This window comes from Primulina tabacum, chromosome 8 (assembly GCF_025594145.1).
Source record: "Primulina tabacum isolate GXHZ01 chromosome 8, ASM2559414v2, whole genome shotgun sequence".
NCBI classification, from domain to species: Eukaryota; Viridiplantae; Streptophyta; class Magnoliopsida; order Lamiales; family Gesneriaceae; genus Primulina; species Primulina tabacum.
In genome coordinates, this window is record NC_134557.1 from 5,585,112 (window position 1) to 5,706,503 (window position 121,392).

At 35.7% G+C, this 121,392-nt stretch overlaps 14 protein-coding genes and 1 non-coding gene across 23 annotated transcripts; 9 read left to right on the plus strand and 6 right to left on the minus strand.

Moving 5' to 3' along the window:
• Positions 1-1,322: 1,322 nt before the first annotated feature.
• Positions 1,323-4,452, plus strand: LOC142553291 (putative late blight resistance protein homolog R1A-3). Its single transcript, XM_075663445.1, has one exon. The coding sequence runs from the start codon at positions 1,498-1,500 to the stop codon at positions 4,333-4,335; it is 2,838 nt and encodes a 945-aa protein (XP_075519560.1). The 5' UTR covers positions 1,323-1,497; the 3' UTR covers positions 4,336-4,452.
• A 16,338-nt stretch (positions 4,453-20,790) lies between these two features.
• On the plus strand, positions 20,791-22,647 carry LOC142553292 (putative late blight resistance protein homolog R1B-16). The gene is made up of 2 exons (XM_075663446.1): positions 20,791-21,069; positions 21,365-22,647. The coding sequence occupies exons 1-2, from the start codon at positions 21,014-21,016 to the stop codon at positions 22,593-22,595; spliced, it is 1,287 nt and encodes a 428-aa protein (XP_075519561.1). The 5' UTR covers positions 20,791-21,013; the 3' UTR covers positions 22,596-22,647.
• A 783-nt stretch (positions 22,648-23,430) lies between these two features.
• TRNAT-UGU (transfer RNA threonine (anticodon UGU)) lies at positions 23,431-23,502 on the minus strand. Its single transcript has one exon. It is a non-coding gene; the product is annotated as a tRNA-Thr (tRNA).
• Positions 23,503-23,568: 66 nt separating this feature from the next.
• On the plus strand, positions 23,569-25,945 carry LOC142553294 (protein MHF2 homolog). 2 transcript variants are annotated; one of them, XM_075663448.1, is made up of 7 exons: positions 23,569-23,634; positions 23,759-23,807; positions 23,919-23,959; positions 24,161-24,197; positions 25,120-25,173; positions 25,322-25,426; positions 25,671-25,945. In XM_075663448.1, the coding sequence occupies exons 1-6, from the start codon at positions 23,611-23,613 to the stop codon at positions 25,423-25,425; spliced, it is 309 nt and encodes a 102-aa protein (XP_075519563.1). In that variant the 5' UTR covers positions 23,569-23,610; the 3' UTR covers position 25,426; positions 25,671-25,945. The 2 variants fall into 2 exon arrangements, with proteins under 2 accessions (XP_075519563.1, XP_075519564.1); XM_075663449.1 differs by having other exon boundaries at positions 25,676-25,945.
• Positions 25,946-26,236: 291 nt separating this feature from the next.
• Positions 26,237-28,439, minus strand: LOC142553293 (leucine-rich repeat receptor-like serine/threonine/tyrosine-protein kinase SOBIR1). The gene has a single exon (XM_075663447.1). It carries the CDS (start codon positions 28,339-28,341, stop codon positions 26,443-26,445), a length of 1,899 nt encoding a protein of 632 aa, XP_075519562.1. The 5' UTR covers positions 28,342-28,439; the 3' UTR covers positions 26,237-26,442.
• A 1,392-nt stretch (positions 28,440-29,831) lies between these two features.
• On the minus strand, positions 29,832-33,023 carry LOC142553296 (28 kDa ribonucleoprotein, chloroplastic-like). Its single transcript, XM_075663451.1, has 4 exons — positions 32,467-33,023; positions 32,206-32,307; positions 30,370-30,651; positions 29,832-30,227 (listed from the first exon to the last, which is right to left on the minus strand). The coding sequence occupies exons 1-4, from the start codon at positions 32,878-32,880 to the stop codon at positions 30,159-30,161; spliced, it is 867 nt and encodes a 288-aa protein (XP_075519566.1). The 5' UTR covers positions 32,881-33,023; the 3' UTR covers positions 29,832-30,158.
• A 1,654-nt stretch (positions 33,024-34,677) lies between these two features.
• Positions 34,678-47,368, plus strand: LOC142553297 (rhodanese-like domain-containing protein 11, chloroplastic). 2 transcript variants are annotated; one of them, XM_075663452.1, is made up of 10 exons: positions 34,678-34,973; positions 35,080-35,175; positions 35,785-35,892; positions 36,298-36,394; positions 37,302-37,341; positions 37,433-37,507; positions 46,395-46,505; positions 46,592-46,659; positions 46,799-46,871; positions 46,951-47,368. In XM_075663452.1, the coding sequence occupies exons 1-10, from the start codon at positions 34,830-34,832 to the stop codon at positions 47,084-47,086; spliced, it is 948 nt and encodes a 315-aa protein (XP_075519567.1). In that variant the 5' UTR covers positions 34,678-34,829; the 3' UTR covers positions 47,087-47,368. The 2 variants fall into 2 exon arrangements, with proteins under 2 accessions (XP_075519567.1, XP_075519568.1); XM_075663453.1 differs by having other exon boundaries at positions 34,682-34,973; positions 46,395-46,482.
• Positions 47,369-48,204: 836 nt separating this feature from the next.
• On the plus strand, positions 48,205-51,902 carry LOC142553298 (serine/threonine-protein kinase AFC2). Of its 4 annotated transcripts, XM_075663454.1 has the most exons (11): positions 48,205-48,415; positions 49,188-49,377; positions 49,672-49,698; positions 49,776-49,929; positions 50,027-50,075; positions 50,168-50,282; positions 50,591-50,682; positions 50,810-50,966; positions 51,047-51,111; positions 51,219-51,316; positions 51,398-51,902. In XM_075663454.1, exons 1-11 carry the CDS (start codon positions 48,323-48,325, stop codon positions 51,648-51,650), a joined length of 1,293 nt encoding a protein of 430 aa, XP_075519569.1. In that variant the 5' UTR covers positions 48,205-48,322; the 3' UTR covers positions 51,651-51,902. The 4 variants fall into 4 exon arrangements, with proteins under 4 accessions (XP_075519569.1, XP_075519570.1, XP_075519572.1 ...); XM_075663455.1 differs by lacking the exon at positions 49,188-49,377 and having other exon boundaries at positions 48,211-48,415; XM_075663457.1 differs by lacking the exons at positions 49,188-49,377; positions 50,027-50,075; positions 50,168-50,282 and having other exon boundaries at positions 48,211-48,415.
• A 3,906-nt stretch (positions 51,903-55,808) lies between these two features.
• LOC142553299 (protein JOKA2-like) lies at positions 55,809-58,586 on the minus strand. Of its 2 annotated transcripts, XM_075663460.1 has the most exons (7): positions 58,137-58,586; positions 57,704-57,866; positions 57,487-57,610; positions 57,121-57,372; positions 56,841-56,990; positions 56,158-56,748; positions 55,809-56,059 (listed from the first exon to the last, which is right to left on the minus strand). In XM_075663460.1, the coding sequence occupies exons 1-7, from the start codon at positions 58,348-58,350 to the stop codon at positions 55,955-55,957; spliced, it is 1,599 nt and encodes a 532-aa protein (XP_075519575.1). In that variant the 5' UTR covers positions 58,351-58,586; the 3' UTR covers positions 55,809-55,954. The 2 variants fall into 2 exon arrangements, with proteins under 2 accessions (XP_075519575.1, XP_075519573.1); XM_075663458.1 differs by having other exon boundaries at positions 57,704-58,586.
• A 3,189-nt stretch (positions 58,587-61,775) lies between these two features.
• Positions 61,776-78,440, minus strand: LOC142553300 (cell division control protein 6 homolog B-like). 3 transcript variants are annotated; one of them, XM_075663462.1, is made up of 17 exons: positions 78,183-78,440; positions 77,597-77,678; positions 77,280-77,500; positions 77,094-77,168; positions 76,912-77,018; positions 76,621-76,727; positions 76,485-76,544; positions 65,644-65,717; positions 65,221-65,271; positions 64,996-65,045; positions 64,668-64,797; positions 63,695-63,784; positions 63,480-63,542; positions 63,307-63,402; positions 63,095-63,184; positions 62,617-62,722; positions 61,776-62,197 (listed from the first exon to the last, which is right to left on the minus strand). In XM_075663462.1, the coding sequence occupies exons 1-16, from the start codon at positions 78,381-78,383 to the stop codon at positions 62,690-62,692; spliced, it is 1,530 nt and encodes a 509-aa protein (XP_075519577.1). In that variant the 5' UTR covers positions 78,384-78,440; the 3' UTR covers positions 61,776-62,197; positions 62,617-62,689. The 3 variants fall into 3 exon arrangements, with proteins under 3 accessions (XP_075519577.1, XP_075519576.1, XP_075519578.1); XM_075663461.1 differs by having other exon boundaries at positions 62,563-62,722; XM_075663463.1 differs by lacking the exons at positions 61,776-62,197; positions 62,617-62,722 and having other exon boundaries at positions 63,480-63,505.
• A 2,523-nt stretch (positions 78,441-80,963) lies between these two features.
• Positions 80,964-85,393, plus strand: LOC142553301 (sucrose synthase 5-like). The gene is made up of 15 exons (XM_075663464.1): positions 80,964-81,179; positions 81,319-81,451; positions 81,720-81,874; positions 81,978-82,170; positions 82,237-82,355; positions 82,443-82,659; positions 82,898-82,993; positions 83,068-83,241; positions 83,321-83,437; positions 83,518-83,684; positions 83,786-84,010; positions 84,086-84,652; positions 84,737-84,875; positions 84,959-85,110; positions 85,200-85,393. Exons 1-15 carry the CDS (start codon positions 81,100-81,102, stop codon positions 85,345-85,347), a joined length of 2,682 nt encoding a protein of 893 aa, XP_075519579.1. The 5' UTR covers positions 80,964-81,099; the 3' UTR covers positions 85,348-85,393.
• Positions 85,394-85,799: 406 nt separating this feature from the next.
• Positions 85,800-90,401, plus strand: LOC142553302 (uncharacterized). The gene is made up of 4 exons (XM_075663465.1): positions 85,800-86,577; positions 87,017-87,241; positions 87,403-87,786; positions 89,479-90,401. Exons 1-4 carry the CDS (start codon positions 85,954-85,956, stop codon positions 89,953-89,955), a joined length of 1,710 nt encoding a protein of 569 aa, XP_075519580.1. The 5' UTR covers positions 85,800-85,953; the 3' UTR covers positions 89,956-90,401.
• Positions 90,402-91,037: 636 nt separating this feature from the next.
• LOC142553303 (protein ACTIVITY OF BC1 COMPLEX KINASE 3, chloroplastic-like) lies at positions 91,038-97,378 on the plus strand. Its single transcript, XM_075663466.1, has 6 exons — positions 91,038-91,669; positions 92,796-93,131; positions 93,288-93,843; positions 94,704-94,890; positions 94,988-95,354; positions 97,015-97,378. Exons 1-6 carry the CDS (start codon positions 91,103-91,105, stop codon positions 97,141-97,143), a joined length of 2,142 nt encoding a protein of 713 aa, XP_075519581.1. The 5' UTR covers positions 91,038-91,102; the 3' UTR covers positions 97,144-97,378.
• Positions 97,379-101,814: 4,436 nt separating this feature from the next.
• LOC142553304 (receptor-like protein 3) lies at positions 101,815-104,443 on the plus strand. The gene has a single exon (XM_075663467.1). The coding sequence runs from the start codon at positions 101,960-101,962 to the stop codon at positions 104,105-104,107; it is 2,148 nt and encodes a 715-aa protein (XP_075519582.1). The 5' UTR covers positions 101,815-101,959; the 3' UTR covers positions 104,108-104,443.
• Positions 104,245-108,457, minus strand: LOC142553306 (YTH domain-containing protein ECT4-like). Its single transcript, XM_075663468.1, has 9 exons — positions 108,263-108,457; positions 107,586-107,662; positions 107,344-107,476; positions 107,136-107,209; positions 106,419-107,006; positions 105,568-106,161; positions 105,263-105,475; positions 105,004-105,150; positions 104,245-104,896 (listed from the first exon to the last, which is right to left on the minus strand). Exons 1-9 carry the CDS (start codon positions 108,288-108,290, stop codon positions 104,657-104,659), a joined length of 2,094 nt encoding a protein of 697 aa, XP_075519583.1. The 5' UTR covers positions 108,291-108,457; the 3' UTR covers positions 104,245-104,656.
• Positions 108,458-121,392: the final 12,935 nt, after the last annotated feature.

The following is a 121,392-nucleotide window of genomic DNA, read 5'->3' on the forward strand; positions in this document are numbered from 1 at the left end:
TTCATTTTCTCTGATTCTTGGAATAAAATCTAAGAACCACATAGAAAAAGAGCCTATAAAGAACTCCCCAAGCCAACAAAATGCCTATGTCCATCCATGTACTCTCAATCTTGTGGATATCCATTGAGAACAACACATCTTCACCAATCAATTTGCAGTCCTCTTTCAATGTTTCCGATGTTATGTTATGCAATTTACTGATCTTCAAATCTCTCAAGGGACCTGGCGACAGCTCCTGCGTGTTACCATTATAACAATTCGAGCCCTTGAATTCATTTATCTTTTTTTTTTAATGAATTTATTTTATTAAAACGGTAAAAAGAGTTGGTCTACCAATATACTAGACATCTCCAGGAGATAAACGAAACCAACAACAACAATTCAAACATTAACAATGAAACAACATAGTACAACACTTAAAGCAATAAATCAAGTCCTCAGACTTCAGTTGGAAAACATTTAAGAGTGTGAATCTTAATCTTCTTCACAATGTCATCCACAATTGGTACTTCGTCATCAAACATAACCCTATTTCTCAGATTACAAATAAGGTAGACCGTCGCCGATAATGCCACAGCTCGCATGCGTGAGATGATAGAGTTACCTCGATAGGTAGTCCTAAACGTCTTTAGAACCGCATCAGTTGATCCCATGAGCTTCTTCATGTGTAGCCATTCCCGCACACTATTCCAAATACCTTTTGATATCATGCAATCGAAGTACATATGTGCAATAGATTCTCGGGCCATGCTACAAAGCACACAAGTTTATTAATTGTAAATAAAAAAAAACAAAGATATAATTGTAAATTCATAATTCAAGAGCCACTATTTATTAAATAAATAAAATTAATTTTACATGCTGGCTATCCTATGAGCTATCTAAGAAACGATAATTTATTCCATGAGAACATTGGAAAATTCTATGCCGTGTGAGTTTTTACATGGGAAAACTAGAAACCGTGTTCATTGACCATAAGTAATAACAACTAGTTTTCGAAGAAAAGGTACATAATTTTTTAAGACAAAAATTTGTGTGAGACGATCTCATAAGTTATATTTTATGAGACAAATTTCTTATTTGAGTTATCAATGAAAAATTATTACTTTTATACTAAGAACATTACTTTTATTGTGATAAGATCATCTTAGATGAGACCTACTGTTATTTTAAATAATGAAGCGACGTTGGAACGAGATAGTTAACAAAATAATTTTGATCAATTTTTTTTTTCTGTCGAAAGACTGCAATCAAATGCACATGATAATGATTATTTTTCAAAACAAAGTTCAACCAATGTTTTCTTTCAAAATTTTCCTATTCGAACTCACGAAGTGGAAGCGAGAATCTAACATTTTTGTCATTTATGCCTCGAGGTTGACTTTTTGGCATGCCAAAGATTTGAATGAAGAAAAGTTAATTTGCAAAGTCTACGCCGCGTTGCTTTTTTATGTAGTCGGAATTAAGGAACTCCCCACTGAATACTGAAAATCAAACATGGATATGGCTTATGCATCTCTAACCTCTCTTGCTCAAACTCTAGATCAAATTTTCTGCCATATTCGAAATCATTTGCTCTATAATAAGCAGCAAGTTGAATCCCTTCGCGAAAAGGTTCGTTTCTTGCAAGAATTTATTGAAGATTGTGACCAAGGAAGAATCGAAGTGCCCCGGGATTTGGAAAATCAAATTAAGAACGTAGCTCATCTAGCAGAAGATATAATAGAAACCAAGATGGTGGATGATATTCTTGGAATATCTCCACGTCCTTTGGAGGGTTCCACGCTCTTTTGCCAAAAGATAGAGGGATTAATACAAGAATTTGATTCCGTCAAGAAAATGGTTGTGGGGATGAAGGAAAGGGAAGGCCTGAAATATGATCAACGTTCAAGAAAATCTTATGGTAAGAGCTTGTCAGGACTTCCTCCCGGTGGCAAGATTAGTGCGATGGTTGGACTCGAAGAACACTTGATTCGAGTGATGGAAGAACTCACCGGACAGCAACCCAAACGCCAGATCTTTCCTATTGTAGGGATGGGAGGTATCGGTAAGACGACTCTCTGTAGAAATGTTTTTGAAAATCCATTAATCGTACAGCATTTCCATATTCGTGCTTGGATCACTGTTTCTCAAGATTACAGTTTTCGAGAAATTATTCGAAGGCTTCTACGTGAGACTGGAGTACCATTCGAGAGAGAATATCAAGAAACCACTCAATCTTTCGAGGAGATGAGAGATGATCAATTAGGAGAACAATTACACAAAAGTTTATCGGGTCGGAAGTATTTGATTGTCATGGATGATATTTGGGGCGTTGAAGTCTGGGACGAGGTAAAAATGTTTTTACCAGACAATGGAAACGGAAGTCGGATCATGGTCACGACAAGGCGATCGGATGTGGCTCATAGGTTGAGCTCGTGTAGCCCTTATAAAATGGATTTCTTAGATGAGAACGAGAGTTGGAGTTTATTGTGTCAAATTGTATTTGGTCAAGAAAGTTATCCTGTCGAATTCGAAGGTATAGGGAAACAGATTGCAGGAAATTGTAGAGGACTTCCTCTCGCAATCGTTGTGGTTGGCGGGCTCCTTTCAAAATCTGATATGACAGAAGAATATTGGGAATATGTAGCACAACACCTTAGCTCAGTAGTAAATTCTGAAAACGATGAACATTGTTTGAGCATGCTGTACTTAAGTTATAAACACTTGCCTGTTCATCTAAAGCCGTGTTTTCTTTACATGGGAATTTTTCCGGAAGATAGCGAAATCCGTGTCTCCAAACTCATAAAATTGTGGGTTGCTGAGGGTTTTCTGAAGCCCATCACTGCTAAAAGCTTGGAAGAAGTTGCCGAAGATTACTTGAAGGATCTCATCGACAGAAACCTTGTCATGGTCCGAACTCGAAAATCCAGTACTAAAGTGAGAAGTTGCAGCATCCATGACCTCTTGAGGGACTTGTGTTCTAAGGTAGCTCACAAAGAGAACTTTTCTTGGCTGATAACAGAAACAGAACCAGGAATTAACTCGCTGGGGAAACAGAGAGATTTAGAAGAGGCCCCTCGAGGGAGGGAAACTTATATTTTTCAAAAAATCAGAAGTAGAATTTCAAATTTCTTTGGTTTTAAAGGTGACGATCCCGCTCCCTCATCCCCTCATCCGATACACTCCTCGACGCTGACTCCTTACAGTCTCAGTATCCCATCCAGCATAAAAGATACCCGACGCCTTGTGATTCCCAGGTGCAGTTTTGGCAATTGGGGTCAAATCTATAGAAGGGCGAAATCAGCATCATTCACTCGTTCTTTGTTTTCAGACGACTTCTACTTGATGAGACATCTTTTCTTCTGCTTCAGATTGTTGAGGATAGTTGACGAGTTCAACGACTACTCCCCAGAAACAATTCGAACAGTAGTTAACTCTCGGTACCTCGCTTGTAGATTTTGGCCATCTCGTTTAAAATCAGGCATTCCTCCTACGATAAAATTGTTACGCAATCTACAAACTATAGTCGTCAATTCAAACTCATCAAGTGCTGAGCCTATCGCTCTTCCATCTGAAATATGGGAAATGCCAAATCTCAGGCATATTGAGATCAACGAAGCCATTTTGCCCGATCCCCCGCGTGCCCGAGGCCCAAATATGAACACAAGGTCACATTATTTACACAACCTGCAAACACTATTTACTGTAAGAAACTTCAGGTGTAACAACACGAATGTCCTCGAAAGAATCCCGAACCTAAAGAAACTAAAGATCAACTGGGAAGACGGCTCAACGTACTACAACCATCTGAACAATCTTGCCCATCTCCAAGAACTCGAATCATTAAGTTGTACATGTTCAGGCGAGATTTTACTCGGGAACCGAGCCTTCCCAGATTCAATCAAGAAGTTAACTTTAAATGGGTGCGGGCTTCGATGGGAGGACATGAGCATAATTGGTTCGTTGCCAAATCTCGAGGTGCTGAAACTGTATGGAACCATGTATGGGGAAGATTGGAATACGGTAGAGGGGGAGTTCTTGAATTTGAAATTCTTGCTTTTATGGAGTTTAGATCTGTGCCATTGGGAAGCAGAGAGCTCTCACTTCCCAAGACTTGAGAGTTTGATAATTTCGTATTGCCAGAAGTTAGAGGAGATCCCATTTGGTATTGGAGAGATTCCAACGCTTAAGTTGATACAGTTGCATCATTGCGGAGAAAAGGCGAGTTTATCGGCCGAACAAATACAGGAGGAGCAACAGAGCCTGGGAAATGAGGATCTTCAAGTTCGTGTGCTTGGCACTGTGTATGTAGAAGATAATCTTGTGAGTGAAGAATCTGAAGATGAAGTTTAAAAGCTTCTTTCTTTCTTTTTTCCACCCTGAAAATCGATGATCATATGATTCGTGGATACTTTCTTTTTCAATTGTATGAATGAAAAATGGGGTTTGATCTCATAAATTTTAATTTCACTATTTTTCAAGAAATTTCATGTCATTCATTTGCCGCTCTCCTGAAAAAAATATCAGTTTTTGGATCAAGAAAATATTATTCTTTTTGGAATTTTGGTCGAGACCATCGAATTACAATTAATATATTTTAACAATTTCCAAATTGTTGAAAATAATATATTTAAATGTTGAAAAATAATATTTAAAATGTGTGTATTGAATATTTGAATGTTGAAAATAAGAGTTGTAAATATTGAAAATTAGTGTGTGATGATGTAGATAATAATGTATTTTATTTTTGGATTATTTGTAAAGAAATTCTATAAATAGCCTCACCATTTGTGAATAAATTCACAATTGAGTAGAGAGAAAAATATTATAAAGTCTTCCATACTTTTTCAAGCTCCAAACAGAAGAACAATGTAACAAAAGTAATAATATTTATTTTATTGTTATTTATTTATTGTGTATATATTTAATATATAATATCATGTTATTATTAGAAATAATAAAAATAAATTTTTCAAAAATTTGTTATAAATCCTGGGAGGATGTTAAGACGACATCCCACACTTTCGGTAAGGGATACGACAAGTATAAAAGTCTATAAGATTTCTAAACAAAATAACTTATGATACATCATTATAATAATGTGATATGATGTACATAATTATTTAAACATGACTAATATTATATACACCATATTATTACCATAAAATTATACAAATACATACATTTATTTTTTTGTACACCAACGGTAACAAAACTGCTAGTTTTGCCCTATAAATATGATTTCATAAACACATTCAATCACTCCAACTTTCTCTTCTTCTCTAAAAATTATTCTTCACTAAATTTTCGAAGAAAAAAGAAGATGGCTTTCTCAAGGTTATTTTTAATTATTTTGGTTATCATAATCACGAGTCTTTTATTTATCGGAAAATATCCTCCTCGTGTGTTTTCTTTATTTTTACAAATGATTGTACTTGTTGTTTATCCATTACTTTGTATTGCAATATTCATTAACTAATAAAATGCATCGTAATTTTTTTAGTACCACCATGTCAAATTTGACAAAGCTCGAATTTGTTGCACTCGACATCACGAGAAAAAATTATATGCCATGGACTCTCGATGTAGAAATGCATCTTGAGCCATTGGGTCTAAGCGAGACCATTAAAGAAAATGGTATATCTTCATCACAAGAAAAAGCAAAAGCTATAATATTTTTGCGTCGACATCTCGATGAAGGTTTAAAATGTTAATATCTCATCGAAAAAGATCCCTTGGCTCTGTGGAAAAGATTGAAAGAAAAATTTGAACATATAAGGGAAGTTATACTTCCGACCGCCCGTGATGAATGGAATATGTTAAGATTCCAAGATTTTAAGAAAGTCAGTGATTATAATTCAGCGATGTATCGAATAATCTCGCAGCTAAAATTTTGTGGACATGAGGTTACAGAATCGGAAATGCTTGAAAAAACATTTTCCATGTTTCACGCATCAAATATAACTTTACAGCAACAATATAGAGTGCATGGATTTGCGAGATATTCTGAACTCATCGCATGTCTTCTTGTGGCGGAAAAGAACAACGAGCTGCTAATGAGAAATCATCAGTCCCGACCCACTGGATCAACAGCATTTCCAGAAGTAAATGATGTAAGTAAAAATGAATTTAAACCTGGAAACCAAAATCAAATTCAAAGATAAGGTTTTGGTCGAGGTCGAGGTCGTGGACGTTGACGTGGACGTGGAATTGGTCGTGGTCGTGGTTGAGGCCGTGGTTTTGAAAACAATAGAGATAGTTATTTTTATAACTCATCTCAAAAGGGCGTCACGAACCACCCACAGAAAAGGCATCATGAGAACATGAGTGTTAATGAAAATCACTCGAAAAGATTTGAAAGTTCTTGTTTCAGATGCGGCACTCCAGGACATTGGTCTCGTATTTGTCGAGCCCCTGAGCACATTTGCAAGCTCTATAAAGAATCGATAAAGGGGAAAGAAAAAGAGACCAACTTCACTGAACGCAGTGACCGTTTGAGTGATTCAACTCATTTTGATGCTGCTGATTTTATGAATGATTTCTCTGGAAATGATCAATATGTTGGTGGGATAGAAATGAACAATATTGATGCTACTGATTTTCTCAATGATTTCTCTGAGAATGAACAATATAATGATAGAATATAAATGTACAATAATTTATTTTTCATGTATTCATATAATAATGTTTTATTGTACAATTATGATATGTGTTTACATATGTATTGTCAGTAATCTTATTTCATTGCATATTTTTTTTTAAGTTCAAATATGGAAAATGCTATGAGCAAAGCTGAAGTTTGCATACCCGAGATAAAAGATATTTCTTGGAACTAAAACCAACAAAAACAACGGTGAATACAATATCAGGTCCTGTAGACTTGATTGAAGGATGTGGTAAAGCACAATTTTTGTTACCTAATGGTACAAAATTTTTGATCAATGATGCTTTATATTCACCACAATCGAAAAAAAATTTGTGGAGTTTTAATGATATATATTCCCATGGGTATGATACTCAAACAATGAATGAAGGGAATGAGAAATATATGTGTCTTATCACATATAAATCAGGAAAGAAATATTTGATTGAAAAACTACCAATGCTCCCTACTGGATTGCATTATACACATATAAGTCTCATTGAATCAAACATGGTAGTAGATAATTCTTCAATATTAACCAATTGGCATGATCGATTAGGACATCCTGGTTCAACAATGATGCGAAGAATTATAGAAAATACACATGGTCATCCACTGAAAGACCAGAAGATCTTCCAGAATAATAAGTTTCAATGTAAAGCATGTTCTCTTGGAAAACTTATTATAAGATCATCACCAGCCAAAATCCAAACTGAATCACCAATGTTTCTTGAACGTATTCAGAGTGATATTTGTGGACCAATCCATCCACCATGTGGACCATTCAGATACTTTATGGTATTGATTGATGCCTCCAGCAGATGGTCACATGTATGTTTATTGTCAACTCGAAATGTTGCATTTGCAAGATTACTTGCTCACGTAATAAAATTGAGGAATCAATTTCCCGATTATACAATCAAGAAAATTAGACTTGATAATGCTGGTGAATTTACTTCCCAGACTTTCAATGATTATTGTATGTCTATGGGAATCATTGTTGAGCATCATGTTGCTCATGTACATACACAGAATGGATTGGCTGAATCATTGATTAAACGTCTGCAAATGATTGCTAGACCAATGATTATGAAAACAAAGCTCCCTATTTCTATATGGGGACATGCAATTTTACATGCTTCTTCATTAATTCGCATCAGACCAAGTTAGGGGTGTTCAAACTTCGGATAAAATCGAAAAAACCGAAAATCCAAACCGAAAAAACCGAACACCGAGCCGAACCGAAAGCCGAATTTTGTAATTCGGATATAAATGTTAAAACCGAAGTTTATTTGGTTCGGTTTTGGATTATATATGTCAAAACCGAAAAAACCGAAAAAACCAAAATTTCATTAAATTAATAATTTTTTATATATTTTTATTTATATTATATATTTTGATATGATATTTAGTAAATGAAAAACTATTTTGAATAATTTTTAGTTGATTGTTATTTGTTTAATTAATTTAGACTTTATATTTAAATATTTTACTAAGAAAACATATAGAAAGTTAACATAATATATATTTTACAATATATTTATATTATTAATTTAATTAATTATACCAAAACTGAAATAACCGACTGAAATAACCGATCCGTTTTGGTAGAAAACCGAACCGAACCGAACCGAAGAAAAATGGTTCGGATTCGGATTATATATTTCTAAAACCGAAAACCGAAAAAACCGAAATAAAAAACCGAAAACCGAACCGAACCGACCGATGAACACCCCTAGACCAAGTGCATATCATAAATACTCCCCATTGCAGCTTGCATTTGGTAAAGAACCAGACATTTCTCATCTGAGAATTTTTGGATGTATGGTGTATGTGCCTATTGCACCACCGCAACGAAAGAAAACGGGACCTCAAAGAAAGGATGAAATTTATATCGGTTATGATAGTCCATCAATCATTCGATATCATGAACCTCAGACAGGCGACGTGTTCATAGCACGTTTTGCTGATTGTCATTTTAATGAGGAAATCTTCCCGATGTTAGGGGGAGAACAAAAACATACCGAAAAAGAAATTACATGGTATGTATCATCATTGTTACATCTGGATCCAAGAACAAAACAATCGAAGAAACAAATTGAAAATACTCATGATGTCATTAAACGCCTGAAGCGTGGAAGGCCAGTCGGTTCCAATGATAAAAATCCTCGAAAAAGAAAATTCATAGAGAAACACGATGATCACAAAATAAAGAATTATGTTCCTGTAGAAACATATGATGATCACAAAATAGAGAATGGTGTTCTTGAAAAAACACATGATGATGAAAAAGTTCTGTCAGAACCACAAACTGACGAGAATCATGAAATTTCTATCAATTATATTAATACTGGAAAAATATGGAACCGAAAAGATATAGAAGAAATTGATGATATATTTTCTTATAATGTGGCAATCGACATCATAAATGATAATGAAGATCATGAACTAAAATCTTTTGGTGAATGTAAAAATCGGCAGGATTGGATAAAATGGAAAGAAGCCATCCAGGTTGAATTGGATTCGCTAAATAAACGTAATGTTTTTGGACCTATAATCCTTACATCTGAAGGTGTAAAACCTGTTGGATACAAATGGGTTTTTATTAGAAAGCGAAATGAGAAAAATGAAATAGTAAGATATAAAGCTCGACTTGTTGCACAAGGTTTTCTCAAAGGCCTGGAATTGATTATGAAGAAACGTATTCTCCCGTGATGGATGCAATTACATTTCGGTATTTGATTAGCTTGGCGGTAACTGAAAATTTAGAAATGCGTCTTATGGATGTTGTTACAGCTTACTTATATGGATCAATTTAGTAATATATATATGAAAATCCCTGAAGGATTTAAGATGCCTGAAGCACAAAGTTCAAAACCCAGAGAATGTTATTCTGTGAAATTACAAAGATCATTATAAGGGTTAAAGCAATCCGGTCGAATGTGGTATAATCGACTAAGTGATCACTTGATGAAAAAGGGATATGTAAATAATTCAATATGACCTTGTGTTTTCATTAAGAAAACAACATCCGGATGCGTAATTATTGATGTATATGTTGATGATTTAAACATCATTGGAACGAATAAGGAAATTCAAGAAGTTGTGTCATACTTGAATGAAGAATTTGAAATGAAGGATCTTGAAAAAACCAAGTATTGTCTGAGTTTACAAATTGAACAAAAAGAATGTGGAATGTTTGTTCCCAGACAAATTATACATAAAAGATCCTTAAACATTTTAATATGGATAACTCAAATTCTTTAAGTACTCCAATGATTGTTAGATCATTAAACATAGAAAAGGATTCATTCCGTCCATGTGAAGATGATGAAGATATTCTTGGTCCAGAAGTACCATATCTAAGTGCTATCGGTGCCCTTATGTATCTTACAAATTGTACAAGGCCTGATATATCTTTTGCCGTAAATTTGTTGGCAAGATTTAGTACATATCCAACAAAGAGACACTGGAACGGAATTAAACATATATTCCGTTATCTACGAGGAACGACAGACTTGAGACTTTTATATTCAAAAGATGCTAATCCAAGTATAATTGGTTATGCCGATGCTGGATACTTATCTGATCCACACAAGGCACGTTCCCAAACTGGATATGTATTTACTCGTGGAGGCACTGCAATTTCTTGGCGTTCACAGAAACAAACGCTTGTAACAACTTCATCAAATCATGCCGACATTATTGCACTACATGAAGCAAGCCGTGAACGTGTGTGGTTAAAATCAATGAGCCAACATATCCAAATCTCATGTGGATTATCATTCGACGAGAAGCCTGTGATACTATATGAAGATAATGCTGCATGTGTAGCTCAAATGAAAGAAGGATACATAAAAAACGATAGAACTAAACATATTCCTCCTAAGTTCTTCGCATTCACCAAGGAGCTTGAGAATAATAAATGTATTGATGTTCGTCACATTCAATCAAGTGAAACTCATCAGATCTCTTCACAAAGGCACTTCCTACGACAATATTCAGAAAGCACATATATAATATTGAGATGCGCAATCTACGAAATTTGTGAAGAATTGTTCATGTCAACATGAGGGGGAGTTTACGTGACTGCACTCTTTTTCCCTTACTATGGTTTTTATACCAATGGGTTTTTCCTAGTAAGGTTTTTAACGAGGCAGTACAAAAACACGTAATGAAGACATCTTCGTATCATGATCATCATCACAAGGGAGAGTGTTGAAAATAATATATTTAAATGTTGAAAAATAATATTTAAAATGTGTGTATTGAATATTTGAATGTTGAATATTTGAATGTTGAAAATAAGAGTTGTAAATATTGAAAATTAATGTGTGATGATGTAGGTAATGATGTATTTTATTTTTGGATTATTTGTAAAGAAATTCTATAAATAGCCTCACCATTTGTGAAGAAATTCACAATTGAGTAGAGAGAAAAATATTATAAAAGTGTGTAGTTTGATAAATTTTGAGAGTTTGAGATTTTTACTTTTTACCATAAATTTTTACTTTTCACAACACAAATGATTTTATGAAGAGTTTCTTTAATCTAACATTTACATTTATTAACTAATTTTATTTTATATAAAATAAAAAATATGACTGACCCTATGACAAATTCCCATTTTAGGATTTCATTTTCATTTTTTTAGTGTCGGATTTCTTGTTAATTTTTGCAAAAAATACTAGCATAATCTCAAATTTTTTTTTTGGAAAAGAAATATTTAAAATGACTTCAAAATAGGTTGAGCTAAACCGAATATACCGTTTTCATTGACTATAACTTTTAAAAATTATATATATATATATATATATATATATATAATTAAACATATAAATTGCTTATAAACTACTTAATTTTGTTCGCACAAATTATTTTTCTCTTTCAATAATATTTTCATATAATAATTAATTTGTGAAAATATTTAGAAATTAAAATAAATTTACTTAATTTTAAGTTGAATGTAAGATTTTTTATAATAATTAAAATAAATATTTAACTAGAATAGTTTTCCGTTATTTTATAAAATTTTATATAAACATTATTAAGTTATTAAGGTTGTGAACTAGTATAACTAATTTTGGTGTGTGGTTATGAATTTATAAAATATCAAAGTACTCCTTTAAAATCACAAAAACACTACAATTTTTATATAATAAAAAATTATAAAATCTATTTTTTGTAAATTTATCTTCCCTTATAACCACCATATTCACATTCCAAAAATTTAAAATTACTAAAATATTTCTTTATCATTATATGTAATTTCGTATTTTTAAATGATTACATCACTTCTAATATAAATAAATTATTATTAAAAAGGGAGAATTGTTTTTAAATCACCACCAGCATAGTTGTATTTGTGTTCAATTTTTGTCATCTCAAATTTTTTTCAGTCCTGATTCACACAAATAAATATTTATACATTCAATATTTTTTAGGATAAAATTTGATACTAAACATTGAAAATTTGTAAATAATATATAATATTTAAGCACTAACTATTTTAGATTTGGTATAAAATATAAAATTTTATTATAAAATTGAAACAGCTATATTAATATCAACATTTGTTATACTTGTTTTTATGCTCAAATATCATATTAGTATCAGATCTGAAAGAGTTAGATATTGAAATATCATATATTAATACCACATTTTTAATATTTTGTACCGATTTTCATCCGAAAAAAGACATGATTCATTAATATCAATATTTATTATAAATGCTTGGGTACTCAAAAATCATATATTAGTATAAGATCCGAAACATTTTGTACTCGAACATCATATATTTTAGTACCATATTTTAAATATTTTTTACCGGTTTTCATCCGAAAAAAGACATGTCATTAATACCAATATTTTTTATGCATGTCCGAGTACTCAAATATCGTGTATTAATGTCAGATCTGAAATATTTCAAACTCAAATATCATATATTAATTTCAGATTTTTAATGTTCTGTATCGAATTTCATCTGAACAAATAATCGGGGGTAAGAGAGTGTATAAACATATTTTGTGTGAATTATGCACCAACAAAATGGTCTATAGAAATTGAATATAAATACAATTACGTTGTTGAGAATTTATTCATAAAAAAAAACACTGATATTTCCGAATTTGTTAACCAAATTATATATTATTTGATATTTTTTTCCACAATTTTATGATATATGGAAATAATTCTTTTGCACTACACTTTTTGGTAGAGTAGTCTGGTCTAACCGGCCGGACCCGACTTAGCCCGCCAGTTTAGAGGGTTTGAAAAGCCTAAACCCGATCTATTACATGTTGTAGGTTATGTAGGTCAATCCACCAATCGGTTTTTAAATCTAATATTAATATTTTGAAAATATCAAATTTTGATTAAACCGACTATTCAAAAGACTTAAAAAGTGGTTATATATTTGAGCTACCAAATTATACATTAAAATTTTGTTTCGACCTTATCATAATCTTCATCTACGAAAATATATTCCATAAACTCAAAACTAAAATGAAACTCATGTTTTCTTCGAGAGAAGATTTTAAGGCAATTATTTGACTCTTTTTACTTAAAACGATATTGTCCCACTCCGGTGTCCACGATTATTGGCAATTCGTTTATCAAGATACAATGACTAAGACTTCAAAATAGTAGCCCTACAAATTTTAAAGCTACACGAACTTGAAAATTTTTAGAACGCTATCAAGATGGTATATAAAGTTTCTAATTTCAAAAAGAGTTTAAATATTGCAAATTTGTATTTAAGTGCAAATGCTTAAAAAACTCAAAATTAAAAGACAACTTTTGAATTTAATTCCAAAGTTCGAATTTAATCGTATAAGCTTAAAAAATCTAAACTCAAGATTTTATATCTTGAAAATTTGAACTTTAAGCGCTAATACTTAAAAGTTCGCATATATAATTAAACTTAGAAAGAAAATAGAAGAAAAAAAAATAGTGTCTTGAATGCAAATGTAAGAAATCCTATTTATAGAACATGAAAAGCCTTCAATGAAGAGACATACATCTATGGAACATGATGTATCATTTCACTAATAAATTAGTCAACGTTAATTCGGCCAAATAATGGCACCTCTTCAATGTCTCGGCCAAGAAATTGAGGTGTCATCATTTCATTTCATATATATATATATATATATATATATATATATATATATTTTCTATTTAATTTTTTTTCGATAAACTTCGAACTTAATTAATTTTTCAATAATTCCGTTCACAGCGTAACTCAGTTGAATTATTTTATCAACTGTACAAAACTATTTTTTATAACCTTAACAATACGCGCCTGAACAGCTTCCACGTATATGTCTGCTATCTGCTCCCCTCCTTTCTTCTTTCATCCGCAAATTCAGGTAGCTTTTTTCACAAAAATATTCTTTCCACATGTATGAACATTTTTCCATTCACAGAAGTCTCCTTTTCACGGCATTATTCTTTCCCACTAAGGTTTTTTAGTTTTCTAAGACTGCATTTAGTTGGCCGGATTAAGTAGGATAGATTTTTTATCACTCTTTATCCTGTGTTTGGTATGATTTTAATTTAACCAGCTCAATCCCTCCGATAAATAATTAGGTTGTATTAAGTGTGATTAAATAATACATCCTTCTTCCGTAAGATTATTAATCCCCCCTCTATCCCTATTCTCTTTCCAATTTTACCCTTCTTCCTTCACCGCTATTGAACCACCTCGGCTGCCGGACCGCCGCCGCCGCCGCCGCCCTCGTCGGACCGCCAACGCACCACCAGACCTTCGTCGGACCGCAGCCGCCGCCATCGTCGGACTTTCGCCGGACCTCCACCGCACAGACGTCGGACCGCCACCGCACAGACGTCGCCGGACCTTCGTCGGACCGCCATCGCCTCCGTCGGACCACCGACTCACCGCCATCGCCGGACCACCGCCGGACCTCTTGAGGGACTTGTGTGTTAAGGAAGCTCACAAAGAGAACTTTTTTCGGCTGATAACAGGAGATTGTCAGAATTTTTCTCAAAAATCAAGTTCCAACATATTTATAAACATGATAAATAATATGCGGAAGCAGATCAAGCGTTACCTCCGGCCATCGAGGAATTTGTAAGTTTTCTGATTTTCTTCCAGTTGAAGCCTTCTAAGCACTTCACACTTTCTATAAATGATGCAGTATTTTGTTCTTATAAGGTGTGTGCTTAAGGACCTCAATCACCGCTATTTATAAGTGTTTCTCATACCATCGGTTAATTTATCAAGGAGATCTAGAGTCAAAAGAAGAGGCGCATGCACGTCTCAATTTTCTAAAGTTGAGGCGACGTACGCATATTTTGTCAAAAGTTGTAGACAATGGCCGTCTCCATTTCCTATACGTTTTTTCTTCTTTTGATATGTGTCACTTTTCTTACATTCTCCCACTTGACTCATATATCTCATTTACCATAGGAGAAAACAAAATACATGAATTATGGCGATATGTCATCTTAAAAAGATTATTATCTTCCATGTATCACAATGTATTATATCTCTTAAATCTGTATAACTTAATGAATAAACCCAATATTTATTCGAGATCCAACTTTATTGATATTTCTCGAATAAATGAATGTGTACACAATAAATATGAGAAAATATCACATCATAGTTTCAATAATTTGTTCTTACAACAAAATTACATAAAGGAACCAAGTCCCATTTTTTCTGTATGATCCTTAAATTTCAATGGTGGCATGTCTTTAGTCAAAAGATCTGCAATAATTAATTCAGTGCTAATGTGCTCGATAATTAATTTATTATCTTTAACACGTTCTAGTATGGCTAAATACTTAATGTCGATGTACTTGCTTCGAATACTACTTTTGGTATTTTTAGCCATATAAATAGCAGCTGAATTGTTACAATATATTCTTAATGACCTAGATATATAATCCATAATTCTAAGCATCGAAAGAAACTCTTCAACCATACACCATGTGAGATTGCCTCGAAAGAAGCTACGAACTCAGCTTCCATAGTGTAAGTAGCAGTCAATGTCTGCTTTGCACTCTTCCAAGATACAGCTCCACCAACTAGCATAAAAATATACCCTGAAGTGGATTTTTGTAAATCAATGCAGTCAGCGTAGTCTGAATCAGAGTAGCCAATTACTTCCAAATTCTCAGTTCGTCTGAACATAAGCATATAATCTTCGGTCCCTTTGAAGGTACCTCATTACTTTCTTTGTAGCTTTCCAATGGTCTAAACCTGGATTACTTTGATATATCCCAACATCCCAACAACAAATGCAATGTCATGTCTAGTGCGAACCTGAGCATACATCAAGCTTCCAACAGCAAAAGTATAAGGAATGTTTTTCATTTGTTCCCGCTCTAGATCATTCATTGGGCATTGGCTTAAATTGAACTTATCTCCTTTCATAATGGGAGCTATACTTGGTGAACAGTTTTCATCCAATATCTCTCTAAAACTTTGTTGATATAAGTTTCTTGAGACAGACATAAAATACCTCTAATTCGGTCTCTATGTATCTTAATGCCAATGACATAAGATGCATCGCTCATATCCTTCATATCAAAGTTTTTAGAGAGAAATTGTTTCACCTCATATAACAAACCATTGTCCTTGGTTGCAAGTAAATCCACATATAGAATAAGGAAACAAATCTTACTTCCACTGACCTTCTGATACATTGATCCATGAAGTTCTCTACAAACACGAATGAAGAGATAACATCATGAAATTTTAAATAACATTGACGTGAAGCTTGCTTCAATCCATATATAGATTTCTTAAGCTTACATACCAAGTGCTCACCATTACTAAAGAAGAATCCTTCAGGTTGTTTCATATAAACCTCTTCCTCTAGTTCTCTGTTAAGAAAAGATGTTTCACATCCATTTGTTGTAAATCTAAGTCAAAATGTGCAACTAATGCTAGAATGATACGGAGAGAATCTTTCTTAGATACAGGAAAAAAAGTCTTTTTATAGTCGATTCCTTCCTGCTGAGTGAATCCTTTAGCTACAAGTCATGCTTTATATCTTTCAATGTTGCCTAATGAGTCTTTCTTTGGTTTGAAGACCATTTACATCCAATGACTTTTACACCATCAGGCAACTGAACAAGATCTCAGACTCCATTAAATGCCATATAATTCATCTCTTCTTTCGTAGCATTAAACCATTATTTTGACTCATTATAACTCATGGCTTGTAAAAACGTTTCAGGATCATTTTCGACTCCAATGTTAATGTCAGATTCTTGTAAATACACAACATAATCACTAAATATAACTGTTTTTTTTATTCAAGTAGATTTACTTAGGTTGTTTGGTTGATCAACAATTTCTTGTTGTTCTTCATTAACAACTTGATCTACTGGATTTTCATCAGCGATTTGTGAAATTTCAATAATTGGTTGCCTAACACCTATTTAATCTTGAGGGATGTGAATAACGACCAATCTATTATTTGAATTAGAGGGTTGTGAGTTAATGTGATATTTCTCAAGAACTATGTCATTTGAATTATCACTCCCACTAATCAAATCATTCTCAAGAAATTTTGCATTTCTCGATTCCACAATTCTAGTGTTGTGAGATGCACAATAGAACACTTTGGATTTTTCGGCATACCCGATTAAATATCCAATTATAGTTCTTGGGTCCATACTTTTTCATATGGGTTGTAAACTCTTATTTCTGAAGGACAACCCCAAATGCGTATCTGTTGCAACCTCGGTTTCCAACCTTTAAATAATTAAAATGGCGTCTTTGGACAGCATTAGTTGGAACTCGGTTTAATATATACACAGCTGTCTTAAGAGCTTCAGTCCACAAGGATTTAGGAAGTTTGAAGCTACTAAACATGCTCCCCACCATGTCCAATAATGTTCGATTTCTCCTCTTAGCTATGTCATTCTGGTCAGAAGAACCAGGCATACAATCACATGTTCCTGGAGAAACTTCACAAACGGACCAAGAGCCTGTCCATTCTCAGCATATCTACCGTAATATTCTCCACCTCTATCAGTTCTCACGATCTTAATTTGTTTTCAACATTGCTTCTCCACTTCAGTCTTAAAAACCTTAAAGACTTCTTGTGCTTCGTTTTTTAAAAACCTTAAAGACTTCTTGTGCTTCGTTTTTGTTATGAAACATGTAGATATACATATATCGTGAGTAATCATCAATGAAAGAGATGAAATATTTCGGACTTTTCATGTCCATATCTAGACAACAAATATCTGAATATATGATTTCTAATATTTATGTACTTCTCTTGGCATCACTTTTAGACTTATTGGTCTGGTTTCCCTTTATGCAATCCACATAAGTCTCAAAATCAGTAAAATCTAAAGTGCTAAGTACTCCATTATTCACTAATCTTTTAATCTTCTCTATGGAGATGTGTTCCAATCTTCTAGTGCCATAATATAGAGGAATCTTCATTTATAACACATCTTTTAATACCTCTATGAACATGCATAGTGGTGTTATTATTTTGTAAAGAAATAGAGAAAAGATCATCAAACATTGTACCATTTCTAACAATATTTGATTTATAAAATAAATTTATTGATTTATCCAAAACCGAAATGAATAACCAAGGGGTACAAGATTTGAAACCGAAATTAAATTCCTAGAAAAACTAGGAAAATAAAATGTATTTTCCAATTTAAAATAAAACCACTATCCAATATAAGGCAGCAAGTCCCAATAGCCTGCACATGCGAAGACATCTTGTTTCCTAAATAGATGTTCTGCTCATTTCCTTGAGGTTTTCTTAGGCTTTGCATACCCTGCAAGGTATTTGTAACATGGATTGTAGATCCAGAATCAATCCATCATGTGTCATAAATCATATCAACAGTATTAGATTCATAACAAACAAATGAAATATGAATAGCTTTTTTTCAAGCAAATCCTTAAATTTATTGCAATCTTTTTTCATGTGTCCCGTCCTTTTACAGAAGAAACACTTGAATTCTTTCTTGATGTCAGGTTGGAGTGGAATTATTCATTTCCCTTTTTCCTTGACTTTGGCTTGCTTCTTATACTTTTCTTGTGTAGTTATAAATACATCATCACTTGTTTCCATCAACAACCTTCCTTCCTCTTGAACACACATAGTCATTAATTCATTGATTGATCATTTATCCTTATGTGTGTTGTAAGAAATTTTTAAGGGTCCATATTGTTGTAAAAGAGTGTATAAAATATAGTACACAAGAAAAGTTTCTGACATTTCCACTTCAAGTGTCTTTAGTCGAGCCGCTATGTCCCGCATTTTCATTATGTGCTCTCGCACACCTCTCACACTGGTGAGCCTTAATGAAGAGAATTCCATAATTAGAGTGCTGGCAAGTGCCTTATCTGAAGACTGAAATTGTTCATCAATTGCCTTCAGTAATTCTGTGACATTATTATGCTGATCGACAGAACCATACATCCAACAGAGATTTTGGTCTTTGTGAACATTACGCATAGTCGATTAGATAGCTCCAATTTTTCATAAAGATCAACATAATTTGGAATGTTGTTTTCAGTAATAGCAGATTACTCGTCTTTCCGTATAGCATAATCAATATTCATCCACCCTAATTGAAGAAGAATTCTTTCTTTTCATATTTTATAATTATCGCCCTTCAGTTCGGGAATGTCACATTTCATATCAGAAAAACTCGCAGGTTGCATAATTGTATAAAAATATTATATGCTTATTATTTTTAAAATTTTGCAGTAATATCATGTTTTACCAATGTAAATCATATTTTTTTTAAAAAAAAAAATCTAGTGACATAAAATTTCCCTGTAGGTTAAAATTTTAATTCAATAAGATTTTTCAGAAATATTATGATAAAACTTTTGAAATATATTTTCCCTTAACTCCTGTCGGTAAATTAAGAAAAAATATAATTTTGATATTTTAAGATAATTAGTTATATAAATATAATAAAAATCTACGTGGGATAAAATTTATTATATTTATATAATTAATTACAATTGATGTCAATTATGTGATCCAAATCCACTTAATACATAATTTTTCATAATTAAGGATGTTGTGACTATTTTCCATTTATTTAAAATTATACGGTTCACTGAACAAAATTTTGGCTTTAATTAATGCTTTATATAATAATTATTTAGTAGCGCAATCAACACTTTTCAATAATGCTCCCAGGAAAGATAAATAGGGCTAAGGTCCTTTAAATACCTAACTCCTAGACAAAGCAACTTTCATCAGGGAGACCAGTGGCTAGTCAAGGCAGTTTAAACCGATCAAATAAGAATTTCTCAGATCATGTTTTCTCATGTCACCTTATAATTATTATTCACTTTAATTATCCACATTTATGTGAATCTTTATAGGCCAAATTTTTTTAATCAAATAACTTTATATTCACATTTTTACTTGATATGTTCATTTTAAATTATAAACAACTCAATATAATTTAATATGAACATAATGTGAATCTTGATTTACCAAAACATTTTTCAATATAATTTGCATTTAAAAACTTCAAAAATAAATGCAAACAAAATATTAAATTTGTGTGTCCATATCAAATAAATAAATATCTATAATATTTGATATAACATGCAAAATTAATTTGTAAATAAGTATTGAAAATTTCATGACTTGAAACTTAAGAAGCTAATTCCCAAATTAAAATTTATTATTATTAATATTATTTCTTCAAATTAGGGGAAAAAAATCTCAAATTTGACAATCAATACCAAGAACCACATCCTTAATAACAACATTTGATTTGGATAAAATGGTGCATTTAAATTTATTCAAACAGTAGCTCAATACAATTGGATGGTGGTTGGGTTTGTGAGCAATAATCAATCTTAATTAAACAAGATGGCCACCTGTATCTCATTTCACAATATATTATTATAATAATTTTTTAAAAAAATATTATAATAATAAAAATCTTGCATACCATTAATTCTTCTTTTGAATTAACGTGATATGTTGAATTCATATTAATTGTTAGAATATGAAGACAGCTCATTTGCATATTTAAAAAAAATATTATTATAATAATAAAAATCTTGCATATCATTAATGCTTCATATGAATTGACGTGATACGTCGTGAATTCATATTAATTGTTTGAAATATGAAGGCAGCTCATTTGTATATTTCATCGACTTCAATTTTTCCACTTTCAGAAAAATCAGTCACGACCTTCATGGCCTCATCCAGATTTAAAAAAAAAAAAAAATTTACTCCTCTTGTATCAAAATTTGAGAATCAAATTTCCGAAGAATTCATTATATATGAATTTCAGAAAAATGAAGAACAATTATTTTAAAGGCAGAGGTATCACGACTCTGATACCAAATGTCAGAATTTTTCTCATAAATCATGTTTCAACACATTTATAAACATGATAAATAATATGCGGAAGCAGATCGAACATTATCTCCGACCGTTGAGGAATTTGTAAGTTTTCTGATTTACTTCCGCTTGAAGCCTTCCAAGCACTTCACTCTCTATAGATAATGTATTTTGTTCTTATGAGGTGTGTGCTTAGGGATCTCAATCAACTCTATTTATAGGTGTTTCTCGTACCATCGATGAGTTTATCGGGAACCCAAGAGTCAAAAGAAGAGGCGCATGCACGTCTCAATTTTCTAAAGTTGAGGCGGCATATGCATATTTTATCAAAAGTATCAATGACCGTCGATATTTCCTGCACGTTTTTTCCTCTTCTAAGATGGGTCACTACTTCTTACAGAGATGACTCAGGAATTAACTTGCTGGCGAACCAGAGAGATTTAGAAGATGGCGATCGCCCCCCCTCATCCTCTCATTTGGTCTACTCCTCGACGCAGACTCCTTACAGCCTCAACCTCCCATCCAGCATAAACGATACACGACGCCTTGTGATTCCTGAGAACAGATTTCACAATAGTACTCAAATCCATAGAAGAGCGAAATCAGCATCATTCACTCGTTCTTTATTCTCAGAGAGCGACCATTTGACGAAGGATCTTATTATCTGCTTCAGATTGTTGAGGATATGTGACCATTTAAATGAATGCTCCTACGAAACATTTTTGAAATTGGTTAATTCTCGCTACCTCGCTTTTAGAATTCAGCGATCTAATTTCAACCCCATCATTCAGATTCCTCCCACAATTAAACTTTTACAGAATCTACAAACTTTAGTCGTGTCATCATATAAGATAGCTGAGCCTGTATCTCTTCCATTTGGAATATGGTTTATGCCACATCTCAGGCATATTGAGATCGAAGAAGAAGCCATTTTGCCCGATCCCCAAGTCCCCTGCAGCCAAAATGTATTAAGGAGGTCGACAGATTATTTAAACAACCTGCAAACACTCTCAACTATAAGAAACTTCCGTTGTGACAACGAGAATCTCCTCGCAATACTTCGAAACCTAAAGAAACTGAAGATCACCGTCCCACGGTACGGTGACTACCATCTGAACAATCTGGTCCATCTCCAAAAACTTCAATCATTAAGTTGCCGAGGTTTCGGCAAGATTTTACTTGGGGACCAGGCCTTCCCGGATTCAATCAAGAAGTTGACTTTAAATTGGTTGAAGCTTCCATGGAAAAACATGAGCATAATCGGTTGTTTGCCGAATCTTGAAGTGCTGAAACTGAGAGGAGCCGCCTACGGGGAAGGGTGGAATACGGAAGAGGGAGGTTTTTTAAAGTTGAAATTATTGCTTTTGGAGAGTTTAGATCTGTGCCATTGGGAAGCAGAGAGCTCTCACTTTCCAAGACTTGAGAGTTTGATTATTCGGTATTGCAAGGAGTTAGAGGAGATCCCATTTGGTATCGGAGAGATTCCGACGCTTAAGCTGATAGAGTTGTACCATTGTGGAGAAGATGCGAATTCATCGGCAGAGCAAATACAAGAGGAGCAACGGAGCCTGGGAAATGAGGATCTTCAAGTTCGTGTGAAAGTCTGGACTGCGTTTATAGATGAAGATTAAAAGATCTTGTCATTCTTTTCAATTGCATGCATGACTCCAAAGTTAGACAAAAGCTTGTGTGAGAACGTTTCGCAAGTTATATTTTGTGCGATGAATCTCTTATTTGGATCATCTATGAAAAAATATTATTTTTTATATTAAGAGTATCACAATTTATTATGAATATCGGTAGGATTGATCCGTTTCAGAGATAAAATTTCGTGAGATCGTCTCGTAAAAGAACTACTCCCAAAGTTAAATACTTACGTTCCGCTTTTGTTTTCATTTGATAATAATTGTACAATCTCTTTAATTACTCAAAATATTATAAATAAATTTGTGGACGTGCATAAATAGAGAAACACACAATTAATTTAAAAATATTTTCATAAAACTATTAGATTTTTTTTCTGAAACGACATATTTCTTAATACATTTTTCATAACAAAAAAAAAAAAAACAAAATTTATATATAAAACGAAAGTTCAAAATAATTATAATGTTAATTTCTTTAACATATATATTATATGTTTCTAAAATAAGAAAAAAATCTTACTCTTAACTCAAATTTGAATGTGTTTCACATCTTATCACAAGTTTTAACAAAATTTTGTGCGATCGTTTCGTATATTTTTATCTATATGACGAATCAATTTTGCTCATATTTACAATGATAAATAATATTTTTTTTATAATTGACTGAAATAAAATATCGGTCTAACAAAATTAATTGGTAAGATTGTCTCAAATTTTTTTTATATTACTTATGTTTAGTAATATTTTTTTATAAGAAAATATTTTTGCAAAAAAAATCAACGAACACGGTCAATTTTTTTAAGATAAAATGAAAATCAATTGCCCCCATGCAGGATCGAACTACAGACCTCCAGTTTACAAGACTGGCGCTCTACCACTGAGCTATAGGGGCCTCCTTGCCTCCGAAACTTTGACATTTAATATATTGAGTTCAGCAAATGTTCTACCAATTTTGTTGTTAGATTCGACTTCCTTCGTCAAATTTCATCATTCATCATCCATGGAGGAACATACATTTGATCCTGTAAATTAATCCCAATTTTTTAATTCATTTTTTATGTTTTGATTTTAACTAGTAATTGAATTTCTTATGTGATTGTTTTTAAGGATGCGAATGACCTGAGCTTCTATGAATGCTTTTGAAACAGGATTTGGTTCGTGAAATTTTCGGGCTCGTTTGGAGAAGAACTGCGGCGGGTATCACATTTTTCAAGCAAATGCTCTTTCCTGCCTTCTCCTTTTTCAAACACTCTACATTTGATAGAGCCCTTTTCGTTCTTTAATTATTATATTTTTTTGGCTGCACAGAGCGGGATAAGAATGAGAACTCGCAAAATGTGGATGCTGAGGTTCATTTTTATATTTCAATTTTTAAATTTAACGACCTTATTGTTTGATATTCTTCTCTCGTTCTTGTTTCTCTACGGTGTCATGTTGATTAAATAGGCCTAATGCTGAATTCAATAACCATGTAAATTTTGTTTGTAAGAATGACTAATTTCAAATACTATTTTATTGGTTGTTTGATCTCTCTACTTTATTATCTGTAGGTAGGAGCAAGCACGTCTAAGAAAAAGTTCAATGGGGGTAAGAAATCTTTCAATTGGATTGATTTTCCAATTTTCCTTCTACGAAAGGAAGTTTATTTGCCAGGCAGTAGGGGATTAGCATATTTTTTGTTATTTGACCCGGATATTGGGGGATTATAGGCATGTAATTATCCCCAACGAAGCAATATTTGATGTTACTGTGTTATGCTGCAAATTGCTATACACATGCTATGATTTTCTTGTGGTGTTTGTGTAGCAAAGTTGGTATGGTTTTGAGAGTTCAATCCAAGTTTTATTTGAAGGAACATTAGGTTATTTTGTTGTTAAAACTGGGGTAACGACGTGGTTAACATGACATGTCTTTGGCTAAGCAATGTTTTCTATCCGGGAAAATGGTATATTATGAAGGTTCATCCAGTTTAAAAACCTTTGGTCATTGAAAGGTTAAATCTTCGGCGTAACAAGATCCCGTTGTTTGTGGGAAGTCGCACTTTGTTGTCTATTGTTGCTAGAAACAGTGGTTAATGAAGGTATGGATTTGTTCCATTATTAAAGTAGGAGGTATTGAGAAATCAACCTTCAAGTAGAATGTCTATGCTCTCAAGATAAATGATACTTTCCCGTATATCGACTGTAACTAAGATTTCAACCCAAAAACAAATTTGTCAAGCGAAAAGGAGGACTTGAATTAGACGTTTTCCCATAGTTTTTCAGAGAATTTCTCATTTGAATCATGTATGTAATCTAAGATGTTATGTTTTTACTGCTGTTTAGTTAAGTATGTGAACCCATGCCCTGTTAACTGCTAGAATATTTTTTTACACATTTCTTTGTATTGCTACCAGTCGGTCAACTAGCCGGGGTTTGTATTCTTGAACCCTGTCTCGCACAGAGTTTGATAACATCGTTACTAACTACCGAATAATAGTAATTTGCTTCTGCTTTGGGATGAAATGCAGCAAACCCACATGCACTGAAGCTGAGCTGTGAACTACTCCGGATTTTTGTTACAGGTTTGACATTTGGTGAAAAAACATCTTTTTCAATCTATTTTTCTTAGAAAATACCTGCACGTTGATATTCATTAATCAGCTGTCCAATGCTGTAGTATTTTTTTCTTTAAATTAAACCCTTTTAATAGTTTTTCTCTGCTCTGTGTAGAGGCTATTCAACGTGCTTCTGCCATTGCTGAAATTGAGGGTTCTCCTAAAATAGAAGCAACGCATTTAGAGAGGATACTTCCACAACTACTTTTAGATTTTTAAGGTACGTTATAGATCTATACTTGTGTTAATGAATTCTCCAAACGATCTCATGTACAATAGATAAAAAGTAAGTTTCATTCCTCGATGTAAATTCTTGAATTTTATTGAGAGCTCAAACTACACAGAGATTGATATGTGGTTTCTAAGGCATCACTTTATGTATTTATAGCTTTTGAGATGCCGAATTGATGATTATGACTCTGTCAGCCTTGCATCTGCGCCTGATGCTCAAAATTTATTCTCAGGTCAGCACTGAGATTTGAAAGCTGGTGAAGTGCGTTCCATGGTTCAATTTCTGCAGTTTTTGGCTAAGAAAGGGTGATTCCTGAGACAGGGTTAGCTTTTTATGCATCATAAGGCGATAGCATCAGCACTTTATGGGATCATAGTGTGACAACATTAGCTTTACTGTCCATCATAGGATAACATTGTAGGCCTCGAAAAAATTGTAGTGCAAGCTTTAGCACTCACACTTTCTCTTCAAGTAGTTTTAATGGAAAGATTTGAAATTAGATACTAATCTTGTCCAAGTGTGTTGTCCTATTTTTGCTTTTAAACCTTAATCTTGTAGTGTCCATAATACTGCTTTCATTTTAGTCTCCGATCGCTGTTTGTGTATCGTGGACCTGAAAAGCATGCGGTGTATGTGAATTTAGACAAACTGGTAGTGGTATGGCCACTCGGAAGTGTTTTCAGGGTTTAATGTAGAATCAACTTTGTTCAGTACCTTATACAAAGAGAGACTTGATATAAAGTTATATTTCATATACAAAAGCCTTTGGACATTTTCTTATAATAAATGAAGAGCCACTTTGTAGGGAAACTGAAGTGAGCTTTCATAAGCACAACCTTGAAAATCACATTGATATTTTACAATCTATAGGATTTTGGGAAACAAAGCTAATCGCTCTGTAAATTATAACAAAAAATTTTTGCAAATGCACTCGATAAAGGTACAAGCCATTCATCGTTCATCGATTTACAGAAAATCCCCACTAATTGTTATTTCTTGCAAAATCAATGCTTGATCTGAGATAACATGCATCTGGCATCCTTGCTATTAGGCCTTTCTTTGGGATTATCAAGTGTGCAAAAGCAAGCGACTTTCAGAACCAACAGCATCTGCTCCTCATAGCCATTCCCCATAAGATTTGGATCAATCGCCCTCTTTGGGTCTTCAGAAGTCATCACGGTTCTCATCCATTTCACCAAACCAAGCTCCTCGGTGTGCTGGAAAAACTCATCGGATGGCAATTTTCCAGTCACCAGCCCACCGAGCAGAACCCCGAAGCTGTAGATATCACATTTATCCGTGAACTTGAACGTCTGGTGATACTCCGGGGCGATGTAACCAGCGGTTCCGGCCACGTTCGAAGTCGTGACATGAGTATTATAATCGGGTACTGCTTTTGCAAGGCCGAAATCTGAGATCCGGGCTTCCATTTCGTCGTCCAGGAGGACATTTGCGGGTTTCAAATCCCTGTGAATTATCCGAGAAGTGTGGTTCATGTGGAGGTACTCTAGGCCTGAAACGATACCTAATGCAATCTTGAATCTGGCCGGCCAATCTAATTTTCTCTTTCCTTGAGACACGTCTTGGATATAGTCTTGTATGCTTCCATTTTTCATGTACTCATACACGAGAAAATGGCAATTGGGCCGTGGCATGTAGGCTAAGAGGGGGAGCAAATTCTTGTGCCTGATTTGGCCAACAGTTTGAATTTCTGACCGGATTTGACGCATTTTTTTGTCCAAAAGCTTGCTGTCTTCGTCTGTGAGTTCCTCCGAGTCTGTGGGGTTGTGGGATACCTTTTTAATGGCGATTTCTTTTCCATCACTTCCAGGTAGAACAGCTTTGTACACTTCACCACATCCACCTCTTCCTATGATTTCGAGTGAGGCTAATCCATCTTCTTTTTGCAGGAAAGCTAGGTCCTCAGGATTCTTGATCATGGGGCTGAAGATTTTTAAGCTTGTGTCCTTTCCACGCCCTTTTATCAAGAACATGATCAGCTTATAAAGCAAAGAGAACACCAATCCAGAAAAGCTTCCAACTAAAGTTCCAGCCAGGAATCCAAGAATCCAGCCCACTATCTTCCTTCTGTTTTCCTTGTCCTTGTGAGGTGCCACTGCTGCCCTGGGAGATAGGGCAGATGCTTGACTCGAAGAAGGTCCCATGGCTGAGTTTGTTTGATCAGATTTTTCTGCAAACATGTAACGTTTGGGCATCGAGATTCTCTCTTCAGTAAATTCTGTGGAGAAATCCTCCACTTGATTCATCAATGGCAATGGAACCTCGAGTAAACTGTTCCCAGAGAAGTTAACGAATCGGAGATTCCGAAAGGATCTCAAAGAAACAGGTATTTTCCCAGCGAACATATTATCAGCAAGATTGAGCTTTTCCATGTTAGGAAAGTGCTTCAAGAATTTCAGATTGCCGGTGAACTTGTTTGATGACAAGTCGAGGACCCGGAGGCGGACCAATGATGATAATCCATGCGGGATTTCGCCGGAAAACCCATTTTGGGCGATATTTAGGACTTCAAGTTTTTGGCATTCAGTAATTTGAAATGGGATTTGGCCAAAAAAGTGGTTGTCTTTTAAGGAAAGCTCTTTCAGCTCAGAGAGCTGCCCTACTGAAGGAGAGACTATCCCTTTCAGCTGTTGGGATTCAAAGACAAGACTAGTGATTCTGAGCACATATGAATTGTTGAAGATTCTTCTTTCGCATAATATCCCGGCGGAATCACACGGATTCCTCTCCGCAGCAGTCCGGATGCCGAAATCTCTGCGGATAAGCAGGACAGCAGCATGATCAGGAGGGTGAAGATTCAATCTTGACTGAACAAGGAGAACAATCATGAAGAAATATAGGATCGAGAAGCTGAAACGGATACGAGCTAAAGCCATTTTCATTTACGGCGGAGGCCACCGGCGGGGAAGAGCAGAGTGGTGGAGGAGGCCCTAACTGCCTTAGATTTGTGGTGTTTATTAATGGCACACAAGCGTGGACTTGGAAAACAGACAAGTCTTTGGTGGAAACACATGTGCGTTGTGGGGTCCACTTCCAAACTCCAAATTTCCTGGTCGCCCGTAGACCTTTGAATTTCCTTTTCTGACCCTGGATATTGCTGGTTAGATTTAATTTAAAAATAATTCTAAATATACAATAAAATATATCATTATATAATCATTATAGACAAAAACTTGTATGAAACGATTTCACATATAATATTTTGTGAGACGAATATTTTATTTGGGTCATCCATGAAAAAATATTACTTATTATACTAAGAGTATTACTTTTTATTGTGAATATGGGTAGAGTTGACCACGTCTCACAGATAAAGATTCGTGAGATTGTCTCACAATTGATCTACTCATCATTATATCTTGAAATTTTACTATTATATTGTAAGATTTTGATAAATATAATTTTTGTATTGAATTTCTTCTATTGTAAAAATTTAGTATAAATTTAATCGTTCACGTAACATCAGTCTCAATTTAATATATCGTGAAATCTCATGTAATGGGTAATTTAATATTATATATCGGAATATTTTAGTTTAAATATCATTTCACTTTCATGTATATAAGACAGTATCAATTTTTTATTTCATATTTAATTTATGTTCCTTTTGGTTTCGAAATATCTGAGGAGTAATCACGGTTTGTGATGTACATGTATTACTTAATTTTGTTTTAATTTATACATTTGTTAATTAATTCGGTCCACAATATTATGTTATATTTTTAAAACAATTTTTTTGTTTAAACTTAATAATATATTTAATAGCAATTTCTTATTTATTATACTTGGCCAAATTGTCTGGTGAGAAAATATTAAGTTACATATGATTCATGGATTTCCACTATAGATTTATAATAAAAAATAAATGTCAGATATTAAATTTATATATGACTTATTTAAATTTCAGTTACATAAAATAAAATAAATTTCAAAAACCTTCGTTGTAAATCACAATTAACATAAAATATTATATAAATTTTATGATACGAATTGAAATTTATTATCTTATATAAAAAACTACAAAATATATTTGAAATTTATGAATCTAAACGAAAAAGTAATAATTTTTTTAATGTTTAATTTAAAACCTGCGTTAGTCTGCTACTTTTCAAAATAAAAAATAAAAAAATCACATCCTTTGTTCAGCGGATTATCTAAATGGACCACGTTGTGCCTCACAGGACTATAATCTATACATTTAATTATTTAACCATCTTCTTTTATTAAATTTATTTTTAATTTGCTTCTCGAAATTATATAAAACAAGAAGTACATTAAAATAACATAACTAAGGATTTGTTTATCGAAGATGCCAAGTTTGCAGTTTGTTATACAGAAAATAATGACGAATTAATTAAGCTAAACAAAATTTCTGTAAACCAAAAAAATAAATAAATAATTGATTAGAATATTTTTTAATTTATTTATCACCGTAAGCTGGCTAGATAAGTGCCCGAACCGACCTGTAGCTATAATGCTATATTGGGTTGTTACTCGAGAAATAACATCTCTAGGAGGCAGACTATATCAGAAGTAAAAAACCTAGTAAACTCCGAAAACATTCCTCCAAAGAAAAACACAGTATAACAACAAGCTTTTGACGACACACACACAAGCAAAATTTCGTCGGAAATAACGGAAGCAAATTTCTTACCAAAAATAATCATGAAACACGCGACTTGTGCATGTCTTGATCAAATCAGAAACTGCTGCTACGCCTTGGTCTTTCGTCAGCTACATTCACTTTAATTGCCCTCCCATCCAAACTCTGCAGTAACACAGCATCGACGGTGATATTAACAAGCTTACAGCTACTTGCAATAAAAAAAACGAGTGAGCAAAAAAGGGTCTATTGATTTTTCAGAAGTGAGTGTGCATTTCAACTGGAAAAAAGTTAGAAAAGGGGTTACCCGTCCATCAAGGTTGGCAATGGCATCATTCATTTCAGATTCACTCAACATAGTTACAAAGCCAAAACCACGGGATCTTCCAGTTTCCCTGTCACACACTACTCGAGCGTTTATCACTTTGCCATGCTCAATGAAAACCTGTTTGAGACGTGAGTCATCCACGCTCCAAGGCAAGTTGCCCACATATATTTTGTAATTGTCTTCAAATCGTCGAGGGCTACGTTCAGGGTGTGATCCTATCGGAGTAGCTTTGCTAACACTTAAGAGTCTGCCATTAAAATCCTGTTGAGATGAGGGAAAGATCAACAACAAAAAGAGAAAATAAAACTAAAATTTCATATGTGGTTTTCCAAAAGTTCAAGGAGCAGTAAGTGCACTTAGTGGCAAGTAAAGGTGCAAGCCTAGGCCATGAAGCGTGCCTTGAAAGAAAATTGTGTATTTTGAAATCAAGTACAATGTAATTGTTCACATTTGCTTGTACACTAATGAATGTTTACTTTATTGTTGTTCAATGATAAGTAATCAAGATTAAATACTAAATTACATGCTTTTCTAGTCATATTTAAATTCAAAATATTATTTATTAGTTTGCTTCACTTAATTTCAATTGGCAACGTGACTTTGGGCCCCATGATTTAAGTGCATCTCAGAGCGCTAACCTTTCTACTAACTGTGATTTATACAGATTAAGCCGAAAACAGAGGATCAATATATGGATGACTACTGGTATTTAGAACAATTTCCTAAATCATGCAGGATATATACGATGAAAAATGACATGTCTCCACTACTCAAATAATGCAGCATTTGCCGCTACAAATATTGATTCTAAAACTATTATTGCTTTAAAAAGTTGACAACATTGCTGGCAATCACTACAAGTGACGCCACTAAAAGGCAATGGCCGGCCACATCAATGAGAACATTGAATGATACAGTAGATGATTAGAACATAGGGAAAATTAAATCAAATAGCTCGCAACAATTGTAAAGAGGTAAAACATCAATACTGCATCAAGATTCTACCAACTACATTATATTTTAGTTTGATTTATATCCGTTTAGAATTCAGTATCTCAGCCAATACAGAGGTTGGTATTTCATTATTTATACATCAATAATACACAATTATTTCTGTTTCTTCTCTTTCGATATAAATAAACACCACTAAATTCTAACACAAGCCACAGATGTCAAGTATAAACATGATGCAAGATACTCATCAGCTCTCACGCCTTGCTGAACATCTTGAGAAAAACGTTTTAAACAGGAAGATATGTCAAATGTTAACAGATTACGAGCATTAAAAAAATTATGAAATCTTAATGGATAGTATACATAGTCAGGTGAAATGTTGTTAAATTATTTGCCATGAAGCATTCAAGAGAAAGTTATCCACCTAGATTGACAGTGTGGAGCTCCAACTGTGCGTGGGTGGTTGTTTACCACCATTTGATGTGAAACGAGTCAAATGGAAATAGCGTCTCAATTCGTCAGCCAAATATTATATAACCAATCATCACCATCTCTGTCTGCCATTTTTGACACTACAATCTAAAACACTAGATGATCTCTACTAGCGAGAAGGATATTAAAATCGAAATGCTGGACCATGATTGGATTATACCTGCCCCATTAAGGACACATTGCAGGAGTTAATTCTTCTTAAGCAGTTTCTATTGAAAACTATTCCAAGCACGCCAGAGCAGATATAGAAACCTATGAACCCTCATATGGTGAACAAGATCTTAAAAAAGACAATTACACTCATCCATTCGAAAATTAAACCACCTATTATATTTAATCATCGCATACAGGGACATTCAGAAAACTTACATAACGATGGAACATTTCCACAGCCTTCTCAGCTTCTTTCACGGTACTCATTGTAACAAACCCAAAACCTCTACTCTGGTCAGTTTCCCTATTATATATAACCTGAAAGTCGATAATTCATTAACCCATAAGATATCCAATCATTTTATCATACAAAATTATATAAACATTTAAAACTCAAAACCCATAAAAGATCATCAGCCATTGCGCCCAAAATCACGCAAAGATCAAAATTTTGATGCTGAGAAATCATCGAATTACCTCAGCAATCTCAACAACACCAGCCTGACCAAAAAGTTGAGCCAATTTTTCACCATCCACATCATACGGAAAATTCCCCACGTACACTTTAGCCTCCTCGGATAACTGCACGGACCCATAACTCTCTTCATTCGCAGGTGCTTCCCAGTTAGAATCCTCCTTAAATCCTTGTCCCTCTTCTTCTAGAAACACCGGGTTGTTCTCTTCTTGCTGAGCAGTAATCACATAAACTTTCAAAATAGGTTCTTTCCTATTGAAAGAGGCCTTTAAAGGGCTTGAAATAGACGAAAAATACGAGCAAGATAATCGAAGCTTTATGGGTTTCAAAGTCGGTGTAAGAGAAAAACGTGAATCCGAAGCTTTTTTTGAGGTGAAGTCCGCTGGACTTGAAATTAAACAGCCGTTTGTAGCCATTGACAAAGGCTTGAGTATAGCTTTAGCTGCGGAAGACAAAGTTTTTCAGTATGTGTAAACGGCGGAGGGGGTTGGTACAGAAGAGACGAGGGGGCACTGAGCAGTGGCGGCAAGATCCATGGCCGGCGGAAGGATATATAAAATTTGTTAATCACAATACTTAAAAATAAATCTATATAATTTATTTATTTATGTTTTAAAGCAATTTTTTTGTGGGAGTGATTGTTAAATTTATTAATTTTCAATATACATTATTTGTATTTTAAACACCATTATTTAATTTAACCATCAAAGTGTTTAATCTAATTGATAGATTTTAATTTTAATTAGATATCTTGTGAGACGGTGTCACGAATCTTTAACTGGGTTTGTTTCATCCTACCCGTGCAGGCAGTGCCTGCACGGGCAATGAACGGCCCGGATCACTCCAAATGAGTGATCCGGGCCCACCTCCATGTAAAAAAAAAAAAAAAAATTGGCTCGAAAAAATCCGAGCCGTTGGATCGACCCCTGCAGGCAGTGCCCGCAGGGGTAGGGTCGACCGAACCCTTTAACTGTGAGCCGGGTCAACTCTACCGATATTCACAAAAAAAGTAATACTTTTAACATAAAAAATAATATTTTTTCATGGATAATCCAAATAAGAGATATGTCTCACAAATACGACCGTGAGACCGTCCGACACAAATTTTTACCAAATTATTTGTGCGATATTCTTTACAATTTTAATAAATTTTGTAGCAATTTATAATATTATTATTTGTGCGATATTATTTACAATTTAAATAAATTATGTAGCAATTTATAATATTATTAAATAAATTTCTATATTGTGTAATACACTAAAAATTATTTCATCAAAAAATTATTATGTATATTTTGGTTTATCTAAAATGATGATATATTTTTTCATTAAAATAATAATAATAAATATATATTTAACATAAATATACTGGAGTAGGTCTCTTGTGAGACGGTCTCATAAATCTTTATTTGTGAGACGAATCAACCCTATCGATATTCAACTCTTAGCATAAAAAGTAATACTTTTTCATGGATAATCCAAATAAGAGACCCGTTTTACAAATACAACCTGTAAGACAGTCTCACACAAATTTTTACCAATATACTATATCTCATTATATCCCAAGAAACAAACCTAGAGAAATTCTTGCTGGTCAAATTTACCACATAACCAATTCTATTTATTTTCTCTTTTTTGTAAGTTTGAGGAGTATTTTTGGTTTTACATATCAAAATTATTGGCCAACTCAGGGTGGGCCGACCATTCAAAAACCCGTCATTTGGTGCAAGAGTGGACCGACTCAAAAAAAAAATTATAATTAATTAAACTTTTTATTTCATAAATAAATAAATATTTATACAAAATATAAATAACATTTTAATTATTGATTTCACCCATCTAAATTTTATACAAAATAATTAATACAAAAAAAAAATCACAACTTTAATTAAAAATATATATATCACCATAAATCCATAATATAAAATAATTATTTTATTCACAACTTTTATTAAAAAAATACATATATTAGTATATTACTATAAATTCATGATATAAAAAAATTAATTTTTATATTTTTTTCTAGGCCTGCGGGCCAGCTCAAGCCCGTCTAACTTCACAAAATTTTCATCGAAACTCACTTAAATTGTGCGGCGGAGCGAATCAACCATAGCTCAATATGACACTTCGAAGTATACAGTGAATTAGCATCTCCTTAATTAGTATTTAAATCATATAAAAATTGAAATTTGTTTAATAATTTACAGTGAAGTAGTGAATCATACATCACCGAAATTCCTTTTTTGGAATCGAATATACTTTCAACTTTCAGCTGATTTATCCATTCTCTGGCGTTGTTTCAGGATAGGATAAAAATATCCACAAATTCAAATCTTGGGCACTGTAATCACATCATATCTACAAGATGGCGACTTCGAGTCTACTACTCCGACCCATAAATGCCTTCAGCATTCCTCAGATACCTAATCGATGGAATAATCTTTCCGACTCAGCTCTAATGTCAAGTGCTGCCAGCCCATCTGTTTCCAGACGCAAAATTCGACATATTGTAAGCGCAAATATGCTTTACGTGATTTTTTTTCCATGATTTATGTGTTTTCTGAAATGGGTTGTGTTTTCTTCTCTGCCCTGTTCCTTTTCTTGGGTTTATTTAGTTTAAAGGTGGTATAAGAATGCAAGTTGTTGAAGAAGAGTACGAGGTGAAGCAAATGAGGGATATGGCTGCAGCGAGAAAGAGATGGGAGGCTCTGGTAATCTTTTATTTTTTCCGCGTTTTCCTGATAATTCAACCTTGCTATTTTAAGAAGTTTAGAAATGGGAAAGCTAAATTGTCTTTCGCATACAATTTTTAACTGGAATGTGTAAATATATGCTAATGTGTCTTGTTAATTAAAGGCAGAAGTCAGATTATGTCTCTGTTCACATTGTCAATAAGATTCTCGAGAATAGATGTATTTCAGTGGTAAAGATGGTATGTCAACGATCTATGAATTCATTCTTGTAGATTATGTGGAAAAGTTCAGAATTTTCTCACATTTTCTTCAATATTGTATATTTTTTGTATGTGTCATTTTTTACTTGCATGTTAATTGCCAGAGTAAAATTGAAACTTTGATCTAGAATGATTGTTTTGTGACGAAAGACATTAGACGTTTTGATGGAACTTATATGTGTGGTTTTACGATGTATGGGGTCACGAGGAAAATTATTCTTATTTTCAAGACAATATATGACGGAAGACTTGCAATTATTCAGAATGACCATCAGGCCCCATGTTCTGTAGATTGCTCGAGAATATTCTTTGATCAATGCAGTATGAACAATGCTTTAGTATATGACATATTAATAATTTATTATAGGTCAGGGATGGGAAGGTCAATGTTCTTAGTCCAAGGGAGGCTGGCTATGCTGTTAAACTGTCAAACAAAGCTTTACTTGACGTTCGGCCCTCTTTCGAGCGTAAAAAGGTGAATACGATTTTGTTCATGCCACCAAGTTAACTTTTTTTGGTTTCATTGTTTCTTTATGGCATACGAGAGTAAAAACTGATTTTTGCTGTCTTTATACACCATGTTGATGGCTTTCATTTTTTCAAACAGTATTTCATTTTAGCTCTGTATTTCATTAGTTCAGAATTTGGAAGCTCTGTTTTGTACATCTGCTGCAAGCATGATTGTGTTAATCATTTGGTGACGATTTGACGAATGTCATGGATACTGCTTTCTAAAAGCAGTTTCTTCTACTATTGAAATTGACAAGGACGATGATTTCTTCACAACAAACTAGATCTTTAGACAATGTTTTTTATATCTTTTTTTTTCCCGATATTATTGTGTACAATTTATTAGCGTTTTGTACTCCCTTTTCTGAAGGCGTGGGTCAAAGGCTCTACATGGATTCCAATTTTTGATACCGATGATCAATTTAATGTTGGTACTCTCTCAAGGAAGATTACCGGATTTATGATGGGTAATGTAACAATTATTTTACTGGATTCTCTGAAGGACCGACAATCTTTGTTTTTAATTGATGCAACAAATTATTTTATTGGCATATTCTGTGGAAGTTATTTTCTTAAGTTATCAAAGGTCTACCTAAGATTCACTAGGTGCTAGTGTACAATTGTTCTCATTCGAGCATTTTTTTGTTTTTATTATTTCCTTTTCTGGATGACCATAATTGAATTTTTTACTTGAATCCTACTTTTAATTACTTATATCACCTATCACTTGCATTTTTCTTTTAATTACGTAGGGTAATTTGATTTTAAACGATAATAGAGACATGCAAAAAATCATCTCCTCGAAAAGGTAACTTGTGATGATGAAGTAATTATTATGATCTGATAGCACATAATGCATCCATACTATGCTAGACAGCACCATCTTTTGGGTTTGGTTTAATGATAGGATATTGTTAGAGCAATCAATTTTTTACACATTTGCTTGCATTAGTTATTACACCTTGAAGGCAACTACCGGTATAATTAACATTCCCTTTGTGTCATTTTGAATTATGTTCTCTGAATGGGCAAAAATTTTAGGTGCTAGCTTAAAAAGTGAAAGCTTTGGATGTGTTGACCTTTTACCCTAAAAATGTAGTTGTTGTGAGTTAGTCCTGCGCACCTTCACTTCAGTTTATGGTAGATGGTATGTTATGTATGGGGATGGAGTGTCATGTAGGCATGTCCGAAAAAGAAAAGGCAAGCTTTCAGATTGAAACAGAGGGAGTCTTCTAAATGCGGAGTTCGACGTGCACTGTGCACTTACCAAATGATACTTTCTTGTAATTGTGCTTGGAAAGGAAAACATGGTGCCTTTCATTCATGTGAAAGGTCTTTGAAGTTTTTTCTGATCATGTAGAGTGTACTTTTCAGGTGGATGGTGGAGTGGCATTCCTATATTATCTAATAACAAGTATGCTACAGACCAGCTTCTTTTTCTGATTAGCATTTTTCTGTGTTTTATGTTACCTATGAAAGTTTCGTATGTGTTCTTTTCTTAACAGAGAGTTCGTATCAAAAGTTGCAGATAAATTTTCAAAAGACACTGATCTTATCGTGGCTTGCCAAAAGGGGATGAGGTGAGGTATTTTTTTTATCAATGGAAGTTCACACATGAACTATTGATTCACGCTGGAATCAATAGTGTATTCATTGTTTTTCATGAAGCTGGATTAATAAGATGGCATGAGTTTGATTCATCACATACCTTACTCATCACATTTTCATGCTTAGTAGATGTTGTAATTTGTTGTGAGAGACTAGATATTGTTCAGATAGAACTTTTAATTATGTGGATGCAATGAAACACAATTTTTTGAATCGTTTTAATAAGATTACCTATTTCTGCTTTCATATTACTACTCTATCTATATACATCAAGCAATATGTTCGATCATATGTTTATGTTATAAGCTTGGAGCTCATTAAATATATAAATGTGCATTTTTTGAGTACGAGTGGTGCGTGTTTTCTTGATTGCTCGCAAGTGCACGACGCCAAGTTATAGTAAAATGTAATTTTGAGTACAAGTGTCGATCCCACGAGGAATGTATTTCTAAACTTATATTAATGCTTGTAATTGAAATAGTCTCGACTTTATTTAGAATAATCAATTGACAGATTTGTTTGCACCAATAACTAGATTGGAAATAAGTTTAATTATAGTACCAAATAGTAGCAAACAACCATGGAATAAAAGATCTAGAGGTCCGATTTCACGCAACTATCCACCATGTGTTATTTTGTGTAGCTATATTATAAATGTCCTTCTTATTCATTAGCCAAGAATTCTATAATTATCTACTCCCTCTCCCGAGTGCTAAGTAGATACTAATTATCTAACAAATGAAAACATTAAGATTGGAAAAATACAAATGAACAATAAGGAAAACTTATATAGCATAATTCATAAATCCCCAACACATGGTTTCTAGTTTTGTTCCATCATTCCTCTAGAAATAAAAATTAGTTCATAATAATAAAAACAACACAACAAAACATGGTTTTAAAACAAGACATATCAAATGAAAAATAAAAGAAAGAAGACTTAGAACAAGATGTTGAAGTGCTGATTCCGTCCCCGGATTTGTGCAAAAGAATTCTCAAGAACTTGATGAACTTGATCTTCAATCTTTCTTCAGCAGCCTCCACTCCTTCCTTAGCTCTCCAATACCCTAGATGGTAAGTAAAAGATGCCTTTTTATAGTCAAGACAAGCTTCCCCAAGCAGCACACCATTTTCATAGACTTTTATTCGAAGTCCACAAAGTTACAGATTTTTCGGACTCTGTTTTGCGAAGGACCGCGAGTGCGCTACAACACAGACCGCGGGTGCGGTGTGCTTTCGGCAGAAATTTCTGAAATTGATCTTCATAACCGCGGGTGCGCTGCAATGTAGACCGCGGGTGCGCTGGAGCTTCGGCCATTTTTTATCTTTTGCACTTTCCAATTCAACACTTTACCACTCCAAACTCTCATTCTAAGCTTCCAAACTACAACAACAAAAACAACAACAAATCACATAAAACCTACTCAAAAATCACAAAATTCCAAGTTAAAAACAAGTAATCAAAGTACAATAAATTGCACTTATCAAACTCCCCCAAACTTAAGATTTTGCTAGTCCCGAGCAAAACAAAACAACATAAACAAACAAGTCATGAAATACTTTAAAGAACTTGGCCTCAAGATATTTTAACTAACTCTTCATGCATTCACAATTCAAATCAATTCAACCAATTTTTCATCCGGATATAATCATGCAATCGGTTAATTTTCTTAACTTCTAATCTCTTCAACTCATGTTTCAAAACATTCTCAATCGATTTCAATTTTTACAAACACAAATCAAGAGGTCTTTTCCGGTTAAAAATTGGGTTCAAAGCAATATTTATTCAAGAAAGGAATACCCAATAAATATTTGATGCAATGAGGTGTGTGTAAAATTGATCAAGATTCGTACTCAATGAAAGTGTTTATCGATTGTCCATAAGCTAGATCCTCCCAGTCACTCTCCACTAGTATATTGGACAACTATGACTAGGTTAATAGGATTTTCAATGGTTGTAATGTTAGGCCTTGGCTCATGGCTACAAATAAAAATTAGGAGTTCAAATAAGGGAGTAAGTTGAATTTTATCTCTTTTGCAAACTCCACTTTTTCTTTTATCTCCATTTTTTATTCATTTCATCTCTTTTTCTCCCATTTTTCTCCAACTTCTTCAATCACACATCATTCATCAATTTTTCTTTTCTTTTCTTTTGTAGGAGAATATCACTTTCTTTAATCTTTTGAATTCTTACTCCCTTGAGAAGGTAGGAAATAATTGTATAAGATATTCAAAAGATTGGTAAATGTGGGATAATTGAAAGAATATTCGAATGGGGTCTTTTACACATATTTACGTGTGCCATTCAAATTCATATAAGCTCAAAGAGGTGACAAATGCTAAATTAATTTTATTTGGTGGCTTGAACGGCTCAATCGATCCAAAAATCACCTAAATCATTCCTAAATCATAATTTGTCCGTATTTCGCCTCGAGTGATGTTTGGATAGTTCTAGACAAAATCTCAATTCACCAACACAAAGTAGAATCTAATCATCGTGAAAAATGTTGTCTCAATGCATCAACCAAATATATATATATTCAAAAGAAAAGTGTTTGGCTTCCAAGAAATTTCAAAAACACAATTCTTTTCTCATATAAGCTCAAGAGGGCTTAAAATGAATATTTATGAACAATATAAATAGGCCCAAATAAAGTCAAAGATTGCCTCAATCATATATGTGTTTGCAAAAATTTATTTCGATGTCAAATGAAAATCACAGAGTTGTATAGAAACTATAAGTTTCAAACTTACCAAATCTCATGATTGTTCTCTAAATTTTTCAAATTGATCGATTAACATGAATGTAATGCATGACTTTTCTTCTTATTGCAACATTTTTCTTTTCTCATCATTGGCCATATATAAAAAAAAAATATTTCATGACTAAAACACTACAAACACACAAGCAAACAAAAAAAAACTCAAAAGTAATTAAAACACTCAAATTACACTAAATAAATAAATAAACACACAAAATAAAATAAAATAAAATAAATAAATAAACAACATCTCTCCCAAACTAAAACATGTGCATCGTGCTCGATGTAAATAAGCATGAAAATTAGAGGAATACACATACCTCGGGCAACGACCGTCAGTGGTCATCGCCATCCTCATCATCTGCGTCATCATGGGGTGGATGGAACTCCGGCGGGTGGTATATGGGTGGCCACTGTGGAGGAGGTGGAAATGGATTGCCAGAGGTTGAAGCCGATGGAAATTTCTGAGCCAAGACAGATGTAAAATCCATCATATATCCCATAAATGTATCGGTCCTAAACCGAAACTCATCCATGTTTTGGCGTTGATTTCGCATTTCTTCTTCCAAAATGGTCAACCTATCTCTCCTATTTCGTTGTTGCGGTTGTGGTTCTTGAGCTTGAGCCTGGGCACGTCTCTCTGCAGCTCGTCTGTTAAATTCCCTTTCAGCGCGACGTGCCGCCGCTTGTTCACCTCTCACTACCCTATGTGGTTGAACTTCCACAATGGGATTTTTCGGCTTTAACAATTCTTCATTCACTGCCCAAGTCACTCCCGCATTCTGGCATAATGCCGTGATAAGAGAAGGGTCGAGGAGTCCACTAGGAGAGTTACCTCTTGCATAATCAAGCATCGAACTCTGAAGCAATTGACCTAAATCAATTGTCTTCCCCATCATAATGCAAAAAGTAAGAATAGCCCTCTCCTTGATGACTGTGGTGGTATGCTCGGTAGGCTTAATCCTAGCAGAAATAAAAGAATACCAATCTTTGGCAACTCTTTTCAGATCAGATTTGGCTAGGCTGACATGCACATCATCCCTCATTCTCCACTCCGCTCTCTCTATGCAAATTGTTTGAAGAATATTATTATAATCAACATGCTCAGTCCTGTATTCTTCATATTCATCGTGCATTACATGAGGGATACCATATAACGTATTGATCGTATGTGCATCAAAGGCTACCATTTTTTCTCGCACCAACACCTTCAATTGATCATGCCTAACCTTGAGGTTAGCATAAAATTCTCTCACCAACGAAATGACAGCATCTTGTGGCTGCCTGCCAAACTCCTCCCAATGCCGAGCAGTAAGCATTAATCCAATTTCAGTTCGAGGGAAACTAAGATCAAATCCCCTTTCTTTTATAATGCTCTTGTTCAAAATTTTTCCATAGTTTTCCTCCGCATTCTCGTCCCAAAACCTGTTTGCATCAAAATTTGCAGATGATGATGCACCCTTGGATTGTTTTTTTCTTGGAGGCATTTTATCGAACACCTTTCAATCACCAACTTCTCCTCAATCCAATTCACAAAATTTAATGATTCTTGCACTCCCCCAAACTTAATACTCACAATATCCACACCTCAACAATTATACACACCAATCCAAATAACAATGTCACAAATATACTCCACAAAAATTTAATTATCTTCCATATCCAAGAGCACCAAAATTTCGAATTTTCAACAAATATACAATGGATTTGCTCACCTTGAGTGTGTTGAAATGTTTCTTGAAGAACAAAATCAAAGCTCCATTCAATTCTTGAAGAAATTTTCGAGCCCCTTTGAAACCCTAGGTTTAGTGTTGATTGTATGAAATGTAGATGGAAATTTGAGTGGAATTTGTGAAGTTATGTAGGTGTGGAGTGTATTTTTGTGCTTGAAAGATCAAAATGTGAGTGTGGAATGTATTTTGAGTGGAGTTTTTCGAAGTGGAGGAGGAAAATTTGAGATGTGTTCTTCGTTTATGTCTAAATTCTGCCCGATTCAGTTTTTAAAACCATCGACCGCGGGTGCGGTGCAAGAAGGACCGCGGGTGCGGTATGGCTTCGAATTATTTTTGATACTCAATATTCCAGGACCGCGGGTGCGGTAGATCAAAGACCGCGGGTGCGGTATGGTCTCGGCAATTCTTTTCAAAATGTTAATTCATAGACCGCGGGTGCGGTGTGCAAGGGACCGTGGGTGAGGTATAGCTTCGAAAAATGTAGCGCGAGTGCACTCCAATACAGATCGCAGGTGCAGTCTTGTCTCGGCAATTTCTTGAAAATTTTTCTTCGGTCAACTTTACTGTCTCGAACTCATGCAACTTCCTCTTCTTTGACATCACATCTTTGATGAACTTTGCATAGTTTGGCATTTGCTCTAAAGCATCGGCAAATGGAATGTTGATGTCAATCTTCTTGAAAATCTCCAAAAATTTTGCAAATTGATCATCCAATTTCTTCTTTTTGAACCTCTGCGGATATGGAAGAATCGGCTTAAATACTGGAGGTTGTTCAACTTCAACCTCAGCTTTGGATCCCTCAGTTTCAACTTCTTCCACTGTCATCTCATTTTCCTCCTTCTCTTTGGAATTTTTAACCTCTAGTTCTCTTCCACTTCTCAAAGTTACAGCTTTGCATTGCTCCTTTGGATTCACTTCAGTATTACTTGGGAATTGACCTTTATTTTGATCTCTCAATGCATTAGCCAATTGTCCAATCTGTGTCTCCAATGATTTCATTGTGGCACCCATATTCCCCATGTGAGTTTCCATGCCATCAAGACGAGATTCAGTCCTAGCCATCCTTTTACTAGATTCAGCAACAAATGTCCCAACTAGATCCTCAAATGAAGGTTTTCCTTTCCCCTTTGATGTATTGAACCCCGGTGGAGGACACATTCTTATTATTAGCATATGAAAAATTCTCATGATTTCTCAAACCAGGATGATAAGTGTTAGGGGGAGGGTTACCTCGATATCCTCCGTAGCCACCAAAATTCCTATTGTTGATATAATGAGCCTCATCAGGAATATGTGGTTCTTCAGTAACAACCGATGCATTTTCAACCTCTGATGTACTAGCCTTATTCATAGCTGCAATTTGAGTTGTTAAAGCTGAAACTTGCGCGGTGAGTGATGTAATAGGATCTATGGCATAAATTCCAGCTTGCTTCTTTACTCCTGACCTCTCAGACGGCCACTGATAACTGTTAATGGTCATCTGTTCAAGCAAATCATATGCTTGATCAGGTGAATTTGCAAATATCGTGCCTCCAGCTGCTGCATCCACAGTGCCTCTTGTTTGTCCATTTAAACCATTATAAAACAATTCAATCTGTACCTAATCTTCAAAACCATGGTTTGGACACCTCCTCAACAACTCCTTATACCGTTCTCATGCCTCATATAATTGCTCAAAGTCAATCTGCCTAAAAGTACGTATCTCAATTTTCAACTGTGCAGACTTCGCAGGTGGAAAATATTTAGCAAGAAACTTGGTTGCTAATTCCTGCCATGTAGTGATACTCCCCAGAGGAAGCGATTGGAGCCATCCTCTTGCTTGATCCCTAAGAGAAAAAGGAAACAAGCGCAATCGAATTATATCATCAGAAACACCATTTATTTTTACCGTGTCAGTGATTTCAAGGAATGTTCTGAGATGTAGATGAGGATCTGCAGTAGCGGCTCCCCCAAACTGGTTCTGTTGAACCATGTTTATCAATGCGGGTTTGAGCTCAAAGTTGTTTGCATTGATAGTCCCTCGTGCTATGCCCGAGTAATGAGCATTCAGTACCGGCCTAAAATGATCTCTGATGTGTATTGCAGGGGGTGGATTTTCATTATCTCTGTTGTCAGCCATTGCTTGAATCTCTTCTCTTCTTGCCTTTCTTAATCTTCTTACGGTTCTTTCGATCTCAGGATCAAAGATAAGCAAGTCAAGATTTTGCGATCTTCGCATGCACTGTTAAACAAAGATAAGAAACAAATCAATGTTTAATGTAAAACAACAAAAACAGCTCTAAATTAAAATCTAGACTAATTGGTAACAATACTAATATAAATTTATAATAAACACTCCTCGGCAACGGCGCCAAAAACTTGGTGCGTGTTTTCTTGATTGCTCGCAAGTGCACGACGTCAAGTTATAGTAAAATGTAATTTTGAGTACAAGTGTCGATCCCACGAGGAATGTATTTCTAAACTTATATTAGTGCTTGTAATTGAAATAGTCTCGACTTTATTTAGAATAATCAATTGACAGATTTGTTTGCACCAATAACTAGATAGGAAATAAGTTGAATTATAGTACCAAATAGTAGTAAACAACCATGGAATAAAAGATCTAGAGGTCCGATTTCACGCAACTATCCACCATGTGTTATTTTGTGTAGCTATATTATAAATGTCCTTCTTATTCATTAGCCAAGAATTCTATAATTATCTACTCCCTCTCCCGAGTGCTAAGTAGATACTAATTATCTAACAAAGGATTGTAACGTCCCCGTCAACAATCTATAATTAAATAACACAATAAGCAATAACTTCTTTTAATGGCTTCAATAGCAATATATGTGTCCCCGAACTATATAAATGCCATCGATGTATTTTTCCCTTTCTTGTTTATAAATTTCCTTTTCCAAGTGATAAATTATAAACATAAGAATCATTCAAGATATGGCCAGTAAAATGAAAGCATTAAGATTGGAAAAATACAAATGAACAATAAGGAAAACTTATATAGCATAATTCATAAATCCCAACACATGGTTTCTAGTTTTGTTCCATCATTCCTCTAGAAATAAAAATTAGTTCATAATAATAAAAACAACACAACAAAACATGGTTTTAAAACAAGACATATCAAATGAAAAATAAAAGAAAGAAGACTTAGAACAAGATGTTGAAGTGCTGATTCCGTCCCCGGATTTGTGCAAAAGAATTCTCAAGAACTTGATGAACCTGATCTTCAATCTTTCTTCAGCAGCCTCCACTCCTTCCTTAGCTCTCCAATACCCTAGATGGTAAGTAAAAGATGCCTTTTTATAGTCCAGACAAGCTTCCCCACGCAGCACACCATTTTCATAGACTTTTATTCGAAGTCCACAAAGTTACAGATTTTCGGACTCTGTTTTGCGAAGGACCGCGGGTGCGCTACAACACAGACCGCGGGTGCGGTGTTGTTTCGGGGAAACTTTCATTTTCGAACTACGAAGACCGCGGGTGCGCTTGAAATGTTACCGCGGGTGCGGTGTGCTTTCGGCAGAAATTTCTGAAATTGATCTTCATAACCGCGGGTGCGCTGCAATGTAGACCGCGGGTGCGCTGGAGCTTCGGCCATTTTTTATCTTTTGCACTTTCCAATTCAACACTTTACTACTCTAAACTCTCATTCTAAGCTTCCAAACTACAACAACAAATCACATAAAACCTGCTCAAAAATCACAAAATTCCAAGTTAAAAACAAGTAATAAAAGTACAATAAATTGCACTTATCAACGAGGATGCTATTTTTGTATTGTTGTACAATAATTATGGTAAAGAGTTGAGCTGGTTTCTAGGTAGACATGATGAATGGTATGTGGTTGTCATTTTTATCAACACCCATATGCTATTTAACCCCTTCCAAGTTCCACTTGTGTTTCTTTTTAAAATAGTTAAATAACTTTTGGTTATTTTCCTATGTTGTATCTTTAGTTTTTCAATAAAAGATATTTATGCTAATTGACGGGAAGAATTTCCAGTGCGCACCTACTCATCTCATCTAGGTAGATGAAAGAACACGACCAGATTCAAATTTTATTGTTATTTCACTTATATGGAAGTACCCTGGCAAGTTGTCCCAAGATTTACTTGTTTTGATACACTACTTCATAACATAAAGGTACATCAGAAAAGGATAATGATTATTTGACCGTAAGTATAGATTCTTTGACTTATGGACTACTTTGGATTGGAGTTCCTCAGTGTCCTTGTCATGTCAAATAAATCATATCTACACCGTATTGAAATGTCTCATTGAACTTCAAAGTTTCCGGAATTAATAAGATATATACCAACTCGTTTTTTTCCCAAGTCCTTTCCTAAACCAGTTTGTGATCAGGCAGATCCCTTGCGGCTTGTGAGCTATTATACAATGCTGGCTATGAAAACATCTTTTGGGTTCAAGGGGGTCTGGAGGCTGCTGAAGAAGAGGTGATGACATCTGGAATCATATTGTACATTAGTTTCTTATCTTTCCCTTTATTTTTTTTTCGTTTTTCTTCCATTTGGCATACATTGTGTGACTTCCTGTTTATTGTAGGACCTTGAAAGAGAAGGACCCCAGCCCTTTAAATTTGCTGGAATTGGGGGCCTTTCAGAATTTCTTGGGTACGTGTAATGAAATTTCATTTCTGTTTTGGGTTATCATCATTTTTACCCCTTCTGGCAAGAGGATTTTGGTAACTTGTGTTGTACGTAGCAATCAACATGCATAAAGAGAGTCTCATTTTGTTTTCTGCTATGTTAGATGGACGGATCAACAAAGAGCTGCAGCGGCTAATGAAGGTTTGGGTTACCGACTGGTTTTCTCTGCTCGCTTGGTAATTGGTTCTATCATGCAAGACTGGTTGGTAACTGCTTAGGTCCAATGTTTTTCAATTAAAGACATTTTCCTTGCAGCTTGGACTCATTTTTGCTGTTGATGCACTGTTTCTTGGGGCACAACAAGTGGGTCGGTATCTGCAAGACTTCAGGTCTCACTGAAGATAAAAGCACAAGGTCTTTTTTGTTGCGGTGGAAGCAAAGGGGATCATGATTTGTACCTTGGAGAGTAGTCCGGTATTGCTCCAACCCATGATGTCTAGGTTACCAAGGTGGTGCAGTAGTTATTCCTTGCATTTCGTGTAGTAAAATAACTCGTTTGGATCGACATAATTGTGTTGGCTTGTAGAAGTAGGCGAAAATGGCATATCTTGGCATCTTCAGTTTTATTGATTTTTTGTTCCCATGTTCTGTAGTTCTTACAAACATTATGTCTGTTATGGAACTCTACTGGATTTTGATTTTTGGCGCAAATGCTATGATATGCTTCAACTTATTGTTCATTATTTCGTACCTAAACAAATCACTTTGAAAATACAAAGATGAGATAATATTATTTTGAAATTATATAATTTAGAACAGCAAGTATATTAGTATTATTCCTTTTTTTTTATTAACGATTTAATTTAACATGTTCGTTAATTTTGTCCTTTTTTAAAAAAAAATTAAAGCATTATATATTTTTATGTTAATCTATACTATTTTATCTATACTTCTATACTATTTTATTAAGTTTGAGACCCTTAGAGTAATTAACTTTGTGTCGTGGTCTGTTTTAATAATTATTTATATTAATAAAATGTTAAATTTTTAGTGCAAGTCATATGTAGTTCAGCGGATAGAATCATTGTTTCTTGGAGTTTAGGTGATAGGTTCTTCAATTCTCATTGAGGTTATTTTTTTATTCTTCTATTTTTCGATTTATTTTTTAATTTATATATCAAAATCACAGTGTAGTCTCTCGCTATTTCTTATAATTATATTTTGATCCTCATTTTTTTATTTTTTAATCTATATATCAAAATTACAGTGTAATTTCTCGCTATTTCTTATAATTATATTTTGATCATCATTTAAATATAAATCAAATAAATTATAAAAAATATTATACAAAAACGCAACGCTTAGTTTATTTATAATTTGTAGACACTAGGCCCATTAACTTAACTCAACCATGGTAGTGCGAAAACGTTGAACCCTAGTTAACCTCCGCAAACCGACAGCTTGATTATTAATGGGCATCATCACCGAAAGCAAGGGTATTGTATTCGCCACGTGTACGGTTGGATTTCTATGCAACTGATTCTTCATCATATTTAGCGATTAGTATAATGTTCCGCGTCGCCATCCGTAGGGTTTCGTATTCGCAAATTCTCTCTCAACGATTGCGTTATCTTCCTGTTTTCTATTTTTTTCTTCGTTTCTCTCTCGAATTTTCAGCATTTATCTCATGGAGACGGAACGCGTGACTGAGTTGGAGATGGATCGACGGCCGAGAAAGAGGCCGCGGTTGGGTTGGGATGTTGTTCCTCAACAGCCGAAGGTGATTTTAAGATCTAATCTTTAAATCATAGTTTTTGTTCATTTTGTTTGGTTTTTTTTGTAGATCTGATGGAATAATTATCAGGTATGAAAATATATTGATCTTTATGGATTTAATTGTGACTAAAGTAGGATTTTTATGCTTAGGTTTTTTTACCAGGGATATTTTATTTGAGATCTGGAAGATTATTACATATGGTTGCTAAAGTTAATATATTGATAAATTATGGTCGACTTTAAGTTTGAATTTCTCGTATTGTTGTAGGTAATTAAGGCTCGCTTAAATTATTTGCCTTTTGGCATCTGAACAAGAAGCCGTATGTTTATTTGACGTGAAATTGGGGTTTTTAATTAATTTGACGGTTAGAGACTCAAAATAAAATTAAGTAACTTTTTTTATTTATTAATATAAAAATTTATGTGTATTTTTCTGAGGCCAAACATAATTATTATTTTGATAATGTTTTTATACAGCCATGTTACTTCAATGCGTTATAATTAGTGCAGAAATAACTTGATCTATGAGTTCGATTTCTTTGTTTCAAATATTGATGTCAAAATGTTTTTCCGCTTCTATCAATGAATCTTTGTGATGAATAATTCTTTGATTTGAGCACGTTAGTTTTATTTCAAACTAGTGTTGGCTTAAGGTTTTTATTTGGTTTGACATGTCAAAGAACCCAGTTTAGCTTGGCCTGAAAGCTATTGTAGAGGAGGTAAATGTCATTAATAATTGTGTTATTGAGAAAACATGAATGGATGCGTGTGTGTAGGCTCAGCTAGGATTGTTTTGTGGACAAGAGATTGGGAATGTGACAAGCTTTGCTCCTTCAAGAACACTCTCGAATCATCCAACTTCTCTCTTTGTTAAGGGCTTGGGTCCAAATGGTTCCCCCCCATGGCGAGAAGATGACAAAGATGGCCATTATATATTTGAGCTCGGAGAAAATTTAACTCCTCGCTGTAACTACTTCTACCACATCAGAACCTATTATTTTCATTGTTGCCTCCATCATATATGGCCTACTGTGAATGCATTTAGCTTATTGCATCTATTAATTTACAAAACCATGAAATCTTGGTTAATTTTTGTGTTGGAATAACTGTCGGTACTTCCCCATATTGACTCTTGGGGCCTAATCTGAATTTAGGTTTTCAAATACTTGAAATTTATTACTTTGACTTGGTAACCAAAATTAGACCTTCTTTAAGTTTCTAATTGTCCTGTTAACTTATCTTGCTATTTCTTGTTTGCAGATAAGATCCATAGCAAGATGGGTGAAGGTATGCGAAATCTACCTGTTCGCTTGGTCTTGTTCTCTACTAATACGGTCTCTGATATATGAAATTTTGCCTTTCAGGCACCTTTGGTCAGGTTTTGGAATGTTGGGACAGGGAAAGAAAAGAAATGGTTGCTATTAAAATTGTTCGCAGTACTAAGAAATACCGTGATGCAGCTATGATTGAGGTAGAAGTGCTCCAACAACTTGTTAGACATGACAAATGTGCTGAACGGTGAGTTCCTTTTTCAACTTGGTGCCAGACAGTATATTGTCACTATTTTGGCTGTTGGTTAGTATATGCAGTGGTTGAACGAGTTTATTTCTTGCAGTTGTGTACAAATACGGAACTGGTTTGACTATCGAAACCATATCTGTATCGTAAGTATATGATTGATTCGGTGGATTATATTCCCCCAACCTAACACACATTTGGGGATTAAGATTTGGATGGACTTAAATGGTTTTAACAGGTCTTTGAGAAACTTGGGCCAAGCTTATACGATTTCCTTCGCAAAAACAATTATCGCTCATTTCCCATTGATCTTGTCCGTGAGATTGGCAGACAACTTTTGGAATGTGTAGCATGTGTGTAAATAGTTTCTCTTCATCCATAATGATGTTCATAATTGCTTGATTTTCAATATAATGCTATATTTTTATTTTTTTTCTTCTTCTACAACTCCCTCAAAGGAAGTGGTTTATGCCACTTCACCCAAGTGGTGGTGGTTAATGCTATATTATGCCAAATGGTTTTTGTACTATTTTACACAAACGAACAACAAAATTTGTTTGTAATAATATTTATTCTAGGTTTGGCATATTTTTATGCATGCCTAACGGTTTTCTTTGGCACTTTTTTTCAACATTGTGTTGATTGGCTTTTCTAATCTCAGTTATTCATGATTTGCGGCTCATCCATACGGACTTGAAGCCTGAGAATATTCTGTTTGTTTCTCCTGAGTACATAAAAGTTCCCGAGCACAAGGTAGCCTTTTAACTGGCCTTTTTACATATTACATGCACTGAACATTTGTGCGATATGAGATTTATCGAACCAGTTTGTGTTGGGTTCTAGCATTTGTACTATCTTTGAGTTTTGGCTTATCTTCCAGGTTTCATCCAAGTCTATAAAGGATAGTTCATACTACAAGAGAATTCCCAAATCAAGTGCCATAAAGGTCATTGATTTTGGTAGCACGACTTATGACAGGCAGGATCAGTCATACATTGTGTCCACTCGACATTACAGAGCTCCTGAAGTCATTCTAGGTACGCTAAATTAATGAAAATTATTTATATTTTTTATACTTATTTACTCTAGGTAATATCTTATTCCAATCTCTGTTCAGGACTTGGATGGAGTTACCCATGTGACGTATGGAGTGTGGGCTGTATCTTAGTGGAGCTTTGCTCGGTATGTCTGTTCGATACCTCTTCGTTTGTTGTTTTGAATATGTGCTACTTTGGTTGCATTTTCCTGATATAATTTACTCTATAATTGATTTGGCCACTTCCTTCCAGGGTGAAGCATTATTTCAAACGCATGAGAACTTGGAACACCTTGCAATGATGGAAAGAGTCCTTGGACCGTTACCTCAGCACATGCTCAAGAGAGCCGAGTAAGCTAGTGTCTCCAACCTCTTCACATTTAAAACAAACAACGGATATTGCAATGTTTTTCAACGCATTTTATGTTTCAGCCGACATGCGGAGAAGTACATAAGAAGAGGTAGGTTAGACTGGCCGGAGGGAGCAACATCTAGAGATAGTATTAAAGCTGTTTTGAAGTTGCCACGGCTTCCAAACTTGATTATGCAGCATGTAGATCATTCAGCAGGGGATCTCATCCATTTATTGCAAGGACTTTTGAGATACGATCCCTCTGAAAGAATCTCAGCCGTAGAAGCCCTCAGACATCCTTTTTTCTCCAGAGATCATCCAAGGAGATCTTGATGGAAAAGATGAGCTTTTATGATTCACCGTGCTATCAAACATATGCCGAGGACAAAGCAAAGCGATTTGAGGCAGCAAGGGATGCCTATTTGAGGCGGGAATGGCCTCTGAATGGTGTGTGCTAGGCTAGTGTGGGGAATGACTCCATATGTTCTAGGGCTTGCAGGTGTATGTTGTACATAACGAAAGTCACCGCTCTCATGGTTTTCCATAGGCGCGCCTTTTTTAACCAGATTTTGCTTCTGCTTGTTTGACCTAATATGATTTGTCGACGCTCCCATTTTTAATTTGTTTTTCATTTTTATGCACGGACGGACGGACCAAATATTACGAAAATCTGAAGGTTTGAATTCAATTCGGATTCGTTTTATTCGAATTAGAGTGAAAATTTTAAATTTTTTTATTTGATTTTGTTAGAACTAAAGTTCGAGTTCGATTTATATTTGGTAAGTGTGAATATGAAATGAATTTTTTTCTAGTAAACTTGAAAAGTTAATGTGGTTTGGGTCGTTTAAACACCGATATAACATATCCCGACAATATAATGGTCAATGATACCCTGTTCTTAAATGTCAATTGCTTGGCCAGGTTGATACCCTTTTTCATGAGAGTGAATAATAATTGGCAGTGTTTGTGCCATGGAACTCCTATATGGCAACATTTAGGGGTGGATATCGTACCGAACTACGGTACCGTATATCGTATTGAAAATATCGGTATTGAATTTTTTCATACCGATATTGAAAATTCGGTATACCGAATATTCGGTATGAAAAAAGTTCATACCGGTACTGTATCGACATCGAAAATTTTGTCGGTATACCGAAAAAATTGTCGGTATACCGAATTTTTTTGGTATACCGAACTTAAATTTTAAAAAAATAATAATAAAAAATTATTTTCGGTATTTCGTTATATACCGAAATACCGAAAAAAAAATATTCTGTACCGATACCGAAAATTTCGGTACGCTATCATACCGTATCGAAATTTTCAATATACCGATTTTTTCGGTAAGTTCGGTATTTTTTCGGTACGATTTTTCGGTATTTCGATATTTCGGTATTTTTTCCCACCCCTAGCAACATCGAATCGAGAATTTCGCCCTAATAACCTATTGCACGAGCCTCTCCAAAACATTGCGTGGCATTTTCTTTTTACCTCTTCACAACTGAAACTTGGCAGAAAATCCTTATTTCACAATTTCATGAAACAGATATGGAGACAAATTTGAAAACTCTGGGTTTTTGGAAAGATCTTTTACCATTGATGCAGAAGGATAACAAACAAACATGAAAATTCAAAATATAATTTTTATTATTTTTCTAAATATCTTAAATTTATTATACGTATACATACTTGTTAGATAATAAAATATATTATTGAAAATCATTTAGGGTGTGTTTGGATGCTTAAAATTTTGGATTTGGATTTGGAAGTAAAATTGGATTTAGAATTACATTTGAAAATTCATGGATTTAGAATTCCATATTGTGTTTGGTTTGAAATTTAAAATTTTTATTTAGAATTCATTTCTTGTTTGAAAAAATAATATTTGAATTTGAAAATTTAAATTTTTTCTAAAATAATATTAATTATTTTTTACAAAAATCAAGATTTAAAACATATTATTCATATTATTAGAAAAGTGAAAAATTAAAATTAATTTTATTATATATTTTCCTATATCATTTTGATTATATATTTATGTTATACAAACTACGTAATCTCTTATATAAGTAATTAATTCATTTTAACGAACACAAAATGAATTATTAAAATAAAATAATCAAACATAACATCTATATATTTAAATTTAAATTCTACGAAATAAATTATTTCAAAATTAAATATTCAAACACATTCTAATTATATAAATAGAAAAATACATTATTATCGAATAAAATATGCAAAAATAAATAAATTTATCATTTAATTCAACAATTACATATAAAGATGATAGAAGGATAATAATTAAAATTTGAGTAGGTCTCTTGTGAGACAGGTCAACCCTACCGATATTCACAATAAAAAGTAATACTCTTAGAATAAAAAGTAATATTTTTCATGGAGGTAACCCAAATAAGATATATGTATCACAAAATACGACGCGTGATACCGTCTCACACAAGTTTTTGCCTTAAAATTTCCATCAAATCTGACTAGTTTTGAGAAGATTTGTTTATACACAATGAAATCCAGTCAACTTCAGTCAAATCCCTTAAAATCCAACTAATCAAACGGTTAAAACCAAAATTTACAAATCCAAATCCCCACAAATCCAACCAAATTCATGCTTTCAAACATAGTCACTAACAAAAACAGGAGTATTTAAATATTTAAATTATATGATGTTAGAAAAATATATATTGGTCATTATATTTTGTATTTTTTATTAATACATATATAGTGGCTGAAAAAAAAGTGATTTCAAAGTATTTTAAATTATAAATAAAATCAGTAATATTTCAATTTTCTAATAATATTTATCAGTTGAAGTATTTACAATAATTTTATGTAAAATCAATAATTATATGAAAGTGGATGACACCAAAATTTCAAATTTAAGATAAGATCGAATTGTTATAAATCAACAACATTTCAAAATTATATATATATATCTTATGTATTTGGAAAATTAGCCACGAGTGCTCGAATTTTTCATTACTGGATCTGAACCTGACATATTATTTGTCTCCAACTTTGTTATGAATAACTAAAACCATGCCACGAGATGCGGCGTTGGATCCGGACCCGGATGATTCGGATTCTGAGCTCGAGTTCGTCGAGGTTAATTCCTGTGGTCGCTACGGTCGAGTGCGTACAATTCTTACTGATACTCTGCATGTTCTGACATTAATATTGTTTTTTCCCTCCTTTTTTTTTGATAAATTAAGGTTTTACGTTAGTAAATGATTTTCGTTGCTGTTCTTTGTGCTTGTAGTCACGCAGGTTTGGTCGACGAGGGTTGGGGTTACTTTGTCAGCATGAGTAGAGATTTCAGCATCAAACCAAGAATTGAGCATCATGGTTGCTTAGTCGATATTCTAAGCCGAGACGGGCTGATTGAGGATGCATACGAGTTCATAAAGAACATGCACATTAACCAAATGCTGTGATATGGAACTTTGCTTGAGTCTTATAAAGTTCATAAGCACATTGAAATAGGAGAAGAAGCGTTTAAACTCATAATCAGTTTAGAGCCTGCACATAGTGGGGATTACATGCTACATTCTAATCTATATGCATCTGTCTGTAGATTAGATGATGCTAAGTGGTTGAGAATTGAGATGAAAGTACAAGGAATCAAGAAGGATCCTGGCTGCAGCTTTATTGAGTTAGATGGTGTCATTCATGAGTTTTTGGCTGATTTACAGATCAGTAGAGGACATGATTGAGAAGATTATGAATGTGCCTGATATAGTGGTGGTGAGACTGGACGCTGCAGAAGAAGTGAGAAGCTGGCCATTGCATTTGGCCTTGTCAAGACTTCTCCTGTAACTACAATCAGAATATTGAAAAATCTCAGAATACGTGTAGATTGTCACAATGCGACAAAGATTATATCAAAGGTTTTTGGGAGAGAGATTGTGATCAGGGATAGAAATCGATTCCACCACTTCCAAGGATGGGTTGTGTTCCTGCAATGATTTCTGGTGATCATCATGCTGAAAACATGTGCGCGGAACGCCTTGTAAGCTTGTGGCTCAATCTATTCGTATAGTCCCGACATAGAACGAAGGATCTTTAGCCGGACAAAGGACCTAGTCTTTCAACAAGATACGTGCTTGGGAGTAATTGTCTCCATTGGTTGAGTCACCATCCATTAATCGTGAATTAAATTATTTTTGTTCTCAAATAAAATGAAATTTAAAAAGCACTTAATTTTGTTCTCAAATGGGATTAATCATGTATGAGATGTCTTCACTTGGTGAATTGTGTTTTTCCAATTATCAATCACTCGCTCCTCGAGCACTTGTTTATATTTTGAAATATTTTATATCCATTCCAAATATTATCTGAGCTTAATAATTAACTAAATTTATATCAGTTGAATTTGACAAATTACTCAACCGATGTGAACGTGTTTAAATCAGGGATTTGTTCCAATGGCAATAATTAATAGGGGCTTAAAAAGAGGTGGCGCAGCCAGAGAGCTGAAATTATCAACCCCAGTTATATTAACTGCGAAACAAACAAGACCAAGAACAGTATGTCAGGTTCCACAAGTTCTCGGCATTTATTAATATTTATATGTGTATATATATAGCATGCACCCCACACAGATCATATACCAAATATGTTTACTGCTGCTTCTCTTCTCCAGCGATGAGATCCATAACCACACGTTTAATGCTTCCATTGTTCTTCTTCAGCAGTTTCTTGTTCATTTCCGTATCACGAAAACCCTGCATCAAAACTAGTATTGTTAAAATTTTACAAGTCAAAACCGAATAAAATTAACAAGCAGGGGGGAAATCGAAGGGAGAATTTAGATGAAGCTCACCATCTCCTGGAGCTCGTCAAGTAAAGGATCCCATTGGGTAACATCACAAAGATCATCCACTGCTCGCTCCAGATCATACTCGTTCATTCTCAGGATCTCCTTGTTTAGATCAACCTGTTTGAAGCCCATCTGCTCAAGTTCCCTCAGAAGTGTACTCTCTACTTCTTCCTTTTCCGGAAGCTCTTTCGTATAGGCCACCTTGTTCCCAACCGATGGTGCTGAAGGATTAAGGACAAATGGTGTAGGAGTAGAGAAAGCTGGAGGAGCTATATCAGACAGATCGATGATAGGATATTTTTCAAAAGTTGGGGCAGGAAGAGCAGAGCTCGATGCACCATTTCCTACAAGTAAGCTATCTGTGATGGGAAACTTCATCTCCTGTTCATTGTTTGGCAGCGGAATATGAAATACTGGATCCACTATTTCCATCATCCTGTTGGAGTTATCAGGCTCCAGGCGGGTATCTTCGACCAGGGGTGTCAAGTCCACATTAACAATTTCAGGACCATTCAAGACACTGTTCACCGGGGGTAAATTTAGGTTCAAACCCTGAACACCAACACGTGGCGTCTCTTTCAAAGTAGCATCAACCTATATTCATGCATAAAAGAACCAAACTCACTATCCTAGTAAGAACATGAGACATGACACAACTTCAGAAACTGTTGTCTACAGCGACCAACCTGGATAAGAACCCAAACACGTTGCCCAAACTTTTGGCCAGAGGGTGAAGCCATTCTCCAGTAAGAGATGTACCTGCCTGGAAGATCAGGAGAAACAAAATCCACAGCAACATCAAGCTCGTGGTCAACAGCCAAACCAGTTGCAGGAATCTGACATAATAAACCATATATGGGTAAGAACGTAATTTTGAAAATAAAAAACTTACGTACCACGAACAAAAAGAGACCACCACTCCCAGAGCCTTAGAAATTCTATAAAACCACAACAAAGATATCTCACCTCTAGTTCAACTGACAATAAATTGCTCAATTTATCTCCACCTATCCAAACTAGTTGTGCTTTCTGGGGCCACGCAACTGTGCCATTGTTCCTCATTCTCCAAATCTTGGTAAATGGAGTTAAAGGTTCTACAGCAGTACCATCTAGTATATTGACATCCTGGATGAAGCGACTGTCTAGCTTGGATCCACCTGGTTTAACTTTATGAGCCCTTTGGATTTGTGGTGATGCCGGACACCATCCCCTGGCATGCTAATTTGGTACAATACATAAGGTACTTGAAGGAAACACATCTCGGAACAAGGACAAAAAGAACAACATTAGCTAAGACAAGATGAAGAGAATATCATTGAAGAATAAACATACATGATCATGAAACCCCTTGAATGACCACTGGTGTCGATTAATTGCTGGGTAATCTATTCTGAAATAGTCATTTTCATTACCCATAGCCGCAAAGCAGATGCTGCACAAATCGTAATCCGCCTTTCTGCAGAATATAAGTGTACTGGTTACAATCTGGAGGGACCAGTCTAACATCTTTTTTCATAAAAGACAAATTAGTCGACATATTAGTTCTTACACTTTAGACTTGAACCTAGGACCAGTTATTGGATGCACTCCACAAAGATCACAGCGAACACCACGATGGAAGATAGTCCCACAACCATCATTTTGACTTCTGCTCCTGTTAAATGCGGCTGCCAGAGAAGCAGGTTTTGGTGGAGCAGCCGAGACATTTTCCACTGATATTCCAGAAAATGGGCACTCATAAGTGAAACTTGAGTCTGGAAATTTATGAAAATTACCAGGATTAGGGGACAGAAGTGACTCCTGAGGGTTCTCAAAACCACTAGGGAATACACATCCGGTTCTCCCATTTGGAGAGTTTCCCTTCAAAGGATCAGAAGTAACAACAATCCCAGGGTTTGCAACAGGTGGCTGATTAGAACGGGTTAAATGCGGCATCGCATCCAAATTACAGTCATTTATCATCTTGGCTTTCTCTTTCTTACCAACATTAAGATGTACGACCCTTGGATTAGTATTTTCAGATGCTGATCTTTCAAGTTGTCCAATGTCGATACTCTTTGAGTTGAGTGCCCCAGCCACAGTACTAGTGTCAGGTGCCTTAGAAGATGATGCATTAATGGTTCCTCCAATTAAACTTTGAGCTCTAAAGCCGACAATTTTTGCAGTCGCTTCATTAAGCTTTCGGTGGAATCTCATTACATTTGGAAGGTTGCTTTTCAGATTTCCCAGCTGATGGGACAACGGTTATTTTAGGATCAATCCGAGAGGAATCCGAGTCTTTAGATTCAGGTACAGCGGAACTGCTTTCAGGAACATCACTCTCTGCACTAGGCTGCACTCTAGTTTGGGCTTCTGCTAGCTGGTCTAGGTACGACAAGCCCACTTTGGAGAAGTAATTAACAAGCCCGGTAGCAACTGGACATATACCTGGAGCAGTAGAAGACGCTTTTGATAACAAATCAGTTGAGAGATTCACAAGTGTCCCACGTAAGGGCACAGTTTTCAGAATTTCTGACACTCCAACAATAGGATTTTGAAACGCTTGTTCCACTCGAGGGGATCTTAAGGGAGTAGAATTTCCAGTTGAGAGAGAAATCGGAGTACCATTCTTTTCATCCTTTAATTTAACAGTAATTCTCAACGGGTTCAGGGATTGCTTCACCACATCACAGAGATCATCATCATCAACAAGAGCAATGGAATCTCCATCTTCATCAATATAAGTAAGAATGATTTCAGTATCAGGAGCAAACTTAAAGAGGGAAAATATCTTCTCGGTCAGTCCACCCATGCTGAAATCCAACCCCCCATCAAGAACCTTGGCATTGAAACGTCTGAGAATATCGCCATATTTGACCTGTAAAAATTGTTAACAATGATGATCAGGAAAATTTTGACAATACTAGAAGTATGTACAACTAGATATCGGTAGTTTGCAGAAATCGAAGGAAACATCAAACATATAACATCGAACAAAAGGTGAAAAACCGAATGACATCTGGCAAAGTGAGCAAGTAACATCGAAGGGATAAGATGGTAGGGAAAAGAGCTGACCGATCACCTTATGATCATCTGTGCTTATTCAGGAACTGAAATAATTAATATTAAACAATTCCAATGCAGAATGCTTCCCCAGTAACAACACGTAGTAAAACATTAGATTATCATGGATGGCGGAAAAAAAAAGAACCACTAACAATCAAATTTGAGAACGGCCACATCCATACCAATCCGAAGAGATACACTCCGGGCAAATTGAGTCCACATTAAATAGGTACTGAAACCAAACCATATATGCAAAGTTTCAAATCCAGAAACATGGTCAATCTGTATGCTCGTACTTTAAACGGGTCAAAGTAAAGGGAACAAGATAATGGGAAAAGTGATACCTATAAAATTTATCTCAACCTTACTAAGACACATCCAACCTGTTTTCTATAGAACGGGTAACAAACCAAGTGAACATTTCGACAGAAACAAAAAACCAAAGAACAAGGGAGTACGAACCCGTCAACATCAGTACCAAAAAAAATAGAGAAAAGAAGATCGAATGGTGAATTCTCAAACAGCCGCGGAAACTAACATCCAAGAATCGATACGGAGAACGAAAACCCCTTTCAACAAACACACGACAAATCCTCGAAAAAAGAAAACATGAAAAAAGAAATTTTCTCCCCAAAATAAAAATATAATACTCTCACAAACACAGTCACCGCACCCAAACATAGCACACACCAGGATAAAAAAAACGAAAATTTACTAGCATCACTGAAAGCCAATAGATTGATGATTCGAAAGATGGATTCTAGAAAGACACCTTGATCACCACGGTAGAAGCCTCCATGGCTACAATCGCGTTCCTAATAAGCCGCAAGTTCAAGAAATCTCCGCCCCAGAAATGAAGAGATTCAGACAGTTGTATAGCCCTTATATAGGGGTATGAGCAAGCTCTAAACCCAAACGAAGATGAGAGAGATTTCACGCAATCCCACTCGACTCGAGTGTCAACGAACTGTGAGAAATGGAGGGTTTGTTTGGATGATTATAGAAAAATAAATAAATATTTATATTTGATTTTATTATCAATTAATCCATTTTCTTATCTTGTTCCCGAAGAAAACCAAACGGACGAAGGAACCCAAAAAGTCGTCGATGCAATAAGTTGTCAACCGCCAATAGCAGTAATGATTATCAAATTCTGAAAAGAAATTACAATCTTCGTTTCCATATATTTTATTAATATTAATATTAATAATAAATAGTAAGTTTGTCTCACGTATATTTATGAATAATATTTTCAATAATAAATAATATTTTAATATAAAAATTAATTTTTTCTATTATTAATACAAATAAAAGATCTGTTCATAAAATTAATTTATGACCGTCTCACAACTCAAGTTTTCTAATTATTAAAATAAGCACAATTTAGAGTTAAATTTGTTTTAAATTCCCACATCTAAACTTAAATTTACATTCGGTATCCGTCAAAAAAATATGTGTTTGCGATATATGATCCACATCAAAATATATTTACAATCGCTGAGCTCACATGTAATTTCTCAAATGAAAATTATTACAAAACATTATAAATGGTGCTAATATATGATATTTGAGTATTAATTGTTTCAGATATGATAATAATGATTTTTAAGTACTCAAACATGTATAACAAATGTTGGTGTTAATGACACATTTGTCTTTATCGGATAAAAATCGATACATAATATTGAAAATAGATATTAATATATGATATTTAAGTACCAACTGTTTCAGATTTGGTACTAATATATGATTTATGTGTACTAAAATATATGTAACAAATATTGATATTGATAAAATTGTTCCAGTTTTATATTCAAAATCTTATTTTTTTGTACCGGATATAAAATAGTTAGTACTCAAATATCATATGTTAGTACCATATTTTCAATATTTTATACCAATTTTTATCTGAAAATATAAATGTATCATTAATATCAATATTTGTTATAGATGTTTGAATACTCAAAAATCATATGTCAATACTAGATCTGAAACAATTGACATTCAAATATAATATATTACTATTATATTTTTAATCTTTTGTATTGATTTTCATTCAAAAAAAGACATGAAAGTTCAAGGAGTTCAAAAACATTTTCTCACACGGGGCCAATAGCAATTTTTTATTTACTTTTGAGGAATTTTGAGCAATTTATCATCAATTTAATATAAAATATACATATATAAATAAGCACATACAAACACAAATATTTTTTTTAGATCAAAATCAAAACCTTAAATTCTGGTTACTTTTGGCCCACTCGTACATAACAGATGTATTTATTATCCTTGGAAAAATATTATGATAACTGACTATAATTAATAATTAGTTTACCGTCATTGTCTCATCATGTATTTGCCATATTTTTTTGTGTTACGCCTAATGTCGTACACACCATCTGGAACTCGAATGGCTCGTGCGTGTTGTTCAGAGTGTAGTTCGACCTACATATTTTCACGACACGCCTTTACATTGTTTATCAAGGTTTTGAAGATTATTATCTCATGCCGAATGCCATACGACAACACCCATATTTGATTATCAAGATGAACAACAAATTCAAGATCTCCCGAAATTTAATAGTTCTAAATATATCAGCCAATAATCTTACACGATAATTTAAACAGACCGAATGCTTATCTTAATTATGTAGAATGATGTATACAGGGTGTTTAGCCAACTTGCACAGCGGAAATTAAAACTTCGCTATTACCTTTACAATATAACTACTAGCGGAAATATATATTACTTCAATAAAACAAGTTGAATTAGACTTTCCAGCTGATGTCCTCAAAATTTTAAGTTTTTGTCATCCTATATTCTTAAATCTTTGATAGAAACATAGCATATGGCCCGATCCTACAACAATTTCTGAAGATCGGTTGGCGCAAAATGCTTTCCCTTCTATTTTCATATAAAATTCGATGATAGATGCCGACCATTGAATTCAAGAGAGATTGAGCTCAGTAGGATTTGGAGTCTTAGTCCTTGGACCACCTGATGTTTCCATGAAAGAATGAGCTAAAATTATTAGCTAATGAAGGTAAAAATACAAGTATTAGGTTAAAAACCAAGGTATGAAAAAACTATCGAACAAAAACGAAGGTAATTTTTTCTAACACCCAAATCCAAGGGATATATATAATATATAGATCGTAGTAGCTCGTCAATATATATATATATATATCCAATCCCAACGAGAATAGAAGCCAGTTGCTTTCGGCTTGTCTTGTAGTCAGTCTTTTAGCTTATGTATATATACAGACACACACAAATGAGGTAGGGATTCCTTAATATATATATATATATAAAGAGTTTCCAATATATTTAAGACTATGCAAAAGTCTAAAAATGCGACCAACCTGACAAATGCGGCATAAATGAATATATACAAGTAGATCGTCCAATTTACTAACTTTATCTCTGCATATTTGATCTCAGGCAAAGAATTAGCCTCCCGATAACCTCCAAAGAATCATGATTCTTGAACTACTGTAGACAGTTGCGAAAGAAACGAATTCCCTGTTCCATAATTAGCACAATTACAACAAAAGATGTTATTGTCCTCGATAAAGGCACACGAACCTCATGGAAAAGCAACTGTTTCGCTGAAGGATTTCGTTTTCATTTCAAACTACTTTGGCTTTTAGCATATTTCAAGCACAATACAATGTTTCGAAACAAAATAAACTGAAAAAAAGTTTCATGGGTAAAAATACTAAAGCTTCTATTTTTTAAAAAAAAACAAAAACAAAAATACTGAAGCTCTTAGTACAAGCTACAAATATGAAATTGATGGGTTTTGTAATGTCATTGATAATTAGCGTATGTTTTCAAATAACAGCTTATCCATAGCAATAATCTTTCGATTCAAAGATATCAGGGACAACTCACATGCAAAGCAAAAGCAATGTCTGCTTGATCTACCGTTAATGCTACTCGTCTTTTGTTATCTTCTCGTGATTGTCCTAGTTTGATTATTCCCTGAAAATTGATTTCGTGCTCGTAAGCTTATTCAATCTTCCATGGATTTTCTACGGAATACAATAAAGTTGATGTTCAATAATATATGCCTGTAGTATTCCATATTGTACGAGTAGTTTTACCTGATCATCTAACACTCTACACATACTTGATAGTTCCATAATGCCCAACGGTGGGATTGAGGTTGATTTGCATACATCCCTGTAACATTTGTTCAGCTGCAGCATAGTATAGAGACTTTCATTAAATGATGCCGTGTAAATTTCTTATATTGTCCTAATTTTAGAAACCACACCTCACCAACAGTTGTATCCTTCTTCCCTGCTCGGAAAAGTTTCACAAGGGAGCATAGTATGAGCTGCCAAAGTAGCCATTCAACATTTAGTAGAAAACATATACATAGGCAATGAAAAATTTACAGGCCGCTATGTATATTTCATGTCCAGGCATAAGATAACTTTACAGCTGAAAATAGTTTTTATTGAGAGATGTCTTCTCAGTAAAGCTTACCTGTTGATGTTGTGGTAGGGATTGAATGGTGTCTACTGCAGGTGATTTAAATGTTTTTGATAATGCAGAAGCAACATGGTCTATCCTCACCTATAACAAGATCAAACCATAAGAGAAAATGGATTGCCTGTAGGCTGTGGCTAAAAGTGAGGACAGCAAATAAATTATGTTAAAAGCTACTGGGGCATTGTGCAGGCTACAAATACTCAATGGAGCCGGTGGGATTTTCCTTTGCAGTGGAGTGACTGTGAGTGGTATAAATTTGCTAAGTGATTAGTAACATCGGTTTTTAAAAATATACTGGAGGATATAGACTGATTTCTCAATTCACTCCAAAAGGTGATTCAAACCTGTACCAATGATCCGCGAGTGAAGTTACTTAACCGCAAGCATCCTTGACTCATCTATTTATCCTCTTGAAATATTTGCACAAGCGTACAAACAGACACTAAATATTAGATTTATGTGAACTTTGAAAGAAGCACACGGTCGTTATACACATTTCTCAGTTAGAGAATGGGCAAGCTATGAGTGCTGCCATAGTTTAAGGTTGTTACAAGTTCATAACTACCAACAGTCAAACACTTAATTATTTTATAAGCCCGTTGTTTACTCTAGGAGACTACTTAATTTGATGATGGAAAGACTAAAACTTGTAATGGAATTTTTCAAAGGCACTTGAGTGATATAAATCGATTAACTTGGGTTTTTGGAGCAACTTTCTGTGAGAGGATATCAACAAGAAGATATTATCATAGATATGAAAGCATGTCTTTTCACAGGAAAATTACTTTTTGTTACACAACTACAAGTGATTCTAGAAAAAAATGACTTGCTCAGGTTATGGAAGACTCAACAATGGAACATAATATAAAGGAAAAATTATCAAGAAATTATCTTCAGAATGGCTGTATTGGGCTTTGTCCTACAGCAAAGGAAACTTAAAAATATGCAATTGCTATACAATGTTTACCAGATTATTTTCTCGAGTAGTCAACCAATTGAAATCAGCAGACATCAGTTGATCTTCATTCTTTCCAGTTGATGACAAACTCTTGTTGATCGAGTCTCTTATCTCAGCTTCTAGCATCCCAATTGCACTCCTATAACAGAAACATGAAAATAATGCAGTAATTCATGAACAACAAAGGTATTAGCAACTACAAAAATAATTCATTGTCTTGTCCAATGCAGTACTTTTATAATGTTGCAGATTCGTGTTACTGCTTGGTACTGAGAATTAAATAAAGCAAAAAATAAGGGGAATTAAAAATTGGTGAATGTAGAAATCAAATGCCAACCTGCAAATAGAAAGAGCCTTCCTCATATCTCCAGATGCTGCAGCAACTCTCTGCAGCAACACAAGCACAGGAAATTTAGCAATCTCTTGACCCTCAAGTGACACGTGAATCTTCCAGTAAGTTTTAAATAAAAGAATGAGAAAAATAACAGCGACATGCTTAGATTTGCCAAATAGCCTGTATAACACTCTTTATTATCCAAAGGGCATTAAAGATGAAACATACCCCAGCACAGAGTTCCACGGCTTGTGGCTGGAAGACGGTATAAGGAAGTGCCTGTTGAAATCGCAGCCAGATTAAATGATATCAAATATAAATGCATCCTTATTTGCCAAAATGACATTTTTTTTCCATTTCCTTTGCTTTCTCCTTTGATATAAGCTAACTGGATTTGTTTCATAATTAACATAGTATTTTCCAAATAGGAAGTGCAGAAAGTCCTTAACTCAACTTCAGTGTTTTGGCGGTCTTATGTTGCAAAAATATGCCTTCATCCACTAAACAACATGAGACTACATCTTCTATACATGATCTAATGCTGGAGTTAAGTGGCAGCATGAAAATTTTCCTATTGAATACTTGATAGAAGGCTCAATCAAAAATAAACTCTCTCTCTCTCTAGATGTGTAATAAGTTACAAAAGCTTACCCTCAATCTGTCTTCAAGAATCATAATGATCTGATCCTTGGAATAGGCGCGAAATGTTATTACCACAGGTTTGCCTAGCAGAGAGAAAGAAGATCCCGTGTCAATACGTTTCCACCAGGAGACAATCTGACAGAATTATGTCAACTTTCTAACAACATCTACTCAGATAAAAGAGAAAGGACAACTAAGTTGAGCATTAGACAGTTGGACTGAGTATCTTCTGCCTTCTGACAGATAGAAAAGCTAAGACTTGTGGATTAAAAACATGTTATTCATTGCATGTCTATTTACACTGTTGATCATTTACATTTATAGCAAATACAGCAAATGGAAGAATGACACATGGATTTGTTTGTTGCAACTAACATGCCAGACTATTATTCTGTTTGTTTCGTGAGTAGGCATTCATCAGTGTTCCCTTGATGGGCCAGGCTTTGAGCATTTGATTATGGATCAGACTTTAATCATTTGATTATGGGCCTTGAATCTTTGTTCTCTTGACTTCCTCCCTCAAGCTCAGCAGTGGTTTAGGAAGAACTCTGAGCTTGGAACGTGATCTGAGAAAAGATGCAGCAGTCAACGGCTTAGTGAGGATGTCTGCTATTTGATCAGAAGTTGGGACATGCCGCACGGAGATAGACTTGGATAATACTTTTTCTCGGACAAAATGTAGATCGAGCTCAAGATGTTTTGTGCAAGCATGAAGTACTGGATTTGCACTTAAGGCAATGGTGCTGAGATTATCACACCATATGATAGGAGGTGTGACTGGTTGAACATGAAGTTCAGTTAATAAAGATTGAATCCAAAGAAGGTCCGACGTGGCATTAGCAAGGCTTCGATATTCAGCTTCGGTACTGGAGCGTGAAACTACAGCTTGCTTTTTGGAGCTCCAAGATACAGGAGTGTTCCCAAAGAACCAACAAAACCCAGAGGTGGATCTTCGATCATCAATATCGCTGCCCCAGTCAGCATCACAGTAGCCAACAAGATTGAGATTAGAAGACGGTGTGAGATGAAGACCAAAATCAAGAGTGCCTGTGAGATAACGAAGAATACGCTTGACAGCCTTCCAATGAGTATAAAGAGGCCTTTGCATAAACTGACATACTTTATTCACACTGAAGGAAATGTCTGGTCTTGTAATTGTGAGATATTGAAGAGCTCCGACTGTGCTTTGATATAAGGTAGCATCTTCAAATATATCACCGTCATGTGCAAATAACTTACTGTTGGTAATCATAGGTGTAGGCAGAGATTTAGCCTTATCCATTTTTGTTTTGAGAAGAAGATCTCGGGCATACTTGGTTTGAGTAAGAACTACGGATTGGTCTGGACGCTTAAGCACTTCAACGCCCAAGAAGACAGACAAATCACCAAGATCTTTGAGAGAGAATCGAGTATGTAGCTGTAAGATCAAGTCTTGAACGTGAGAGTTATTATTTCATGTAATTAATATGTCATCCACATATATAAGAACATAGAGAATAGAACTTGAATCATATTTGACAAAGAGGGAGGTGTCGGCCTTCGAGGCAGAGAACCCCATTGACAAAAGAACACGTTTGAGTTTGTCAAACCACGCACGAGGGGCCTGTTTTAAACCATAAATGGCTTTGTTCAATCTGCAGACAAGTTGAGAATTGCATGACCCAACCTCAAAACCAGGTGGTTGTCGCATGTAGACAATCTCATCAAGATGCCCACGTAGAAAGGCATTATTAACATCGACTTGACGAATATTCCAGCCTTTTGAAATGGCTTGGTGAGCACGAGCCTTATAGTGGTTGGCTTGACAACGGGACTAAAAGTTTCAGTGTAATCTAAACCAGGAGTTTGAGAGTACCCTTTGGCCACTAGACGAGCTTTATACCGTGCCACAGAGCCATTGGGATTAGTCTTGAGTTTAAAAACCCACTTGCAGCCTATGATTGGGGCGTGGGTGGGGGCTTCAACAAGGGACCAAGTGTGATTTTGAACTAGTGCTTGATACTCATTATGCATAGCCTGACACCATTCCGGAGAGTCTTTTGCCTCATGAAAAGTTACTGGCTCACAAGGTATGGAGCAGCTTGTGACTAAAAATTTAGGCTTAGAAATTCCAGCCTTGGATCGAGTGATCATCGGGTGGCAATTCTTGGGAGAGGATGCAGAGTTTGAGGAATCCGAAGGAGATGATGGAGACATGGAAATGGTAGGAGAAGAACTAAGTGGAGATGAATGAGGATTTGGAGAGGAGTATAAGTTTGGAGGTATATGAGAGGGAATGAGTTGTGGTAGGTAAATTAAAGAAGTGTCTGAGGGATCTTGAGAAGTGGATTGAAACATACTGTTGTAAGGAAAGACAAGTTCATTGAATTTGACATCCCTAGAGATATAAACTCGGCCATCCTTACTATAACAAATGTACCCAAGAAAATACAAGGTTTCGAGCGGAATTCAAGCTTATGGTTATCGTATGGTCTAAGGCATGGAAAACATAGACACCCAAACACACGGAGAGAAGAAAAATCAGGAGTTCTATGATAAAGAAGCGTGAGTGGTATATGGCCAAGAGTACCAGAAGTTGGAAGTCTGTTAATAAGATGAACGGCAGTGAGGAAAGCATCTTCCCAAAAACTTAAGGGCATAGAAGCATGGGCAAGCAAGGAGAGACCAAACTCAACAATATGGCGGTGTTTTCTTTCAACGACACCATTTTGCTGAGAAGTGTAAGGGCAGGAGAACCTATGTATTATGCCATGATTGTGAAGAAAGTTAGAAAGAGATCTAAACTCTCCTCCGAAATCAGTTTGTAGGATCTTAATATGTTTCTGAAATTGGGTTTGAACATACTTTTTAAAGTGAAGAAACACGGAATACACTTCAGATTTAAGCTTGAGAAAATAAATCCAAATGAACCTACTGTAGGCATCAACAAAGCTCACATAATATTTGAATCCATTTCTATATATAGTATGAGCTGGACCCCAAACATCCGCATATATTAATTCAAAAGGTTCTGAATATTGTGTTAAGGAATAAGGGAAAGGTAACTTATGACTCTTTCCAAGTTCGCAGGCAGTGCAAAAAGCCATAGATTCATTCCTAGAAACAGAGACATTACAAGAAGATAAAATTTTCTTAACTACAGGTAAGCTAGGATGGCCTAGTCTAAGGTGCCATCGTTCTAAGAGACTCGGAGGCACTTTGATTGATGGCTGGACATGGTCCTTGTTAGCAGAAGAGAAGGAAATAAGTTGGCCAAGACTAAACTTGTATAGGCCATCATGCAAACTCCCTTTGAGAAGCACTTCCCGAGTGGCTAGATCCTTCACAAGACAAAAATGAGGGTGAAATTCAAAGAAAACATGGTTATCTTGTGCAAACTTGCTAACACTCAATAAGTTTTTATTTATTTGGGGAACACGAAGAAGATTGGTTAGCACAAAGGTACGAGATGAAGAGGGGGAAAGGAATTTGGAATGACCAAGATGAGAGATAGCCAAACCTGCTCCATTTCCCATTTGAACCTTACCGCCTCCTGAGTACTCAGAACCCAAGGTGAGATTTCCTAGTTCTTGAGTGACATGATGGGATGCCCCTGAATCTGGAAACCACCATTCTTCAACAGGAGAGTCAGAGGCAGTAGTGTTGAATGCAGTAGTGTTGAGGGCAGATGGTGGATGTGGTGGAGAGGACCGATGTTGATACTGATATTGCGGTGGTCTGGCATTTTTTGGCATTGGAACATAATCTTTCTCAAAATGATAATAGCATATTTGTGCAACATGTCCAGTGATACCGCAGATTTGGCAGACAGGGCGGTCATTGTTGGGTTGCCAATTTCGTCCCCCTCCTCTCATGTTTCTACCACGGCCTCGTCCTCGTTGATAAGAACCTCTGGAGGGCTGAAAGGGCTCGTGCTTCTTTGGTGATGTTACGGTTGAGACATGAATAGCAGGAGCAGGGCTGTTGCCATTGAGATTATAGGTCTCAATGCGTCCTTCGTGTGACAGGAGTAAAGCACTGACATCAGCAAAATTAAGAGAGTCAGTGCGTGAGGTAATGTGAACTACCACTGAATCATACTCGATTCCTACTCCTCCAAGGACATATAAGATTTGATCTTCCTCTGTGATCAGATGACCACTAGCCGCAACTGTATCTATAAGGTTTTTCATCTTGCTGAGATAGTCTTTCATGGTCAAGTTACCTTTCTTGAGTGTTTGTGTTATGAGCACGGGTAAAGGATCGGGTTATGGGTCGGTGAAGAGGTTGATCGTTTAACTCTGAGATTTGTTTGTGGCTTTTTCTACCTTGTCTACCTATTTTTTTGATGTTCGAGGCTCGTTTGAGAGAACCTCGTGATCTCAATATTAGCTATATTTTTTGAGAAAAGCTGAATGTTTATTTCTTTCATCAGCAACCCTTTAAATACAAGATAAGCATTAAATTGGTATCCATGAAAAATGCCTATTATTCCCCTATCTAAGCTCGAGATTCTAGCACTTATTAAAGGAAAGTAAATAAAAATCCAATCAATCTCATTCTTTATTTTCTGAACTTTCCATGAGTAAACCTTTGATATAGCACATCCTTGATTTTTGCTGCTCCATTCTTGTTTGAGTTGGGCTGGGCCCTATGGATTGAGTCCCTAACATCTGCTCCCCCTTGGAAATCGTGGTTGTCCTCAAACACGAAAGAGGGAAAGCGAGCTGTGAGCATGGCGACGTCTTCCCAAGAAGCTTCTGCAGGTGACAGGCCCTCCCAATGCACTAAGACTTCAGATTTGCCTTGGTTCGTGCGTTTGTCCAGTACTGCCATTGGTGAAGGATGAAATGCTTCCAAGGGAGGGGGAGGAAGTACCGGGTTGGAGAAGGAACCTCCTTTAAACTTCTTTAAGGATGAGACATGAAAAATTGGGTGGGTCCTCGAGTTCTCTGGAAGGTGTAGCTTGTAAGCCACTTGCCCTACTTTGGCCAACACCTTAAATGGACCGTAGTAGCGAGGGGAAAGCTTTGCATTGCCTCTGGATGCTAAGCTTTGCTGTCGATAGGTTGGAAGCTTGAGAAGTACCAAATCCCCTTCCTTGAACTCCACTTCCCTGTGTTTCTTGTCATAATGCAGCTTACATAACATTCTGAGCTTGTAGCAAGCGATCACGAGCTTGGCGTAACAGTTGGTCACGCTGTTGCAGTGCGTGATCCACGGCCTCCAGACGTGCTTGGCCGGGGAGATAAGACAGAAGGCTTGGTGGTTGGCGACCATAAACGATCTCAAAAGGGGTGGCCTTAAGAGCTGTGTGAAAGCTTGTGTTATAGCAAAATTCTGCCCAAGTTAGCCATTCAAACCATTTCTTCGGTTGATCGCTTGTAAAGCACCGCAAATACATTTCTGGGATGCGATTTATTGCCTCGGTTTGTCCGTCGGATTGGGGATGATAAGCTGAGCTGAAACACAATTTGGTGCCACTCAGATGAAAGAGTTCCTGCCAAAAAGAGCTTGTGAAGGTTACGTCTAGATCGCTTACTATTGTTTCGGGTAGCCCATGTAACTTGAAGATGTTGTCGAAAAAGATTTTGGCGACTGAAACTGCGGTGTAAGGATGGGCTAAGCCAATGAAGTGAGCATATTTAGAAAAGCGATCGACAACCACGAAAATTACAGTCTTCCCTTGTGAGGTAGGCAACCCTTCGATGAAATCCATTGAGATGTCGGCCCAAATGTGGTAAGGAATGGGCAGAGGTTGTAGGAGTCCAGCTGGCTTCATTGCTTCCGTTTTGTTGTGTTGGCATGTGGAACAATTGGACACTACTGCTTGGACTTGACGTTTCATCCCTGGCCAATAAAAATCTCGCCCTATGCGGTGGAGAGTGCGCTGGTAGCCTTCATGACAGCCTTCATGTACCATTGCAATAATAGGAGCAGTTAATGGTGATTGTGGAGGAAGGTAGATTTTGGATTTAAACCATAAAATGTCGTTTTTAACTTCCCATGGCCCGAAAGCCTCTCCATCGTGAACATCTCGAATTATGCGTTGTACTTCTGGTGTATTAGAGTGTGCTTCTCTGATGGCTGCCAGAAAATCCCACTGTGGTTTCGAAATGGCCATCAAACAGCCCTCATCCTCGCCTAGGCGTGAAAGTGCGTCCGCCACGACATTTGATTTTCCTGCCCGATATTCTACCTTAAAGTCATAACCCATTAATTTGCTTATCCCTTGTTGTTGTGGAGAGGTTGAAATACGTTGTTCGAGCAAAAATTTGAGACTATAGTGATCCGTACGAACAATGAAGGAGTTTCCCCAAAAGTAAGAGTGCCAGTGACGCACGGCTTTGATGAGTCCAATGAGTTCCTTTTCATAGGCAGGTAGTTTCCTATGGCGGAGAGCGAGTGCGCTGCTGAAGAATGCAATGGGGCGCCCTTGCTGTTGAAGTACAGCCCCTATTCCTGTTTCTGATGCATCACACTCCACGATGAAAGGTATGGATAAATCGGGAAGAGCAAGGACGGGTGTAGAAGTGAGCACTTTCTTCAATGTTTCAAAGGCAAGCAGGCTATCAGCTGTCCATGAAAAGCCTTGTTTGCGCAGCATATTGGTTAAGGGGGCAGCAATAACTCCATAGTTTTGCACAAATTTGCGGTAGTACCCTGTTAGTCCGAGGAATCCCCGGAGAGCCTTTAGAGTCATGGGTTGTGGCCAGTGTTGAATGGCTGTTATTTTATTTTCATCCACACTCACCCCCTTCCGTGAAACCACATGTCCTAAGTAAGCAACCTGTCTTTGAGCAAAGTAACATTTGGATTTCTTAAGGAATAAGCGCTGTTGTTGCAGGATTGTGAAGACAGTACGAAGATGGCAAATGTGATCTTCCCAGGTTGCGCTGTAAATGAGGATGTCATCAAAGAAAACCAAAACAAATTTCCGTAAAATGCCGCCGAAAATTGATTTCATTAAAGCTTGAAAAGTAGAAGGCGCATTAGTGAGGCCAAAAGGCATCACCATAAACTCAAAGTGGCCGTGGTGGGTGCGAAAGGCCGTCATGTGGATGCTACCGGGGTCCATCAAAATTTGATGGTAGCCGGATCGCAAGTCTAATTTCGAAAAATATTCAGCGCCATGTAATTTCTCCAACAATTCGTCGATCACCGGAATGGGGAACTTGTCCTTTACTGTTTTTGCATTCAAGGCACGATAGTCGATACAAAAGCGCCAAGTGTCATATGATTTTTTGACTAACAATACTGGTGAGGAGAAAGGGGATGAGCTGGGTCTAATAATCCCTCTTTGTAGCATCTCATCACATTGCTTCTCAATTTCATCTTTCTGCATATGAGGGTATCGATAAGGTCTAACAACAATGGGGTTGGTACCTTGTTCCAGTAGGATTTTATGGCTGAATCCTCTTGAGGGTCGGAGTCCTTGAGGTTCCTCGAACAGGCTGTTGTAGGTTTCCAGAAGGTGTTGTAGCTGTGTAAGGGGTGCCTCCTCTAGTATAGTTGCCGAGAGGTTTCGGTGTGATGGAATATAGGATGAGTCTCCGTGCCACGTGACCAGCATGCCTTCTCTTACAAACTGCATCTGCATTTTTTCAAAATCCCACGTGATACTTCCTAAAGAGCGGAGCCAATTTACTCCCATGACAGCGCCAAATTCTCCTAGTGTGAGGACGTAAAAATCAACATGGAAGATATGATTTTCCAGTTGAATCTGAACAGCCGAACACATCCCCGAACATGGTAGACTCTTCCCATTTGCGACCTTCACAGATATGTCTCCTTGTTGCGATATTTCAAGGTTCAATTGTGAGACCAAATTGGAGTCTAAGAAACAGTGCGTGCTGCCGGAATCAATAAGGACACGGAGAGGTATCGAATGGATGTACCCTATTATTTGCATAGTCTAGGCGTTACTGATTCCCGTGATGGCGTGAAGAGAGATGCCTGGATCGTCTGGATTAATCATGTCAACTTCATCTTCTGGGTTGCTGTTCTCGACCACTTCTAGACGAAACAACCGTTTGCAACGATGTCCTGGAACGAACAGTTCATCACAGTTAAAGCACAACCCTCTTGAGCGTCGTTCCTCCATCTCTGATCTGCTCAATTGCCTCGTGATCGATGGTCGTGTGTTTGTTGGGATGGTACGTCTTTTTGGATAATTGGGTTCTTGTCGTAGGCTTCCCGTGCGTCTTTCGTACAAACGGGCCAGGCCCATAGCAGTTGTTAAATCTTTTGGGTGGTGAATGTCTACCTCAATCGCGATGTGTTCTTGTAGGCCGCTAATGAAAATTTCCACTTCTTGCTCGCTAGTGAGGGAGGAAGCTCATGCAGAAAGTTGTTCAAATTGACGTTGGTATTCTCCCACTGTGCCTATTTGTCGCAATTTCGATAGTTCTCCCAGTTTGTTGGTGCGAATCGGTGGCCTGAACCTCACGTGGCAGTACTGTGCGAAAGACTCCCATGTAAGATCGGGTCGATCTCGCTCAAGTTTTAAGAACCACAGTTGAAGATGAAAAGACGCGAGCCCCACACGCTGATCTTCGGGTGTGCGTTGATGGTGGAAAAAATGTTCACATCGGCTTATCCAACTAATGAGGTCGATTGACCCATCATATGTCGGGAATTCCATCCTGGAATATTTGGGAATGAATTGATTCGAGTTCCCCAACTCATTGGCTTTGCGCTGATCTCTTGTCTGTGAATCAGATGCTCCGCTGCTATCATCACTGTCCTTGCTGGTTTTTTGACACTTGAGCAGCCAATTCTTCAAGAGGTTGAAGAGGGTCGTAAATTGCTGTTGGATTGCTTGCAAATCGCCCATAACTACTGGCTCTGATACCAACTTGTTATGAGCACGGGTAAAGGATCGGGTTATGGGTCGGTGAAGAGGTTGATCGTTTAACTCTGAGATTTGTTTGTGGCTTTTTCTACCTTGTCTACCTATTTTTTTGATGTTCGAGGCTCATTTGAGAGAACCTTGCGATCTCAATATTAGCTATATTTTTTGAGAAAAGCTGAATGTTTATTTCTTTCATCAGCAACCCTTTAAATACAAGATAAGCATTAAATTGGCATCCATGAAAAATGCCTATTATTCCCCTATGTAAGCTCGAGATTCTAGCACTTATTAAAGGAAAGTAAATAAAAATCCAATCAATCTCATTCCTTATTTTATGAACTTTCCATGAGTAAACCTTTGATATAGCACATCCTTGATTTTTGCTGCTCGATTCTTGTTTGAGTTGGGCTGGGCCCCATGGATTGAGTCCCTAACAGTTTGCAATTGAAGTTTGTAGTGCATTACTCGTGCTTTTGATCTTGAAGCAAACAAACGGGTGACTCTTCCCCAAAGTTGGGATGAATTTTCACATCCCACCATTTGGCTTTGTACGGCTTCTATCATGGAAGCAAGAAGAAACGAGAAGAGTAGTTGATCTTGTCGACACCGGGAGATGTACTGGGGATTGATTGTTTCTTCACCGCCATCGGTGGAAACAAGATGAGAAGGAATCGGTGGGTTGTCGACGATGAAAATTTCCAATCCCAAACCTCGAATGCTAGCTAGAACTTGTAAGTTCCACAGCAGGTAATTATCATCATTTAACTTTACTGATGTAATCTGATTTGCTGGGTTGATGATAAGGAGATTGGGATTGGAAGGAATGCTGTTAATGGTTGTTGAGGAGTTGGCCTCCGCCATCTTTCAATGGCTCTGATACCAAGATAGAAAAGCTAAGACTTGTGGGTTAAAAACATGTTATTCATTGCATGTCTATTTACACTGTTGATCATTTACATTTATAGCAAATACAGCAAATGGAAGAATGACACATGGATTTGTTTGTTGCAACTAACATGCCAGACTATTATTCTGTTTGTTAGATTCGTGAGTAGGCATTCATCAGTGTTCCCTTGATGGGCCAGGCTTTGAGCATTTGATTATGGATCAGACTTTAATCATTTGATTATGAGCCTTGAATCTTTGTTCTCTTGACTCTGACAATGACAAAGGTGTTGGGAAATTACCCCGAAGTGATGCCGATCACGATGATAATATAGTACCGAAAAAATTGCGGAATAATCAATCAACAAAAACACAAGAATTTACGTGGTTCACCCAAAATAGGCTACGTCCACGGAGCTACTGCAAATCTTTTATAACAGGAGAAATATTACAACAAGTGTATATAATAATACACTAAATATCTCACACTCCCAACCCGAGTATAACCGAGAAAATATTTTCTCTAACTCACACAAGAAAAAAAACTCTCTTTTTTTCTCTCTTTATTCTATCAAGCTTAAGAGCTTCTGATTGGGATGATTTTAAAGTGCAAATGATGCACTTATTTATAGCTACGATCCTCCGGTATGAACAAAGAAAGAAGCAGTATTCTCTTTTGCAACCATCAACCATTTGAACACGTTTTTGACAAAATCATGTGCAAAATTCTAATAATGAAAGACAAAGGTGACCCACTCACCTAACAAAAGGTAACCAAAATTTAATAGATGCTTAAACTTGAAAGGAGCATGTGCTTCAAAGGATAAAGGTAAATTTGGAGCAACAAAAGAAATTTTAATTCTTGAACCCATCACTCGAGAAACCCTAAGTAAGAGGAATTGGAAGAACAATTAAAGCCATTGGGATCAGAATAGCTATCAAATGCAAGTAGAAAAAGATTTCATCTCTGGTAATTTGGAAATAAAGAAAATGGGTCTTCAGAGCCAATAGATTCCAAAGTTAGAGACAAATTCGAACAGAGTATCTACTCTTCTATTTTCTGGAACAACCTCCAGCATCAAAATGAATCTCAAGCTTTTGGAATATAACCAGATTAAAAGATAACACTCACAATTCAAACATCGAAGTTTTGGCATAAACCTGTCAGCTAAGTCAATAGCATTTGCGATGCCTGTAAAAAAAAAAAGCAAACCAGTTAAAAGATGATGATTATAACATGTTAATTGTTTTGGGTATCGCCCACATACCTAGCAAAATACATCTGGAAAATGGCATTGTTGTTAGCATGAAAAGATCTTGAAGCACAGCTCTGTCCTTGGTAATCAAATAATCCAATTCATCAACAATCACTAATCTGTCGACCATGGTTGCTAATTAGTAAAAAAACAATGAAACATTAATGCTTAGACGATATTCATAATTAGAAATTCTTTAACACTCGAGCACGCTGAACATTTACTGAGCAACCAAACAATTTTCTGGATAAACATGGGAACTCATCAAACTTAGACATGAGAATGTTAATATCTGATTCTTACATCATCTTCACATCCAGTGCATCCTTTTTGGAATATAGGTCATGAAGAAGCTGTAGAGGCAACTTAGAACAATTACGCTCCTTCTGCGAGTAATGTTTTCCGAGAATCTGTAGGACAATAAGAATGTTAGGAAATTTAATATTAATCAGCTAGAGATAAAATAATCTAAAGAATTGGTGCACCTTGCTGAAAATTTCAGTCGTCTGTGCAAGAAACATGCAATTCATGGACAAAATATCTGGAGGTTGCATTTGTTCCTGATTTAGGAAGAAACGAGGGAATTTGCCTCAGATACACAGAAAAGGTGAACAGGGAAAGAGAACGTGGACTTAATTGTAAACAGTTTAACAAGTGCTCAGGATGGGAACCTCGTTTGCCCAATTAACAAGGATCTGTCCAAGAAGCTCTATGGATAAAGACTTTCCAGTTCCAGGGCATCCAGATATATATATACTCCCAGGCTTTTCTTGCTTTACACATTTCTTGCAGAAATCTAAAATCGTGTTTAGCTCATTTTCACGGCAGACAGCACTTTTTGGAGCAGCAGATACGTGCAATGCCTCCTTTATCACCCTCACTTGCTCCACATCTACTAATATATAATCATCATTAAAAAAGTTGACTAACACCAAATTAATTAAGCTAAACATATCGACTATATCTACATGGCATGAAGATGACTTGCCTGCTGGATTCCAAATTGGCCTTACAGTAACAATATCAATTAATCTCTTTCTCACAGGCAATATTGGTAACTTTTCAGATACCTGGGTCAAATCATATGATAGATTACTAAGTCAAGTAATACTATTTTATTAATAAACGAACGATATAATAAAATTGCAAGGGTAACAAAAATTCACGACTTTTCGCTCCACGTTCTAAAGTGAAACCAACATGACATAAAGATTCATGGAAGAAATCAATTCGCACGAACATTTAACCACCAGCGTCAGTAAACAACACGAACTTATAGCAATGAATACAATTATTAGTCGACTTAAAAATACATTAATTCAAAGAGCAATATAATAATACTTGGTTCAGTGTCTTTTTCAGGAGAACGTGTCCATTCATTGATCGGAATTTAATCCCGCTCAGACAGAGTATTTATATTCCGTTGTTTTTTATATTAAAAAAAACACAGCGATCAACTGCGATTCCGATGCTAAAATGAGTCAAAATGTGTTTAATCAATGCTCACAATTAAATCAAACAAACGTATCATGTATAAGCACGGTATGAACCTAATATAAATTTATCGAGCTCACATTCTCATTCTGAGGACTGTTAGAGCTGTCCGCATCGCATAATTCAGGTGATTTAGGAGTCTTCCTTCTAGATGGTGTTACGCTGTCCGCGTCGGAATTCGAATCGGATCTCAATCGGCGTTTGCGAGGCGTGGCCCCGCTTCCTTTCTCAGGTAAATGATCTTCCACCGGCGTTGTGCGGCGACTGGCGACAGTTGGCATCTTTGAATGAGACAAATAACTTTTTGGTGAAAAAGAGTCAGAAATGCTGTATGCTGATCTTCCATTCGCTATGTGGACAGTGGCGCGAAAAAGGAAAAGGATGGCGGGAAAGATAGAGCCCGACTAGCATCGTGGACCGGCTCTTGATTGAATTGGACCGTGTTTGGGAATGAGCCCAAATGTCTCAATTACTATATAAAAGTTGCTTTCACGAATCTTTGCATTTCACTAAATAAATAATTCGCATTTTTTAAATTATTAATTAATTAGTTAAGAGTACAATTGTAATATTATTTTGATGGATTTTGATCATACCAATAAAATATTGCTACTCAATATATAACCCGTGATGTTTGTGTAAAATAATGACTATTACGTATGTAAATCACGATCATGATTAGTAATAAATCGAATCAATTCATAAAATTTTGTTATAATTTTTAATTATTATTTAGATAACTCTACTGAAATTATATTAAATATATAATTTGTTTGAGATAATATGTAAATTTTTAAAATGGATTAGATATTGTAGTTATGAGTAAATTATATGAAAAACATTACTTATCTAAATAGATATGATAAATTCGTAAAAATTAATTTGTGTCACAAAGTCGGACCATTACCTCAAACTTTATATATAGTATAGATATATAATTAGCAATATTACCCTTATTCAGTTTGTTATCTCTTAGAGCAACTCCAACCATTCTCCATTTTGGAGAAAATGGAGAACCAATCATGCTCCATTCATTCTATATATATCATCTCCATTTTGAAGCCATGTACAGTAATTCTCCAAAATGTCGAATCCTAGCGGCATCTCCATATATTTTAGATAATGTCATTATTTACGAAAATGTCATTCTCCAAAATTGCAAATACACCCTTTTAAAAAAATATCTCTTTTATTCATTTCATATATTTAAATATTTATTTCAATATTTTTATTAACTTTTAATCATTTTTTTTATTATTTAATTTATTTCAAGTTTCTATTTTTTATTATTAATTTATTTATTGTAATTGAATTATTTTGATGAAAAAAACAAATGAAAATAATAATTAAATAAGATTGTGAAAAAATACATTACATATTTTTTTAAACACAAATCGAATTAGTTAATTTGAGATAAATTAAACATGCATTCACATTAAAACATAAAAAACAGTTCAAGAATTTAAAAAATTTAGAGAATATGGGTTGGACAAGATTTTTGAAATAGAGAATTCAATACTCCATTTTGGAGAATAGATAATAAAAAAATAGAGAATAGAGTTGGAGATGCCCTTAGGAATTTAAGCAATTATCATGTTACCTCAAACAAATTTATAATTATCATGTTTCCCCCTTAGTAAATATTTATTATAGCATTCACCTCTTTCGCAATTTATATAAAAATCCAACTAATGCAAAGATAAATTTTGCAAATATATGTGTACACATACATACATATACATGCAGAGTTCACGGTAAAATAAAATCTAAAATAATTTTTCTGTCATGGGTGCAAACGAAAATAGCGGAATTCCGACTTATATTTCTTGCTAGTGTTTATATATAGACAATCACAAGTCTGCTAATAAACTTGTCTCTAATTAGAAAATCGAATTAAATTAAAGCTCATTAGAAAATCGAATTAAATTAAAGCTCACGCTAGATGCACTAAATAGAAATTCACAGAAACTAATTTCGGGATTGGAGACACAATCAAGGATCTTTTAGGACAGACGATGACTCGTGATTATTCGTTCGCCGGAAGTAGAAGTAAAAATTTTGGTGGCCTTTTCTATTCAACTTCAATTGTTCCTCTTTGATATGAATCAATAAGAACTATTTGAACTCAATTTTATTTAATCTTAATCGATGAGTATACCAACACAAAGGGAACTATTCTGATTTCATTGAAGTTTCATATTAGAGCAACTCAAGAATTGGATTGAATTATGATAGAAAAAAAAGAAGACCGTATCACGGATCATTTTTGTGAAATGAATCTCTAACTCGACATGATTCATGAAAAAATATTACATTTTATGTTAAAAGTATTAGTTTTCGTTTTAAATATGGATCTGGTTGATCGGTCTCACTAAAAAAGGCCTATGTGAGACTATATCTCACATTAGATCTACTCATAGAAATGATATTTCAAAAGGATGTTAACGGATAATATTTTTAGTACGATGTAAAATAATCCATACGAGTCTGGAAAAATTGTCGTAGCTAAATTTTTGGTATGATTTATATCTCTCACATACACGTAACAATTTATGTAAATTAATTGAAAACATGATAAGAAATTTTAAAGGTAGCACGTCAGTGTTACTATATCCAATTATCCCAGTTATCAGTTCGACCCTAATAACGTTTGGACCATGATAACAGAGGAATCAAACGTTAAAAGAAAAGAATATGTTTCACACATTAGATTTCACACGACACAAGAATACTTTGCCTCAGCTTCAACTTTTTAAAAACACCGAGAAATCTTGAAAAACGTTGTTGAATTCCTTTCTTCATCTAAATTTAGTATCTCTTCTCATTATCTTCCTCAAAGAATGTTCTTTTTCTCTTCCTCTCCTTGGCTGTTACACTCTCAAAATATTCCATGTTCGTGTCTATTTGCGAATTATATAAACTAGCGAATCCCATTTCTTTATCAAACTGAACAATCCCACAAAAAAATATTATATACTTTCATCTCTCGATCATCTAATGGCTTCGTCTGTAGCCGCGGATGCATTGGCAGATGCATTGAGACAAAGTCGATCCCACACGAAGACATGCTTTTCCAAGTACTTTAATCTTGACCAGAACGTAAAAAAGGATTAATCGAGTGATCGACATAATATGTTGTACATAGCGATTTTTTTTTCTTGCTTTTTTCTATTAATTATTGCTTTAACCTGTAAATATGATTAACAAAATGTGAAGGTTCAGTGAAAATGGAAAAAGGCTGATGAAGTTCCAGCATTTGAAGGATGAGATAGAGCAAACTATTGAGGACAAGGTTGAAAGATCAAAACTTTGGGAAGGTGCATTTGGTGACATCATTAACTCCACACAGGTAATTGCATGCTCTACGAGTTCGTTAGCATCGGGTGCAAACTATTCTTGTGCAGCACATGCCATTGTAAAAATTATAACACAGTACTTGTATAGATCCAGGTTGTGGATCAGATGTATTTCAAGTAGATATGGCAAATATGCCATTTTTACCTTCTTTTTTTTTCGGTTGAGATTGTCTGAGGCAGCATATGTACATTTTGTATATCAAAGTAGCATTATATATGTTAGTTTGGATTACATTCTAGTGACAAGAGCTTTATCTGCAGGAAGCTGCAATTGTGCCACCTTATGTTGCCCTTGCAATCCGGAATCAACCAGGTGTTTGGGAGTACGTCAAGGTGCACGCCGATAATTTATCTGTGGACAAAATAACTTCCACAGATTACTTGAAGTTCAAAGAAACGGTGTTTGACGAGAAATGGTGAGTTCAAATCACAAAAAGGATGAGTGTATTTCTTTGATGGATATATCTTGATGAACGATAGTGATCAAACCGAGGGTTTGATTCTGCTAATTTGTCGCAGGTCAAATGATGGAAATGCTTTGGAAGTAGATTTTGGGGTGTTCGGTGCTTCTACCCCCAGCCTAGTCCTCTCGAATTCTATCGGAAATGGACTTAGCTATGTCTCGAAGTTCATGACATCGATGCTAAGGGGAAATTATGAGAGTGCAATGCCTTTGGTTGACTACTTGCTCACTCTTTATCATAGTGGAGAGGTAAGTATTCAAATGGACAAGTCCTTCCAAGAATTTGACGTTCGATTAATTTGACGATTCTCGCAGAAACTAATGATCAACGAGACTCTTAATACTGCATCAAAGCTTCAATCAGCATTGGTAATAGCAGAAGTTCATATCTCGGCCTTACCGAAGGAAACGCCTTACCAAAATCTTGAGCAAAAGTAAGAAGTTATGACCCCTTCATGAAATAAAAGAAATATTTTAGAATCCATCTTGGTGTGTAAAATAAATTACATTGAGTAATGCAGGCTCAAAGAATGGGGATTTGAGAAAGGATGGGGTGATAGTGCAGAAAGAGTTGGACAAACAATGAGGATACTTTCTGAGTTACTTCAAGCACCCGATCCTGTGAACATGGAAGAGTTTTTTAGCAGACTTCCAGTTATTTACAACATCGTTATCTTCTCTATTCATGGATACTTTGGACAAGCGGATGTCCTCGGCTTGCCTGATACTGGAGGCCAGGTGAGTAGCTTTGAGAGATAAGAAGTATATAATCGACACTTTTACAGTTAACTTAAATCTTTGAAACTATACAGCAGCCCAAGTATCTTGTTTTGATTGTTATGTCACATATCAACTGCTAGGATAGAGTATGCAGTTGTTGCTCCCTAACAAATATTACAGTTTTGTTACAAAATCTTACACCTGAAAAATTGCACAATTGGTAGTTAAGTTTTGGGTGCACCAACAAACTGAACAGGTGGTTTACATTCTCGATCAAGTAAGAGCTCTGGAGGAAGAACTCTTATCAAGAATTAAGATGCAAGGTTTGACTGTGAAGCCCCGGATTCTCGTGGTACGGGAATAAATAAGAATTTTTCAAAATGGATCAAGGAACTTGAATATATTAGTAGTTGCTTAAATATACAGGTGACTCGGCTGATCCCGGATGCTCAAGGGAACAAATGCAATCAAGAAATGGAGCCTATTGTTAACACAGCTCATTCCCATATCCTCAGGGTGCCGTTTAAGACCGAGAGTGGAGTTCTCGGACCGTGGGTCTCTCGATTCGACATATACCCGTATCTGGAGAGGTTTTCTCAGGTAACTAACTGAACGAGGCATGGAAATTGATTTTCGAATGAACAAACTCTCAATTTTCTTCATGCGTATGATGCTCTAGGATTCCACTGCCAAGATTCTAGAGCTAATGGAAGGTACACCGGACCTTGTACTTGGGAACTACACAGATGGAAACTTAGTGGCATCTATGGTGGCTAACAAACTTGGAGTCACACAGGTTTTATTTTGGACAATTTCTTCTCTATTTTCAATTATCAATCGAAGGAAAAATCCAAAATGGGCATGTATTAATCCCAGGGAACAATTGCTCATGCTTTGGAGAAGACCAAGTATGAAGATTCAGATGTCAAGTGGAAGGAAGTTGATTCTAAATACCATTTTTCTTCCCAGTTCACAGCTGATCTAATAGCAATGAATGCTACTGATTTTATAATCACAAGCACATATCAAGAAATCGCAGGAAGGTTGGTGTTTTCGCTACTCAACTGGTTTACCTCACCAGTTAAAAGGGCCTGTTTCCACACTTGAAAGTTGGCAACTGAATGATTTTTTTATGATCTTTCAGCAAGAAACGTGCAGGACAGTACGAAAGCCATGTAGCATTCACTATGCCAGGGCTTTATAGGGTAGTTTCTGGCATCAATATATTTGATCCCAAGTTCAATATCGCGTCCCCTGGTGCTGATCAATCTGTTTACTTCCCATTCGTGGAGAAAGAGAAGAGATTCACAAAATTTCAATCTGCCATCGGCCAGTTACTTTACAGCAAGGAGGATAATGAAGAGCATATGTAAGTCCATCAATGAAATAAATTGGAACAAGTATGTGAGGTACATATTCAAAACTGATATTTTTCTTTGGGCAGTGGTTTCCTAGCAGATCGAAAGAAACCCGTTATCTTTTCAATGGCAAGGCTCGATATAGTGAAAAATATTACCGGATTGACAGAATGGTACGGGAAGAACAGAAGGGTAAGAAATTTAGTGAACCTTGTTATTGTTGGAGGATTCTTTGATCCATCCAAATCAAAAGATAGGGAAGAAATGGCGGAAATCAAGAAAATGCATGATTTGATTGAGAGATACCAACTCAAAGGGCAAATAAGATGGATAGCAGCACAAACTGACAGATACCGTAACGGCGAGCTTTACCGGTGCATCGCTGACACCAAAGGTGCATTTGTTCAGCCTGCACTTTATGAAGCTTTTGGCCTAACGGTTATCGAAGCAATGAACTGTGGATTGCCTACTTTTGCCACAAATCAAGGAGGTCCAGCGGAGATTATAGTGGATGGGATTTCTGGATTCCATATCGATCCTAACAACGGTGAAGAATCAATGAACAAGATTGCCGATTTTTTCGAGAAATGTAAAGGAGATAACGAGTATTGGAATATGATTTCTCGAGGTGGCCTTAAACGTATAGAAGAATGGTATGCATAGTTTAAGACATGGTATTAAAGGTTTTAAGCTAACGACACCTGTTGGACGTTGTTTCACCCGTTTTTCTTTTGCAGCTACACTTGGAAGATCTATGCAAACAAAGTTCTGAACATGGGATTAACCTATGGATTCTGGAGGCAGTTGCATAAAGAGAAAAAACAGGCTAAACAGCGATACATCGACATGTTCTACAATCTCCAGTTTCGGAATCTGGTACATTTCACTAAGCTATAGTCATTCTTTATTATAGTCATAGATATACTCCCCCTTGAACTAATTATGGAACAATTCTGTAGGCCAAGAATTTAACCGTCCCTGGTGAAGAAAGCAAACCAAAGCATCAAGAATTCAAAACACCAACACCACCAGAACCCGAACAGAAACCAGGACTGAAACCAGAACAAGAACTACAAGATTCAGCACTACCGGCTTTAGAAGAAGTAGGAAGGCAAGTTTTCTCGCCTACTCTAAGACAGAAAATAGATATCCCATTTATATATCCTCCAGCCTAATCGAATTACTCGACTTAAACTGCAGGATCGGCGGTGGAATACGAGGCAAAACTGGGAAAATAGTATCATCACAAGTAGCTGGTATACCATGTGCTTGTCACTGGTTTTGTTTATGCATCTCTTCTTCTATCGTTCTTTATGCTTTGTTCAAGCTGTATGGCAGGTTCAAATGATTCAATTTGCAACTAATAAGTGCAGATGGATCATTTCATGTATCGAATGCCTTTGATTTAACTATAATAATGCTTATTTGGTATTTGACACATAATCGTCACGTTAAGGTTACATCAATGTCACACAAAAAAATGACTAAAATTGTAAAAAATTACAAATTTAACAAAATAAAATGAAATCATATGACATGAATAACAAAAATAGTCAAAAAAACAAAGACGAAAAACTAAATCTGCAATTTTTTAAATTACTTTGAAAATACTTCTTATATAAAAATATTCTGTATTTTACGAGGAGAATATCTACGAGCAATAATTAATATTTATTATGAAATTTAAAATATCTTAAATTATGCAATAATATAAATATTATATTTATTATAGAGCCATATGTGGATGATGAAATAATTATTTATAGATACTTTTAACATTTTATTTTACGGAAAAATCATCATCTTGATATTCGAAGACCGACCGCACGAAAAAGGAAATTTGAAATCAGCCTGACTTCATCGTTGAGAAGTAGAGCTTGAATTTGCAAAACCCCTAAAAACTCCATTACCTGGCGGACAAACACGCGCTCTCGCACTTCGAACCCTCGCCAGAATGCCAATCTCCGCCGCCATCCAACGTACGCTGTTCAAAGACAAGGACGGCGGCGGCGCCGGTGGAGGAGATACCCGTATCACCATAATCAAAGATCGCTTCTTAAGCTTCTTAATCTGGCAATTCCTCCAATCTACTTGCGTATTCTTCATCTTCAAGACCATTTTCCTTTCCCCCTTCACAGCGAAACCTTTTACTCCCACTTTTCTATCATTGCTTTCTTTCCTTGCTATCCACTTTTCCCTACTCCTTTGTTCCATCTCCATCTTTTTTCTTTCCTCTCCTCATCTCCTTCCCGTAGCTTCTCCCATCGATGTTTCTCTTGCCTTGCTCCGCCTTATTTTTGTTCCCGGCGGTCAAAATTCTTCGGAATCGAGGAAGAAGGTGAGAGTTTGGTTGAGCTTTACTTTGTTCGTGAGCGTGTTCGCGGTTGCTGGGGCATTGTTTGCTATTTTCATCTGCTGGGGTTGCGATGTTTATCACATACAGTCAGTTTCTAATTCTAAGACCAAGAGAGCTGGGTTAGTTGGGAATTTGGGGTTTCGGGGTTTTATAATGGGCCTGTTCTATGCGTTGCATTATGTTTATAAGCAACGGTGGGTTTTGCGCTTCCCGATTATTCAGGTATCCGCTTTTCGTTATCTCCAAGCATTTCTTTGTATTTTTGGTCAGTTTACCAGTCTTAAGCAGAAGGTTGATAAAACAGTGGCTTGTTAGATGCGTTAGACAGAACTAAGTATTAGATTAAAGAGATTCGAAGAGAAATGAATCTTTCTGACATTGTTAAATTAGCGAATTGATAAATGTTGTCTGTGCTCCACTCGATTACTTTTCCTAAGACTATGGGTCTATTCCTACTCTGAAACTTAAAAGAAAGCCATATCCATTATCTGCTATCAATAGTTATTAATCATATTATAACATCTAACTCTGAGGTTTGATTATCCTGAACATTCTGTAGCATTGATTAGATATTTCCTCGGACATATGATATAAATTTCCATAGATTGGGAACTATTGTTTAGTTTAATGAATTTGCTGATCCATCTTCTTGTGTCTGCAGCGCCCTCCTTTCTTTAGCTTTAAGATGGGGCTTCCTCTAGCTGTGGGACGAGCTTTAAGGTTTTCAACTACTGGTTACTTAATATCTGGTTCACTTGCATTTTTCCTGCCTGCTGAGTACAGAAGCCAAGCCTCAGGGAGAAAGTTTGTTGTTGAACAGATTATATTCTATTTTGGAAGTTTTCTAATGATTTTTTGTTGGGAATTAAGTGACCACCTACACCAGGTTTCTCCACCAACTAGCTTGTTGCTATTGCTTCTGTTTTTTGTACTGTTTGTACCTTTATAAATCCTGCAGTGCTTTTCTTTTTTAGACAAAAATCCTTTAAGACTTCTAATTTGACCTTTCTGATTACTTAGCCTGTTAACCATAGTGTTTCTCTACAGGTGCTTCATACAAAGAGGTTTGTATTTGCTCCTCTAAAAGGATCAGCCGCAGCAGAAACAAATCCAAGTGACCAGCTTCTAGCGACACTTGAGGAAAGCACGCCAAAGTCTCTTTTGCAATATCTTGCTTATCTCGATCTCTGTATGTTGTGTGAGAGTAATGTTGATACATGGCGCCTAGCTGCATTCTTTGAGGAAACCGGTGAAACTTATAAAAGAATTATAGCTTCATGTCTGGGGCCTTTGGAAAACTTCGCTAAAGAACTTGCTGCAGGTCTAGAGAGCTCATCAGTTGGTAACTCGTTGCAGTTGTCTTGTCAGTTAACTTCGCCAAACAACCAGCTTGTGGTTTTGAGACTTTCAGAATCATTTTATGATTCCCAGGTATATTATTAATGTTTCCTGATCATGCCCAACAAGTAAAAATATCATTATCCAAATTCTGAATGATAGGATCATCAACTTATCTAGGAACATATTGTTTGCTGGTGTAAAAAGATACACGGTCAGATCATATTTTTCATTTATTTGGAGTTTGCTGTTTTGTGCTATATATTCTAAATATCCCCTCTGGACTTCTAGTAGAACATTCAGCCTTGAGCACTCTGAAATTTGAGAGTTATGAAGCAAAACTGAGCTTCTGACTAATGTAGCTGGTTTTAGTAGAATAAAAAACTCGAAGGCTGCATGTAGTGGCTGGTGGTATATTGGAGTGATTTTTATTGATTTATAAATAATTAGATTTTCAGTAGATAAAAATCACAGGCCATAATTGGTAACATATTTTGTACTTCTGATTGAAGATAGGATAATTAACTTGTATAACATTGGAATGACAATTTTGCCTCCTTTCATTTTTTCTCATCATCTTTGCTTCACCTTCTCGCTACACAACTGCTAACTCCAAGCTACTCTACTTTCTCCCCCCTTCTCCTTTCCCTCCGTCCTCACTCTCTAAACCTGCAGCTGCAGCACTTGTCCTTTGCCAGCCATTTTTAACTTATCTGCCCCGTCTTTTGCTTCCCTTCCCCAATGCCAGTCCTTCATTTTACCACCTCGCTCCCCGTTTCTCCTAGTCTCTCTTCCCTCTTATTCCTCTCCCGCCTTTCATGTTTCATCACAAGTGATATTGTTTCACATCAGCAAGCTTCCAAGTGTGAATGGGTGGAGGACTGAGGGGTAAAAGATAGAGATTGGTTTGAGGAACAGTGCAGTCAACAGTGGAGCAGGTGAGATGTGGGAGGAGTACATTGGAGATAGCCAGATGCATTTATCCATTGTTTACAGGCACATACAAAAAATTTTGGGCTGCATCGGTCACACCAAATGAAGTATTAAGCCGATAAAATATGCCATCCAACCTAATCAAACCTACCATACACAAAAACATGTGATGAAAACCAGCATTTATACCTTCATACTGTGCTATGTTTAGTAACTCTGAAAGAGTTCATTATTCAGCATCAATGAAACCTGATCGACATTGCTAAGCATAAAGATTGCTATAAATTTGGATAGTTAGTTCCTTTGGACTTGATTGGATCATTAATTGGTACCCCCATCCAACAATTCTCATTTTGATTGAAACACTTCTGATGAGTGCATTAATATTGATACCCTCATATTTACACATACAATATTAGCATGGGTTACTGCATAAATTATTCTACTAACTTCATACAGTGTGGGCATATCATAGCAAAATTTGAGATTCACATTTAAATTGAGGAAATTTTAGTCTCTCTCTGGAAGGTTTTGTGTTGCTGAAATAGTAAGTTTAGTCGGAGAAGACTACAAAGAAATACTTTATAACTTGCAGCTTGTTGCGGTAATCATGAAGCATTATTTTTCTTCTTATGGTTGTCAAAAATTGATTAATGAAACTTGAAGTACTTCTGTAACCTTTTGAAAAACAAATAAAGTAAACATACTATTTGTTTGGTGTTGTTGCATAAATTAGAATTTCATTGGGAACAAAAGGGAGAACTGGTAATTGTTTAATGTGATATTTGTCTAGAATCGTTCCCAACTTCCTTAAGGGGGAAATGAAGCTAATTTGTTGTCAACTATTTTCAGCTTTTTTCATGGTGTGCTCGAATTGTTTCCTCCTTAACTGCACGATCACACAAGGAGGACAGGTTTGGTGTTGCTCAACTGTCAGGTAGCAATACTGCTGTGATCTCAACATTGCTAGCTAGTTTGTTAGCTGTTGAAACTCTCATTGGGAAAAAGACCAACATACCATCTGAACATGATCTCATCGGTCCTACTGGAATCAAATGGACAACCATGAACACAGGGAGAAGAGAGTCAACGGGTAATACCATGGGAAAAATAAGAGGCAGCCCTGTTTATGCCAAAGCATATGCATTGGCTGATATTTTGAGAAGTTCAGTTTATCTAATCGTTTCTGCGTTTCATGATGAGATGCTGAATAGTGGCAAAGCGGGAGGTCTTGAGAAGGATTGGATCATAAGCAGCAAGCCTCTGTATGGAACACGTGATCTTCTTCTACAAAAATTGCATCTCTTCTTGGATTTCCAGGCTAATTAGTACTTGGATTGGTTTTTGGGTTTCTCTTGTTCCTTGCGGAGATATTGTAAACAAGGTGCTTCTGCTTAAAGCTACTCTTTCTTGCTCAAGATGCATAGTCGAGACTTTGATGAAAGTGCCCAAGATGGAAAAGCAAATATATAATAAAAATTCATGTTGTCTACACCTTGGAAGAAAAACTTTGGAATATACTAAAGCATTAAACTATGGATTTGAAGATTTCTGGAAGAAGGAAAAACCTGAGAAAGCTCAACTTGCTCCAATCTGTTTGCGTTTTCTTGATTTCATAGTCTTAACTTAGATTGTTTCTAGAGTTTTTTTGGATGCTATGCACATTGGATATGTGGTCCTGGCCATGTTACTGGGACAAGAAAATTTTCAAAGATTGTGCGGTGCTACTAATGCAGAATGAGAGAGTATAGCTTCTTCACGCAGTCTTTGTTTATCCTTGTGATTGATTAATCGCTAATTCGATGTCTCGAGGAATCCTAAAATCAGAAGCAACCTAAAGGCGTAGCTATTATTCTTACCTTCTATTTTTGACTAATTTTATTTCAAATAAAAGAAATTGCAAAAAAATAGATGAAAAAAATATGTGAATGGCATGTGGCCTGGTGTGGTAAACATCGAGTGGCATGAAATTTCTTGTTTGAAACTGGATGATAAAATTAAACAGTTAATATTTAATAATATTCATGTTTATTTATATATCGGAAAACCCAGTCGATCGGACCCAATAGCAAACTTTGCTGCTTTATTAGTCCTGACTTTTTTTGGGTATAATAATATTAATATTCACTATATTATTAAAATAAGTTGTTATATTAATAAAATTTGATGTTATAGTTTTTATTCAAATACCAAAATTACTCGTCTTACTTAATATTTTTGTTCAAGAAAAAGTCTATTATCATAAATTTATTGACATTCAATACATTTTTTTTAATGAAAAATGGAGGCTTTGAAAGTTAATAAAAAATAAAAAATGGAAAAGAATTTGCATGTCATTTTGATTTTGGTCTCGGTTGCGTGCTGGGGAACTTCACAATAATTCTTATATATATCATCGATTATTATTATTATTATTATATTAGAGAATGAAACGACCATTTTGAAGATAGCAGGAATTCTCGCCGTTCCTGCGCCTATGAATTCCACCTCAATCACTGTGTCTTGCTGCGTCGGTGCCACCACTCTCAATCACAGGACACCAAAATGGAAGGCCAAACCGCTCAGAGCGGCGCTGGTGGAGAAGTCGAAGCCCGTGCCTTCCCTCAGAGGCGGAGGCGGAGGCGGAGGCGGAGGCGGGGAGAATGCCGCTTCTATTGTCCTGCGTGTGAGAGATGATGACTCCACGTCCAGAGCTAATGCCAGAGACCGAGCTGATGATATGCAAGCAGAAGCCAGGGCAATGGCCCGTGCCGTTGATGCTTCTGTCTACAGCCCAGAAAACTTGACCCGTATATATGGCTCCCGACCAATCAAGTTGGTGGGAAGGACGGTGGAGATTTTCGCCGGAGTGGGTGCATTCGCTCTAAATCTGTGGCTGGACAGAGTCAACGGCGGGCTTGATAGGAACCAAAGATTGCGAGCTATTGAGCTCAGAAAGACTTTCACTCGATTGGGACCTACTTTTGTCAAAATTGGCCAGGGATTGTCCACGAGGCCGGATTTGTGCCCGCCTATATATCTCGAGGAGCTTTCTCAGTTGCAGGTACCCTATATTCCATTTACAGTTAATCTTGGTTTATCGACATTTTATATGGGTATTGACAAATCAGATTATAACACACAACTGGTGATCTTTTCAAGTGAGGATGCATCGATCATGATTGTCTTTCATCAGTGAGATGGAATATGCCAATAATTTGTTTATTACTGTAGTAAGAAATGCGGATTGAAAGTTGCAAACATCTGCTTTTGCTTGTTATTTACTTAAAAATATGACTGAGAGAACTATTTTAACTTTTAATTGTTTATCGTATCCTACTGTTTATCAGAATTATGATCTGATTCAATAAAAAGACTACTTCATGTCTAAGGAACAAGCAGCTATTTTACTTTGAGTGATATCCTCTTTCTTTATTGAGATTAAAAACTTGTTTCTGAACCACAGTTTTAGTATCTTTTATACCACCCCGTTTAGTGAGTAAATCATAGAACTTGTATTACTGATATAGACTGAAGTATAATTTGCAATTAGTATTTGATTTGATATCTGTTATTACCTTAAATCAACAGACAGGAAATCTCAAGAGCGGCCATCTCTGCTTGAAGTTTATTTTCGCTGCTTTTTTAGGAATGGTCTTGGTTCTATGTTTTCTTGGAGTTTTTGAAAACAAATTTATTTGTTACTGGTGGCATCATTGAATCTTTCTATTGCAAAAGTGGGCAGAGTTGCATGAACTAGAAAGATATTCAATATAATGTGTATCTTATAATATGTTTTTATAATCATATACATTTTCCAGTAATCTAGTCAACTTTACCTTTATCTAAATAATTATTTTCACCACTTTATTTAGTTTCAGACAATATCCTTGAAATAATGATAGTGAATTTCAAGCACACCGATTGATTTTTAAGGATAAAAATAAGCATTAAAGAAATCAATGTGAAACTAGCTTTCACAAACTGCCCTTTTTGCCTTAAAGTCTTGCAGTGTGATCCTTCATTTTAAAACCCAAACCTGTCTATTTCTTCAAGCATCAACGGTGCAACTTTGAGCCATCATATTTTCGAATTGCGGTCTCAGTGACTATAATTAGGTCGATATAACTTAGCATTACCTGATGCTAAGTTGATTAAATGATGTGATTTTCTTGTTGTTGTTGGAGTAGGATGCATTACCCACATTTCCAGATTCGGAAGCTTTTTCTTGTATTGAGAAAGAGTTGGGACGTCCGCTTGATTCTATTTACTCATCAATATCTGCATCTCCAATTGCGGCTGCCAGTCTAGGCCAAGTTTACAAGGCACAACTGAGGTTCTCTGGGCAGATTGTCGCTGTGAAGGTGCAAAGACCTGGTATTGAAGAAGCAATAGGGCTAGATTTTTACCTGCTACGAGGTTTAGGTTTTCTTATAAATAAGTACGTTGATATAATTTCAAGTGACGTCGTGGCTCTCATAGACGAATTCGCTAGAAGAGTTTACCAAGAACTCAATTATGTACAGGTTAGTTTTCTAGATTATTCTATTTCACTGAAGCTCTTCCAAGTTTGTCGTAATATTGCATGTGGTGTCTACTAGGACACACTCTTTGCCCTTCATTTAGTTGCATGAACTAGAAAGCTAGTAGGTTTGAATGTTAATTTTGACAGGTCTATGCAGGAGGGTCAAAATGCAAGGAGATTTAAAAAGTTGTATGCCGACAAAGAAGATGTTCTTGTTCCAGATATTTTCTGGGACTACACGAGTAGAAAAGTGCTAACTATGGAGTGGGTTGAAGGGGTCAAACTAAATGAGCAAGATGCCATAGAGCGGCAGGGGCTCAAAGTTCTGGATCTGGTAAACACTGGGATTCAATGCAGTCTTAGACAGCTGCTTGAGTATGGCTATTTCCACGCTGATCCTCATCCAGGGAATCTCTTAGCGACACCTGATGGGAAGCTTGCTTTTCTTGATTTTGGAATGATGAGCGAGACTCCTGAACAAGCAAGATCTGCGATAATTGGTCATGTTGTGCACATGGTTAATCGAGACTATGAAGCTATGGCACGTGATTATTATGTTTTGGACTTTTTGTCCCCTGATGTGGATGTATCTCCTATTGTACCAGCTCTAAGGAACTTCTTTGATGATGCTCTAAATTCAACTGTAAGCGAGCTCAATTTCAAGACCATTGTGGATGGTTTGGGTGCTGTCTTGTATCAATACCCGTTCAACGGTAAGGGTTTACTTTCCTTGAAATCATCTCTACTAACTGCATTTGATAGGTCAAGTCTATGTGAGAACATTGTCCTACTTCACGCAGAGGGTGAAGAAATTTTAGGGTATATATATTTCTTCAAAAGTTGATTGTAAGAAGGAATTTAGGAAAATAGAGGAGAACGATGTAGAAAACTGTCTTAGTTGATGTATCCTGGCTGATAAACGATACCTGAGAATGTTATTTCGGTGAAAAAGGATGATTTGGTTTATATTTTAAATATGGATTAATGTTACTGAAAATCGGCTCAAAGAAAAAACATTGTTCTTTATTGCAGCAAGAAGAATCCACAAAGCCACTGAAAATTAACTGTCCAATGTACTTCGTTTAGATTCCTGATAGAACTCAAATAGCAATTTGGTGTCTGAATCCGTCTGCTGATGGACTGAAACCATTGCATCCAAAAATTCATAATTCTGAGATGATGAGTTGAATGAAGTTTTTGTATAGGCTAGGTTCCTTTTTATGCTTAACTGTGGGTTGTGTTTATGGGTAGACCTTCATTTGATAGCCTCGAGCATAAATCTTCTGATAAGTCCTTACCTCAAAGCGAAAAGTATGAATTCCAGACTAGCAAAGTTCTTGCCACTTGTCTGTACTGCATACACAATCTGTAGCAGGTGGTCATCGTAATAAATATTGTATGAAAATCAGTTCTTTTTTCTCATTTTTTGTAAATTGGAAATATGTCTAGTAATTTATGTTAGCTAAAGAGTTTTGGTGCTAGGTTGTTTATTACATAATTCAAATGTTACAACCAGGTATCATGCCTTTATCTGCATTTCTGATTGCTATTTTTACTTTATTTATTTTTGCAGTTCCAGCTTATTATGCGTTGATTTTGAGGTCTCTCACTGTTCTAGAAGGTTTAGCTCTATATGCTGACCCTAATTTCAAGGTCCTGGCTGCGTCATATCCATATTTTGCTAAAAGGCTTCTTACAGATCCTAATCCATATCTGAGAGATGCACTTATTGAGCTGCTTTTCAAGGATGGAAGATTCAGGCATGTGTAGTCTAAATTGTTTAGTTCTTGTTAGTGTAAGTGCGATTCGCCCGATTCATTGACAGAATTAGAAGCTTACTCTAATTGTTTATGACAGGTGGAATAGACTTGAAAACTTGCTGGTTCAAGGGAAGAAAGACCAAGATTTTTCTGCCAAAGATGCTCTACAACCTGTTCTCAAACTATTGTTGGGTGCTGATGGTGAAGACCTGAGGGTTTTGGTAATTAAAGAAACTGTTCGCGCTACTGAAGCTGTTGTTCTGGGTTCAGTGCTTGAATCATACAACTCTATGCCTGATCTTGTTCGGTCTCTTATCTATAATGCTAATACAACCAGTTCATTTGCAATGAACATTGCCGAACAGGAAAGTATGCTGGAGCTTAGGGCACAGGTATTCAGAATATGGGCACTTCTACAATCCTCAAATAACTTTGATCCCAGTATTTTGCAGCCCATAATTCAGGTTAGAATTATTCCTCATCTTCCTTAAGTTTACTTTACAAAAACTGCAATACCTCCTGAAGTCCGGGTAACATTACATTTGCAGTCATTGCTAAGATCAGTGTGCGAATAATATTCATTGTATTGTTAATCTACCGTGAGAGGTAATTAAAATAGTTATGCTCTGACTAACTTGAATAATAAAAAACTCTTAACACACCTCCTCAAACTTGAGTTTGTATATGCTATATTATTAGTGGCTTGTCACAAATACAATGTTGTGACCGCCTAATACCTCGACCGTCTAGGCGGTTGAATTTTTTTAGTAATTTTTTATAGATAATCATATATAATCATGCAATATAATCACAAAACCGCCTTGAATTTTTTTAAGTAATTTTTTGTAGATAATCTTATATAATCATGAAATATAATCACAAATAGTCATCATTTTTATGTAAAATGTTTGATTAAATAATGTTTAAGCATAAAGAAGCTTCATACAATATAATATTATCTGGATAATGTGCAAATAAATATAAAAATGCAAACTAATAAAATAATTAATAAATATTCATGATCATATTAATGTTATTATGCTAACAAAATAATATGATTACTTCTACCAAAAAACTAAGTTTAAATTTCAAAGTTTCATTACATCACTAGAGCAAGTACTAGACTAAAATTCCAACTCCGGTTGTTTATCTTTTTCCGTTAATCTTCAGTAATAAATCAATAATAATAAGAAAAAAACAAATTTGATTTTTGAAATCACAAAATCTGAAAATATTATGAAAAAATATATTAAATAATAAATATACAATGTCTAACCAAAGCTTCTTGTTGCTGGCGGCGGGTGGCGACAGACAGTTTGTGTGGTAGCCTTAGTGGTTGGTAGTGAGAAGGAATTAAAACCAAAAGTTCAAAAAAAAAGTGGGGTGTGATTTAAATAACTAGGGTTTTGAGTTTTAAAATTAGTTGACTTTGACTAGATTTTTAAAATTTGTTAACTACAACTTAAAAATGTTGACTGTTTCACTTGGCCGCCTGCTCGCTGCATCCACCCGTCTCGACCGCCTACCGCCTCGACCGTCATTTAGAATACTGCACAAATATATCGATTTCTGGAACTAGTCCATGTCCCTCTAAACAAATCAGCCAAGTGATTATCAGTTTCCGTAAGGATCAAATCAGCATCGCAAAGTGATAATTTTATATGCCATGATCTTTGCGTTAGGCATCAAATTTGAAACAATATAGATTAGGTGCTTTGTTATTGCAAATTAAATCCAGGGTATGTTCTGCTACTTTATGTTTAGACTTTAAATCAGTTCATGACATATATTTTAGTTCTTAATTTTTGGTGAAATCAAATGACCAGAATGCAGTAGCCCCTGGTAGATCTCTATCATATTCTCACCTAGCATAAATATCATCGATATATTTGACTATCTCTGTTTATTATGAACCACAATCCCAAGCAAAGAGAAGTTTGAAACATGGTGATTGAATTAAAAGGGGAAAGGTGGATTATGATCCAGATCCATAGTGTACCATATTATGAGTTAAGCCTCATTTCAATCCATAGTGGAAGAAAAATAGTATTTTGTTGTTTTGCTTTTGAAGAGCAAACGTTCGCTCGTATGAGCTGACCCAAGAAGCTTTTTTTATCGAACCAGGTTCTGCTAGAACCAGGAGCACGAAGATTGGGCGGGCGTTTTGTTGGTGGAATCACTCAACGACTCGCTGCACGCTTACTACAGCAAGTTCTCCGGGCTCCACCCTCAATCCCTGCTCCAACTTCGTAATATATTTCCAACTATTTAATATCTTTGTAAATTGATTCTTCTATTTACTGTGGGGGCTCGATACCCCCTCCACGTTATGTCTGATACAAAAACTAAACAGAAACTCACATATGATATGCTTTGTCGAAAATGAGATTGGTGTCGAAACTCTTCCTTAAATATAGAAAATTCCTCCGACTAATGATAGAATGACTATTGCAATGTAAAACTTTTATTGGCACTGTTTTTTCTTCTATTTTATGTTCTCATTTTTTCGATTTGCTAATCAATAAGAGTATGTCTGATGTGAGACGGTCTCACGAATATTTATATGTGAGAACCTTACCGATATTCACAATAAAAAGTAATACTCTTAGCATAAAAAGTAATATTTTTTCATGGATGACCCAAATAAGAGATCTGTCTCATAAAATTGTGACTCATGACACCGTTTCACACAAGTTTTTGTCAATCAATAATTTATACATTAAAATTTTACTCGGTCTCACGAATATTTATATGTGAGAACCTTACCGATATTCACAATAAAAAGTAATATTTTTGCATGGATGACCCAAATAAGAGATCTGTCTCATAAAATGTGACTTATGACACCGTTTCACACAAGTTTTTGTCAATCAATAATTTATACATTAAAATTTTACTTTATACATTTAAATTTATAATTGATTTGGTTAATGCTTTGGAACTCTCTTCACCAAACCTTGAATTATTCATCCAGGTCATACTTCAAAATAATTTTTTTATCAACTTTCGTAGGATACGAGGTATTGTAATTTGTAAATACGATTGATTCAAAATACTTTTCATGTGAAGATACTTTAATTTAATAATTGTGTTGTTTTAATGTTATTTTTTCATATATATTCCAAGCCTGAATTTTATAATTTTATGAAATATTGAGTTCAGCCTTTATTGAATTTCTTGTTGAGACCTCACATCAAAATACATAAATTGAATTTGTCCCGGTAAAACTCGCCAGAAATCTATAAACAACGAACACACTCACATTTCTACGTACACTCTCTCATTACTTAGTCAAATGTTCTACTTACTTGAGATTTTTATAGAACTCATTTTACTTTGTGATTCCGGTAATATCCGGCGAAATTCGTCACCTGAACTATCAAGTGTAAGTCTGTCAATTAGATATTCTCTAATCGAGTAATATATATTTTTGGCTACATCACAAATATATATTTCGTAATTGATCTTAATATTTATTATTTAGCAAATAATTTTTTACATAATTAAAATTACTATACTGTGAATTAATGAGTTGGTCTCTTTTGAGAATTTCTCATGTATCTTTATTTATGAAACATGTCAATTATTTTCATATTTACAATAAAAATAATATTTTCGACATAAAAAAATAATTTTTTTTATGATGACATAAATAGAATATTCATCTCACAAAATTGACCCGTGAGACTGTCTCGCGAGAATTTTGGTGATAATTATATTGTAGAATGTAAAGCACATGGAGATGGAATACAAGTTGAGTTACGTTTGGAGCACTGATTGTTAACATACAAATAAATTCAATGATGGCGGGCCGCGCCGCACACCAAGTGGTGGAGACGCGGCTCTATCGTGATTTATATTATAATTCTAAAATAATAATGAATAAAAATTTCAAATATGAAGAGAATTGACATATATATTCTATTTTTTTGTTATTTAAACTCCATTTTTATTTATAAATAAATTTGACGCATATTTTATGCATAAAATAGACTGTATATTACACAAAATAAAATATAAATATCAACTCATATATATTCACGAATTACATAGAGTGGAAATCTAACTGATCGAACATCATTCGATAGATATATGAATAAATGTTAATGGACAAATAGCATTTTACACCCTAAATCAAAGTAAAAAAACATAAAACTCTATATGTAAAAATTAATATCCTTTTACACCCCTAAGTTTTAAAAAATTCAAGCATATTTATGCCGCTTGTGAGGGGGTTTTATCCCTAATCTTTTTTAAAAATACAATGTTTTAAATGTTTAATTAATGGGGGTTTTCGCTTAAGGGAAATTGATACCCCATAGATGATGAGCCCATTACCCCTGGTTAATCCCTAATCTAAATGGAAGACTAGCTCATCGATGACCCATGTATTTTCTTATAAATAACAGGTTTGAGTGTTAATTCATTCATTCAATATATTACTTTTCAGCAGCACTCTTAGCTGCTCCTCCCATATATTCTCAGTCTCTGAGTTGAGCGTCGGAGGGGCTACAACGGGACACCCTCCCGACCCTCTTCTAACGGTCTTATTCGTGATTTCACGCTCAGGGCAATTTCGAAACCTGCGTCTGGACTAGTGACACTTGCTGGAATCGGACCCTATATTTTCCGTGAGTATCAGAAATGTTGATACGATTTGTCCAATAATTAATTATAACGTGTGTATATGTGAAAAACCTAAAAATATTTATTTCACACATTAAAAATTGCGTTTGAGAAGATGAATTTGAAATCAATCATTTTCGATTATAATTTTATTGTTTAAAATGAAACAATAATAAAATTTTAATTTTATATCTTACTTGTTTAATAATCATTAGTAACAAAATGGAACGAATTTCTAATTAGATGAACTTGAAATTAATCCTAATTAATATGAAATACTATTATAAACATATAAAATATGAATTTAAAGTTTAAATTAGGAGCCATCATATGATTTTTTTGTCGGGAGAAAGGTTGGTTACAATTTATGGCTTTCAAATATATTTTTATTGTTTAGAGAAATTAATCCTAATTAATATGAATATTTTATTCATATTAATATATTTTATTCAGATTGTTTGAAAATTAGAATTAGAATTTTCTACCGTGTGCGTTAGATTATTTGAAAATTTTTCTGGTTTAAGATATATTAATATATTTTATTCAGATTGAAATTTCTGTCAATGGATTATAATTAATATAAAAACTGTTAAAATACAATACATGTAATAAAAATAAGATAATTTTATAGCTCAATAAAAATTTATTTAACAAAACCATTTGTTTCATTTTTTATTCGGATATTAGAATTTTCTATCTTCTTTTCAAATAAAAATCAATCAAATCTACTTCACATATTTTTTTAAAAATAAATAAATAAAATGGTTTCTTTGAATATATAATAATATAAAACTGCACGTAATGATATCTAAACATTAAATATTACATGCAAGTTTACATAAAGAACAGTTGCTTAACTTCTGTTTTGTCTAATAAATAAAATCGTTAGAATAATAAACTTGATATTTTTTTTACATAATTAAGCGTAAGCATGGTTACTTGTCTCGTAATACCAGCCTTTATATTTTTTTTTCATTCAATGTTTTAATTTACACAAAAAATTTTGTGAGACGGTTTTGCGAATCAATTTTATGAGACAAATATCATATTTAAATCACTTAAAAAAATTATTACTTATTATTATAAGTACAGATAAGATTCGTGCCACATCTCCTTTATTTAATCGATGTGAAACTTCAAGGGTAGATTTCAAAGTCAACCCAAAAACTTTAAATTCGTATGTAAACAAAGAAGAGAGTGGGCAGAAAAGACGAGGAAGTTGAGTCAATAATTCACACAGCAAAATGCAAATAGTATTCATATATATGCTTTTATATCAATACCCTTTCGACTACGGCGCGTATCTCTTTCACCCAAAAATCTTTGGTTCCATATATCTTTGAAAAACACTAATAGAATAAAAACTCAAATATTGTTTGATGCTCCAATCCCATATTTCATATTAAATATAGCATTGTGTAATGACCAAGTCATGTTTTGTTTTATGACGAGGTACATGTAGCCGTTGTTTTTCGATGTACATTAAGTAAGCACTCTCGTTAACACGATAACATGCAAATTACGTTTGTCGGATAAATCATATTAGACAAACTTATGCGACAAGCTCGTTTGAAAACATGTTAATAGAGATAATCAAATTAACGAAAACATCATTTTGGTGCAGCCTTTGTATCTCCAATGAGGCTGCGCTATTGTGCCAAAATAGCGCAGCCCCCTTCCTCCGGGAGGAGACCCCTGTGCCAATATGGCGCAGGGGTATTCTTTTTTTTTTTTTTAATAAATTTTTAATTGTTTTACTTATATTTATTATGAATATTTGTATTTAAATTATAAATAGTATTTAAAATAATATAATACTTATTTTATTATTTTAATAATTAGTTATTTTATCATAAAAATTATAAATTAACAATGGTTGATATTTAAAATATTTATTTATTTACTTTAATTATCAATATTTAAAAACTAATTTGTTTTTATGATTTTAATTAATATAATTTAATAAAAATACAAAAAATACAATGAAGCTGTGCTATTGTGCCAAAATATTTAAATTTATTAATAATAAAAGATTAGTAATAATTAAAAATATATTAAATAAAATATAATAATTAATACATGTAAAATAAAAAAAATATTTCAAGAATATTCTTTTTGGTGTAAGATTTGAAGTAAATGAGTTGGAGATGAATGTTGTATATGGTGCAGAAATCGTACTATTTTAATGTAAAATTTGCATTAAAATAGATTTTGTGGTTGGAGATGATCTTAGGATTCATCATGTGATTTTTTTTCGGGAGAAAGGTTGGTTACAATTGATTATCGCTCCCAATATTTCGTCTCAAATTTAGTTTTTGATAGAATCTTGTGAGTTGTGAACAAGAAAATTATGAATGAAGAGGGGAAGACTGCACAGGGAAATGTGCGCACATAATATACACACAGAGGAAACGTTAAATCCAAATATTCAATTTTCAAATCAATGTTAAGTCCCACCATTCCAAGTTTCTTCGTCTTTCTTTTCCTTGTTCTCTCTTCTTCCCCGAATGTTTTCTGCTGCCATCAAATTGAGCGTGATTCTCTCCTATCTTTCGATCGATACATCTCCTCCGCCGCCACCCCTCTGAATTGGTCTTCTTCTGCCGACTGCTGCGAATGGGAAGGCGTAACTTGCAGAAGCTCCGATGGTCGAGTTAGCCATTTATCGTTGCCCAGCAGAGGCCTCCGTGGAACCATTTTTCCCACTTTTATTCTCAACCTCACTTTTCTTTATCACCTCAATCTGTCGAGAAACCAGCTCTTCGGACCTGTTCCCGGCAGCGTTTTTAGTCGGCTACGAACACTGGACTTGAGCTACAATCGTCTCTCTGGTTTAATATTTCAAGCCAATCGGGCGTTGCCCATTTCCATTCGAACCCTGGATCTATCAGGTAATCTGTTTAGTGGGTCAATCGATTCTTTGTTTCTTCGTCTAGGATCGCATTTGGTCCAGTTCAATGTCAGCAACAATATCTTTACGGGGCCAATCCCTTCATCTATCTGCAGCGGCTCCCCGCTTCTTGAGACATTGGATTTCTCCATGAATAAGTTCAGTGGCGTTGTGGCTCCGGGGATCAGTGGGTGTTCTAGATTGCAAGTCTTCAGGGCAGGTTTCAACGCTCTGTCGGGATTGATTCCGTTGGATATGTACAATTTGAAGAGCTTGGGAGAAATTTCCCTCACAAACAACCAATTTTCGGGGCCAATCGACAACAATATTTCTATGATTTCCAATCTCAGGATTTTAGAGCTCCATGTCAATGAATTGAGTGGTGGGATCCCTCCGGATATAGGGTTGCTTAAGAATTTGGAACAGCTCCAGCTTCACACCAACCGCTTGAATGGCTTCGTGCCCCCTTCCTTAACAGATTGCTCCAATCTGAAAACCTTACTCGTGCGAAACAATCTGTTGGAAGGAGAAATTTCAACCCTTGATTTCTCTAAACTCCAGCGTCTTCAAGCCATTGATTTTGGCAACAACAGCTTCACCGGGGAAATACCCGGAAGCCTCTGTTTGTGCCGCTCCCTAACCGCGGTTCGGCTGGCGTACAACAAGCTAGAAGGTGAAATTCCAACTTGCATGGCTTCATTAAAATCTTTAGCCCACCTCTCGGTTTCAGACAATTACCTGTCTAACGTTGCTGGTGCTTTGGAGATTCTTGAACACTGTGACAATCTCGAGGTCCTCTTTCTATCCAGGTGCTTCAACAACGAAACGATGCCGGACCTCCTGAATCTAAAAGGATTCCAAAATCTGCAAATACTCACTCTGGGAGGGTGTCAGCTCAAGGGTCGTATCCCTCTCTGGATTGCTAAACTGAGGAAGGTCAAATTGTTAAATCTCTCCTATAATCAAATTTATGGCTCGATTCCGACTTGGTTAGGGGATATGCCGAGCCTATTTGTCCTAAACCTCACACAAAATTTCCTGTCTGGAGGTCTTCCACGCGAGCTTGGCCATTTACCTGCTTTGATATCAGATAACTCAAGTTCAGACTTGAGTTATTTAGCGCTGCCTTTCCTATTCGACAGTCTCCAGTACAATCGCCTGTTTAACTTGCCGAGGGGACTGAAAGTCGGGAACAACAGGCTCACTGGCAGTATCCCAAAAGAGATAGGGCAGTTGAAGCTTCTGCACACACTGGAACTCAGCAACAACTTCTTCAATGGCAGCATCCCTACCGAATTGTCCGGTCTCGTTAATTTGGAAAGATTGGATATGTCAGGAAATCATCTTTCGGGCGAGATCCCAAGATCACTACAAAGGCTCCATTTCTTGTCTGCATTTAGTGTCGCATATAATGATCTGCAAGGAGAAATTCCGAGGGGGGGTCAGTTTGATACGTTCCCCGCTTCTTCATTTGAGGGGAATCCAAGACTCTGCGGCAATGTGCTGCATAGAAACTGTCCGGTAAATTCATCAGTTGAAACGTCATTAGAGGAAGAGGCGGAGAGTTCGTCTGATATACCATTTGGGATTGGATATTTTGTAGGATTTTTTGCAGTTAGTATCCCTTTGGTGTTTTACAGTCCGTGGAGTGTCAATGATGTTAGCCCTGGTAATATTCATCCACAAACTATGTCAATGTAATATACCATACCCCTCATGATACATAATGGCTCTTGTATTTTACATCAAATATGTTTTCATAATCATTAGAATTCCAGTAAATGTTTTGATGAAGAGAGTTGGTTGCTGCAAAGAGATGACTTTAAAGATGAAAAAAAGGACGGAAAATTTCTTAAATAAAATAGAGGTTTGAAGTGCTTTATCCAACCTTTAATCTAGCTTCTCTTTCACAATACAAAAATAGGCTAGCTTTACAAGACCAGATAGCCGATTCTCACAAGTAAAAAACATAAAACTGAGCATTTAGAAAAAGGCACCATAGAAACTAGAACAGAAAAAAAAAAAAAGGAGAAACAAGACTCCTTAAACCCAAACCCTTTAAACACATGAAAACCTATCAGCGACGACTAAACATGAGAAAAAACAGGGGGCTCCATGCTAAGAAAGTCTTCCAGCTCTGGGACTTCATCAAATTTCCAGCAACCAAAATGTCGAAGGGCACCACCAATGCTTGCCTTGTAAACTTCAAAGAATTTTTCAATGGACTTGGCCCTTAATAGCATGGTGGAACTAGCAACCATTCGCAACACCATTAGCTAAAATTTTCTCTGAAACAGCGGCAGATTTCGGATTATCTCCAGATTTTGGAAGGGTATCATTTTTCATGGCGGTAAAATCCCCAATTGTCTGCACAACTGTTGTCAATCGTTTGGTCGAATCAGAGGCCACCTCTGATGATTTGACAAGCTTCGGATCCCCATTTATGCTTTCCTTGTTCTCTTCAGAGGGTTTTCCTTCCCATACTTGAGCCTAAATGACGAAGGCCGGTCAAATGAGAAATATACATGGATAACAATTGAAGCCTTACGTACCAGTACAAGAATATCAAATAATAAATAGGTACGACATTAACTCACCTGCTTCTGGAACTGCTGTTGCTTGGCTTTCTTCTCCTGAATTCTCTTCTGGCGATCCTCGTAAAAATCAAAATCATCCAGAATGCATTGTTTAATGGCATGATCTTTAAATATTTTGAGCATCTGAAGCCCCAGCTCCAGTCTAACCTGTACACAGGAATAAAACATTTATTTTTAATATGCCCTTCAAAGTAACAAATTAAACTAATACCATTAACATTGTTGACAGTGAATCACATCAGATAAGCGAATATAATACCTCCTGTGTGTCCCTACTATTAGTAACTGGTTTGTTTTCATTATCTTCAAGAATAATGTGTTTCAACAGACTGTTTGGTACGTCCTTAACAATGTGCCACTTAACAGAGAAACAACCAATCCACTTGTCCTGCTGCCAATACTCAACGCTCTTGTTAAAATCAACAGGCCCAACCATCTCCCCAACACCGACAAATTGACCACTGGTGTTTACCTACGTAAAAGAGAACATGTCAGAAGTCGGAACAATTAACGTAAAGGCCATCAACTCAAAAAAGTACCACACATAGGCCTAGATATGCTTACCGAGAAGAACAGGAAAACAGGGCAGCCTCCAGGCTTGCTTTGAGAATCCTGGTATGCACTATCCAGCTTCTTGTTACCATTAGGTGTGCTGGTCCAGACATTGTACTTGATGCTCTTGTGAACATCATCCTCACTGTATGACTTGATAATAAAGAACCTTGCATCTGCATAGGTTTCGGGGAAATCTGGCCGATTGTACTGTTCTCGATTGGGACACACACTTGATTTCTCTTTATCATTATCAGCTGCCCCAGTCAAGGCAATGTTTTGCCCTTTGACAGCAAGAACAGTTGGTGTAAAGCCCTTCTGACTCTTTGAGACTTTGGCTCTCGGTCCTCTGTTCAGCTCATTCAAGCCATCCATGATCTCATTGCCATAACCATAGAGACTGTTTCCTCTTCCTCTGGGCCTATACTTACTATCGAGAGCCATCCAGTCGCGTCCATTTGTTCGTGAATCATATCCATTAGATCCATAGCCCAGACCCGACTTATAAGCTTTTCCATATTGACCATAAAATTTGTTGGGAAACAATCTATTCATGTATCCATTGGACGTGTTCATGGCAGACATTGGCCTTGGGTGGTGCAATCCCTGGGGATGAAACAAATAGTTATATTAATAAACCTCTAAGATAATTATTTATATGTTCACAAGGATAACAGATATTTCACAAGAGCTTAAAATGTGAACGTCAATCCATTTTGCATAACAATCGGATAAGGAAACCCGCATGTAAATGCTTCCCCCAAGATGTGAATAATTTACAGATAAGAAAATAGTTTGACGGAACAAAATTACTTTACAGAACTACAAAATGACATCAATTGTGATGGTCAGATTAGGCATACCATGAAGTGATGTTGGCTATACTGACTCCGAGATGAAGGAACGTCATTTCCAATTTCACTTGGTGAGGTCAAGGTAGAACTACCTATAGATCTCGGTTGTCCATCCAAAAAGTATGGGCTCTCCATCCATGGGATGGGTACCTGTATACCATCGAATCCAAACCTAGGGTCCTGATAACCAGAAGCCGGAATTCCCCCAGTCAAAGCATTCCTTCCATAGGTCCCATTCACATTAAATGAAGAGTTGTATGTTGTTCTCGCTTGTGCTGAAACGTTATTTCCCTTCGTGGTCCCACCATTGGGAATGCCAATAGATTTTGAATTAACAGAATCAATAGGCAATGATTGGTCAGCCGCAGCAGCAGTGGCTATATCAACTTTTGGAGGGGCAGCCATAGTGGAGAATTGACCACCTGTTGGTGTCAGTGACTGGAAATAAGGAGTTGGGTACTGATAGTGCTGAGGTCCATATGTCTGACCATCATGTCCAACAGTTGGAACAGGAGAAACAGCCGGTGAATATGGACCATAAGGAGTATAACCATACCCATGGTGGTACACCAGTGACCCATTGTCACCGTAAACCCCCTGGAAATTTTCCAAATGAAGGCAAAATGTTAAACATTATGATTTAAAATTTTATCAGGCTCACAGCTAACAAGTCAAGAATTTACATAACAATAAATTACACATTTTATCAGGAGAAAGAGAACTTACGGCAGGGATCTCTAATCCATCAGGATTCACATATCTGTTGTACTCATCCCATTCATTACCGCTCCCGTCATAGCCTAAATACAAATGGGCCGCTTAAAGTCAGGAAATATGATACAAACAATACTATTCCAGAGTAAATCCCAATTCAATAACCTGCACATTCACGTGCAAACAACAGAAAATATCAAGATTTACAGGACCAACTTACCACTAAAATAGTATGCAGGCGGATAGCCATTTGGGAGGTAACACATTGTTGGATCCATGAAATCCGGTATTAGAGGTGAGATAGATCGATCAGACTGAATCCTATTAGCCGCATTAGCAGAATCAACTGAAGGCTGAAAGTTCACAATTAAAAAATCATAGAAAAAGTTTGAGACGTGTTAACACCCTAAATGGTCGAAACAATAGTCAGAATATAATTGAAGTACAATAAAGCGCAAATACCTTTTTGGTGGCATCTGATACCTCAAAGGTTTTCGCTTGTGAATCCAAAGTCAAATTCTGCAACAAATCTGCACCCTCTATAGCAGTAACAGTAAAGGATCGCATAGTTTTACCGCAAAAACAAAAATAATTCATGCAAGGACTAGCCTTGCTTTAAAACATAAATAAATGATTCAAAATAATCTCAGCAAAAAAGCCCCTTGATATTTCAAATCATTAGTCTGAATTAGTACGGGATAAAACAGCTATCATTCAAACTCCGTTCCTGTATGAATCAATAGTACAGCAAACCTTACCGTCAAACGAAGCTTTAGAAAAAACAAATTATTAGATAAAAACTTCTGTCTAGCCAAAAATGGTTTTAACAGTACTTAGTAAGGGGAGTATTCAATCAGCAGCAGGTAAATCTGCACGTATATGATACCAAATAAAATTCTAATTCCGTATGATCCAGACCCAAAAATCTCAGAAAAAACTCCATTTAAAATTTTTTACCCCACCAAAGAACTAACATCTTCAAAACTCAGCTCAGATCTAAAAAAATACATAGACCCAAACTGAATATAAAAATACATGAGCACATAAACAAAACAAACTACAAAATAACAAAATCCACAAAACCGAACCAAAAATTGAAATTATAATAAAAATCACACAAAAAATCAGCGAAAGGATACGATCTGCGGTAGGAGCAACGGCAGACATGACCTACGAATAGGATCTTCCTTTTTATTGAAAAATTAATCGAGAAATACGGCGGAACCCTAAGTCGACCGCGGGAGAGGAGTACAAGTCGGAGCCGCCACAAAGCAAACTCTAGTAGGGTTTGGGTATTGAGGAAGCCAAAGGAAATCTTAACAGTGCGTTTCCATCTTAAATTTAGTGACTTTCAAATACTATATTCCAGGACATCCCTTCATTTCCGTGTATTTGCAAATCTCCCCCATCTTGGGTCTATTTCATTCCGGTACCCTAAACCCGGCCTCTTTTCATTGGTTTAATAACGCAACTAGTGTGGCATAAATTAATGATTGTTTGGTTAAAGTGAAATAGTAAAATAATAGAAAATAGTAAAATTATATCTTTTTTTAAAAATAGAAAGAAAACTGATTAGGTTATAACCAACTCAATCCCTCCTATAAATGATTAGGTTATATTAGGTAGGTTAAAATAATACTTCCTCACCCCCTAGGATTATTTATCAAACTCTTAATCCATCTTATTTTTCCAATTTTACCATTCTCCTAAATCCAAACTCACCACCACTTCCTTCCACCGACCGCCCACCGCCAACCCCTGCCGTCGGCCGACCGCCGCCGCCACCTCCGGCCCGCCGCCGCCGCCACTTCCGACCTACCACCGCCGTCGCTTCCGGCCGACCACCCCCGCCGCTTCCGACCGAATTCCGTCACCGCTTCCGACCGACCGGCCGACCTTCGCCCCCACCGCCGCCCCCCGCCGACACACAAATAGAAGGTCAATTTTGTCAATTCATTAAAAAATTATTAATTATCACATTCTTATCCATCATACCAAACATAATATTATTTTATCATTATATATTAATTTTCTACTTCAATCATTCTTTTTATCTTTTCTCTCTTAATCATTTCATTATCCTATCTTCCAAACCAAACGCAGCCTTAGGTTCTTATTCATAGAGGAGAAGGAGGGATACACAAATAGAATATAATATTGATCGATAATTAAAATATAATATATCTTTAATAAATATAATCATTTACAATTAAGAAATATGTTTATAACACTTTCTGTGGGGCCCTTAGCTCCTAATCGTTATTACAATGCAATCTGATTAGGGTTAATTAATTAGAGCAAAAAACGAGTTTAAATTTTCTTTACAATGAGCCCAAATCATTTTATTTGAATACTAAAAATAGTATTTAATCTCACGTCATAAATATGCCCACACGAAATCAAAATCTATCATATACAAACAACTCACATTCTCAGGACATGCCCCGGTATATAGATACATATACATATATACTGGGAACAAGACAAAACATAAAACCTCAGCCTAAGCTGTGGCTCCCTCCAGAAGTACCCTCTCCGGTCTCCTGATATCCTGGAGTACCTGCCATTGTCCACACACAAAGACAACAACAGCCCCCCTTGGGGGTGAGCAAAGCTCCGTATGGAACAACCAATCATATATACCACAGATATCTAAGCAATGATATATGGTATGCAATGCATGTATGTCGTGGAGGTATCGGGTCAAATGCCCATCCACTGAGCACATGTCAGAATCAATCGAATCGCTATCAAATCAATGCTCGAGCTGGCACACCGGCCAATATGGGATACTCGTATGATAGCGTCGGCAAAGCGCCATCAAGGCCCAAATCTCATATCCAATCATATGGGGCCACAATTGTCTATGCTTTACGGGTCATATAATACCGGCATAGCGATTGTGTTCACAAACCCCGGAATCCAATCCAATCATATCAGGGTATCCAAGGATCATAGTTCAACGTGCATGTCATGTATCGATGTATGCATAAAATGATGTGTGTTAACAAAACATTTATTTTATACATCGATATCTCAATCTCAATGTCATATATGCCACATAAATCAACAAATAAGGCATATAGACACATAATCTCATTCCAATCAATCAAATCAATCCGACATATATCATATAATACAGATACCTGTCGTATGTTATCCCGGTCGCAACATACCTCAATTCTTCGTTTTCAGTTGATGTAGTCTGAAGATATTGATATTACACTTTATCTACATCAATAACATACTCATTCCAATCAATAACATATTCCAAAATTATTAATATGAGTTTCAAATATCATTTGAAACTTCAAAAATTCATATCAAATCCAAATCATATCATAATTCAATTTCGACTTCGAATATGAGTTTCTTGTCGGTAATTCTGCTACATATAGGAAATTCAACTTCAAATACATGCTATTCCAGCACTTTGATATTTAGAGCTGCTGGAACTAGAAGAAAATTACCTTAGTCAGAAGCCCTCAACGCGACGATCACAAATATATAATTTGTTTCGCGTTTAGACAGCGTCTCGAAGTCGATTTGGAAGAAAGAAAATCGAAATCTCTCGAATTCCCTCGAAGTTATCGTATAAGAAATGAAGAAAGAAAGAGAAGAAAAGTTGCTCTTATCTTCACCGCTTCGGCGCTCGGGCGGTAGAATTCTCGCGCCCGAGCGCGAGACATTCTGCCCCCGGCTATCACTAGTACCACGCTCGGGCGGTCACAAACTACCGCTCGGGCGCGGCATGTTCTGTCCGAGAACATTATTTACATCGCGCTTCGGGCGGTCACAAACTACCGCTCGGGTGCGAAGTGTTCTGCCCGCATACTCATTTTACATATCCTGGCGCTCGGGCGGTCATTTTCTACCGCCCGGGCGCCACACGTTCTGTACAAATATTTGATTTTCGTACTTATTGGCGTCCGGCCTCTCCCCTCGAGCTCTTACAACGTCAATTCATATTCAATATCCATTTCTCAATTTCATTATCATAATATACATCAAATGTATAATCACATATCAAATTCATGAATTATCGATAATTATATAGGATTTACGATAATACGATACACGGTCCTTACATTTCTCCCCCTCTTAAAAGATTTCGTCCTCGAAATCTCAAACATCTCTATATACATAACATTGGCAAACATACATATGTCACCAGTTATAGTACATATCAAAGCTAAAATCAGTAAAAGGATCAGAATACATCGAATACAATGGAACAGATGGATTAGCATCAAATAAATGCGGATATGAATCTCGCATTTTGCTCTCCAATTCCCACGTCGACTCTTCAACACCATGTCGTGTCCATTGCACTCGTACTAGGGGAATCGATTTATTTCTCAATATCTTTTCCTTTCGATCCATAATACGAACAGGTTGTTCGACATAGGAAAGAGAAGGATCCAGTTCAACCTCGTCAGGTGCAAGTACATGTGATGGATCGGGTTCATATTTTCTCAGCATAGAAACATGAAACACATCATGAATAGTAGATAGAGCTGGTGGCAATGTCAATCGATACGCAAGATCACCAACTCGATCCAGAATCTCGTATGGACCAACATAACGAGGAGATAATTTCCCTCGCATGCCAAATCGAACAGTGCCTCTAAAGGGAGATATTTTCAAAAATACTCTGTCACCTTTCTGGAATTCCAAGGGTCGTCTTCGTTTATTCGCATAACTCGTTTGACGATCCTGAGCAGCTTTCATCCGCTGCCTAATTAACTGAACCTTATCGTTCATTTCTTGTATCATTTCAGGTCCAGTCAATTGTCTCTCACCAATTTCATCCCAGAATAACGGTGATCTACATCGTCTCCCATATAGAGCTTCAAACGGTGCCATACCGATACTCGTCTGAAAGCTATTATTATAAGAAAATTCGACCAATGGTAAGGCATCTTGTCATCCCATTCTGAAGTCCATCACAATCGCACGCAACATATCCTCTAGAGTCTGAATCGTACGCACGCAACATTTTATTCCGTTCATACGAAATAAAATGCGCAGATTTCGAAAGCCGATCAATAATAACCCAAATAGCATCACAGCCCTTGGGCGAACGAGGTAAATGAGTCACAAAATCCATAGCAATATGTTCCCAATTCCATTTCGGGATTTCAAGACTATGGAGCAAACCTCCAGGTTTCATTCTCTCAGCTTTTACTTGCTGGCAGACAAGACATTTCGAAATAAACTCAGCAATGTCCTTCTTCATACGTTTCCACCAGAATTGAGGTCTCAATGTCAAATACATCTTCCGACCTCCAAGGTGAATACTGTATTTGCTACAATGTGCTTCACGAAGAAGAGCAGATTTCAAATCAGAATCATTAGGGACTACCAGCCGACCATTAAGTCGTAAAGAACCATCAGAAGAAATCTGGAATCCAGATTGATGTCCTGCCGATACCAGTTCTTTCGAATTTTGGATCTGAGCATCGCTTCGTTGGGCCTTTCGTATCTTCGATATCAAATTCGGCTCAATTTGCAATGCTGAGACAGTAACAGAATTCCAATTCGAGTGAAAAGTCCAGCCAGAAGTACATATATCCTCATGTACCTTGGCGACATTGACGGAAGCTAAAACAGAATCATAAACTTTCCGACTCAAGGCATCCGCAGTAACATTCACCGGTCCAAGGTGATATTGAATCTCACAATCAAAATCTTTCAGGAGATCCATCCACCTGTGTTGCCTCATATTCAGATCAGATTGAGAAAAGAGATATTTCAGACTTTTATGGTCCGAGTAGATAACAAACTTTTCTCCGTACAAATAATGGCGCCAAATTTTCAGAGCAAACACAATGGCGGCCAATTCGAGATCATGAACAGGATAACGTGTTTCATGAGATTTCAATTGACGAGATGCATAAGCAACCACTTTTCCATGTTGCATCAAAACACAGCCCAAACCTTTACCAGACGCATCTGTACATACCACAAATCCTCCGGTACCTGAGGGAAGAGTAAGCACAGGTGCTGTGGTCAATCTCGTCTTCAATTCAAGAAAACTAGCTTCACATTCATATGACCAAATGAATCGCTGATTCTTCTGTGTCAGTTGAGTAATAGTTTAGCTATTTTCGAAAATCCTTCAATAAAACGACGATAATATCCAGCCAAACCCATGAAGCTACGGATCTCAGGAACATTCGTAGGTCTCGGCCAATTCAATACAGCTTCAACCTTAGCAGGATCAACAGATATGTCATGTCTTGAAATGACGTGGCCCAAAAATACCACTTTGTCCATCCAAAATTCACATTTGGACAATTTGGCATATAAATGACTAGTACGAAGAGTTTGAAGTACCAGTCTCAAATGTTCAGCATGCTCCTTTTTCGATTTCGAATATACAAGAATATCATCGATAAATACAATAACGAATCGGTCCAGATAATCTCGGAAGACACGATTCATTAAGTCCATAAAAATAGCAGGAGCATTCGTAAGACCGAAATGCATAACCAGAAATTCATAGTGGCCATACATCGTACGAAAAGCAGTTTTGGGCACATCTTCGTCTCGAACACGTACTTGATGATACCCAGAACGAAGATCAATCTTCAAGTATACAGAAGTACCTTGAAGCTGATCAAACAAATCATCAATACGAGGAAGTGGGTACTTGTTTTTCACAGTAGCCCGATTCAATTGCCTATAATCAATACACATTCGCATCGTACCATCTTTCTTTCGAACAAATAAAACTGGAGCTCCCCAAGGTGATACACTCGGTCGAATATATCCCTTATCGAGAAGATCCTGTAATTGTTCTTTCAATTCTTTCAATTCCAATGGTGTCATGCGATAAGGAGCTTTCGAAATAGGCGCAATCCCCGGCACAAGATCAATAATAAACTCAACTTCTCGATGAGGAGGAAAATCAGGAATCTCATCGGGAAATACATCTGGGAATTCTTTCGCAACAGGAATCTCAGATAAAGAAGACTCCTTCTTGGAAATATCAATAGCGTAGATAAGATAACCTTCATCTCCGCTAGTCAACAATCGGGACATTTCCAAGGAAGATACCAATGGAATTTTGGCTTGGGAACCCTTGCCATAAAAATTCCACTTGGGTCCATCAATCGGTCGAAATCGAACCACTCCATGACAACAATCAACAGTAGCTCGATTCGTCATCAAGATATCCATGCCAACAATACAATCAAAGTCGTGCATTGGGAGGACAATCAAATTCAAGAACATCACATTATCCTCATATATTAATACACAATTATGCACAACTTTTTCAGACAAAATAATCTTCCCTGCTGGCGTGGCTATCGACAAAGTGTCATACAACGGGGTACACTCAATATCGTGAGATGCAACAAATGCATGAGATATGCATGAATGAGATGCTCATGTATCAAATAAAACACGTGCAGGATAATCGCAAAGCGTGCAAATACCTGCAATCACGCCTCCAGGAGCTTCTCTCGCCTGATCCTCAGTCATGGCGTACACTCTCACTTGAGGAAGAACTTGGGCACTCTGACCACCCGGTCCTCGATATCGTGGGACACTCGACTGCTGAAAAGATGGAATAGGAACAGCATGTCTCATCATACCAGGGCCACCTCTAAATCCTGACTGGGGTTGAGCAGAAGTCGCACCCCTGTTCGGACATACTCGAGAGAAATGACCTTCCTGTCCACACTGATAACAAGTACCAAACATACCTCGACACTGCTCGATAGTATGTTTGCCTCCACAATGGCTACAATAGGGAGCAATCACAGGACTCCCTCTCTGTGATCCACTCGAGCTCGAAGAAGACGAAGAACCAGAACCCGTCTTCTTGAACTTCTTACCTCTCGGTCGCAAAGTAGGCTGCTGAGCTGACACCGGTGGTGGAGGAGTATACTGTGGACCTCCCCGCCTAAGTCCAGCCTCGGCTGCCTTAGCTCGTTCAACTGCCTCTGCGTAGCTGGTAGGCAATCCAGAAACAACATATGTATACAAAGCATGATGTAAACCATTTACAAACCTGTTATATTTTGCCCTTCGCATTCCCAGCTACGTGAGGTGCATACTTCAGTAAAGTAGAAAACTTCGAAGCATACTCTGCAACAGACATCGTGCCCTGCTGCAGATTATTAAATTCATTCTCCTGAGCAGTATAATAAGAAGGAGGGGAATACTGCTCCAAAAACTGGGCCTTGAAGATATCCCATGTGACTTCAGTCCCAGCCTCTTTCAATCCAATCTCAGCGGCTTCCCACCAAGATTTAGCTCGGTCTTTCAGCTGATACAAAGCAAGTTACAGTCTCCGAGCATTGGAATACTCAACAATATTAAACAAGTGCTCGATATCCTTCAGCCAGGCCTCAGCTCTTTCAGCACTCTCAGTACCAAAGAACTTCGGTGGTTTCAGATCCTCGAATCGAGCCATTACAACATCCATGGACAATCCTTCAAATTGCCCAACAATCTTCTCAGTACTGCTACTCGCAGTTTCATTTGTGTGATCCATCTACAAATCAAAAGATGAATATCACAATATCATATCAATTTCATAATCTCATCATCTCATATCATCAATCTCATCAGATACTTACTCAAATCAAATCACATAAGAGCAAGTAATTCAAATAAGTCAAACATGTACGCACAATTCATTTGTGCCTATTCAAGTGTACACAAGACTCAATAGAGCATTCCCAGCTATGCTCTGATACCATCTGTGTGGGGCCCTTAGCTCTTAATCGTTATTACAATGCAATATGATTAGGGTTAATTAATTACAGCGGAAAACGAGTTTAAATTTTCTTTACAATGAGCCCAAATCATTTTATTTGAATACTAAAAATAGTATTTAATCTCACGTCATAAACATGCCCACACGAAATCAAAATCTATCATATACAAACAACTCACATTCTCGGGACATGCCCTGGTATATAGATACATATACATATATACTAGGAACAAGACAAAACATAAAACCTCAGCCCAAGCTGTGGCTCCCTCCAGAAGTACCCTCTCCGGTCTCCTGATATCCTGGAGTACCTGCCATTGTCCACACACAAAGACAACAACAGCCCCCCTTGGGGGTGAGCAAAGCTCCAGTATGGAACAACCAATCATATATACCACAGATATCTAAGCAATGATATATGGTATGCAATGCATGTATGTCGTGGAGGTATCGGGTCAAATGCCCATCCACTGAGCACATGTCAGAATCAATCGAATCGCTATCAAATCAATGCTCGAGCTGGCACACCGGCCAATATGGGATACTCGTATGATAGCGTCGGCAAAGCGCCATCAAGTCCCAAATCTCATATCCAATCATATGGGGCCACAATTGTCTATGCTTTACGGGTCATATAATACCGGCATAGCGATTGTGTTCACAAACCCCGGAATCCAATCCAATCATATCAGGGTATCCAAGGATCATAGTTCAACGTGCATGTCATGTATCGATGTATGCATAAAATGATGTGTGTTAACAAAACATTTATTTTATACACCGATATCTCAATCTCAATGTCATGTATGCCACATAAATCAACAAATAAGGCATATAGACACATAATCTCATTCCAATCAATCAAATCAATCCGACATATATCATATAATACAGATACCTGTCGTATGTTACCCGGTCGCAACATATCTCAATTCTTCGTTTCCAGTTGATGTAGTCTGAAGATATTGATATTACACTTTATCTACATCAATAACATACTCATTCTAATCAATAACATATTCCAAAATTATTAATATGAGTTTCAAATATCATTTGAAACTTCAAAAATTCATATCAAATTCCAAATCATATCATAATTCAATTCCGACTTCGAATATGAGTTTCTTGTCGGTAATTCTGCTACATATAGGAAATTCAACTTCAAATACATACTATTCCAGCACTTTGATATTTAGAGCTGCTGGAACTAGAAGAAAATTACCTTAGTCAGAAGCCCTCAACGCGACGATCACAAATATATAATTTGTTTCGCGTTTAGACAGCGTCTCGAAGTCGATTTGGAAGAAAGAAAATCGAAATCTCTCGAATTCCCTCGAAGTTATCGTATAAGAAATGAAGAAAGAAAGAGAAGAAAAGTTGCTCTTATCTTCACCGCTTCGGCGCTCGGGCGGTAGAATTCTCGCGCCCGAGCGCGAGACATTCTGCCCCCGGCTATCACTAGTACCGCGCTCGGGCGGTCACAAACTACCGCTCGGGCGCGGCATGTTCTGTCCGAGAACATTATTTACATCGCGCTCGGGCGGTCACAAACTACCGCTCGGGCGCGAAGTGTTCTGCCCGCATACTCATTTTACATATCCTGGCGCTCGGACGGTCATTTTCTACCGCCCGGGCGCCACACGTTCTGTACAAATATTTGATTTTCGTACTTATTGGCGTCCGGCCTCTCCCCTCGATCTCTTACAACGTCAATTCATATTCAATATTCATTTCTCAATTCCATTATCATAATATACATCAAATGTATAATCACATATCAAATTCATGAATTATCGATAATCATATAGGATTTACGATAATACGATACACGGTCCTTACACTTTCCATAGATGATTATTCATATGACAACTGTTTTTTTTAACCATATGTGATAATAAGTTTAATTGGAGAAGATATGTGACTCAAATGTTGTTTCATTAAAATTTCGACAGTAAAATATAGTGTGAAAAAATATGAGCGAATGAAAAAGAGTCCAAAAATAAATGTCTCTCTCGGATGTCCTTCTCACGATAGATAGTTGCATCTCGTTAAAACTTTTGTTATGAAAAATCACGTTTGAAATATTCATTGACAATGAAGAAAGAGCACAACTCGGATCACTGCTTATATTGCAAGCATCACTTAAACTCTTTAAGTTGTCCGATCTTGCATGCTGCTTTCCCAACAATTGATGTAGGTAACACCTTTGTGAAAAGTTTGATCATATCATATTCAACTGTTGTTAATCTTTTATGTAAATGTATGGCCTTGCTAGTGCAGTTTGTAAGGATGTGATAATGCATTAATTTTGCTTAGGTATGATACTTCGAAACTAAAGATCTTATTTCTTAAATTTTAAGTCGAAAAATGATATTTTCGGCATCAAATAAATGATCTAGACACCCATTTATATGACCAATGGGTACAACATATCTATAAAATATTATCCAAGACATTCCTCTCAAATTTACATTTCAAACACGTAATAGTTTTACTGAACTATCCGAGAATACTAAATGATTTGTAGCATATTCGTCTGGATTATCTTAATCCGTATAATGACTTATGTAGTTTTATAGAAAAATATATAGTCACGAAGGTTGAAATAATATCATTTGACATAAATCTTTCAGGGGTTTTTATATGTCAGTTACTCATATAAATATGTAGTCAACACATCAATAAATCAAATGACAAACTATTTCAATTAAATTGACCACGAAGGAATAACAACATCTATAACAAGTTAATATATTTTCTCATAATCGACTACTTATCTTTACGAGAAATATTGAACTTACAATATGTGATTTGTACTCTACATTATTTTGTACCTTTTGTTACAATTTTTTTTTAATAAATTCTATATTTTCTGATATATTATATAAAATAATAATATTTAAAGAAAAAAATTACGAAAAAAATAAGCTCTAATACTATTAGATAATATTTTTAACAAAATTCAAAATCAAATAATAATATATATAATTATAAATAAAATTTGATATTTTAAATATAAGAAAAAAATCAAACCTTAAAAAATGAATAAATAATAGTAAATCAGTTCGGCTGGTTCAACCGATTCATGAACAGTTTGACATTTAAAACGGTTCGGCTGGTTCAACCGATTCATGACCAATTTGACATTTAAAACAATTTAGAAGTGGTCTAGATCGGATAATATATAGTTCTTCTGGTTGCGATTTCGGAATCTTCTAATTTATCTGAAGAACTTCTGATTCCTCGAATAATATATTTGCACACTATCAATAATTTACTATATTATTATACAATTGAGATCTCAAAACTAATCAACTATGTTAGACTCTAAAAACATTTGTGTCAATAAGTTTAATATTGATATACAAACTTATAGTTTGTACAAAGAAATTTGAGTTTAACTCTTTTGGAGTATTCTAACTCTTCTGGAGACATTTATTACAATATCATATTGCATCAAATAAATATCGTCATTTGATTCAAATATCCGTATCTATTTTAATTTACGACCAGACAAAATATTTTCAAGAATAAAATAATATCAAGCACATTATTTTTTTTTTCTTTGAATCGTCAGCCGAATAATCTTCTAGATTTTGAATACATTTATAATGAAAATATAATTTGGATGGACACAATTTTTCTTCACAAACTTTATATCATGTTTGATAGATATCGATAAATTCGTTTGACATAATTAAGGTATGATAATTTATAAATAGTGATATGAGAAATCGGTGAACTTCTGATACACTACTTGATTTATAACTAAATTTGGGATTCGACACTGTATCAAAGATCTTTTAGATGTACATATTTCTTCTTTCATTCACAGAGGGTCAAATTTGAATTACTATGCAAGTGATTGAATCGATTTCAATCTAATTCGATCTACGAAGAAAAAATCATGATATGTAGGATTTGAACCTACGACATCGGGTTTTGGAGACCCACGTTCTATCGAGCTGAACTAAGAACGCTCTTTATCAAGATTATTAAGAGACCGTAAAGAAAAAAGATTCTTTTTGTATCCCTTAAATATATAGCTTCATAAAAATGAATGATTCCGTCCAATTTGATCTCAATTGATTCTCTGTTGCTACTCCTTTGAGTCGTAAAAGGTAAGGATGACATGATTTGAAGTCGTGACATTTTGTACCCGAAACCAACATGCTACCAAGCTACGCCACATCCCTTCAAATATTCTGTAGTGTCATTGTCGATATTCATGTCTTGTTTTCCATATCTACAGTTCTTGCAGTGAGAAACACAAAATTTCTGTCCATTTCGTCTTTTTAGTTCCATTTAATATATAATAAGAAGAAGAAAAAATCTTATGGATCATTGTAATTTCAATTTGAATTTTGGATTTCGTGTCCGACTCTAAGTGACCCTTAACTACATATGCATCTTATATATATGCACTATCTTTATTTTATGTATTACAATAAATAAAAAGGAGGTTTTTTCAATGCGAGATCTAAAAACATATCTCTCTGTGTCCTCAGTACTAAGTACGCTATGGTTCAGGGCTTTAGCATGTCTATTGATATAGATTAATCGGTTTTTTCTCGGATGCGTTGACATTCCCCTTTTTTTCAGTCTAGTTATTGACATCGGAAGGAGTGAAGAAGATTAGATATACAATCAAATATGTAAAAAGTGCACAGCACATGGTGCTGTGTTTTCAGCTACAGCAGAAGATCTAAATCCGTGATAAATATGGTATTCACCATATTTTAACATAATATACTTTCTGAAGCCAAGTGGACTAGTTGATGGGCTTAATTGTCTTATGGGCTGACATATTCAATTATCATTATTGATACGATATATGACGTATAATTTTTTTTAGTGAAATTGTAGTCATTTGATCCATCACGAATGTATCTTTGAAACAGATCGAACTATATATTGTTTTTTTGACTATTAAATTTCGATAAAGGTTTCAGAGAGATGTTTAAGACGTAGTTCTTCTGTTGCAGATGTTTTAATTTGTTCCAATGTTTTTTGGTCTTCTACCTTTTGAGCTTCAGCATTTAGATCGTGTTTAGATTGATAGATTTTAAATCTATTGACTGATTGTCCTTGAATAACCGTTTTTTATTAACGATATCGTGAAAAATATTGATTACTTAACCAAAATATTTCAAAATTATATGAATAAATAACAATTTTTTACGTATAAGTAAATATATATTATAATTAATTTTAATGACATCTTTATAAAAATTACGAAAGGCCGAGGGATCATATAAAACACGAAATAAAAAAAAAAAAAAAAAGATGTGAGAATAATGAAGATAAGATAAAAAATTCATTTCTAATGAAGTGACATAGTATTGATTTGAATTACAATCATTTCACAAACATATATTAATTTATCATTTTTTATAGCTCAATTTGTGTACCACATATACGAGTCTTTATAAAAGAAAACAAATTAGACTTGAATCTTTATCTTTTGTAATATTATTTCAGTTAACAAATTTTCAAATATAGAAATCATTTAATGAATTCAAATAATACGTGCTT

Bases quoted from the DNA above. Each gene is read 5' to 3' on its own strand.
- LOC142553291 (XM_075663445.1), top strand. From the start codon at position 1,498: ATGGATATGGCTTATGCATCTCTAACCTCTCTTGCTCAAACTCTAGAT.
- LOC142553292 (XM_075663446.1), top strand. From the start codon at position 21,014: ATGATAAATAATATGCGGAAGCAGATCGAACATTATCTCCGACCGTTG. The intron at 21,070-21,364 runs GTAAGTTTTCTG...TACTTCTTACAG, and splicing joins CTCCGACCGTTGAGGAATTT to AGATGACTCAGGAATTAACT.
- LOC142553294 (XM_075663448.1), top strand. From the start codon at position 23,611: ATGGAGGAACATACATTTGATCCT. The intron at 23,635-23,758 runs GTAAATTAATCC...CTTTTGAAACAG, and splicing joins AGGAACATACATTTGATCCT to GATTTGGTTCGTGAAATTTT. The intron at 23,808-23,918 runs GTATCACATTTT...TTGGCTGCACAG, and splicing joins TTGGAGAAGAACTGCGGCGG to AGCGGGATAAGAATGAGAAC.
- LOC142553293 (XM_075663447.1), bottom strand. From the start codon at position 28,341: ATGAAAATGGCTTTAGCTCGTATCCGTTTCAGCTTCTCGATCCTATAT.
- LOC142553296 (XM_075663451.1), bottom strand. From the start codon at position 32,880: ATGGCTACAAACGGCTGTTTAATTTCAAGTCCAGCGGACTTCACCTCA. The intron at 32,308-32,466 runs GTAATTCGATGA...ATCGACTTTCAG, and splicing joins GTGTTGTTGAGATTGCTGAG to GTTATATATAATAGGGAAAC. The intron at 30,228-30,369 runs GTAACCCCTTTT...GTGTTACTGCAG, and splicing joins TTGCCAACCTTGATGGACGG to AGTTTGGATGGGAGGGCAAT.
- LOC142553297 (XM_075663452.1), top strand. From the start codon at position 34,830: ATGGCGACTTCGAGTCTACTACTCCGACCCATAAATGCCTTCAGCATT. The intron at 37,508-46,394 runs GTGAGGTATTTT...GTGATCAGGCAG, and splicing joins GCTTGCCAAAAGGGGATGAG to ATCCCTTGCGGCTTGTGAGC. The intron at 46,506-46,591 runs GTACATTAGTTT...TGTTTATTGTAG, and splicing joins ATGACATCTGGAATCATATT to GACCTTGAAAGAGAAGGACC.
- LOC142553298 (XM_075663454.1), top strand. From the start codon at position 48,323: ATGGAGACGGAACGCGTGACTGAGTTGGAGATGGATCGACGGCCGAGA. The intron at 50,967-51,046 runs GTACGCTAAATT...ATCTCTGTTCAG, and splicing joins AGCTCCTGAAGTCATTCTAG to GACTTGGATGGAGTTACCCA. The intron at 51,317-51,397 runs GTAAGCTAGTGT...TTTATGTTTCAG, and splicing joins CACATGCTCAAGAGAGCCGA to CCGACATGCGGAGAAGTACA.
- LOC142553299 (XM_075663458.1), bottom strand. From the start codon at position 58,350: ATGAGATTCCACCGAAAGCTTAATGAAGCGACTGCAAAAATTGTCGGC. The intron at 56,991-57,120 runs GTGAGATATCTT...TTATTATGTCAG, and splicing joins TATTGTCAGTTGAACTAGAG to ATTCCTGCAACTGGTTTGGC. The intron at 56,749-56,840 runs GTTGGTCGCTGT...GCATGAATATAG, and splicing joins GTGTTTGGGTTCTTATCCAG to GTTGATGCTACTTTGAAAGA.
- LOC142553300 (XM_075663462.1), bottom strand. From the start codon at position 78,383: ATGCCAACTGTCGCCAGTCGCCGCACAACGCCGGTGGAAGATCATTTA. The intron at 77,019-77,093 runs GTGCACCAATTC...ATTGTCCTACAG, and splicing joins CGACTGAAATTTTCAGCAAG to ATTCTCGGAAAACATTACTC. The intron at 64,798-64,995 runs GTTGGCATTTGA...TTTCTGTTATAG, and splicing joins AAGGCTCTTTCTATTTGCAG to GAGTGCAATTGGGATGCTAG.
- LOC142553301 (XM_075663464.1), top strand. From the start codon at position 81,100: ATGGCTTCGTCTGTAGCCGCGGATGCATTGGCAGATGCATTGAGACAA. The intron at 81,452-81,719 runs GTAATTGCATGC...CTTTATCTGCAG, and splicing joins ACATCATTAACTCCACACAG to GAAGCTGCAATTGTGCCACC. The intron at 83,685-83,785 runs GTTGGTGTTTTC...ATGATCTTTCAG, and splicing joins TATCAAGAAATCGCAGGAAG to CAAGAAACGTGCAGGACAGT.
- LOC142553302 (XM_075663465.1), top strand. From the start codon at position 85,954: ATGCCAATCTCCGCCGCCATCCAACGTACGCTGTTCAAAGACAAGGAC. The intron at 87,242-87,402 runs GTTTCTCCACCA...GTTTCTCTACAG, and splicing joins TAAGTGACCACCTACACCAG to GTGCTTCATACAAAGAGGTT. The intron at 87,787-89,478 runs GTATATTATTAA...AACTATTTTCAG, and splicing joins AATCATTTTATGATTCCCAG to CTTTTTTCATGGTGTGCTCG.
- LOC142553303 (XM_075663466.1), top strand. From the start codon at position 91,103: ATGAATTCCACCTCAATCACTGTGTCTTGCTGCGTCGGTGCCACCACT. The intron at 93,844-94,703 runs GTAAGGGTTTAC...TTATTTTTGCAG, and splicing joins GTATCAATACCCGTTCAACG to TTCCAGCTTATTATGCGTTG. The intron at 95,355-97,014 runs GTTAGAATTATT...TTATCGAACCAG, and splicing joins TTTTGCAGCCCATAATTCAG to GTTCTGCTAGAACCAGGAGC.
- LOC142553304 (XM_075663467.1), top strand. From the start codon at position 101,960: ATGTTAAGTCCCACCATTCCAAGTTTCTTCGTCTTTCTTTTCCTTGTT.
- LOC142553306 (XM_075663468.1), bottom strand. From the start codon at position 108,290: ATGTCTGCCGTTGCTCCTACCGCAGATC. The intron at 106,162-106,418 runs GTATGCCTAATC...TTTCATCCCCAG, and splicing joins ATAGCCAACATCACTTCATG to GGATTGCACCACCCAAGGCC. The intron at 105,151-105,262 runs GTATTATATTCG...TCCTGTGTACAG, and splicing joins ATAGTAGGGACACACAGGAG to GTTAGACTGGAGCTGGGGCT.